This window comes from Solea senegalensis, linkage group LG9 (genome assembly GCF_019176455.1).
Source record: "Solea senegalensis isolate Sse05_10M linkage group LG9, IFAPA_SoseM_1, whole genome shotgun sequence".
Lineage (NCBI taxonomy): Eukaryota > Metazoa > Chordata > Actinopteri > Pleuronectiformes > Soleidae > Solea > Solea senegalensis.
The window spans coordinates 22,968,378-23,112,556 of NC_058029.1; the positions used below are offsets into that span (position 1 = coordinate 22,968,378).

At 41.1% G+C, this 144,179-nt stretch overlaps 6 protein-coding genes across 10 annotated transcripts; all 6 read right to left on the reverse strand.

Moving 5' to 3' along the window:
• Nucleotides 1–39,687: 39,687 nt before the first annotated feature.
• On the reverse strand, nucleotides 39,688–59,273 carry stk40 (serine/threonine kinase 40). 2 transcript variants are annotated; one of them, XM_044034279.1, is made up of 11 exons: nucleotides 59,056–59,273; nucleotides 54,562–54,688; nucleotides 53,992–54,077; nucleotides 53,195–53,338; nucleotides 51,631–51,855; nucleotides 50,760–50,812; nucleotides 45,501–45,616; nucleotides 43,169–43,313; nucleotides 42,228–42,347; nucleotides 41,984–42,068; nucleotides 39,688–41,210 (listed from the first exon to the last, which is right to left on the reverse strand). In XM_044034279.1, the coding sequence occupies exons 2-11, from the start codon at nucleotides 54,677–54,679 to the stop codon at nucleotides 40,992–40,994; spliced, it is 1,311 nt and encodes a 436-aa protein (XP_043890214.1). In that variant the 5' UTR covers nucleotides 54,680–54,688; nucleotides 59,056–59,273; the 3' UTR covers nucleotides 39,688–40,991. The 2 variants fall into 2 exon arrangements, with proteins under 2 accessions (XP_043890214.1, XP_043890215.1); XM_044034280.1 differs by lacking the exon at nucleotides 59,056–59,273 and adding an exon at nucleotides 54,871–55,902.
• Nucleotides 59,274–61,573: 2,300 nt separating this feature from the next.
• Nucleotides 61,574–72,517, reverse strand: oscp1b (organic solute carrier partner 1b). 4 transcript variants are annotated; one of them, XR_006361066.1, is made up of 12 exons: nucleotides 72,301–72,517; nucleotides 71,744–71,785; nucleotides 69,907–70,061; nucleotides 68,581–68,748; nucleotides 67,724–67,804; nucleotides 67,532–67,635; nucleotides 65,718–65,846; nucleotides 64,640–64,709; nucleotides 64,316–64,455; nucleotides 64,151–64,214; nucleotides 63,798–64,008; nucleotides 63,074–63,135 (listed from the first exon to the last, which is right to left on the reverse strand). XR_006361066.1 is itself a non-coding variant. In XM_044034904.1 (11 exons), the coding sequence occupies exons 1-11, from the start codon at nucleotides 72,410–72,412 to the stop codon at nucleotides 63,016–63,018; spliced, it is 1,185 nt and encodes a 394-aa protein (XP_043890839.1). In that variant the 5' UTR covers nucleotides 72,413–72,517; the 3' UTR covers nucleotides 61,574–63,015. The 4 variants fall into 4 exon arrangements, 2 of the variants coding, with proteins under 2 accessions (XP_043890839.1, XP_043890841.1); XM_044034904.1 differs by lacking the exon at nucleotides 63,798–64,008 and having other exon boundaries at nucleotides 61,574–63,135; XR_006361067.1 differs by lacking the exon at nucleotides 71,744–71,785.
• A 641-nt stretch (nucleotides 72,518–73,158) lies between these two features.
• Nucleotides 73,159–75,319, reverse strand: LOC122774283 (cornifelin homolog). Its single transcript, XM_044033412.1, has 4 exons — nucleotides 75,161–75,319; nucleotides 74,064–74,232; nucleotides 73,838–73,974; nucleotides 73,159–73,549 (listed from the first exon to the last, which is right to left on the reverse strand). Exons 2-4 carry the CDS (start codon nucleotides 74,173–74,175, stop codon nucleotides 73,451–73,453), a joined length of 348 nt encoding a protein of 115 aa, XP_043889347.1. The 5' UTR covers nucleotides 74,176–74,232; nucleotides 75,161–75,319; the 3' UTR covers nucleotides 73,159–73,450.
• Nucleotides 75,320–76,514: 1,195 nt separating this feature from the next.
• On the reverse strand, nucleotides 76,515–83,736 carry mrps15 (mitochondrial ribosomal protein S15). The gene is made up of 8 exons (XM_044035164.1): nucleotides 83,502–83,736; nucleotides 79,583–79,651; nucleotides 79,395–79,470; nucleotides 79,256–79,304; nucleotides 79,021–79,105; nucleotides 78,871–78,929; nucleotides 78,222–78,413; nucleotides 76,515–76,814 (listed from the first exon to the last, which is right to left on the reverse strand). Exons 1-8 carry the CDS (start codon nucleotides 83,632–83,634, stop codon nucleotides 76,698–76,700), a joined length of 780 nt encoding a protein of 259 aa, XP_043891099.1. The 5' UTR covers nucleotides 83,635–83,736; the 3' UTR covers nucleotides 76,515–76,697.
• Nucleotides 83,737–84,804: 1,068 nt separating this feature from the next.
• LOC122774706 lies at nucleotides 84,805–88,316 on the reverse strand. Its single transcript, XM_044034184.1, has 3 exons — nucleotides 88,239–88,316; nucleotides 86,877–86,963; nucleotides 84,805–86,003 (listed from the first exon to the last, which is right to left on the reverse strand). Exons 1-3 carry the CDS (start codon nucleotides 88,314–88,316, stop codon nucleotides 85,524–85,526), a joined length of 645 nt encoding a protein of 214 aa, XP_043890119.1. The 3' UTR covers nucleotides 84,805–85,523.
• Nucleotides 88,317–89,501: 1,185 nt separating this feature from the next.
• On the reverse strand, nucleotides 89,502–102,744 carry csf3r (colony stimulating factor 3 receptor (granulocyte)). Its single transcript, XM_044034784.1, has 17 exons — nucleotides 102,616–102,744; nucleotides 99,369–99,472; nucleotides 97,637–97,711; nucleotides 97,177–97,473; nucleotides 96,528–96,660; nucleotides 96,270–96,436; nucleotides 95,491–95,660; nucleotides 95,226–95,376; nucleotides 94,893–94,975; nucleotides 94,551–94,758; nucleotides 93,389–93,580; nucleotides 93,089–93,190; nucleotides 92,141–92,287; nucleotides 91,910–92,050; nucleotides 91,693–91,789; nucleotides 91,528–91,606; nucleotides 89,502–90,701 (listed from the first exon to the last, which is right to left on the reverse strand). Exons 3-17 carry the CDS (start codon nucleotides 97,698–97,700, stop codon nucleotides 90,222–90,224), a joined length of 2,511 nt encoding a protein of 836 aa, XP_043890719.1. The 5' UTR covers nucleotides 97,701–97,711; nucleotides 99,369–99,472; nucleotides 102,616–102,744; the 3' UTR covers nucleotides 89,502–90,221.
• Between the last annotated feature and the right edge of the window lie 41,435 nt (nucleotides 102,745–144,179).

The following is a 144,179-nucleotide window of genomic DNA, read 5'->3' on the forward strand; positions in this document are numbered from 1 at the left end:
CAAATTATTCACACATTTACTGCTGGGAAACACCGCCTTACAGATGCATGATGTAATAACACCAGAACCATCCTCCTGCAGGAAGAGGACACGAAAAGTCAGCAGTGTCCTTAAGTTCCTCACTTTCTCTGGATTTGAAAACACAGTGTGGACAACGTGCACTTCAGAGCACAGTACCGTGGAAGAAGCATAATAATTGGTACAAGCTGTGAGTCACTGGCAGCAAAAAGAAATGTAAAATTTGAAGTGCGTCAGTGATGGACCACACCACGGAGGAAACACAAACACATATTCTACCATAAATTTGCAGCCACTTGACTAACAACATTTCCTCAACCGTAAGAGCGGCTTCCCATTTTGTCGGGCTCCGCTGTAAGTGGTCGTGGACACCACGTTCCGTCTTGAAGGAAACTTGATTCAAGCCAGACACTCTGGAAGGCACGGTGACATTTTTCATTAACGCTGCTGCTGCTGCTGCTGCTGCTGCTGCTGCTGTTCGTCATGAGGGAGAAAAGCTGAGAGTTCATTTTATTCCTGCAGAGGGTCAACATTGCAGCAGAGCGGTTATTGAGCTACACCTTGCTGGGACTTGAAAGAACACCATGATCTTATTCCTTCATATGGTATTTTACACATTAACCTGCACGCTAACCTGATTAAGCTGCAGCAACAAAATCTCATCATGAAGTGGGTTTTCAAAAAAAGCTGAATTATGTATATGATAAAATCCTGGTTGCATAAGTGCGGTGGAAAAATAGAGTCAGTGAAGTAAGCACGACATTCAGAAACATGGGTCCACACAGGGGCCCAGTGGCTAGCATTGTTGCCTCACAGCGAGGACACCGGTTTGAATCCCAGTTCGACTGAGGGCCTTTCTGTGTGACGTTTGCATTTTATCTGCGAGTGTTTTCTCCAGGTTCTCCAGTTTCCTCCCACAGAGGTTAACTGGACACTCTGCATTGACCACTAGGTGTGAGAGTGACCGTGAATGATTGTTCGTCTCTATGTGTCTGTCGCCCAGTGACGGACATGTCCACAGTGTCCACTCCTTTCCCACCCTCATGTGGAGGATAAAGTGGTAAAAAATAAGTGACAGAAACGTCACTCCATCTTCCACATTTTACTGCACTGGAAAATGACGAGAGTAGGAATGTATGGACTGATGAGGAAACCACAGCAGACCTCAATTCAACACAAGAAGCAAATATCACTAGAAATGGTAGCAGCATTGAAACTGGAGCTCTTTATTTTAGCCGTCAAGTTCACCTCCAGCTAACTCCCAATTTTCACCCAGATGCAGTTGACAGGAACGCACATGAATGCGTGTTTTCTTTCCCCAAATTTGACAAAAAGAATTCAGCTCACATTTTAATGGTAACCAGGTTATAGACTCCAGATGACATGTCATTGCATATTGCGCCCACATGGGTTTTGGAGCTCATTGATCCAAGTTAAAAAACCTTCTTGGTGCCTCTTCTTCAAATCTGTGCCTCACCCTATCTCCTGATTTAAAAACAAACAAAAAAAAATCAGGAATGCAAACAAAACAAACATGAAATCAGGCAACATAACACAACACTCTGTCAACCCCTCCCTGTCAACTCCACTGAGGAAGAGGAGGTGTTGGGGCTGGATCGAGGGTTATTGGGAAAAGATGTGTCCCCCGTCTTCAGTGCCAGGTTTTCAATAATTCTCTGAAACGGCATCAGAGATCGCATTCCTATGTGGTTCTCCTCATGCATGGCAGATGTCCACCTGTCATCGGGGCTGATTTACGCCCCAGTACTTGGTTGGTCTGAGGAGGGTGGAGAAGTCAAAGGCAGGGGAATAGAGAGAGAATGACGGAGAGGAGAGAGACGAGGGGTGGGGGGGACATAAAGCCAAGGGAAGAAGCAAGAAAGAGAAAGAGGAGGTGAAAACGGAGCTTAAAGAGCGATGAGAGCTGTCTAATTACAGGGCAGGTGTGGTTGTCAGCGAGGCTGACTTCTCTCTGAAGCACTGCAGACGAAGCAGATACCACAGTGGAGCTTAATGTTAATACACGATAAGTTATGATAAGCTGTTAAGGAGGCGGAAACGGGGAGGGATTTATGGCTGATAATCAGGGAGGGTCTGTCTGCAGGTGGGAAAGGATGAGATGAGCAGAAGGTGCGTTTCTGTGTGTGTGTGTATGTTTGTATAAACACTGACTTTTCAGGCATAACCTCATCTCTGAGACTGAGGGTGAGGCGTGAGACAGCTGTCACATTTGAATATAAACAAATGTCTGTTATATTCAAAAGTTAAACGAGTTCACGCAGTGTTTAGATCTCGTGTCGCCCGGCTACATTCCCACGCTGCACATGGGAGATGCAAAGAGGTCGGAGTGTGACTGAAAACACAAAGAAGCACCAAGGAAAAGTTACCTCGACTTAAATTCTACTGCTCAAAAAAAAACCTTGTTGTTCAGCAGTTTGATGGGGTAAATGTTGCCTGTATACACACAAACACTCCCTCAGTCAGGGGTCATTTATATATGGACACAACATAATTGACTGTCTCTATTCAGAAAGATCAACCTGAGGCAACATAATAACATCAACAACATCAAAAGTTATGCACTGCACCTTTAACACTCCTGGTTTCGTTGGTAAAGTTTTAGGCAGTGGAAAATTAATTGATGTCATAAGAATAACAAGAGCTTCAGTATCCCTGTATGAAGATAACACCTACACCAACAAAGCACACAGCCGGGTGATGTGCTTCAAACAGGTTTCATATGAACAAAGGCTAAATACCATCTTTAACCTAGATTAATATTTGCAGTGTGCTTCATGAGAGCGTTGCCTCACCCACTCATTTTCCAAAGGTTGCCACACAGAGCCTTTGTTGGTGATCTTCACTGTATGAAGGTCTTTGTGAATGAACAAAGCACAAAAACCTCGGGTTCAGTTGAGCACACAAAAAACAGCAAAACACAGCACCCCCCCCCCAAAAAAACCCAAAAAAACAAAAACCTAACTATACTAACAACTCCAACAGTCAACACGACTCCGTCCAATTATAGAAAAGCTGTGATTTTTCTTTTAAAGGAAAGGCAATAATGTGATAATTGAGACGGATGAATAATAATAACAGAGAGCAAAATAAAACACCACCCACAGATGACTCATCTGTGCTTTGGACAATGAAATGAATATCGTAGGAGGAAGCCCGGAGAGAATTCGCATCATTCTTTCTCAGATCAGAAACATATGCAGACATCAAAACAGCAAACACTTGTAGCTAAGGAGGTGCATCAAATGAAAATAAAATAATGACAAAATGTCCCGCGAGGCAAAAGAGACAGAACAAGTGCAGATGAAACAGAAGACTTCTGTCATTTTTTGTGATGTGGGCTGTCGACGAGCCCGTGAAGCACTTTGGCTTCCACAAACTGCTCATTAAAACCTGTGTAGATGAATCTAGTCTGCGCTCTCAGGTAATCTCCACACCTTTTTTTTTTTTTTTCCAGTGCATGACATGAAAACACATGCCTCTGTCTTCAACCCCCATTAACCCCCCCTCAACCATAAAAGAAGGTGCAGTGGAGGCATCTGGCAGCGGGAGCTTCTTTATGGGACAGATGGGATGGTGAGCACAGTGAGCTCCCTCTGCACAGGCCTTGTTTTGTGATCATGAGTCTGATTTCTCTCCTGCTGTGACTTTCCACTCCGTCTGCATGCATAAATAATAAATCAAGCGTGCACATAGAAGCACACCTGCACATGTGCACAGAGGTGTAAAGGGAACTACAGTCATCCAGCCATGTGTCCTCATACATGGAGATATGTACAGTGAAATTTCATCCATTCATCCTTGTAAAAGGTTTTAAAGCTTGGTGACATAAGGGACTACTCATAGGAGTAGTCGCAGGTGGTCTACTGGAGCTGGCGAGCGATACCTGCTAAAATACTGCTGCTTTTGTGCAGTGCTTAAGTGTATGCATCACTGAGGAGGTGAATGCAGATACACAAGCTACAGCAGATTTTTAGACTTTCTGGTTCTCGGTTTCTTTAAAAGTCAGGAGTATCCATGCAGCATTTTGACTGGAATCAAAGCTATAGTCTAGGAATGGTTTTTTAAAGCACAATCTAACATCAAATCCTGATAGCCATCAATAAATAAATAAAGTTTGAAAAAAAAAAAAAACAGGAAAAATCTGGTCTCAGTAGCTGTCATGTGACTGTAATAAACATGACTGGACTGATGGTGATTGATGGTGCACTTGTCATGACATGCCTACCTTTGTGTTTCATTATTTTAATGCTTTGTACTATTACTGAAAATCCCATGCATATCCTTAAATAATGGTTGAACACGTTAATAATCATAATAAATGCACATTAGTAGCACATTAGCTATATGATAGACCTGTAATGCATCACTAAGAAAAACAATATCAGAAAAGAATGAGGCTCTTGCCTTGTGACACAGACACACAGTGGATACACAGGGCTAACCTGAGAATTCATGGCATGTTTGCTTTCAGTCAAAAGAATTGACATTCAGAGGAGAGGAAGTTTTCTAGTTCTGTTTCAGCGCACTTCAACTGTGTTTCCATCATGGTGCAGTTCGGTTTGGTAAAGTATAGTATGGCTTGGAATGGTAAAGCCTTGGGTCAGGCTGATGTTTTGACTAATAACAGTATCGTTACTTTGTAGGTGAGGTGTGCGCCCTTATCTGACCCTGATCTGACGCCGGTACCCCCAGGGAAGAGTGCCCTAAACTGGTAGGGGCTGGTTATTATGTTACCATTCCATTCAGCTGTCACTGAACACAGGTGTTTATCCAAATGTGCTGCACTTTATCATCTATTTATCTGCAAATGAGAACATCACCTTCAAAACTGACATCATGTTTGATTGAAGAAGAGCCAAAACTAGGGAGTGAGATTATCAACTCTTCAGGAAAATGTTGACTGATGTTATAAATCAAAAGTTATAGCACTGCCCCCTGTTGGCTATTCAGTAAAATAAACTCACACTGCAGACTGACGGATGATGTATGGTCTATGTTTCCATCTTGTCTTTGCTTCTCTGCTCTTTGACTTCTACTACTCGATTATTGTAATTATTCATTGTAAATATTAATTACATATAACACGTGACGTGTGGAAAACTGTCGTGTAAATAAAGGAAACAGTAATTCCTCAGTGGAACACCTCATTTCCTGTACACCCATACTGTCCTGAACAGAACGGAGACTGAGGGTGAGGTCTGTTCAGTATTAGGCGGGAATCCTGGGACAGGAAACACTCTGGGGTTGTATGGAGGAGGTCCATCCACAGAGTGGGCACTGGTCCCACCACCACCAGGGCTAAAATAAGGCCCTCAGTGTTCCCCCCCCACCCCTCACCCCTGGCCCTCTATCTGTCACGTGACACAGCACGGTTGACAGAGATTAAGTGAGTGGAGGAGGAACAGAAAAATAGCAAAAGCTGAGGAGAGGTTGAGGGGTAAGATTAGAAAAACATCTCACCTTGGCATAGTCCTCCAGCCCCTGCCTCCTCACTTACATATTTCCCCTCCTTCCAAACCAACTCTCCTGCTCTCTTCTCATGGAAATCCAGAGTTTTGAGTTGCCAACAGTCGTGATGATCCAAAGTTCTCACATTCCTCCTCCTCCTCCTCTTCAGCTTATAGTAGTGATTCAATCACAAAAAGTGAGGCTTCTCTGAGGTGGAAAGGGGAAAGCATTCTTCACTAAAGGTCAGGATTTCAGTGTCATAAACAATAGGCAGTGCATCCTGGGAAGAATCATCTCTTATAGTTCGGTATTTGCTTTCATTTGGTTAGAGAGATTTAAAGTGTGGTCCAGTGTGGAAGAGTTAGTGACATCTGATGGTGAAACTGCAGACAAATGGAGACTCCTTCACTCACTTCTCGTCTTCCCAAGCACATAAGGAAACCAAGGTATAGGCTTCACATAACAGAACAGATGTTCTTCTTTGTTTGCTTGGTAAGTTTCAGCTTGTTAAAAGGCTTATTCTAAGGCTACAAACCAAACATGTTTTTAAAGTAATTATACACATAATTTCTGCCAATAAACCCTCCTGAATGTTACACGATAGACCTTTAAATTTAGGAATGTAATCACTTTTTTTTTTCCATTGCACCCAGCAGTGACTGTTAGTAAGTTATATAAAACCTACTTTTATAGAATAACTGGAGGTATGGAAGCTGTTCAATTCAAGGACTATTTATTGTAAATAGTCTGTGTATATACTGTATAGCATATCTTTTCTGGTCTTGATGGCCACTCAAAGCATTTACACTAAATACACTTTCTAAATGTGGGAAAGCAAAACTGGTTTTTAGACTTCAGTAATAAGGTCTTGTCCCAGTAAGTTGTTGGTGGTAGACTCATCAAGTCTTGCTAAATGTTACCTAAATGCAATTTAAAATATTATATAAGTGCATAATGTTTGCAAGGAGAGCTGTAATTGACTTAAACAGTGTTTAAGCTGTGAAACGTTACAAAGACCGTGCAGTGCATGGATGCCACAGCTGAAACAGCTCTTTTATGAACCCACCATCATACTTTGCATTTTCAAGAATAGCTCTTTGTGCACATGCAAGTATGGAAACTATGTGACCGACCAACTTCCTCCAACAGCCTTGAGGTGTTGAACGTGGCGGATGCAGTGGTGAAGTCCTACAGTACAAGTTCAGATTAGAACTCAAACAACAGATTTAATAAGAGCCAGCCACATGAACTCACTGTCATCCTGCCCGGAGCTCAGACAGAGTCACGTCCAATGAAGAGGAAACACAGTCAACTGCAGACCCACATAATGCACCGTTATTCCCACTTTTGCCAACAGCACCACTTCGAGCAACAGCAAAAATCCCCATCCTGTTACACACGAGGTATAATGACGGGCTTTGTTTTACAGGCAACTGTAAAAGATTCTAAGTATATAGCCCCAAAAATAAGCATGAACAATGCTGCACTCTGTTTATGGCTTTCTTTGTAAAATGGCTGTACCATGATTGGTAATGCTGAGCCACTAAAACACTGGTTTCTACTGTATTTTTGAGATGGAGAGTGAAAGCTGTGCTGAATCATTTAGCTACAGTATATGGCTTAATTAGATGAAACCAAAAACATTATGTACACGCTGTAAAATAAAGAAGCTCTTTATGGGCTCCATGGTGGCCCAGTGGCTAGCGTTTTTGCCTCGCAGCAGGACGGAATTTTGGGGCTGCGAGTTTAGATGATACTTGGTGTGTTGTGTTCACCGAAGCGCCCCAAAAAATATGAATGTGGATTTATCCTTGGTTTGTGGAAAGAGGACAGTATGGTCAGTCTCTTAAAGAGAACCTTCATCACTCATCTTCATTGCTTTGCCATTCTGTTGTTTAACCTCATTACTTTAGGATGTGGAGAAAGCTCTGCGCTCTCACTGGTCAATTTAACGGCAGAAAGATAAATTAAACATGGAAGCCTTTCTGTCAAGAGGTTTTGAGGCGTCCCAAACATGGACTATGACAAACTACACGGGATAAATTTACCAATTTTGGTACTGATGGGTCCTGAAACCCTGGATAGAGACTATAATCCTGCCTATAACATGTGGTCTAACCTCAGCATTAGTCTGGACGGGCAGACCCTGTGATATTTGAAAACATTACCCGCATCCACTTCCTGACTTCTCGTCAGTCACAACATAACTATCAGCTGCGGAAGAAAAACTCCCTTAACGCTTACTTTTATGTTTAAGCGGTGCTTTGTCATGTGTCTCATGACAGCAATCCTTGCCCTGACTTTTCACCATTGCTGTTTCTCAAGGATTCCAGGCACACAACTGCAGAGGTGAGACGTTTTCAGGCCGCACATTCTGAAGAAGAACGCAGATCCAGCCACGCGGGGGCCACGTGCAGGGAATAAATGGGAAGGTTGTGTCAGGAAGGGCATACGGCATAAAAATCTCTGCCATATCAAATGTATGAGTGAGAGAAAAGAAAGCTGAAAGAAACAAAAGTATCTTGTCATGGATGTGCAGACTGTAAATATGTCTGCAATGGACTTCCTTTAGGTCGTAAGACTCTTCAGTAGCTTAATTTTGATGTTACTCAAGTGAAAAGTTGAGCTGCCAAGTCAGGGAACGTGCAGCCAGCACATTATGAAGATTACAGCTGCTGTTACAGAGCAGCGCAGAATATCATGTGGCCTACAACCACCACCGCCAACACTTACACAGTATCAAATATGAGGCGGACACTAAAAACAGCAAGAGTAGTGATTATGGTTTGACAAAGGCATCAGTCCCAGGGCAAGCTGGAGCCAGTTTCCTTTGTCTGTCCTAGACACACACACACACACACAGAAATGGATTGAGACAATGAAGGAAAAGAGAGAGAGAGAGAGAGAGAGCAGCTGTTGACTGTCAACATGACGATGTCACGTTTTGGCCACCACCGCGCTCAGATCATTTTGCTTCTTCTGCCTCAGTCAGCCATGTAACAAGACCACCACTCCGAGCTCTATAATTACAGAACAGACCCTTTCCAAACACAAAGACAAACCGAGCTGTGTAACAACTGCAACAAGTGAGAGAAACGAGGGACACGAGGAGAAATAGCTCTGTGTGGGCTTTGGCGTTTCACTATTCAATGTCTTTCCTGAAGCATCACATCACACTTTGGCTTCTAAGAACACTTTTAACAAGACAGCCACTTTATTAGGTACATCTGTCCAACAGCTTGTTAAGGCAAACGTCTAATCAGCCAATCACAAGACAGCATCTCAATACATTCAGGCATGTAGACACAATCAAAATGACTTGCTGACGTTGCTGAACTACTGGGCTTTCCACACGCAACTGTCTCAGAAAACCATCAAATAACCAGTGAGCAGTAGTTCTCACGGCAAAAAAATGTGTTGTTGATGCCAGAGGTCAGAGGAGAATGACCGGAGGTTTGAAATGATAAAAAAAGCAACTGAAATAATCACTCATGATAATGAAGTTATACAGAAGACATACAGATGGGCTACATTGTAAGTCGTTTGGATAAAAGCGTCTGCTAAGTAACATGTAATGTAATGTAATGCTACAGCAGCAGAAGAGCCCTGATATTAAGGTGTACCTAATAAAGTGGCCAGTGAAGGTATCTGGACATTGGTCACTGAATTCTGGGGTCAGGAGATACCTCATGCCTCCAAATCCACCTGAATATCAGAATACACAGTGGATTGTTAGCTTTAATAAATATTTATTTATTAAAAGGTACAATATGTAACATTCTACCTCAGCAGTTGCATTTGAGTACAGCAGGAAATGCTAATGCACATTTGAACTCTCACTAATTCTAAGTCTTCTGAAAGCTGAATCAAGGATGCCCTGTTTGTGGTGTGCATATCATAAGTTCTGCTTGAACACAGTAATTATAAGTATTTTTTTAGATACTTTATTAATCCGCTTAGGGGAAATTATTCTCTGCATTTGACCCATCCTAGAATTAGGAGCAGTGGGCTGCCACACTGAGTAGCGCCCAGGGAGCAATGGGGGGTTGGGTAGCTCGCTCAGGGGTACCCCAGCCCTTTCGACCTGGTGGGGACTTGAACCGGCAACCTTCCGGTTACAAGCCAGGTTCCCCTTCCACTTGGCCACAGGCTGCAACAAGCCACTCGTTAGAGTGGCAGAACGTTGGTCAGAGTGACTCTCTGGATTAACTACCAAATAATGCACATCCATAGACTTAAGAGGATTCAAACAAGGAGAGATAAGACTGGGGTTATTATTGATCTGGTATTTTCATGATGGAGAGTTTTTCTATTCACAAAATGGGTTTAAATTGATTCGGAACAAGCCCTTCTTCTTTGGTAGGTGAATTAGTGTGGCATCGACAGTAAAGTTAATACTGTTCTGGACCATTGTAGGCTGTTATTAGTGACATAAAGAAGGAGATTACACAGTTACAGGCAGCTGAAAAGGGTTTCCTCCAAAGAATGGCTGGGCTCAATCTTAGACATAGGGTGAGGAACTCAGATATCTGGAAAAAAGCTTAGAGAGCACCTGCTGCTCCTTTACATTGAATGGAGCCCGTTGAGGTGGTTCAGGCATATGGTCAAGATGCCTCCTGAACGACTAGGAGACCCTAGGGGAGAACCCAGTAGAGGGTTGCATAAGCCTGGGAACACCTTGGTATCTCCCAGGTGGAGCTGGAAAGAGTAAATAGAAAGCTTAGCATGCTGCCTTCACGACCCATTAACTGAATAAGCTGCTGCAATCACGTTTATTGTGTTCTGACACGAGTGCTCAACTGTGAATAACAGTTGAGTGAATAACCCAAGTTAATTAGATAAAGAAATACTGAATCTTTAACATGTTAAAAGTCCTCACCGTCCGATGCCCGGGAACAAGAACACTGTTGAGCACCACACACGCTCCAAACTGCAGTGCAGGTGCTTCGAGGCTTTTCAAAAGTACCAATTTGCTTTACACATGAACAATTTGGGCCAATTAACAAGACGGCAATTGCAGCCCGTTTGGAATAAATAACTGTTTCTGTTCTGCAGTGGACAAGCAGAAAGGTTTCTTGTTTTTTTTGTGTCAGAAACGCAGAAGTTTGAAAACAGTCTGAGTGTTATTATAGATAATGTGAAAATGATGTGCTGATGTCAACAAATGACACTTAAATGGTCCATAAATTATTTCTGGATGCCAAACCACTGGATCGGACCGTGCAACACATTCTGACGATGTATTATAAATGAGGTGTGAATGCATTTCTTAAGCATCTGCTCCACATTAGCACAAATGAGGCAGTGAAATTTAATGGTGTAATTGGGTGCCGTTACTTCGTGCTTCATATTTTTGATGGACGATGTTTGCATTTTTTTTTTCCACTTTAATCTCCAGAAAACAACGTTACTCTACAAATGATAAACATCAACAAATCAATTGATGTTGATCATGCATGATTTCTTAGATAAATAAGTACTTCCTAGATACTCTTAGATAATAGAACATAATAACCAAAGCTTCCTGTACACTTCCACTTAATCAGACACACATATTTAGAATATGTTACACTATTATACTGTGCAACTGGATGATACAATAATTGTATTTTAATTCTATAGCTACTTCCATAGTTGCCAAAAGATGTCAACTGGGAAGCAGTCATCCTATTTTACACGATCTAAAACACTATTTGAGTTCTTTGCTTATACTGCACATTGGTAGTGAAGTCCCTCCTCGTTAACAAGTTCTCTTAAAAAGTGAAAAAGTCGATTCTCTGAAAAAAAAAAACACAACAGTTTGGTTCACTTGTTTATGTGCAATAATGTCCTCAAGGCACTGACCTAAAAGCATGTCATGAATTCGTTCTGGCAACAGTCTGTGAAGCTGTGAGGGTCTCATGATGCTGCAGAACTAATGGTGCAACCAGGTTTCTAATGGCGGATTCTGTTTTTCCTGATGATGTGTCTTTTTTTTTTACGCACAAGGGAGTTCAAGCGGTTCATCATAGAGAGAAGATTTTAAATGAAACCGACAATATTTCTACCCTCCTTTGCTCTGCAAGGCTCTCTTTTAGGCCAATAGTTGCCCTCCTGGGACTCATCCTGACAATATGATGCCAGATAAATCCATCCAGCCCCTCTTGCCTGAGAGCCCGAGCCTCTATGATATACATCCAAGTTTCCCAAAGGATGCCCAGCCTCGCAGTCATCCCCCTTTATAAAAACAGCCACTCCTTGTATATGCAATACAAACACACACACACACACACACGCAATGATAGATAGACATTTCAGAACAGAGCATGAACTATCCCACAGACATGAACTAAAAATACAAGCCCCCACTTGTATTCATGGCTGCTGAGAACACATTGAAATGAAGCAAGAAGCAGAAATGTGGAGTATACTTCCAGCTTTATGCTGTAAACCACAAGTGCTTGCGCAGCCTTGGGTGCGTATATGCAGAGCTCTGAAAAGCCTGCACATAATGACATAGAGACTGAGATCAATGACATGTCAACAAACAATCTGTTTCTATTCATGCCTTTCCCACACTTAAGGGACTAACACTGACTGGACGTCTATGAATATGAATATACCGCGCACACACGGACACGCGCTGGGCTGTATATGGATGCTTTGTGGAAGAGAGAGAGACGGGTGGATGTGCACGTAAAGGCAAATGTATGAGCATGCATGTGTATCTGAATGATGCACACTAGAGCCATTAGATTCCGTCTTTCCTTTCATTCCCTCTCATTAAGGTGGAGCCTGGAGGAGTGTGCTGGAGGAGTGTAATTGAGATAATGACACGGTTGCACAGACAACTGCTGATGGGGAACTGCAGAACTGAGCCAGGTTGAAAGTCGACACTGTTGAAAGTCAAAGTGCAGGGGTTTGTTGTTTTTTTTGACAGGAAGATTCTGAGGACAGGACCCGACAGGCCAACAGACAGATGTTAAACGTGGATGAAGCAGTGGAGCCTTTGCAAATTTTGGGGAAAATTCACTTACAAACAAAAAAAAAATTCAGTGCAGCAGAGTTTTATGATGGCTCTAACACATTTGTAGGCAGATATTGGAAACATTCTATTAGTATGTTTGTGTATAACGGCTTGAAAATAAAACAATACTTTGTTTTTCAGGCCTTGCTTTACAGATCTCGCCATCTTGCACCACCATGTTTCTACAGCAGCTCAAACGGCCAGAGCAAATTTTTGGCTCTCTGAAATCAAAGCTTTCTACGCAAATGAAGTATGTGCACGCCACCATAGATCCCTGACAACCATGGGAACCGGGGAAGTGAGTGGACGTGTCCTCTGTTTAATGCAAAACATCATTAGACATCACTTGACGGTGATTGACAAACAGGATAATTTCAGTAATAAGATTATAATGTTTGAGTGTGATAGACATTGTAATGCAACACTACACTATGTAACTTTAGCTGAATTAATGCATGAATGAATGAGGCTTTTTGGTCTCCCATTGGAGAAATGTATCCTGGGCACCCGAGAGAGCATGAATCCTCCATGAATGGCGCCACACCACATAAAAACACAGCTATCCAACACCAACCACATCCAACATTCAACAGTCTACATAGCGGACTGCAGACACTGCACAGATGTCCAACCAAACATTGTGCATCCTCCCAAAAACAGTTCAGATAACGTTCACCCTGATATTTCCCATTTCCCGCTACGTGATGTCAAATATTGCACAGATATCGCGCACAGGAGGCTCCGGTTCAATCTTATTCAACCGTTTCATTAAAAGTGGAACAAAAGAAATGGTCTACCTGTTCAAAGTGTACCCTCTGTCTGACAGCATCAGTTCATACCCATGGGGAAGGATGTGGTTTGGGTTGGAGACTGATTTTAGAGCTCTGCCTTCTCACTGCCTCCTCAAAAATCTCTCTGACATGCCAATTATTTTTCCAGCCCTTTTAATCAAGAGACGTGCAGTCTCTCCCGCACGCCGTGATTACAGCAGATCGTTTAACTCACCCTCACTTCAGCATTAATCGTGAATCTTGGCAGTTTAGCCCTGTTTCCACCAAGTGGTCCAGATCAGTTCATCATGCAATGATTTGTACTTCCACTGTCAAACACTGAGAACATTATAACTGATCCATCGAGTCATACAGTTCTTGACTACTTTCTGTAGGCACTGCAGTGCATTGATTTGGTGACAGATAATCACCACTTCCATGCAACAGTAGATACAACCTGTGGTGTTTCTCCGTACAGCTTTTTCTCATACAAAGCCTTTCTTCTTGATAAAAAGCCACATGACAAGATGCTGGATTCACGACTCGATCTGACCAGGAGCCTTTCTTTATGACGTTTGTTCTCCCTGTGTGTGCGTGGGTTCTATCCAGGTTCTCCAGTTGCCTCCCACAGGCCAAAAACATGCGACCTGTCTAGGGTGTGCCCTGCCTTTTGCCTTTTGTCAGCCCCATGATACAGATGTGAAGGATAAAGCAGTAGACAATGAATGAATTCATGGACTGGACTGTAGTGCTTGGTGGAAACAAGGCTGACGGGTCTACGGTATATCTCGCTGCTTTCAGACCTGCACTGTGTGAACACAAATACTCTGCAGAATCACCTGCCTGTTCCTTTGTATAATCTCCTCACAGTGTTCCTTAAGCTGTATCCTGCAGAGATTCTCCTGCTGTTGTAAACATCACGTCTCACTCGCTTCATGTCCCACCACATTTATCATGGTAATGGTTAATGGTCTGTATTTATACAACACATCTCTAGTCATAATGACCATTTAGAACACTTTACAGTACAGGTTTGTCAGTCACCACATTATCCTACGTAATCAGGTCAATTCTGGAATATCATATCTACATTATTACACTGGACAGTACCATAGAATGTATATAAACTTGGACATGGTCTTTCAGTTTCCTCCTGGACAGCCACTAGTAGGCATCTCTGATAGTTGAAACTTGATTTATAACATCAATAACTATTTTCTTTGGGAATGTATTGTCTTAAATTGGCGACCTGTCCAGGGTGTACCCCGCCTATCGCTCTATGTCAGCTGAGTTTGCCACAGCACCAACGCGACTATTATATGTGGATAAAGCGGTAGAAGATGAATTTATTGTCTTAATAACTAGTAATTTCAGGACTCCTTGGTGCCAGTTTTGTACGGCATGGCACATCAAGGACACCAGTGTGATTGACAGCTGGCATCATCCAATAGGAGTGTGGTTGCAAGTGACGCCTCTGAACTTCCATTTGCACGTCAACATGGCGCCAGTCAAATCTCGAGGCTTCGCAACTGGAGATCAGATTCTTACAGGTGACATCAAAACTGATTTGGACATTTGCCCAAGTTCCACTAGAACCGAGATTCAGGGTGCAGAGTGGCTCCATCCTCCCTTCTACAAGGCAAAGTTATCTTTTCTTTTAACTCGCAATTTGTAGCCTTAGCTTGACCTGGTTTAAAGTGAATGTAGTACAATAAGGACAAAAAAACAAAGGGTGAATATTCCTGTGAGTGTAAAGTGACAGGAGCAGCATCACACCATCCAACATTATAATTACAGCTGTCCACACCCACCTCACTCACTTATTTTCCTTTTTTTGCCTCTGAATCACTCAGGCATCCGCTTCCTGTTTGCCCCCACCCCAGAAGCTAAATCCCCATGTAATCATTCAACACCATTGCACTTCCTTTCCTCTGCCCCTCCATCCTGCTGTTCTCCCCCCCCTCCCCCCCTCTCTCTGCTGGGAACTGTTGACTCATGGTTGAGTACACCATCAGGTTTTAGGTTAGAGGCATCCATCTGGACTGCGGTCACCACTGTGGCCTGCTGGTCATTTACATCTTTTGCCGGAACAAACCCCTGCCGTGACGATCAACACACATGGACACTTGTGATAACAAGCTGAGCTGAGCTTGTCATCTGAAAACACCGCAGCACAGTCAGTGGCCAGAAGGGGGGGGAAAAAGGTGAATGAACAGCTTGTAATTGTGCCGGAACAATTTTGTCACTAGTTCTGATTTCATGACCCGAGGGTTTTTGGGGAACCAAACGTCCTTCCACACTTGGAGGGGCAGATAAGGGCGATCTTCCCGTCTCTGTGTGGAATTAAAAGAACAAGAGTCAATTTGTTTGGACTGCAGTTCAGTCCGTCAGCGTCTTGTCTCATATCTCAGTGCATGCATTCTCGCATCTTTCAAGCTTTGCAGCTGAAGTGCTTAATGATTTACTCGTCCGGATGAGGGGCTGCAACAAGAGCGGACATGTTCAAGACAAATCCTGTCTCTTTGTGTGTAGGCAACCCATATCAAAGCAGCCTCTCACTGTAAGCTGTCTCTTCCTTCATTCCCTGGCCCGATTACTGTCCGTCAAACTGCAGAGCGCCTGAGTTCACCTAATCATTTGTACAATTTCAGCACTGCGTAGCACAGAGTAAGGTGTATTTATGGCGATATCCAATGTGGAGACACAGGTTTAAGCTCAGATGGTTTATCCAACTTTAGGATAAAGCTCGGTGGATTTAGATTTCTGCAGACACAGCGCAACCTTGAAAAACCCACTTTTATCTCGACGGACGCTTCACACGAGCACACAAAAACCAGACGTTTAGCGAGTGAACCTGTTTGAAAGCGTGCGTGTATGACTGCGCCGTGTCTAAATGCATATGTGTGTCATTGCATTTGTCAGCTCCCCCCACTGACAGGGGGAATGCAAAAACAAGACTCCCTCGGCGTTGGAAAGCATCTGCCTCACTTGTAATCAGCTTGTGCAGTGTCAGGGTGTTTACATTGAGGCTGCATGCTTGGGAGAAAGAGGGGGGGAAAAAAGAAATCAGGCAAGTCTTCATAAATCAGTTTCCTGTCTAAGCCCACAGAGTTTATGCAGCCGCAGGATAGTGCGATGCTTATCACGCAGCAACAATCTGGGAAAAGCACCAAAAATGCTCTGCTGCCCAATTAACAGATCTTCTAAGTGTCGCTTTATCCTCCAGATGTTGGTGTTTGAAAGATAGTTCAAATGTGAGCTTTTCAAACTGGACAGACAGCTGAAATGACATGTTTTCAACTTTACGTGCTGAACCTCACACCATCCACACTCACTCCAAGGATATCTCTTTTTTTTTTGCTCCATTGGGTGAAACATAATAAACATCTCCTCCAAGAGAATGAAATTCCAGAGCTGCAGCTGCAGAGTCCCACGACTACACACTACAACACAAGCAAGACTCACAGCGTGATAACCTCCCCCCCCCGAGACATTTCACCTCTCCTGCCATTAGAGCAAACTTCTGCTGGATCCAATCTGAGCTCGCTGCAGCCTTAACTGGTAAGATGAGATGGTGGCCAGTGTCTTAACAGGAAATGAAATGGATGGAGTCATGTGACTCCAACGATTAGACAATCCGTATATAAACATTCCTCCACATGGATTCCAATCCAAATAGTTTCCTCTGATAAGGTTTCTATCATCAATGATAAGGAGATGTAAAGATCTGTGTGTTTTTTAAAACAATACCTGTTGTTTTCTCAATTTTCTTACACTGCTCCTCATGCAAACTTAAAGGGATAGTTCGGGTTTTATGAAGTGTGGTTGCATGAGTTACCGACATAAAAGCTTCGCCTCAGCATGGTACGGTTATTTTTGCTTTTCCATTAGCGATGGTACCTGGGCAACAGTCTGTGCTGTCTTCACCATTAGTGCCATCAGGAACCAAAATCTATGTCTGCCTGCTTCCATGATTTCTTATTTTTGCCAATTTTTCCTTGTCCTTAGACACGCTTTTCCAACTGGAAAGTGAAATTAAGGTTGCTTTGTAAAGCGCCCTTTCTCCTAAACCAAAATCCATAGAAAAATACTTAGTTTTTAGCTTGTGGGGACATGGACGCTGCTGGTTTGTGTCAGTTTGTGTCACGTAGGTAAATCTGAACAAAGGATTTCAAACACCAAAGTCAGAAAATAACACATTTCAACTGACTGACAGACGCAGTAGTCTATTAACAACTCCTGTGTTTTCTCTATGGACTTTGGAGTCTGGGAGAAAGTGGCTTAGAATGTGACACAAACAGTGAGAAAAGGCCGTGATATTGTAAATTTAAGCAGGTGAAGAATATACGAGGTGAGCCGTTTGTTCCCGGTGAAGGTGAGGAGTGTTTCTGGCAGTGCACGCAGCAGGACAGCGCCAACTATGTGTCAGTTACTCATACACGCACACTTCAAAAAACCTGAACTAAGCCCTAAAATAAACCCACTGTGCTCCAAGTCTACTGTAGAGGTGCATTTGCAGCCTTCTTCGCTCACGCTAACTCATCATCTCCATTCTATATCTGGATGCTGACCACAACATGGCATATGTTGTGGTCAGCATCCAGATATAGAATGGAGATTTGTGTTTGGGGCTTAGCCTTGAAGGGTCAGCGAGGCCGGGGCGTGCAATACGCACAGACCAACTGAGTTCACCCCGGGACATTTGAGGGGAAAATAAACTATTACAGGCTAAAAAAAAAAAAGTATTCAGCTGAATCACTGGGGCAATGTGTGGGTGTTCATGTGTGTGAAATGATGCATGCAAGTGTGCAGCGGGAACAATAAACACAGCTTGAAGCCTTGAACTCTGCACCACAGGTTGTTATGCCAGTTTTAATACATATCGAGTCGTAAACACAGCTGACACCTTGTCAAAGATGAAAAAAAGCTCTACTGATTTGCCAGCAGGCCATTAGCTGTGTGAATATAAACATGTCAGATGAGGGTTTTAAGAAGATAAAATATTGTAATCGGCGCAAAAACGACCAGCAAATCCAGACAAAAGCGAGGAGCTCTGAGATGTTGCTGGTTCCTCACATGCTTTCAGTCTGAGTTATATCTTTTCTCCTCACGCTGTAACTAAACCTGCAACACTCTCCTTTGACATTAATCTCTCCTGGTCCTGGACACTGTCTGGATTCCTGCTGCTGCTGCTGCTGCTGCTCCTGATGGAGTATGGAATAAAGCTGCTGCTGAAGTGGTGCACGTGCAGACCGCGCAGACCACGGAGAGGGAACAGGTTGGAGAACACAAAGCTTTTCCACAGATGAAACCGGAGTTATTGTCGTAGTCAAAATGAGAATCTGGGTTCATGACTGCGGAGAGACGAAAGGCAAATAAGGCACATTTGTCTGAATGTGATAAAAAGCCACATGAGTATAGTGCAAAAGAGTGGATTTTTCTTTCTTATTAAAATAAAACTCTAAAATAAGTAGGCATCAGACTTCTTGTTCTTCTTCTGCTTTTGGCTTCTCGCCACGGTGGATCATCTGCTTCCATCTTGTCATCTTGTCATTTGTTAAAACTTAAAACTCCTTCATTTGGTTCACATCTGTTTTTTTCTTCGACATTTTCAAAAAGCTACAGACGAAACTAACATTACTAATGCTACAAAACATTACTTAGTGAATGTTATCAAAAATGTTAAAAAAAAGGTTCCTGATCCATATTTTTTGTGTGAACATTCTGAAGTAAAAAAGAAGATTTTTAAGATGTTCATTATAAAATAAATCACAAAAATACTTTTATATTGAAAGTCAGATGCCACAAGGCGTTCTCTTTAACTTTCTGTTTTCATTATATGTCTTTTGATCTCTTAGAGCGCACATGGGGAGTATTTTTGTGGTGGTTTTTTTTGCATTTTGTGTTTTTTACTTGAAATGTTATTAATTTTATTAATGGGTACGAGTAGTTGCAGTATTTGCATTAGACACACAGGCAGTTCACAGGTATGGACAGGCGCAGGTATTAAGAAATGGACGCGTGCACGACTCTCATTGACAGCAGTTACGAGACATTGTGGCCACTTTTCCCATTCACAGTTAATGATCAGCTTACTGCATCTATTTATTGCGATGTGCCATAATATCACACATGAGATACATTTTACTTCCTCTCAGCTGATCTTATCTGTACAGTAGCATCTCTGTTGACATCTCATCATTGTCTCCACAGTATCATCATATGCATTAATCTTCATCCTCCAAATCATCAACCACATCACCGATTTAAATACATCTCAAAGACTTTTTTTTGATCATATTTCCTGAGTTCAGTCTCCGTTTCCATTCACTGGTCTCTCGTGATTAAAGCACATTCGTTTAGAAACAATTTGCAATGGAAACTGAATTAACTTAATTTCAAAGAACTGAGAGTTGGAACAGACATGAGACGAAGAAGAGGCAATGGAAAGAAAAGAAGATGCCAACGACAAGAGCACTGAACACATAACATGGAAGCCCATTGATACGGTAATGAGGAAGGAATAAGAAGAGTAAAGAAGGAGTAAATGTCACATGATCAGATGCCAACTGCCAACAAAGATTCTGCTTCTTCAGATTTGTACTGTCCCAGATCACGTGAGAGGTTCTGAGGGTTAAACAAACCAAACCTTGCCATCGTTACTATTTAAAATCACAGGAAACCAGTGCAGACATCTGTGAGGAGGAGTGATGTGTTCCTCATTTGATCTTTAGCAGCTGTCTCATTGTTTTTTAAAGACCTCTAAAGACACTCACGGAGCAATCGAGCCTAAGTTCTTCATTCACAAAGATGATGTGTTGAAGTGCTGCAACTCAACTGATGTTAACTGAATCTCAATCTTATTTTATGTTTCCTCTTTGTTCTGCAGATGATGCTTCTGCAGTTGTGCTGTTCCTGTGCGAGGACAGTAAAGGCTTTCTATTCTATTGTGTTGTCTATTTTTGTGTATTTCACGCCATGTTGCGTCCATTTTTTGTGACGAAAACATGATCATTCACTGACGCCAACCAGGTGCTTCTGGTGCCTAAACCTAATCATATTCATAACCAGGAAAAAAGTTATTTTTAAAGTTGTTTGTTTTTTACTCATTTCTGTCAAAAGTAAAACTGTAGTGCATGACTTTTACATATTACATTAATTTAAGCCTGTTTTATGGACGGTTCCATTTATCCGAAGTCAGAACCACGTTCCAGTTGAGAAGTGGGAAAAGAACATAGAGGCAACTAAGTCGTATGTGATATTTGTACACAAACGCAGTACAGCAACAACAAAATAAACACTACTACTGCGACCGTAGTGGCAGAGAGAGTTTGTCTTTCAACTGGAAGGTTGTGGGTCAGACATACAGATGTGCCCTTGGGCAAGAAACTTAACCCCGCGTTGCTCCTGACGACGGTGGAGGGATATGAAAAATGATGGGGAAACCATAGCTGTGCTGAGTGAATGGGTATGAATGGGTGAACGTGTAGTGTAAAGCAGCTTTGAGTGGTCGTCAAGACTAGAAAAGTGCTATATAAATACAGACCATTTACCATTTACTTCCGACCACAACTGCAACGCACCATTATACTCGCTGTAGCGCAACGAGTGTCCATGTTGTGCACTGACCATAAGAGTATGCCGTGTGTTACGGTCCGCCTATAAACAAGGTTTAAAGTAGTAAACGAGATGTGCGAGAGGCGGGGAAGTCTCCAGAACTCTCCAGAACCAAGAGCATCTCTTTGGTTTACAGAGCTGCCCAACAACATTCCCTCACTGCACACAGGAAGTGAGGTGTTTTATGTGACGACAGAGGGAAGGAGCAGCAACAATGTGCGAGTAAAGTAAGACTGAAAACACAAGGACGCGCCCACAAATGTTTCAGTCATTCAGCAGTTTGGGTCCACCCGCTCCTGCACTGCTGCTGTATACACACAAACGCTCCCTAAGGCAGGTCTGATAGTATTGCTTGACAGAACCTGTTTGCATATGAAGGCTGCAGTTTACAAATAACGTTGAGGTTCATGAATAATGTGAATAATAATAAAGAACATTATTCAAGTTTAGTTCATAAATGTGAGCTCACACGTATGTGTTGTTTGCAGTAACACACTTTCTTTTACTTTTGTTGTTTTTCCTATCCATATTATTTCTTTGGTAGAGATTTATTTCACAAGATGTCCTTACACTTACACCAGGACTACACTTACACACAAACAGTCGCGGGATATATTTAGCAATTTGGAGTTGAGTCTCTTGCCCATAGACACGTCTGCAATGTAGGAACTAGGAACCGAACCTCAGACCTCCATCCATCCATCCTTCTGGTTCATAACACTTACATAAAAAGTAGTCGGGTGATATAACCATTTATTGAATAGCCAATAAAATTATTGAACTACAGGTGGTTACAAAAATAACTTGTTGGAACGGAAGTCTATGGGAAAATAAGCTTCATTCACGCCTACTTTTTCATTTATAATGCTCTACTGCTGCTCTTTTGCAATCAAATATGTCAGTTTTGTAAATGATGTTTTCATTTTTAGGCCCTGGTATACTTATTTACTACTATATTTATACTACTTTTTTTATTACTACTATATTTATACCCGCACAGTGGACCCAACGTGCATCGTGCACATGACGTGATTTGCGTCACCAACACGCAGGCTGCACGTGCCGCCTGGATTTTGGAATATGCACGGATTGAATTTGATTAATTTAACCTTTCAGCTGATGAGCTGCTCGAACCAGACGTGTGCGAGGGAGCTGTAGCCTCGTTCTCTTCTCCTTTGGTAGGAATGCAATCCCATTCCCTGCGTCTACACTTGCACCGCCACCTGCTGGTGAAGTCAGATACTAGCTACGACATGGCACCATGTTGAATCTCATATCTCACAAAGAATGACAGTATAAATCAGGGGTGTCAAACTCATTTTTGTTCAGGGGCCACATACAGCACAATTTGATCTCAAGGGGGCCAGACCAGTAAAAATAGCAAAATAATAGAATAACAACCTATGAACAACAAGAACTCCTTTGTTTTTTCTCCTTTGTTTTACATTTACTGAAGGATCATTTTACAAAACATGACATTTCTTGAGAAATATAATTTCAACAATATCATGCCTAAATTTACTATTTGCACAAACATTTAATCACGGGTATCTGGAGCATTTGACATTACGTTTAGATTAGTGTGAAATTTTAACAAATTCATCCTGTGGGCCGGATTGGACCCTCTGGCGGGCCGGCTCTGGCCCCCGGGCCGTATGTTTGACACCCCTGGTATAAATGTTATCACATTAACGGTGGCACTGAAAAGTTGAAAGTGTTTCCAGAGCTGCGCTGGCTCTTTTTAGTATCGGAACTCAATTAACGCAGGAAGAGATTGTATCTGTGGAACATTCAGGCTCCTGAAACGACGCCTCTATCCGCGTTAGTGCAGCGGACTTCACACAGGAGAAAATAAAAGCAGATCGTGTCGCTGCCACATTTTTCAAATACATTCATTTTCTCTGAGGAAATGATAGCCTGTCAGGCGTCTCAGCCTCTCAGCCACCGCTGCCTGTAAAAGCAGTGTGCATAAGGCAGAGGCCACTTCTTTAAAAAACTTCATTTTCTAAGTCTAAACACAGCCAGCGTACACACCCAGTGTGTGCAGTGATTCATGCTGCCATCTATTCATGTCAAAATGTTACAGTATTTTCAAACGTCGGAGACTGTGTGTGTGCATGTAAGGGAAGCATTAACGTAATATGTAGTAATTCAAGCCTGAACATGAATGGATGTTAGGAAAGCCTGATGGAAAACACGGTTTATTCAGAGGAAAAATGGAACTGGATCTGCCATAACGACAGTCCGCTCATTAAGAAGCAGCACAAGAGCCAGAACTTCCCTTTTCAACATGAGGTCTGTATCACTAAACCATTGAACAGTAAATTATGAACATTTTCAGTAAATGATTTCAATATTTAGTCGAAAAAATCAACACAGTCCATTTTGTTGGTCCTCCAGGAGACAAATGTGGCAAAAAGTCAGTGAATATTATATAACTAAACATTAGTGAAAGGTTTTAAACACTTGCAGTAGATGGTGTTCTTCGTATAGTCTATATTTGTCAAATTAAAACTCAAGACACGAGTAAGAAACACTAGACTCTCATGAGAGACAGGACGTGCACCCGGAAATAAATCATGTCAGTCTTGTATAAAGTACATAAAAGGGGATACTTGAGTAAAAATACCATATAATCTTAGCAGAAAATGACTTTGGTAGAAGTTCAAGTCACCGTTTACAACCTTACTTGAGTCAAAGTTTTAAAATATTTGTTTTTTTACTGTACTTTTTTGATTTTTAGACGTAAAAGCAAAAGTATTACCAACTCTTCGTCTTCTGATTTTATTTGGTAGTAATGAGTAACAAAGATACTTAGAGGAAATGTACTAAGTAGTAAATGTACACAATTTATTTAAGAAATGCAGTGAAGTAAAAGTTACTAGAAATATAAATAAAGTAAAGCACAGATACGTGAATTTACAACACTCAAAATGATACTGTAGAAATAAGTGAATATACAGTAAATGAAAGTACCAGTACTCCAAATAGTAAAAGTAAGAAGTGCCATTACAGTCTCATCCCACTCAGCACTGCAGTGATGCCAAACCTCTGGAGACTTCACTCCCGTTGCTGTTACAGCTTCACACACACACACACATATGGGGCTGCAAAGCAAACCAGCAGTCAGAATGGGAAGAATCCCAAACCAAACCCCTGAGGAATTCAAATCTGGGCCAGACTTGTTGCTTTACCCGCACGGGTGCCTGGCACCACTTGGGGAATCCTGGTTTGGTGTGTTTTTTTTAGCAAGCAGCACTCCACCCCACACCTCACTGGGGTTGAAGACAACCACAGGACTTCCATACTCTATGAATGTTTGTCACCCAGTGTCTACTTTGAGAACCGCTGCACACCCACTTGTGTGTGAGTGAGCGAGAAATGTGATGACTGTCGCCGGCTGGTGTGATGCTCAGAGAGAGAAACTGAATCAGCATCTGATCTCTGTCACTGCTGGAGGTGTTTCACTTGCTGGTTTGTCAAACTGTGGTCCGTGTACCACCAGTGGTACGCTTGTATCTTGCAGATACATGTTGCACAACATCCGAAGGATTCGGCCTCTTCTAACCCAGAAGGCGGCACAGGTTCTGGTCCAGGCTCTTGTCATCTCACGCTTGGATTACTGCAACTCCCTCCTGGCTGGTCTTCCTGCATGCGCCATACGACCTCTGCAACTCATCCAGAATGCGGCAGCTCGACTGGTCTTCAACTTACCAAAATTCTCCCACACTACACCGCTCCTCCGCTCCCTTCACTGGCTTCCTGTAGCTGCTCGCATCCGCTTCAAGACTCTAGTGCTTGCGTTCCATGCTACAAACGGATCCGGTCCAGCCTACATCCAGGACATGATCAAAACCTACACCCCAGCCCGCCCACTCCGCTCTGCATCGACAAACCGGCTCGCTGCCCCCTCACTGAGAGGATCGCAGAGGCACTCGCAGAACTCGAGACTGTTCACTGTCCTCGCTCCCAAATGGTGGAACGATCTCCCCATCGACATCCGGACAGCTGAAAGCCTCGGCGTCGGAAGATGTGGAGGCTTTCAGCTGTCCGGATGTCGATGGGGAGACGATGGGGAGACGACAAAAAAAAACAAAAAAAACTTGTACATCGCACTTATGACTAGCACTTCATAGTTTGTTGTTGTTTAAATGTTTAAATGCACTTTTGTAAGTCGCTTTGGATAAAAGCGTCTGCTAAATGACATGTAATGTAATGTAATGTAATGTACGCGTGCTTCCTCTCGTGGTAACCACTGATTTTGTGGAGAGTGGAGCTGAGCACATAGAATATAAAACAAATAACAACAGTATAAATGAAATAATAATAATTTGAGTCAGAGGAGGAGGATGAGAGAGCACATGATCTTATTAGGAATACATCAGCCTTACTTGGAGAGCTCGATATGTTCTCAGGTGCTACTTGGAATAAAACGTTTAAGAACCGCTGTTCTATTAGAAACTCTACTGTCATTGTTTCAAACATAGTACAACGTGAACTGTCACGCAACCCAAGAACAAACACTGCAAATCCATGCAGGCGCACACACACACACACACACACTCATTTCACACACTTATTTTTAGTCTCTGGTGTTTCCTCATCACTGATTGTTGAAAAAAGTTTCTCATGTTTGTGTTTGTAGTGGTGGGAAAAGAGTGGGTTGGAGGTTGTTGGGGTTTTTTTTAATGCTGTGAAAGGTACCATGTAAATAAAGTCTGCTTGATGGCTTGATTGATGGTGGGAACAACAGACATGTGGCTACACTGCCTGGATTGTGTCTCGGAGTCTCTCATGCGAGCGGGTCACGTGACAGACCTCTCGCCTATTCTTCTTCGTAAACAACATTTCTTATTCTTATTTTATTGTTAATATTTCTATTTTCTCTTTTAAAATTGTTATTTATATATTTGTATTTTGCACCAAGGGAGTGGCACCCAAATTTCGTTGTCCACAAAATAACGACAATAAAGGCTATTCTATTCTATTCTATTCTATTCTATTCTATTCTATTCTTCTTCAGTGTTGAGTATTTAAAAGTATAATGGACATGTTCAAAGGCAAACCCTATGGAAAACATACACTATATATGGACAAAAGTATTCAGACGCCTGACTGTAATGATGTATTTAAATACATAAACAGGACGTTAATGTTGCAGCTATAACTGCTTCCACATTTTTGGAAGACTGTTCTGAAGTGCATTTATGACACTGATGTTGGACTGGCACACAGTCTCTGTTCCAGTTCATCCCCAAAGGTGCTCGATGAGGCTGAGGTCAAGTTCTTCCACACCAAACTCATCAAACCATGTCTTTATAATCCTTGCTTTGTGCACTTGGGAATAGAAAAGAACCAGAAGCATATCATTGTCCAGAATGTGGTAAGATAAGAGGCCTAAACGCGCTGCGGAGAGTCTGAACAACAGCCTAAGAATCAGTGACACCTAAAGGTGAGACTGCAGATTGCAAACAAACAGAGGACTTCTCCACTCACCTCTTCTTTTCCTTAGTCCATCATGAAGCGTGTTCAGTTGTCGATCCTCTCCTCCGCCGTGTCCCGCCTCTTCCTCACTGGTTCATGTCTGGGGATTATTATCGTCCGTGTTGCAGTAAGCGTCCGCCCCGAAAAGCGAGACGTGCTTTGGCTGGTTAGTGCAATCTGGAGGCTGTAGAAAGATGGTGGACTTCATTAAAACATGTCTCTCGTCTGAAGTACATCAAATTATACACTTGACACACTGGACCTGTAATCAGGCATAGATTTTACGAGACAAACTTTTTGTTAAGTGGCTAAAAAAATTTTTTGGTCCTTGTGTAGACATTTTCAGTGAGAGTTTCTTTGTCTCAGATCCAGTGAGTGATCGCTCTGCAAATTGAAACGCCTTGTTGATGATGAGAGAGGTCAGAGAAGATTTGTAGTTCTGGTTGAAGCTGCCTTTAACAACTACAGTAGTTCAGATTACTGTTGTTGTTCAGATTACAAATGCTGAGGCAGAGAGGACCAAGCTCTGCTCACTTCCCCCATCAACCAAGACCACGAATCTCATTGTGCAGTGGACACTCAGTCACCAAAACTGGACTGAAAACAAGAAGCCTGGTGAGATGAATCATCAGCATCTAGACCCCGACCTCCACTGTGCTGCTGTAATACCTTTAACAATGAACTGATTAATCAATCAGTAATCAAAAACTAAAGGAATGGCCAACTATTTTGACAATCAATATTAAATATCTTTCCATTTTTAAATGAAAATATTATTGTTATCTGAAGCTGAAAAATGTGACACACACACACATCACACTACTGATGACTAATGACAAACAACAACAAGCCTCACAAAGAGATGACAAACAACTGTCAGAGTTGTGCAGTGTGAGGTGAAAGGTCAATTTAAAAGCCGTACCTGAGCATCAAAGATGTTATTCTGTATCTAATGGCACTGAAATCTGAACGCATACGTCTGTGACTCACAGAAGACGGCGTCATCGTCAACGTCCGCTGCAAAGACGTCCCCTCGTGACGGCCGAACCTTTCGTCTACATCCACTGATGCTTAAATGTCACACACACACAAAAACAGAAAAAACCATGCTTGATGTCGCTCACACTACTTCCTCTTTATATGCCCTGGAGCATTGTGGGAGGTGTAGTACTCAAACCTAGAGCATGAGAATATCTATAGCATCCAATTACTGCAACAAATACAATAAATGAACATGTTGCACCAATAAATACGTCCGAATCGGTTACTGCGATGATACAACTCAAGATAAATAAATAAATAAATGGTTAATCTGCAGAATTAAAAGACGTTCTGAGGCTATTTTTTGTTTTTCATTTAGTGACAAAGTGCACAGTGGGGAATGTGTTGTTTCTCTTCATCTGTTCCATTGTTGTCAGCTAAATGATCTCACTGCTGACGCTCGTTATGTCTTTCATATCTTGTTGTCAAGATGTATATATATATATATAGATATACATATATATACATATATATGTATATATATATACATATATACATATATATGTATATATGTATATATATATATAGATATATTTATATATCTATATATATATAGATATATATATACATATATATATAAATGTATATATATATATATATATATATATATAAACATTTATTTTACAGAATGTCAATCACGAAGGCCGTCTCACTACAGAAGCCTCGCCGAATGGAGGAGACTCTTTCACCTCACCTGCTCCATCCTGTGCCTTGATGTGAGTCTTAGTGATGGACTTGCAGAGATTAGGACCCGACTCTGAAGTCTGACTCTTTGATTGGAGGAAATATTTACAGCGTACACAAAAAGACAGAGCCGTGTCTCGACCACCCACACCAGCACTCGTGTTTGAAGGGGCAGTAAGAGGAAATCCAAGGCCTGTTTGCCACCAACAGATACAGCATGAAGGAGTGGGAGGAACTCGTGAACAGGAGGAGGAGGAGGAGGAGGTATTTTTGGTAAATCTGGTGTCTTTACTGGCATAACGATGAGCACGCGGCCTTGTGGTTTCTTAACGCGGCTCTGGTGGGCTTTATGTTCCTCCACATTCTCGTATATCAAGTGAAATCACTTGATAAATGATTCACTTCTGAAAAGCCCACGCGACTGCTGCCAGAACCCATTGTCTCATGTAACATCACACTATAATGGCCTCGTCTAAGCGTGGATTCCAGAGGCATGACAAGACCCCCAGGTATTCTTCAAAGTGCTTAACCTGTCCAGCAGATTTTGAAAAGGCGCCGCACACTTCAAAAATGTGCTGAGGGAAGGGCATAAAAGTCAAATTACGAAGCCCAGGGGCCAAAAGCAAAGCTATTTTCATAAGAATAAACACTCCTCTGTGCTCCGGTCAACAGCTGCATGTGTCCAAATGTATGCACCACAAATGTTAATACATGTACAACGCAGCACGGCCGTCAGCAGCTTTTATTGTTTGCAGGAAAATAGTTCCCCAGGGAGGCAGCTATTGAGACAAGGTCCTGACATGAAATTAAAGTCAACAATGTGTCCTGTAATGTGGACCAAACACAAACAGAAACAAAAAAAAGACACATAAATCATAAACTGTTTTATTTCTTTTTAAATGTTTTCCAAATAAATATTGCAGATTTATGTGTATTTCAGTCTAACGGAGCAGTTTTTCCTCCAAATTTTCCTGCTTTCAAACCAAATAGAAACTGCTCTGCACCTGCGGGGAAGATTTAGCGTATGATTTAGCGAACGCGTCGCTACTGCTCATCTCTGCGAGAGAGAATGTAGTCGTGAGCTTGAGCGTCATCATTAGACACAGACCGCTGAGTTTTTCCACGACATTAAACTCTGCTGACTCTGCCCAGCGGGAGAAAAAGTAAGTGATGGACAGAGATGATTCTTTTCCGATGAACCCATCTTCCACCAGGGCCGGCCCAAGCCTTTATGAGGGCCTGTGCTGAATTTGATCTGGGAGTCACCCTCCCACCACCTCGCAGTAGCCAGTGCTTGACTATTATTGATAGAAATGTATCAAACACTATAAATTGCATTAATTATAGTTGTGTTATTTACACCAAACCAGTGTCACTCTTGTTTTTTAACCTTCACAAAAGGTCACAAAAGTGGCCTCGTATTAATCTTAGGACTGATGGACAATCATCAACTCCAAAATAAAACCAAAATAGATATCTAAATATACCTTAATCTTTATTTTTCTCCACATTATCCACTTTAATTTGCTTAATTTCCCTTCCACCAATGACTGTTTAATGTTACTTGTTAACTGTGTGTTGTTAGTAAACAGAATGTCACACTTATGCCCCATGACCTCAGTCCTACTCTAACTTTGTTCTCCCACACTCAAAATAACGTTATAATAACAGATTAGGGTTAGAATAACAAAGCTACTATTTATGACACTGCAGTGTGTTGTTGACTCTCCTGCTATAAGGCCCAATCATGCTGGCCACGTCTGCACGTCCACAGAGGTCAGCTAGCGTCCATGTGATGTCCATACATATACATTACATATTACATTACATGTCATTTAGCAGACGCTTTTATCCAAAGCGACTTACAAAAGTGCATTTAAACATTTGGGTACAAATAAGAGCTAGAAGTAAGTAAGAGCTTCAAGTAGAACAAACTATGAAGTGCTAGTCATAAGTGCGATGTACAAGTTTTTTTTTTTTTTTTTTGTCGTCTTAGTCGAGGTAGAGTCGGAATAAGTGTGTTTTTAGTCGGCGTCGAAAGATGTGGAGGCTTTCAGCTGTCCGGATGTCGATGGGGAGATCGTTCCACCATTTGGGAGCGAGGACAGTGAACAGTCTCGAGTGCCTCTGCGATCCTCTCAGTGAGGGGGCAGCGAGCCGGTTTGTCGATGCAGAGCGGAGTGGGCGGGCTGGGGTGTAGGTTTCGATCATGTCCTGGATGTAGACTGGACCGGATCCGTTTGTAGCATGGAACGCAAGCACTAGAGTCTTGAAGCGGATGCGAGCAGCTACAGGAAGCCAGTGAAGGGAGCGGAGGAGGGGTGTAGTGTGGGAGAATTTTGGTAAGTTGAAGACCAGTCGAGCTGCTGCATTCTGGATGAGTTGCAGAGGTCGTATGGCGCATGCAGGAAGACCAGCCAGGAGGGAGTTGCAGTAATCCAAGCGTGAGATGACAAGAGCCTGGACCAGAACCTGTGCCGCCTTCTGGGTTAGAAGAGGCCGAATCCTTCGGATGTTGTGCAACATGTATCTGCAAGATCTAGCTGTTGCAGCAATGTTGGCAGTGAGGGAGAGATGGTCAGTACGTATATACAGTACGTACACGCTGACTGAGCATTCTCTCTGGAGAGCGACGCTTTCCTGTCCAGTTGGTGGCACAGTCTAAAAAGATGGGATCCACACAACTCAGCGCTCAGTCAATACAAGGACACACAGATGAGTGTGAACTCCTGGTGGGAATTGAACAGTAGACTGACGTGGACTGAAGTGCTCAAAAGCTCAAAAGCTTGGACTCACCACTGCTTTATATACTGTACCATGCTCTCTTTTTCTCTAAATAGGGACACAATTTACAAAAGTGACTTCATGTAAGTCAGGAAAGTGTTTGCTGATGTTATAAATAAAGTTAGAAGTTCTTTTTGCAACCAGTGGAGTCGCCCCCTGGTGGTTAAATGCTACTTTTCATTCTACACTTTTCAAATTGGAGGACTTCATTCATTTGTACATACAGTCTGTGGCTGAGATTAGCTCCAGTTTCCGCTGCAACCCTGAAAAAGCAAGTGGACGACGATCGACTGATGGATAAATGACTCGCTGACGTCCATAGAGAGAAGTCTCCAATCACAGATGTTGACGAGAGGAGACATGGAAGACTTTCTTCACAGCCTCCACCTGTGAAGGCCACGGAAAAGTCCACGTTTACTCATGAGGCGTGATTTGAGGAACGGTTGTTTTATAAATTCAAGCACATTTTGAAAACCATTTGGGACGCTTCGTATCCAGGTGTAATAGCTAAGCCATCAAATGAATATATGATTGAATATTAAAGGAAATCAACTTAAAGCTCTGCATAGGATTTTCAGTCCTTCAGGGCGAGTGCTTCATTGCTGTGGCTACTACAGCAGCCAGTAAAAAAGACTTTACAACTCAAACAGGACCAACTGGAAGAGTTGTCTTTACAACACCTGTGGACATCAACACAGGTGGAAGCAGTAAATTTGCAAGATGCATTTGGTGCCGTAAAGAAATCAGGAATAGTTTCTGCCTTAAGTGTGTCAGTCTGTAAATATCAGGCGTTACGTAATCACTGGATATTAACCACCAGCTGTAATGGCTGTTTGTTAGTGAATGAATACATGAAATGTTTAATGTACTGTTCGCTCAGCTGTTTATTGAACTTTTCCGCCAGTTGATGTTTCAAGAACAGTTGGTCGTCCGTCCATCAGCGGCGATCACACACGTGAGTCTGCTGTCTTTATCCGCTCCTGGACTGAGTCTTGTCTCGTCTCTGGAGGACAAGACTGATGGACTCGGGGAGGAGCCTTGACTTTGAGACACACCGAGAGGAATTAGGGATTCTACTCAAGAATGACCGCGTCGCCCCAAACTAAGATGTGTTACGATCTTAACTTAAGACAAACAGTTGACTTTTTAACTACTTTTACAGACTTTGTTCACTTTTATGATCGATTCAGTTGCCACGGTGAAGTCAAACTCAAACACACAGTATTCATAAATCCCAACGATGCCTGTTAACATGTCTTTTTGCAGCGTTGGTCCACACACACACACACACACACACACACACACGCAGACATTTAAATCACACACACGCCTCGTTGTTCACCTTGTGGCAGGCTGTTCTCTTCGTGTTGACAGGACAGACAAGGGCTCCCATTGACGGGGTCGCCCGCCTCCCTGCGAGCTCCAGATGTTCAGAGTTAGCGGGCAGTTTGAAATTGACACACTCACTCTTGCGCCATTTTGGATCCCCCCCCCTGCACTCGGCTCCTGACGGACGGGCTCGGGAGGTGAAGAAAGGCGGAAGGAGAAGAGGAAATTCAGTCTTTGGAAAGGACAGTGAGAAGAAACGTCCTGGCTCTTCTCAGCGTCTTCCTCTGGAGATTCATGCAATCGTTGCTGCAGAATGAAGCCATGTGGAGGCAAAATATGCAAGAAGTGGAAACACAAACAAAGAATAATGGAGTTGGAGAATGAATGCAGTGATGACAAGTGTCTCGCTCTGTCAGAAAGTAAGAACAAGGTCACAGAGAGACTCGGCAGCTGTAAACAATCTCCCGCCACTGACACTGATGGGTTTCAGGTGATTATGAGTAAGTGAGGTTATGCCCCAGGTCTGAGTGAAGGTTTTTTTACTAATAATCCCCTCTGGATAAGACCCTCACCCACGCAGCGTATCAGACTGGTGGGTGTTTATGAGAAAAGTCCAGAAAATGAGTCTGTGCATAATCATGTGTATCACAGACACATGGTTGAAGACTTCCAGAATAGAATGAATGAGAAAACTAAGTGAATCCAGGATGTGTGTTGGTTGTTTGAGTCGTTCAGTAGACAGTACAATGCTGGTTTTATGATAAGTGGCTTTTTTTTTTTTCCTTAAGCCATGCTGTTTCCATTTGTTCTCACTGAAAACATGGCTTCCAGCGGGGACACAAAATGGAAATCCCAATAAAAAATCTTTGAATGTATTTGCTGTTAAACACGCTTATTCGACTAGAAACTGAAGTTTGATAACTGCTCACTCTCCCAAACCAAAGACACATCATTTTAAACTCACAGGGACACAGGAGCTGCTGCTCTGCTGCCTATTTTTTGCCACTTAGGAGTTTTTTAACAAAGGATTTCAAACACGAACGTGACAAAATACCACATTTAAAACCTTCGGGTGGAGGAAACAGTGATATACAAATCAACACAAATGTAAGAACAAGAAGATAAAACATACTGAAGATGATGTTAAGATGTTCATAAACATCAGAATATTATTTTCTTTATGCTGGCATTTTGCTCACTTATTCTTCTCTCCATCAGCTTTTTCTATTATTTTTTCCAGGTTGAAGCTCGGGGTTGGAACTGTGGTGCATGTGCAGGGTACAGGTGAAGAGTCGGGTCCAACTACCAAGTGTCAAGACTGGTACTCAAAACAGTTCAGATTTCAAAAACAAAGTCTCAAACGGCAGCTTCAGTACAAACAAATCCAAAGAAAGGACAAAGGTCAGTAATCAGGCGAAGGTACAGAAAAAAACAGAAAAACAGACCATGATGCATGGAGGTGAAAGGGAACACAGCTTAAATGAGGTGGAGGGAAACAATGGGACACAGGTGAATCTAACGAGGGCGGGGAAACACACAGGAAGTGAAGCGATCTGAAACCAGAGGAGAGGCAAGTTTCACAATAAAACAGGAAACAAGAAACAGGACAGAAAGAAGCAAAAGGGATGTATCAGAAAGTATACATGCAGAAGTAATTCTACTCCAACGCCATTGTCTGCCTGTGACTTTGAGAAATTAGACTTTATATTATATTATGACTTGATATTATATTTCATCATTTCATTTACATGTATATTAAAAATCCGATTTTAGTCTATAAATATACTGACTGTCTTATTGTCTTATACACTTTGTCACAGAGAAGTCCATCTAAGCTTTAGAAAACAAGTGAACATACAAAGTAAGTCAAACTGTTCAAAGCGTGTTTGAATTGGTTTTCCCCTCATATCACGTTATTGCCTATTTGAACCTTTAAAGTAAGTACATTAAAGGACTGCGTGATAGCGTGTGTACTTGCCTCCGTCAGTTTACTGCTGTAGGCAGCACACGTGTGAAGTCACCACAACAAAGTCTTCCTCAGCTGGCACCAGATCTGCAGCCACATCTGAAGTCTCAGTTCCTGAATGAGCTTGTTGTCTCTTTAATGTGAGCAGAATACGAGAACTCGTGGTTTTGTTACCTTGTTTGATTCATGTGCCTCAAATGTACGTAACGTGTCGAGATCAGAGCGCGGGCACCGACGCAAAGGTCACGCAGTGTTAGTTTGGGGTGACACGAGAGGAGACGACAGACAGACAGACAGACAGTGTGAGGTGGATGATGCTTTTACAGCAGCGTTTGTCGCTCAGATCTGCTGCTTCATCATCTGCTGCTTCATCATCCGCTGCTTCATCATCAGACATGAGGAGGGAGAGACGAAAGCAAAGCAATACAAAACCTTGAGCAGATGTTCCTCTGTGCCTGATGCTGCTCATGTGGAGACCGTGTGTTTAGTGGCGACGACAACTCTCCAGCAAAAACAAACTGCTAATCTCATTTTCTCCCCTTATTCAGAGTGAAAATGCTGATTCTGCACTCTGCCTCAAATCTAATACACTGAACATAAGTCTTATCCTTAATCTGAATAGTAATGGCAGCCAAGTTAGTGAGGTTTGTTACTTTCTTAAGGACAAAATGTCAATAAAAGACATTCTTATAATCTAACGAGGAATATTGTCACAGAACTCACTCAGCACTTTAATGCTTTTAAAGGCGAAAATGCCTCTGAATCTCTAAATATAACAATGAAATGAGTTTCTCGTACTCAGAAATGAATAATGAATAAATAAATGTAGAAATTATGACTGAGCGGCTGTCTATTATCATTTTTCTATGGAAATTTAAACCCTCATGTTCTTCACCTTCATGTTTTCATCCCTGTATTTCATGTGTGGTGATTCTCCGTCCACACATGAAATAATCTGCAGTGAACACTGAACTGGATTGATATTGTAAGCGATGTTTTTACAAACAATCTGTAATCTGGTCATAAATACACACAGAAATATGTAAATAAATAAATGGAGAAACTACATTATCATCATCAAAGTGCATAAACATTTATTCGCCCGTGAATTTATTTTATTTCTACACGTATTGAGTGATTTAACCCCGCGTCATGTATTTGCTCTTTCTAAATGAGGCCGTTATAATCCCTGATAATTGCATCTCCAGCACAAGAGCATTTAGAAAATGATACGTTTGACCACTGAGGTTTTTTTTGCTCCGTTTCTCCACCGAGTCAGAGGAGACAAGAGTATAAATACAAGGAGAGAACAGAGTGTGTGATCATTCAGCCGCACAGCTGCAAGCCCCCACAGCTTATCATCCAAATCCATGTGTGCCCTCTGTAGGCAGCGGTGAGACCAGATTATCTTTAAATCTGTAGCTAAATGTAAACACACACACACATGTGTTGTTAAAGAAAAAGAGTATAACTCTGGTTTTGTGCATCAGGAGAGGACATAGAGCCTGGGGAAGGTTGGACACAGACTTTACATATGATGACATCAGGCAAGATATCATCAGTTATAGCAATGCATCTTAATTATCTTCTCCCTGTAAAGTACACACACACACACACACGGTGACTGTGATACTTGCTGTGTTAGGCACATACATGTGGAAGTGAGCGGCACTTTACTGAATATGTAATTAAACATAAACATAAACACACACACACACACACACACACACACACACACACACCAACGGATATAGGATGGACCTCCTCAAGGCCAGCTGGTTGTAGTTTATAGAGGAACTTTGACCCTTGAGATCTCTGGACTCCTCCACCAAGCTTGACGTGAGTGGGGTGTAATGACCCAGAGGAGAGAGACACACACTCGAGACACAGAAGGGTGGGAAAGGTTACGATGCAGCGCATACTTGTTCTCCCTCTTAAGTGACGCGCCAAAACATCTGTGCATTTGGTAACAGCGAGGGACGCGGGTCGGATTCCTCTCTAATGTGATCATCGGCGGGACCTCGTTTCCTTCACTTGGGAGCCACTTCATTACATTCTTTTATGCAAAATGTCAACCCTGGGGTACGCACACACACCAGCCACTTTATTAGGTACACCCGTTCAACTGCTTGATATCCAACCAGTCAATCACATGTGCATTGAAACGTGATCAAGACGAGCTGCTGGAGTTCACACTGAGCTTCAGAATGAAGAAAGTGACTTTGAACTTGTAGTTGTTGTCTAGTGTTGGCCACAAAAGAGTCACTATCGAGTGAACAGCAGCTGGGCAGCCCATAGCCAAGTGGAAAGGGAAAGGTTTGAGTCCCTTACCAAGTCAAGGGCTGGGGTACCCCTGAGCAAGGTACCCAATCCCCACTGATCATTGTTAATTAGACACTCTAAACTGACCCCAGCCACCAGGTGACACATCTTTTGCTTCACAAAGGGCATCAGGCAAAAAAAAATCTCAAATAAGCGGATTATCTGCCGTGTTGACCCCTAGAGAGGAAGAAGCTTAAAGAGTAAATAAATAAAAATCCAGTGAGCAGCAGTTCTCCGGGAGAAATTGCATTTTTGCTGCCAGAGGTCAGAGGAAAATGACCCGGCTGATTCAAAATGACAGAAAGTAACTCAAATAACCAGTCATTAGGGAGCATGGTATGCAGAAAACCATCTCTGAACTGAACACAAAACATGTAAAAACTTGACATACATGGGCTACAACAGCTGAAGTCAGTCCTGACTCTTAATTAGGCGTCCTGTGTACCTAATAAAGTGGCAGGTTTGAGTACGTGCACTCACTGTTTCATAGAGACGGTTCCTGCAGCATCTACAGATACCACCGAAACAGATTCAGTCTCTCCACAAACATGATGAGATTTCCATGTGCGTTTTCAGCTCACAGGAGACAATTTCAAATGGATGCAAAGCCCCGTTCAAAAAGGGGGTGTGTTCAAAACCGCTATGTGAGGTGGGGGACATCGGCACAGAGCCCACAGGGTCTCGCAGCCTGTGTGAGCACGTCTACCTCAGTCTGGTCAAACACAAACACAGAGAGCTCTTTCTTCCATATACTGTTCCAATTCTTCACACAGGTTTCTGAGACCACGTCACGTCAAAAAGCACACGCAGCTGCTGGAACAGACGTTCACCTCAACATTTTCTCTACATCTGGAAGAGAAATACATTTAACACCAACAAAGAAGAACATTCAGACATTCTGTCCCAAAAACAAACTGCTCCTACTCAGGTTTCACTTTGGAGAAAGTGCTCCCCCTGGTGACCCAGAAAGGAAGTAAGACAAAATGTGACAACGGTGAATGTTTCCATATCAAAGTTTATTGCTGACATGCATGTAGAGATCTGATGAAGTAGAAAAATATGCTTTTTATACAAACGTGTTTTCATCTGTACAATTATGCAGTTTTCTGTATCTAGACGCCCATGACTGACCAAGCAGCTTACAACACATCATCCCACTGGGTTTGAACGACACCACATTTCTTATCCTACACTAGGTTTCCAGTTGAAACGGTCAGTAATATATTGGTCATGTACCAATGGCTTAACTGTAAATCAGACAAGAAAAATAGAATCCTTCTGAAACTGATAGAATTTGGACTTTCCATTCAAATTCAGGGTGGGTGGTGGGGGGGGTGTATAATAAATAAACTCTCGCACTGGTTTTCATTTTTAGGACCCAAACAAGTTGAATTATCGTCATCTTCTACCTCCGTTGCTCCGGCACACACACACACGCGCGTGCGAGTTCTAAATCATGCAACAGTCACGTGTTTTACACAGTTGAACCTCACACTACTTTCCATGCTTTTCAGCTCACATTGCAGTCTGACAATGTGACAACGTGTCAAAACGAACATTGAATGTGGTACAATTCACTAGCTAGAATGTGACGAAACACTTTTTGTTTATGGTGTGTGTGTGGGGGGGGGGATAAAAACATCGACATCAGGGGTCAAACTGAACCTCCGGTTACTAATCTGTCATGGACGATGGCGTTGAGACATTTCCACGGACGATCACTTTGTTAGCATTCAGCGATGGCTTCAGTGTTCATGAAAATAAAATGGAAAAACAAACAAACAAAACCCTCCCGATGGACGACCTAGACTACTACAATACTGCCGTATACCTATGGAATTCACATTGAGGTGGGAGAAAGCAGACAAGCTCTCTGTTTACATATTATTTTAGCCTCCAGATGTGGTGGTCGACGGCCAACGTGGCCCATAAACGCGCGTCAATCAGCATGTGTTGAAACAGCGTTGGTATCTCACTGGGTGGAACTACTGTACATACAATATGACTGGCACAGTCGTGATGGAGCATTATTTACATACTGACCAGAGTGCAGTCTTAAGAGGGGTGGGGGGGAGAAAGAAGGTCATGGAAGAAAAAAAAACAAAACAAAACATCACAAAAACAAAAACCTCCTGTGAATCAAGATAACGTGTGAGTTTCATTCGGTTAAAAATAGATCTATGCAAATGTCAGTCTTATTATTAGTGTAGCTTAATTTGACCACAGACTCCGCGGCAAACGGCAAGAAAAATGACTCAAGAACCCAAACGAGAGAGAGAGGAAAAAAAAAAACAAAAGATGCTACTTGTTCATGAATGTGACTGGGAGGACTGCAGATTAGATTAAATTAGGTGAAAGAGTAGAGCTAATGTTAGAGCCAACGACACTTCTTAAAGCTGTGAGAACAGATGTGGAGCCTGTTTCACCGGCATCGCTAACACAAGATAGACACATATCCTCGTTTTCAAAACGATGAACTGTGAAACAAGCACCAGTGGTTCAGAGGTCAGGTGGGTGAGTGGGCGTTCGTCTACACTAGTGAATAAATAAATCAACGAGAAAATTACAAAAAAAGGGGAAACAAAAAAAACAAAACAAAGCAGATTTGACAACATTTGAAATATTCCAGAGCCTATGTTCATGCAATCGGTTTGAATATAAATAGAAAGAAATCTAGAGAATCTGAAGCAGGTACCAATACACAAAGGCAAGTTGCAGTGTACAGATGCCTAACAGTCACTGGTTTGTAGCTTTGCCATGGTTTGAAGAAACACTTTCAATAAGAGAGAGAGAGAGATGGAATATTACAGTATGGACTGCCAGCACAGCAGCTGCTCTCTCCCAAACACACATGTACAAGTTGAACTGGAGAGGCAGCGTGGGAATGGCAACCCATCCGCAACATTTCCTGATCTTAAGAGAGCATCCATGATCATTGATAAAATGTTTTTTGTTTTTGTTTTTTTGTTGTTTTTTTTAAGTCGACTCTGGTTTTTCACAGTGTCTGCCGCTGAGGCAGGCCAGAGACGTGAACACAAAGAGTGGAGAAGCTTACAGCGTTTTACAGCCCCACAGACACACTCTCTCTCTCTCTCACACACACACACACACACACACACACACACGGATACTGCAGACATTTTAAAGTGTAGAATGATGGTTCACATTCATACTGAACAACACTTGTCTCTCCCAAAAAATGTGTCTTGATGATGTTGAGAAACAGGGAAGATGGAATCCCTGGAAGTCATGTGATTCTGAATGAGGATTACTGTGGGTACCAGTTTCCTTGGCTGAGAGTCATTTTAAGACATGTTTCTTTTTGGCAACAGAGACATGACCGTGCCTAATCTTCACTATAATGGCACTGAGGAAGCGTTACCATTAACTTGCCTTGGCAGCGAGGAGCCGACAGTTTCTTCCCCCCCCCCATTCAGTTCTTGGCATTGTGACTTCCAGGTACCTCACACTAGCTGCCTAGATGCTAAAAAAAGAGTTATTTTCCACAGGGGCAAAAGCAAAAGCAGGAGACAATGCATTCTGTAAATATCAAAGAATGTTTGTACTTTGATATCCGATATCTTTAAAGCAAGGTTAGGGATAAAATGCTACGTATTATGGTAATTTGATAAAAAAGCTTATTCAGATTTTTTTCGAAACCACTGTTTTAAAAAAAGAAAGAAGAAAAAAAGAAAAAAAAGGTTTCAGAGCACCGTCACTCTGACGGAAAACATTAATGCTTTATATCACTGGTAGCATCAAGACTCCATTGTTACAATCCCTTGTCTCAGAACAGTGAGCATGGTTTACCAACAGAGAAGAGAGACAGAGAGGTAGATTGATTCTGAAGTCGGACTCTAGATCAAAACAGAAGAGAGGAAGGAGTGGAAAGAAGAGGGTGGGATGGAGGTATAGAGAGGTGATTGTTGTGATCTGGTGATCTTACTTGAGGCAATAACATTAACCACTGGGAAGAGAAATGGGTTGCTACATGATTCTGGTCCTGTATTGCTCAGGAGATCCAGAGTTGATGGGTAAAGTGTTACAGTATGGGGACCCTGGAGGTGGAGCAAGAGGAGGAGGAGGAGGGATATGGGATTAAATTGTCTCTTCAACACTTGAGGCAGAGCCTTGTGTTAGCCCACTTGTGAGACTGTGCCATCAGGTTTAATTGCACAGTGTGATCTGACTTGTGGGTGACCTGAGGGCAAAGAACCTTTGGTTCATATCCTCCTCCAGGCCTTTCCATGTTTCACTAGAGGATCCAGGAATGAGGAGTCAAGTTCTGGTTTGGCAGTTTGTTCTTGTGCCCTCCTCATGACCTGCTCCAACTAGCTTGCCCCAAAAGCCCACCTTTGGGATTCAGGGCACCTGTGTCCCTGGTTCGGGGGAGGGGGGTGGGATATTCAAGTTCAGCTTCTCCTCTGTCCTCTCTGGACTCCACAGGTGTCCTTAACTCCCTGAGGAGACCAGAGCGGCTAGGATGGGGGGTGGCTGGAGACTACTTCCGGAGGAAACGTTGTGCCAGGATGGCAGCGTCCAGCGGGCTGACGGGCTGGGCGTCGTGGCCCAGACGCCTCACGGGTGGAATGCTGCCAAACTGTCGCTTGGTGAGAAAGCTCTTGGCCTCATGGATAGTGTTCTTCTCTTCAGCCAACAGCAGCTGCTGCCGCATGTAGTTCTCAAACTCGTACTGCGACGACTCTTCTATCACCTTGGCCTGAGGGAAGAAATCATATTCTGTTCAGTGAGCTGCTGCAGCATCTGGGCCCAGTGACATTAACATGACCTTCAAGCACAGATGTATTTCAATTCCAATGTTTTTAATGTAATGTTGACATTTTCTGTGCCTCTGTAAAGTAATTGAATTGCCTTGTGTAAGAATGCTGCTGTATATGAATGACTTTTAATCACATCCACTGTTTCACATTAATACATCGAGTCAAGACTAAAATGATCAGTTATGTGTGAGATTTCTGAACCTGGATGAATCTGATTAAAAACAGATGATTAACACCATCCTCTGCCTTGTTTTTCTCCACCTTTTACCTTTACCTCACCTCTTTTTTTTTTTACTCCCCCCTTCTATTAAATGTGACATCACAAACTCACAGGAAACAAAATGAGGTCAGTGTTATAGTCATAGCTATTGTGTATCTTCTACGTCAGTCTGTATGAACTTGACAGCCAGTGAACAGTTTCTAGGCATTAATGGTAAATAAAGTTGAAAAAAGAAAGGTTTGCTAAAGACCTTCGTGGCTAACGGCTATGCTGTTGTCCAGAGGATGACTGTGCCCAAAAATGGAAGCACACGAAGAAGAATTTAGCAATTCTACATCCTTCACTGAGCCATTTTACCCAGTAGTGAACGGCAGCTAAACACATTCTCATCGGTGTTTTGCCCAGTAGGGATGGAGTATTATCATCAAGTGTCAATTCTTTATCTCAAGTATCTCTATTCTAGTCGTTATAGGTGTTTATCTGATCATTTACCTCTTGCAGATGTTCTGGGTGATTGATCTGGTCATCAATATCTGGCACCACCTGCAGAGGGCCACTCAATGATGAAACAGATTGCCTGTCGGCGGAAAAACACAGTGATAATGATTAAAAAGTCACATGTGCCTACAACAAGAAACAGTGAATGCAAAAGCAGACAGCTAAATAAAATTCACAGCCATTTATTGTGAGCACTTTTGTAGTAGTTTTTCTGACAGCCAGCAGGGGGAGCAATTACCATGAGGCAATGATGGCACTGAGCGACTCCAGCACCTCTCCTGCAGTCAGCCTCTGCTGAGGATCCAGCACCAGCAGCTTTCGGATCAGGCACACTGTGTTCTCTGACACACGGCCGTCCCTGTGAGGGGGGGGAGGGGGCAGGGGGGGATGGAAAGAGGGGCAAGTTTTCTTATTAGTGAAACCCAACTAAAGTAATGTGAATAAATAATATGAATAATCAAGTGTACCAATCTCTGTCTCACTCACTGTTAATACTTTGCATTATCAGCTGCATGTAAGGATTTAAAATCTATAAGCTTTGATTTGATTGATTCTTTTTGCTTTTTGGGGAAATCTGCAAATATCACAGAGAATGAATGAATAAAATATTATTCAGTGCAAACTGTGCTTTTTGGGGTCAGTGTCAGATGATATTGACCAAGAGGTGACAGACACAGTCAGGTCATCCGTTGGTCATAGGCAGGGTCCAAATATCTGGAAGTGGTCCAAGACTTTTGGATCCCAGTGTAAACAAATAATCCTTTTATTTTTATCATAAACATTAGCTTGTGAGCTGCGTTGTTCCCTCCCTCCCTACAGACAGATATTGCGAATTGTTTAAAAACATGTGCAGCATTGCCGAAATGAAGTTAAACATTGTATGAGTGAAAGTTCATTTCAAATTCAAGTTTACATGTTATGACACAATTTTCATGTGACCTGTTAAATTAAGGGAAGTGATTAAGTTTTGTTTAACCATTTCCTTTTTCAGTGCACACCAGATACCATCATATTGTCAACTACTCTACTGCATAGCACGTATCTTAAAAGGTCACACGCCCTGAGATGGGTTCATATTGTGTGCCTTGTATACTATTTTAAACAAAATATGACAGAAAAATTGAGAAGTTAGTCCCTGAGAGAACAAGAGAAGGGTACTAATCAACATTGTGTACTCACTCTGGGATGGAGTACTCTGCAGCCTTGATTTTGCGGAAGAGCTCTTGAGGTATGCTGTCATAAAAGGGAAACTGGCCATATAGCATTGTGAAGAGGACCACACCAAGAGCCCACATGTCGCTGGGTTTCCCACGGTACGGCCGACCTAGAAAAAGGAACACGGGAGGATGACGATACTTGTGTGACACTTAGAAAGAGAGATTCAAATCAACATTTTCTACGGTGCAAAGCTTTTTGGCCCCGTGTGACTCAGTGAGGGTTGATAAACCCTTTCATAAGTTCAACTCCTGGCAAACCACCAGGGTCTAATGATTAACACGATGTGCAAAACAAACACAAGCAATGACAGCGTATCCATTATATTTTTTCGCGAAATTTACAGCACACTGCTGGCTTTTAAAATGAGAGAAGTGTTTTTATAATTAACCCTGAGCCACTAAATCAGCCGTGGAGCTGGTGAGGGTGGAGCATCACGGCTGTGCATGACCATAGGCAGTGTTATTACAGCCAGGCAGGCGGCAGCAACAACAGCAGCAGGCAATTATGTTACAGCTTGTGAGACATGCACGCATGTACACACACACACACACGCAGGCGGGGGGAGGGGAGGGGAAGGGGGTAGATGGGAGTAGCTTCCCTTCAGTGAGTCATCAGAGTGTGAGTCACTGAAGCTCTATTTAATTGTGTGCCTGTCACGTTATGCTGATATACACGCCCAGGGTTTTTTTCCTCTACAGTTTTGAGTGTCTGGAGGTGAATGATAATTGGTTGAAATAAATCTTCTCAGTCTTGTTCACTGTCCAGGATGTTCCTTTCGGAGACCAGTCATTAAACGGACAGCACTGGGGTCAGCCATGGAAGTGCATGCACTAGCGTCAGCTTGATGGGGTGCATTGTTGCTTTGGGGAAAACAAGCATTGTGCAGCTGAGCAAACAACCACTATTTCACACAAAGGGGGAAGCAACAGCCTCTGCAGACACCAAACGTGAGAAAATGCGACATCACCATGTAAACACAAAACGAAAGAAAAAAACACAACCTATTCCCAGCTTTTGACAGTGTGTGATTGCAACATAACCTCTATGTTGTTGCCTAATAACTGGAAAAATCGAAGACTGACAGCAAGATGTGATGCAATGGTCAATGAAACAGTCACAGGACCCAGTCTGGACCCCAACTCTGATTGGAATGGCATTAACTTCTGAGGTGATCTGATCACAAGGGTTCAAAGTAAACATATGAATGAACTAGATCACGATGACTCAAACTCAAATGTTGTGTCACAATCAACACTGTATGAAAAACACTTACAGATAACACATGAAGGTTATTGTATCTGTTGTTATGCTGTCAACTTAACGATTGAATTCCTTTCTGGCCAAGAGAACAGCACAGTGAACGGAAACATGATAGGGATTAATATAAACATGAACTGATGTCGCTTTTCTATCACATCACACTGTACCGTCAGTTTTATCACAATGAAAAAGTCGTACATTCCAACTTTAAATGGTCTTCTGCATTCAGAAGTGTACTCTAGATGCAGCAGCAACGATGCACACGCACACGCATCCAGTGGGAACCAGGCATAACAGAACTATGCACAAAAATAAACTACAGCTGGTCGGCCTGAATATGCTCAGGAATAACTCCACTGCTTGAAAACGCAAGAAGAACTGAAACAAATCAAACTAAGCGGGAAAGTGCATCGCATCGCAACCCCCCCCCCGTTTAGTCACTGCAAACTTGTCTAATTTGCATATACAGCAGAGCTGGAGCGTGAGGTCAATTCAAAAGTGGTCACCCCCGATATTTAGATAAGCCTTTGCTCCAATAATACGCAAACCGACTGCTAAATTGGTCATCAAATTAAGAAATTAATTAGTCAACATAACATTTTACTACTTCATTATGAAAAACAAAACAAGTAAAGAGTCAATTGATAGAATCAACTGGCCTTCAAAAACCAAGATGATGGTCTAAATCAAATCTATAAAATCAAACCAAAGTTCAGGTAATCCTCTAGGGACATTTAAAATAAAAAGCAATATACTGTTCACTTGTGTTACAGTCCACCAAGATGCACATTACTGTTGTGTGAGCAGATAATGAGTAAGGATTTCCCAAGCGTGGCCAGGTGGGAATTCCCTTTTAAAATAAGGTGTGAATGTTGGACTGTCAGCTTTACAATGTGACAACTCTGAGTGATGCACACGCCTCAAAGGCCGAACGCTGGAAAAACAAACGTCATCATACACACCATCAGGAAAGCACCTTGTTTTGATGCATATTCTGTCATTTAAAATACAGGGTTGTTTTTTTTTCTCTTACCACTTAATACATCAGGGCTAATGTAGGCTGGGCTTCCTCTCTGGTCTTTCAGCAGGTCGTCTTCACTCACCAGGTGTTTTCCCAGGCAGAAGTTGGTAATAGTGATTCGGTGAGTCCTACAAGCAAACACAAACAAGCAAACGCACCTGATTAACACCCGACTTTGGATTAGAGAATCCCTTTTGACACAAATAATGAGCCAAGTATTTCCTCCTTCTAAACGAGTTGCTTGGGACTTTCTATTTAACATGATGAAACCACAATGTTCAGAGTGTGAGTCATTGCACTAATTGCCCAGAGTATGAAGTCGTTTTTAAAACAATTTAATGCTTCACTTCATCTCATAACTGCCAGATGCAAAATGGCATATGCACACCCAGTCTCCCATGACCTTAGACTTCAATTACTTTAGTTTGATTCGATACAATATTCCTCATCTTGTGTTTCGCATCAACAAAATTTAATAAAAATCCGTCCAAAATATTTGTTTCAAGCACGTTAACTGTTGCTGGTTAAACTTTGGTCTTGATAAACAACATCTTAATTGTATATAATGTGCATGTAAGGTGACAAAAAGTTATACAATAACTTTGTAAGACACTTCAATAAATGCATTTAGTGATTTCTTTGGCCTCAGGCTTCTGTCAGTGCTTGGTTGCATTTTAATTTCATCTGCTACTTCTCTTACAGCAGTAACTGTAGAACTTGTTGGCATAGCAAACGTGAAATTCCTCCGAACTGCTGATCCTTTCTTTTTAAGCCTCCCCTGTGCTATGTTAACTGGCAGAACAAATACACAGGCACACTGCTGACATATGATACAAAACACACAAGCAACAGGCTAATGGAATGATTATTAAATAAATAGATCAGCCATACTGTGGTCTATACCAGACACAGCTGTAATGCAGTATTCAGTATTATGCCATTGGTTCCCAACCTTCTAGAAACCAATCTGGCTCGGGCATGCAAACCCCCCTGAGCACCTGTGCGTTAAACCGTCACAGACCATCTTTTTTTCCCCCCACATGCATAAATAATGAGTGGTCTCTGAAACGTTTAATCAAATTAAAGTAATAATTATCACTCATGTCTTATTCTGTACATGCTTGTCCTGATGCTCTTAAACGTGAAGGGATCTAACTGTGGAATTTACAGTAACACGACCCGTGACTGCTGCTGTGGTTCCGTCGTCTTCACCTGCAACAGTAAACTGTTGATACTACTGCTGATTCAGCTCAGTCACAATAAACCGTAAAGCCACTCAGTACTCACACATGACTGTGTGTCATCTTTGTCACAGTTCTTAAGTTTAAGAGCATTCTGGGACTTTCCTTTCCTCCCCTTCTCTCCATACTGCTAATGCACAATTCGAACAGCTGTTTAAGCAGAACAAATGGCTTTCGGAATGAATCTTAGTTTTATATCCGGTTCTGACACGTTGGCTGGAATGTTTTATTTTGACATCTCTCTGGGCATTTACACCACATACACTTCACATGCCTGTAAATCAGGGGAAAGGTGCAGTGACCATGTCACAGGGAAAGCTGCTTACACTGTAGCAGGAAGTGAGACTTCTGCTACATGTTGTCATCTCAGCACTCTGCACATTTCGATTGAGCGGATAGATCTGTTGTCAGATTGTCCAGCGCAGATCCACCCGCAAAACATCTGCTCTTCTGATTCTTGTTAGTTTTTAACTTTGAAAAGGCTATTTCTGTCTTGTCATAACAAACTGGTTGGATCCTCATGAGTCAGAGGTGGGGCCGACTTTAGTGCATGAACCCAATTTCCCAAAATAAGTCTTCTGATGTTTTGTTTTGTCCGAACACCAACTCATGGGAACACAGACTTTGACTCTATCAAACTCACGATAAACAATAGTACTGTATTTCATCCTCAATCATCTGGTGACCTGCAGAAATGATCCCAAACCCTAATCTCTCTCTCTTGAACAACTATGATTCAGTGCCGATAAATCGATAATTGAAAATAAAAAAAAAACATCTCTTCTGAAAAGTCAGTTCCAGTTGATGTATGAATGATGTGAAAATCAGTGATTCACAGACACACAGCTGATTTCTGCAGAATCGCTCTCTCTGCGGTTTCTTTAGGACAACACGGCTCTATAGTCACATCTCACCAAATCCTTTTCTTGTTATTTGCTGAACGTGCATAAAGTTTAAATAGAAGAAAATACAATACACAATACAAGAGGGAAACCGCATACATATGTGCAGACATTGTTGTTTAAGCGAGGACTTCTGCAGCTCAATCAACCACAGATGAGATGACTCACTTTTGTCACGAGAGTCCAAAGCTCTGTGCACGAACAGTTTACTGCAAATGCATTTATTTTCAATGCACTTCAACCTTCACATGTTCTTTTTGAACAATCCTCGTGAAATCCTGATGTAAGTGCAAGACTCATCATAAAGTAAGTTTATTGATGACCAAAATCAGCACTTCAGCTGACGAGGACAAGACCAACCAAGACACACTGGCACATGTCTGACAAGAACCAAAGCTCTTAGCAGCAGCGTTTGATTGATTTAGTTTCTGTGGAAACAAAGACTTCTCTCTGAGTCATCAAGGTAAACTTATTTTGCTTGTGGCAGAAACCGAACTGTATTAAAACCGAAGGATGGGACTTTCAGTTTGTTCTATATCACAGTGAGAAAGAAAATTAAAAAAAAAAGAAGCCACAAATTGACAAACATATGAGTCAATCTGTGGCTTGGGATAATTGCCTTGATGACTAAGCTTGAATGGTGATGGACTGACAGTCATAAAGATTTAAAATACATGGACAAACTTGCAACTTCAAGAGCAACCAGAATTTTTTCACATGCTGAGCCTGCACGAAAGAAAACGCCACCAAAAGCACAAATGCACACAAAAATCAGCCACGGTCTGGTGCGTGAGTCCTCTCTAGATCACGCTTCTCACCCACATCCTCTTTTTAAAATGTCTGAGGTCAACAGCTTCCCTTATTCTCTCTCACTTTCACACCCTGCTCCATCAAACACACACACACACAGCTCCCATTACAGTGTCTGGAGCCAATTCCTGTCAAACACTCAGCAACAGCCTTTCAACCTAATGCTCCAAGCTCACTCTTCCCTTTAGAACATTCAGTCCAAATAATTTGCAGCTACTTATGTGATTCAGCTGCTTCCACGGCTTTTGTGGGGCAAGTCTCTATAACCATATAGTGGCCTTGAGTTGTGTCAAAGGGTGAGCCAGAGGAACTGAGTGTGATGCTTCAAGGACCCTTGACATAAAAGCTTCCTTTATGAAGAAGTCTGTCCTTTTGTCAGTGTGCATCACAACCCGGGTCTCTATTCTTGCACCGGAGATTGTGTAAATGAAAATTGCATGTTTCCCTTATGAGGCAAGTGTCCCAGAGGGTTTGGAGAGAGACCGCATCATCTCCGCTTCCTGGTCATGTGACCCCGGGTAAGTCAGGAAAACAGAAACCCAATGCACCCCCATGTCATTCTGCTGAAAATACACCAGCTAATGAGAAAGGGGGTCAACTGCAGGGCAAGTTCTGAGACAGGAACTCTTCATATGTGAGAAATGTTACAAACTGATGATTTATAGGTTTGTACTTTACCTAAGCTTCAGTGCAGCTCAACTTTCATACTAGAATACTAATAAAAATGACTGTTTCAGGAGTTTTTATTGCCATTATGCTGTACTATGAATGACCCTTAAGAAATATAATAACAATGTAAAATTTATGACATTGTGCTGGCTTTGTATGAGGAAATCGCATTATTCTTACATCAACTGCCAAGCTTGTTGATGGCATTTCCCAGAGTTATGACAAGCAGAAGGAGAGGGAATTTTTTGGGTTTGGTTTGCCTCTACATTGACCGTGTCTTTCCCATACTGACTGGACAGATAGAGGGTGGAGTTGGCAGAGGAAAACGTGCGTGCAAGCAAAGCATGATGCATAAAGGAGGAGGGCAGAACAACGAGGATTGGAGTGTAAAGGAAAACAAGAGAAAAAGCAGGGAAGAGGGTAAAAAAATGATGACTTGTGTTTGTGCACTGTGTGCATGACATGCATTGCGGTGTGAGTCAGCTCTGAGCTATGGGGCCTTTGGCAGGCCTCTCCTTTGTCTCCAGTTGGGACGGAGTGTTCTGCCTGTCTGCTCCCACCACCCTCCTCCCCTGGCCAAAACACTCTCCTGTTTCATCACCACCACCATCATCATCAATACTACTACTACTGTTGCTGCTGCTGCTGCTGCTGCTGCTGCTGCTACTGTTACTGTTACTGTTGCTACTGCTGCTGCAGGTGGTGTTGGGGGTACTGGTGCCCGAGATGAAAAGCGTGTATGAGATAAAAGGATAAGCCAGGGAGGTTTCATCTCAAAGCACCCACTCAGACATGCAGATTATATGCAAGTCACCAAAAAGTCTGTGGGACAACTCCGTGATTATACTCAAGTGTGACGCAACCTCAGAGGGTGTTTGGATGGAGGTGAGACCGTAGGTGTAGTGTGTGTATCGGTGTTAGTCATATTCTTCCAAATCAAAAGACTGTGGGATGATGAGTCTCCAAGAACGTGTGTGTGTGTGTGTTGTTGTTCACAGGCAACATTCAACAGGAACAGTGCAAAATCTAGCCATATTTCTTTGAAACATAGATTAATTCACAATGGAGAGCAAATAGCAGTTCTCTTACCACTCGAATGATTGACTATTACCCCCCTGGATACACACACACAATCCATCTCATACACCGAATGTGTGTGGTGCTTGAATAGAGCTCTACGGATAGGTAGCTCTCCTTTAGTGCAAAGCCCATCTGGATCTGCGACCTGAGGTGCACTCAACAGGGTTTGGGGTGCTTTATAACAGCTCCTGTTCCCCCATCCCAAACACTCTCCAACTGAGAAGATAACACGGGCATATTCCGTGCCCTCTTCTGCACAACTGTCCAGTTTACCTTCTAGCAATCCAAACATGAGGGATGAATCATCAGCTTTTACTCAACACACAAGCAGTGACCCATCGTCAGGCACAAGAGAACCAGATTTACGTTGCTGTGACTGATCTCACTCTTGGTCAGAGAATGTGAACTCCAAATGCACACTAGATCCTGGTTGCTAGGGGCCAGCTGATGCTTCTCAGACATGTGAGCAGAGACAGAATTACTTATTGGCAGGCTAAAATGACATGAGCCCATATAATGAGGGGACTGTAGGCAGCAAAAGGACTGACGTGAGAAGAGTTTTATCTTACCGTTTGTTCAGCACCATATTTCCCAGCTTTAGGTCTCTGTGCACAATGTTTTTCTGTCAGCAGGAAAAAGAGAAGAAAAAAATGTCATGTCAGTCCAAGTGAATCACTGGTATAAAAAAAAAAATGTTTCTAGGAGTGGCACGGGGGAAATGAGTAATCAGAAAGTATGTGCCACTTCTAAACAAAACAATTTCTTCAACAGTTGACAAAAACACTGTAGTATCCAAGCTTTATGCAGTTCTGAGAAATACACCAGTGGGATCAGCAGGAATGTGTTTAACTGGGCATTCAATCCCACCTTTTTCCAAATCAGCTTCAACTCCAATTGGCATTGGGTTAGGGGAGTTGGGATAAGCAAGGGAACGCAAGACCCGAGTGAACGTACAGATTACTTCTTGATGTCATTTGCAGTGAGTTTTTTTCCACCTCCAACTAATTTTGTTTGCAGTGCATTCATGAAGCCAATTCACTCTCGGTGTCACTTCTTCCCATTCATGCTACTACTTATATTACGCGACACGCCGTGCCAATGAAGATATTTAGATATCTTCGTGTTAGCTCCACTGGAGCTAAAAGCTAAGCTAATAAAGAAGTCTGCAGATTTGTTCATTACTTTGAAATCTATGGTGCAGTACTAGAAATACTTATTCACACCACTTGTATATGCTTTATTGTCATGATGTCTGCTTGTGTCTTCTTTTGATAAGCAAAGACAGCATGGATGCAGACCAACTGCTGGTAATTCAAGCTAACTGCTTCTCATAGCACATTCACAAAAGCCAGGGTATACCCACTGACTTTAGCATCAAAGGCTATAGAAGGCTATGCGTTTAGTTTTCTTTGTACACACATAACGCCAACCTAAACTCACCTTATGAAGGGCCTCCACCACACGCACCACATCGTAGAAGATGACAATGGCCTCGCGCTCGCTTAGCCGCTTCTCTTTTATAACGTAATGCTGGAGGTTTATTAGATCTGCCGTCTTGTCACTAAAGTCATGAGCACATAGACAGTCCAGCACCAGGCAGATCCGCTTCTTCATCTTGCGCACTTTGTTAGCCTCCATGTCCTCTACAATTTCATAGGCTCGGTCCTGAGGAAGCAGAAAACAACAAACAACGGCACATGTGATAAACGACCAGCAGCTCAGGAAGGCACTCGCTTTTCTTCATTTCACATTACGTCATTGACACAGTCAGTCGATACAAGCTGAGAAATAAATATGTGAATGCAGCAAACTGAATGGATTCTTATTACCGAGCAAGCTGATTCATTCAGCTTAGAAATACATAGATTGAAGCAGGGCAGAGGCTATCAATCAACAGCCTGTAGGTATCCGATATGAATAAGACATTACTCCTACACACTGGGTGGTGGAGGGGGAATAACAAAGGTCAATGCTCTTTATCCATCTCCAGTCTTATCAGAGTCACCACGTATTATTGATTACTGTATCAGGTTGTCAGTGTTTTTCTTAGATGCAGTCGGCACCTCTGAAAGCATACATTATTAACCGGGTTGTCTCACAATGGAGACGCACTATAATAATCCAATCAATATTAAAGGCCTAAATGAATCTGAGTGCATGGCTCAATGTTGCTATTTTGAGAGCAGCTGCAGAATGAAACAGACAGGAAGTGAAAGAGAGACAAAAGAGGAAAACACAAAGAGGGGGGAGAGAGAGAGAGATCGAGGGAGGGCAAATGGAACGATAACAAAGTTAGAGGATGAGCTAGATGGGAAGACAGGTGAGGGAGGGGAGGCTCACCGAGAAAGGATACAACTACTGTGTGAAGAGAAAGTGTCTGTTGATGTATATGGCTATTAATGGTCGTCTCACTTCTCTATTGAAAAACCCTGATAAGAATAATATAAGCCGCTGGCTGGAGTAATGACAGGCATACATCCAGAACTATTACAGAGCTCATAACAGCAAACTTTTTATGTGTGAACAACACAATGCAATCAGGAGTCACTGCCTAAATGAAGACATTTTATCCGACTGACTCTTGATTGTTTCAGCGGACGCACTGACCACCTCGATATCTTCTGCTCCCACTGTGCAGTAAAGGTAAATTCAAAACCTCTTCATCCTCAAATCCATAATGATTAAATTATGAAAATTAAATTAAATGCAGGACAAACATGGATACAAATTAACAGGCTGGCTGCACGTAAAAGGATGATATAATGTAAACTGGCAACTAAAAGAGCTGGATTGAGGTGTGCTACATGGAAATGATTGAAACCATTAGTCAGAGCATAAATTAAAATTGTTGTCCTGTCAAGCAAGAGCGAGGATAAATCAGGTATAATACATCATATAGTGCAAGGAGCTAATCTTTTGCACCGTTTTAATTATTCGACTGGCGATGTATGATACACCCGTCAATACAAATGTAACTGCCAAATGTATGCAGGCCTGAGTCTACCTGAAAGAGGCCATGGTGGTGGACGACCCCATCCTGGTTGTGCAGTAGAGACAGGAGGGAATACTCTGTGTGCAACAGCATCTTCCCCTGCCTCTCCTCCTGAGTCTCACCCGCAGAATCCACTCGCTCCTCCAGCGTCAGGATCTGCCGAAACCCCACATAAGAACAGAGCAAACATTTAGGAGGTCACAAGACAACTCATACAGGATCAGAGAGCGGAAGGAGTGCTTTAACCATTTAGTGCGCGGCTAATCTTCAGTCCCACAAGTGAACTTTTTAATGAGTGGAGACGTCACATTGACTTACATCTGCTTAGCATTTGACAAGAGGCAACAACCTGTGGAAGGGAGACTGCAAAGCAGAAAAGCAGCTTTGAAAAATGGTGGCTCATATACCGATGTGAAGGAAACAAGCTGTGCAGCAGACACTGAGGCGCTGTAGTCACGGGTGGTGGGGGGTCATGCACTGACTCACTACATGGTCGTGAGGGTTAAAAGTTGACATTCCAGGTGGGGCACTACCTTCCTCCCCTCCATAGCCCTTCTCTTTCTACGAGCCTGTCCTTGTGTAACAGACATTGGATAGCCCCTATAAACATGTTGCCAAGCTGAGGTTTTGTTGTTTGCGTGCGACTAGAAGAGGGGAGCCATAAAGCGAACACCAAAAAGAGGGTCAAAGGTTCACATGTCTGCTGGAACATCATAGCTTTGTTTTGCAGATATGCTCATGGTTTTATTCAAGCATGTGCTTAACTCACAGGGTTTGAGAGGGATAAAAAAAAATAAAAAAATACTTACTTTGAGCTGATAGAAGTCATCTGTACCGTCTTTTCGGGCCAGACACTGCACTATGCTGGGCACTGGTGAGTTGCCCAGGCGAGGCCCTGCAAGGATAAGAGAAGGAACAGCTGCATGACCAAAAGGCAGGCAACATGCCGGAGTGCTGTCTGTCTCACTGCAACTCATTAAAGGCTTCATGTGCACGTTCCCATTAACACCCCAAGTGTAATGTTTTCTTTGGCACTTTGCAGTGCAAATAGTGGAGGAGGTTGTGTAGTAGAAAACATAAAAGACTGCAAGTATGAAAGAAAGAAATATATTTTTCCAGTGGGAGGAAATAACCCTGCTCCGGCATAGACTCGGACCTTTCTGGTCGATGTCATGGAGATCAGCAAAATTCTTAGCATTCTTTCCTCAGGCGAGCGTACACAGAGACACCCCACGACTCTCACTTTCAGAGATGTAAATACCTGCCTACTGATTTCGTGCACACATGTTTAAGCTACACTTTCACACAAAAAAATGCAACCTCAGCCACACATGCTACTACTTTGGGGGGTTTGAGCGAACACTGGTAGTGTTCCTTACCAAGGATGAAGGGCCCGGCTCTCTTGGCGTTACTACCGGATATCCCAGGACATTGCAGTTTGCTGGCCCTGCCTGATGACTCTCCAGCCCCTCTCTCCGACAAACGCCGCTTGGACATACTGGAGCTCTATGGGGGAATAAATCAGATTAGCACACAGGATAAAGACAGACAGGTTAAAAGATGAATGCATACATGCAAGTACAATGACGCAAAGTTTCAGTTTCAGATGATATAAACAACACGGCGAGCTACAGCCACCACTTTTTATTATTTTCTTAAATTAGACCGTCTAAAAATAAAGACTTCACCTAGAGATTTAACAGCAGTCCTCCGGGCTGGCAGGGGGTAAACTGATTAGCGAACAGAAGCAAGAGAAGTTAAACTTAAAGGCAGCTCCTCCCAGACTATTTTAAATACCCCTCCCACACATTTACCAACACCTCGGTGTGAATGTAAGGCCATTACAGCTCCATTCAGAATGATGGCTTTTGGTGTCGAGGGTGACACCAAAAGAGTCAATCCCCATCCCCCACAGCAAAAATGCAAACGTGCCACAATCTGTAATTTAAATGCAAAATGTTTTCATATGAATGGATTCCACTAGCAAACAATTCTTACAACAGAGGCATTTTAATTCAAATAGACCGCACATTGCACTTTATCTTTATACCTACTGCAGTAGACGTGGATTTACAAAAATCCTTCTGTTAATCTGCACATTTTATCTGAAAATCTGTACAGTCGGCTTATCTACGCAGACCGTCCTCTGAAAGGACAAGCAACAGGGAACAAAAAACACCAAGGAACGAGATTCACATGCTGGAACAACCAGTGACACATCATCATTACACAAAATACTTTAACCACCACAGCAGATCTACCTCCCAGAACTCGGAGAGCAAGAGGTATGCTTTGTTTACTGATACCAAGTTCCTTTGTGATGAAATCTCATTGGTTTCTTGTAACAGGGAAGTGGAGCCTTGAACTGAGAGGAATGATTCACCCTTCTGTCATCCCAAGTTTCCATTGGACAGAGAAGTCTTAAATGTCCAGGTGATGACGCCAATAAGAGTTTGAAATGCTCTCAAGCTTCTGACAAGCACACCATGTCAAATGAGGAAGAGTACATGAAAAAAAATACAAAAATATCTCAACAAGAATGTAGGCCCAAAACAGGAAACAAAAAGTGACATGTGCAGGGTAATGTCTAGGACTGCTAGCTGTGGTGTGTGCATATTTAAGCCAGCTATACAAGAGAGATGATTCACACCAATAACATCCAAAGCATCTCACTGCATACACTGCAAACTTAAAGTGGTCGCTAAATACACCAGACCCCTCTGTTAAATGATGATATTTTAGACATGTCCTTGCTAAATGTTGGAGGTTAACCCACATTTTCAGGATTGTTAAATCTTTTGAACTGATCTACAGTTCGGCATTGTTGGCTTTGATTCTTGTGTCGGACTTCTTGCTCATGGCTCTTCCTGTGACGGCACTATGACCAATCAGTGGATGGCAGTCTGACAACATCATGCATAGTATCAGCTCAGCTCACTTGGAACCTCGCCTGAGCAGGTACTAAAAAAAAAAACCCAGGTACTATCACTAATGGAAAAGCAAAATAATATACGCTAGTGGAAAAGTGCCATATCACATACTTTTGTATCAATTCAATACACATTTTTACCTGTGTTATTGAGTGAAGTGTATAAAAACTTGTCTAGCAAGCTTAAAAGAAATCCTCAAATCATCATCGATATCCAAATCATCTCCAATATCTAATAATCTCTACTTTTTAGTTATGCTGCTCACAAAAAGACAAACAAACCAAAACAACCAAAAACACAACCTTTGTAATAACATTATATCACCTTCTCGTTACAAAACGAATCGTGTGCCACTCGCCAGTTGGCGTTTTTGGGCAGAGCGGAGGCTGGACAGTTGGCAGTCAGTATGAGCTGGTATGAATTCTCACTTCCATGAGGCTTTTTGTGATCCCAGACAGCAGACAGTGTCATCATCGTGTCTCTCGCCCATCTGTCTCCATCTCCGCTAGTCATCACCCACCGAGTCTGATGAGCTGAGGTTTGCTGAGTGCATTTATGACACAAGCCAGAGTGACACCAAGTCATGCTGCCAATAGTAAGAGAGCATCTTACTCCAGAGCACGGAAGACAACAGACACTCAGCAAGTGTTGCTATTCAAAAGGCTCTGGGGAAGGAAATTGTTTCAACCCTTTTCATTCAGCCGCCAAAATGGCTGGCAAAATCAACTATGCACATACTGTGGAACTGCCACATAAATGTTTAAATATTACATTTTGATTGCTGTTGTATGCATGAGTAAAACAAAGGACATATACCCATACATTTCTACAGAAGAGATGTGCGATTACAGCTGCATAAGACACATTCTGATGCATGCACACTGGACTTAAAAATACAAGACTGACTCAATGACAAAAAGTGCACCCAAGGCTACTCCTCTACCTACTAAACACCGGCTGTAGTGCTGCGAAGCCAAACCCAGACACATCTAAAAACCAAAAGGTTAATGCCACCGAAGAATGCACATTGACCTGAATGACATCAGCGCAATGACAGCGCACAGCTATCCTTTTCTGTCACTGCCGTGCCTCTCTGCACAGCCAGTGATCTGGCAGGCAAGGCTGCCTGTGACTGTACCAGAGGGACGACAAGAACAGATACCGCCTCTGAATCATATCACACAAAAAGAGGAGAGACACGCTGCTGGTGCCCATGGGAAATGTGGGCTCCCTAAATAGTATCAGAACAAAACAACCAAGTAGGTGTCTCAAGATCCACCCACCAAAACTCCAAGCTACTTGTCTGGCTCTGCAAGAACTTAACTGACAACGTTTTTTGTCACGACCAAATAATCCATCATCCATGAAATGTAAAGCATGGTGTAAAGTGACATCAAAATAACGTCCTCAATTCAACTAAATATAGTTAACCGTCATTAATAAGGAGCAAAGAAACAAGAACATAATCGTACTAAAAGGTCAAAATGGGAGGGGTTGTTTTCCTGGTATGAGCCAGAAACTTTCTCACTCTTAACATTTAAAAAATTAATTTAGTAGTACTTGGTTAATAATCAATTACTTGATTAATAATTGCATCCCTATTTAATTACAAATAAGACTGCAACAATTTAATCCACTGGAGTGTAAAAATAAACATAAGATTGCATGTGGACACAAGATTTGAGAAAGTCCTCATTTTGAGTTTTGGGGAATCTAGATCATCATTTTATGCCAAAGTCTTATACGGAATGGACAAATCAATGTACTGCTTTACTGTGGAATTATTGACAGACTAAGACATAGTGAAAATAACTGTTAGTTGTAGCTTTAATGGCAAACATCAAGGTAGTATCGAGATGGACAAAAGAACAAAAGGCACATTTAAGTAGGTGGTTGGGGTTAAGGTCAAGTTATTATGACCCTGATCAATGGATCCACAAATAGAAAAAAACATCAAAGTAAGGACAAAAAGCTAGTGCAACCAGAAGGTCATACTCGTTTCAGTCATGCTGCTTGACTGACATGTCAATCAGTCATGTGAGGCAGCATGCGACACACACACACACACACACACACACACACGTTACCTAAAACTGCAGCTGTTTACTACACTATTGAAATAACACTATCCCTGACTGCGGCCACAAGGTCACCTTGTAAGATCACTTGACGATAAAAAACAAAAACAAAAAAGTAATTACAAAAGGCACACAGTCATGTCACACATTGTTTGGTGCCATTTTGCGACCACAAGGTCTGGACACAGTGTTCACTTCTGGCAGCGAAGCGAGACGTGCAGTGCAGTAAAACGCTGACGTTATGCCTTTTCAACTCGTGCAACAGCGATCACTCCAAGAACAGCGAATAACTAAAATAGCTAGGTGCTAATGTGCTTTAACACACAGCAATTACTATTTAATCGCCCCGAGACGTTTAATAATACACACATGAGATCTCATTGCACAGCATATGCGTGTTGTAGAAAGTGTGTGACCAAGGTGGCTATTTTAAATGAACTAGCCAAACGCAGACGCTTTCATAAACGCGGATTACGGTGTATATTAAGATAATAAAATGGGCTAAAGTGCAGATACAAACTTGGTTGAAAGCTGAGTGAATTCCTGAGCTAAAGCCGCCGCCGCCGCCGCTGCTGCTGCTGCAGCTTCAGGCACACCGGGGCCACACAAAGAGGGACACACAACAAGGAGTTGCTCATCCGAGGCAAACTACACGAAGCAGCGTTTACTTAGCTTAATGCTCCGTTTGTGTCTATGTTTAGATGCCAGAGAGGTTACGGTGTCACTGCTGGTCAGTGACACTGAATAACGCCGAGCTGCATGCTACACGGGGCAGCCGGGAGGCCATTTAAACAAAGTAGGCAACACTACAGCTGGCTAGCTGTGCCAGAAAGCTAGATATCGACGTAGTCGCCGCTGCGCTTACCTCGAACCGAAACCGCCGGGTAAAGTCTGTCTCTTCTCCTTATAACGTGGACATTTCTTTGTGTAAACGCTGCGGTGAGTGTGCGGGGTACTCTCTCTCTAACGCAGCACACACTACAGAGGATTCGGCTTCGAGGAGAGCTCAGCTTCTGTTGCCGAAATGAGCAATTAAAGCTAAGCCTCCGCTCCTCGCTGATCGCATCTTTCCACAGCGACAGCGCCACCTGACAACGGAAATGACGCACACACACTTATTTGATTGACATCCGCGGCCGACCAATGACAGCACACGCCTGCTTTTTTTCCTCCTCGTAAATGGTTTTTCACTGATGATGAAATCCTTCTGGTTAATAAAAGTTGCTAAATGAAACGGCATTACATCATAGTTGACTGTGCGGGGGAAACTCAGCACATGCAATTTCAATTTGTTATGCTCACAAAAGTCAGTTTGGGAAAATGATGTGATTTTATCGCAGCTTATTTGTGTTACTAATTGTGTTGTGTGCATATAAACATCACACCCTCATGCATCAGGTTGGATTTAAAAATGAGCACCACAACTTCTTACATTTGTGAAAATATTGTCAAATGTTCTACTGACACTTGTTTTCTTTTTTGGACAAGTAAGCAACAATTTGTGGTCAGATTTGAAATACACTTATATTAGAGGGTATAGTTCATTATTATTGGAGGTTGCTTTTTAAATCATTTTCCAATTGGGGGAAACTACATACCCTCACATATTTCTGTGCAGGCTTGGCAGGAGACGACCATTAAAATTAATTGATTTAAAGGTCCAGTTTGAAACATTTCAGAAGGGGTTAGTTTGATATGTTTATAATAGCTATACAATAAAAAAAAAAGTTAAATAAGCCCTTTTTATGTAATTCAGTCCTTGCTGTATGGCGGCCACGTGTGTGGCACGTTTATAAAGCAGCAGTCTGAATGGAAAAACAGTTGCATTTCACATTTCGGAGTTGAAGCTTATGATACAATTGAAGAGTAACATCCTCCCTGGTATGTGAAGGTCACCGCAGGTCCATGATGCACCTGCAAGGAATCGTGTTGGTTACAACCTGCAGTGTCACCATTACATGTCAAAACCTCCTCCTGTCTGAATGATTTGCCTTCTACTCCATCATCATCATCATCATCACTCTGCTGATTCATGTCAATGTACAATTTCATCACTCTCACAAACTATCATAGTTGTGGATATGTGTTAAGAATATGCCTTCTTTATGCTGAAGCTCACCTTTTATATTATTTGATTTAGTTTCTGTACATAATCCACTTATGTCATGTCTGACTGTATTATTTTCTATTTGTCTTGTTTGAGATGTTGTGTCTAAACTGCATTAATGTTCAAAAAGGGGTCATTCTTCAGGAAGAATTTCAGCAGAGTGACATTAACGCTGAGTAAATGTTCCTTCTCTCAGTTTAGACTCGCTGATTAACCTGACATTCCTCCCACTGGTGCCAGTTTCAAACCAGTGGGCAGGTGTCACAGACAGAGAGGCCCATTTAAATGGCAGAGGGTTATTTGAGTTGCACTTGACTTCCTGCCTTGACTCAGCAGAGCATATGCTCCCGGCCACATGAAACACTTGTCAGCCTGTGGCTTTATAGTGTCCTGCCCACATGTCCCATGCACAGGAAAATGAATCATTACTCAGAATGCGGGGTCTGTGAGAGGAACATTTTTAAAGTCCTGAGGCATGTTTAGGGAAACTAAGGTTCATGAAGCTTTTCTGGAGTTTTTTTGGTGATATTATTAGAGCAAATAATAGAGCAAAGCTTTGTTTCGTGTTTGACGCAATGAAAGGAAAATATCTCATTTAAAAAAAAATTTTCTGATTAAATATAATTATCCTGGTAATTGAATACACGGGCAATTTTGCAATTATCATGTTGGTTTCCCTTGTGAGCTCACTTGATTGCAGTTTGACTGGCATGAGCTTTGGTTTCTGCAGTGTCCTACGGGCATGTTGTGATTCTTGTCTCCACTTTGCCAAGATCAGGGAAGACCTTACCAGAAACCTCCTTCCACAGATCGAGTAATGTCTCAGCATGTTTTACCTGCATGGTATGTATTGTGTGTGTGTGTGTGTGTGAATGTGGTTGACTGGGGGAGTGCAGACTATCAGTCTTGCTTTGACTCGCACGCAGACTGCATACAAACATACAGAAAGCCGTTGCTATAGCAATACCCAGTGTAGATCCGTAGGCGTATCAGACATTTAAGCAGGTTGTTTCATAATAATCTGGTCTCACGGTGAGACGTAGTGAATTAGAGTGAAAAAAAAAAACCATCTCCTCGAGAGCTCACTGGTGACCTTTTAATGTATTTGTCAGATACTGCTATAGAAATGCATGGCAGTCATTTTTAAAAGGTTTAACAGCTCCCCCCACTGTTGCATCTTATCTAGTGCAAGAAACAATCATTAACACTGTGTTGCATCACGACCCAAACCTTTGACACCATCCTACGTGAGGAAAAAAGGACTCCTGTGCAGGTATTGTTTTGAAACTTAATATTTAACAATTTATTTAAAAAATCCTACATTGCACATTAAACAATTTGACGATCGCAGCAATGTGCACTTCCTTATAAACAGGAAATGAAACACAGAAATAAATTAAGTGTTAAATAAACATATTTACACTTTAGACAATTCCCTGTATTGCATTGTTCTCTATTATGATCATGTACATTTTCACAGGTTGCCTCTCTAGCCATTTTTAAAGTAGGACATCATGATATCAGATGAGTGTGCACACACACGTTTTTGGAGTTTTAGGTGCTATAAAGTAAGAATGTGTTCACAAATATAAATTCTAATTGTTTATTTGTTATCAATATACTATATCAAATCAATATTTTGGTCAAAATACCCTTTCCCTTTGGACCAGCATGACGTCTAGCACATTGTCAGGGATTTTGTAGGATTCTATTCAATTAACCAATTATACCAAACAGGTGCTAATGATCGTCATTTTCATATGAAGGTGGAAACACAGTCAATACGTGAAACAGAAACAGCTCTGAGGAAGGGTGACAACTGGGTGAGAAACAGTCAGACTCTGCTGCCAAGGAGAGGCGGGGGAAGGCAGTTTCATATCACGGCTCATACACATGGCAAGACTGAGTACAGCAGCAGGACACAGGGTAGTTCTACTACACCAGCAACGTCTCTCCCAGGCAAAGATTGCAAAGAAGCATTTTGTAAATGGACAAAATAATACATTAATAAACAATAAGACTTATATTTGTGAAAGCATTCTTACTTTACAGCACTTCCCACACCTGTCTAAAATGTGTAGCACAGTGCTGTATACAATATCTTAAAAAATAACTCATGAGGGAATTCTGGTCATGATAGAAAGAGCACTTAGGTTTCCTCTTCCTACACAGCATCATTTCATCACTTGTTTCTTACAATACACAACACTTATTGGGAAAAATCTTACTTTCAAAAATTTTGGTCAGTGGAAAAAATTGCGTATGACGCCCAAACACTGATTTGGAGCAGAGGACATCTAAAGCACAAATCTTGTATGAAAATATGTGGAACGTGTATTCACTGTAGCATCTGAGTCAGATTAAAGAAAACAAACAAAACCTGACGTCATACAAGCAGATGCATCGCAGTTACCACACACACACACACACACACACACACAGAGATATGGTCCTAGTGTTTATCATGATGCACTGAAACTCCTCTGTTTACAGCAAACAACCTACTGTAGCTAGGCTAATGATGCCATATTGTTATGTCTTGCTGTGGATCATTTGACAACCAGCTGAAACACCTACTCACATGTGAGCTTTAAAAGCACCAAAAAAAAACGAGGGTTTTTCTGGCTGCGTGTGAGGTTTCTGCGGTATCTCTGCAGGTACAGGCAGAGGGAGCAGTCAGTGTTTCCATCCCCTGGACATTTCCATCTGGGTGACGCATCACAGGCCGTCCATCATGGCCAGAAGGTCATCTCCTTTGCTGCTGGCGCTGGGAGACTGATCCCCAGACTCTGTGAACTCTCCCATGATCTTTGCCAGCTCAGCATTGGCCTGTTGGTCCTGAAAGACAACGTCATTCAACAATCACAGTGTTGGCAAAGTTTATATACGTCATTATCACTTAAGACTAACAAAGCTTCACATTTCTGACCCATCAGCATGTGTTCATGTGCAATGTGAGTTTGCAGATAAAGCAACAAAATGAAAACGACAGAAGATTTCAACATTGCATTAAAAGGTTTTATGATTGAGGGCACAGGAAAAGTTGGCATATCAAGACATGCCAGTAAGTGCAATAGAAGCAGGTTAAGTCAATTAAAGATGACGATTACTAATTACATGACCGAACAGTCACTCCTGCTTCCACGGTTCACTGCACTGGAAAAATGTCAGATATGGTGGATGAGAGGAGCAAACCACAACATTCCTCCGCTGACTTCATGCAAAAAGCAAATATTTCCATAATAATAAATGAGAAGCAGCAATAAATTGCCACCATGTATCAACAGCTACTGGCACTTTTCATTTGTCTCATCAAGCTGCACATTCTTATCCTTCATCAGTGGTGAACTAGACATTACATTTTGCGCCACCTGCTGCTTATCTCAGTGAACTAACTCCCAATAATAAATGAACTAGTTAATAAAGCCCCAGAGAAATTCCTCAGGTCTGAAATTAGAAAAGAATGCACACAATCTGCATGTAACTTGGGTGGTTCTAACCTCGTCGAAGTCAGGATTTGTCAAGTTGATATTAACATCCATCCCCAGTGATCCAAACACATATTACAGGTTTGAGCGGTCCTTATGTGTCTAGTCCTTCCTCAGATCTGACGGAAACCACAACCAAAGGTGGTTTGAGGATGTATTTGTCCACATTCCTGAGCTGCATGTGAACAGTCGTACTTGGTGTGATCTGACTGGGATTGGACCACTGAAGAAAGATAGGTCTTAAGTAATGAATACCCTCACCTTAAATTGACAGATCTATGCTGAGACTTTTTGTCTCTACGGTCAAAAACTGGACACTGGACAATGCTTTTCTGACAAAATATAAGCGAGATAAATATCTTTACCTTTGTTGCTTGAATATTTATGATTCCACATGACAGCTCATCTGGTCTTGATATTAATGCCTCTCTGTTAAGTTAATAAAACAAGTCATCAATTGTTTTCACACACATAAAATGACGATTTTAATTTGAACAGGTGCAACACACCACACAAAAAAAGGGACTCACTCTTCTTCCTCGTCTGTAGCAAAAAGGTTGACTCGGAAACCACTGTCTGTGTTTCCAGATTTCTGAACTTCTAAGCCTCCCATTAACTTGGCCAAAAGATTCAGCTCCTCTTTGGCCAAAGGGTTTGGAGCAGCATTCACCTGTTGACACACAGTGGATTGTTTACTTGAGTATATTTGAACTGAGATCCTTTTCCTGTAAATGAGTCTGGACCAGGGCCATGAAATCCCTGCGTATGTGACTGTGGACATGACACAGTGGCAAAATCCATCTTTAAATAAATGTAACTCTTGCATTCATGATGCAAAAGTGTCTTTGTTTCACCTTTGTGTGCTGGGCAGAATTTTTAGATGTTCCCGACATGTGGGTTTCCACCGGACGGCTTACACTGTACCTGAAGGAGGAGACGAGAAAGACGGGGTCAAAGGTTATGAGGATACAACAGCGTCAAAGATGTCCGAACAACAACCTCCCTGAATTGAAGTTTATTTAACAAAACATTACATAATCAGTATCAGCACATATCTAAATGTAAATGTTTGTATAGGGATACTTCAGTTGATAGATTTGTTCGCTATTGAATTAATCCATGATTTTCTTTTTTATTATTTATCTTTGTGTTTTTTTCCTTTTCCTTTCCCCACATTTATGTGGTTATTCTGCAAGGATTTATCACATAATGCATAGAAAACTGTATTTAGGCTTGCTAAGTCAAGGCTTAATACATTTGAAAGTGTAATTTTACACATCACTGCCACTCACTTCACCAGTTCTTCAGAATGGCTGTGAGTCACAGGCATGTTAGCGTCTCTATGCTTTTATAGCTTGAGGTCATTTGAAAGTAATGCGCTGGTAAATTGAGCATTTTAATGAAGACGTGACATGGATTGTGACATCTATACTTTGCACCTGATCAGGGTCACATGTGGCTTCCATAAAATGGATCCTTGGACGTCGCAGATTCACCAGGGGTGAATCCTCCGGTTGCAAAAATAAGTCATTGAAAATGAATGAAAATGAGCTTCTACTTCTCACTTTTCATTATAATTATCACTCATTATAATGTCAGTAAACATTTTTCTGAGGAGTTAATGGTCTCAATCACCAGTTCCAGGTCTTCTTCAACAGAACATGATGTCAATTTTGTAAATTATGTTCCCATTGAGATGAAAACAGATGATAAATCAGATTTGAGTGGACACCAGCGTGATTGACAGCTGGTTGCAAGGGACAGCTGTGAATTTCGGATTGCAAAAACACGTAACACGGTGCCAGTCAAATTGCAAAACTTAAGCAATAACAACAGGAATCATTTCCTGTTACCTCCCCCCTTTTGACCTACTAATACAAGCCTGACTAACACAGAGTCATATTAACCAGCATGAGGATGCAAATGTCTTACATGTTTGTGCCAAGTTTGGTTACCCTGTCTCCAAAGATCTCAAAAGACCCTTCCCGGACAGCTGCAGTGTAGTTTCCTCCATTAGTGAACTGCAGCCTGTTCACTTCTTCCCCTGTACAGCTAAACATCCTGTAAATACCACAATCAAAAACACAACATCTCTGAGATGAAAGCGACTGGACCCCTTCACAGTTGTCTGTTGTTTTGTTGAAGTCAGGAAGTTCTGCTGTTAATGTGATTGCACGTTTGGTATTAAGTAAGGAGTATTAAATGTTTCAGGCGCTTTTTTGTTTTTTTTAATTGTGGTTGTATGATGTCCTGTTGCATTACAAATCATCATATTTATTATAATGAATTAATTTGTGAAAGACACTAATTATTATAAATTGAATATTATATATATATTAATTAAAACAAACAGAAAATTTGATTTAAAAAAGATCACTTATACATATACTTCTTTCATTTTAAGCCATATTCTCGTGTTGTACTGAGAACATTAAGAACAGTGTATGAAATACTGTAAATATGTAAATATTTGGTGAAGGGATAAGCAGTGTATACACTGAGTTGTGTGTAATAGGAATGGGGTAGGTACATATAAGTTTATACATCAGCCTACTCCTTTTCAAACACTTGACGAGATGTAAATGTATGTGTTGTCATTGTAAACATTGCACAAATAAAAAAAGAAGCTTCTAAACACACGCAAATATCCTGCCTTTAACATTAAAAAGAAAGAAAGAAACTGTATTTTAAACATGTAATAGTATATATTTCATTTGTGTTTTACAGTGTATTGTCACAAATATCTCCGAGCCTGGAGATAAAACTTGTGTGCAGCTTTATATCCACATATATCTCGTATATATCGGGATTTAGCCTAAAAACCATATCACCCAGCCGTACAGTAATCAATACCAAATTATATTTTTCCTAGACTCACTATGACCCTGTTCTGGGAATCAAGTTGAAACACAATCACACTTTCTGAAAACAAGGCTGCCGGGGGGGGGGGAAACAAGGGAAACAAATTTCAAACACTTAACAGAACGCTCACACAACTTAATCTGCATCCACTTACGTCTACAACACGTTAAGAATATGCTCACTGCTTAATCTCACAGTTAGACAACACTGAACTTTGTAAACTGTTCAAACTCCTTCACCAAAGTCCATTGAGAAAATCAGCATTTCTAGTTAGCAGGGACAACGGAGCTACTGTGTGTTCTGCTTTATTTGGCCAGTCTGTGTCACTTATCTGAAGGAATGACTTGAAACACCATAGTCACAATATAACACATTTGAACTCACTGGTGGAGGCAGCAGTGGATCAAAAAACTCCTGTGTACTATGATTTAACATTGCTAACTTTCTCTATGGACTGAAGTCTTAGGTGTGGAGATTTACAGGGCAAAAGGATCTTACGTCGTTTCCAGTCAGACTGTCTATCAGTTAGAGGAGGCGACATATTCTTAACATGTCTTAGTGAGTGAGGTGTGTGTATATTTACATATCAGTACCTCATAATACTACACTTCAAAAAAAACCCTGAACTCTCCCTGTACGTAATGCGACACAAGCTAAACACATCTAAAAGTAGAAGGTAGACGCTTCTTCAACAAAACCTTTGTAATGCAATTAGCCGCAGACAGGCTTAGCATCCGAGCACAAGGTCTGGGTACAATCAGAAAAGCGAGAATATGTGAGACGAAAAAGGCAAACATTAAATGTTTATTCCCACTATCTCTACCATCCTTTTAAAGTTAATATTATTTAGTCATAAGGGATTTAAGGGCTGTTTACGGTTGTACCTTATCAAGCCTGGGACTTGTGTCCCGTAAGGCACTGGGCCACTGGTGGGAAGAACAAAGCGGCCATTGGAGTTCTGTACTTTGTCCTTAAGGAAAATGGAAACCTAGCATCGGAGAAAACACAATAAAAGCCTTGTGAGGAAAATACGACAAAAAAAGAAATAGAATAGATCGAAATAGAAATGGACTTACCCTTATGTGCATGTCTTGGAAGAAGATTAGAAGAGTTTGTCTAATCAGCTGGAATTCACCACTGGATAGGGGCGTGTACATCTAAAAGGTCAAAATAAAAAGTAACCATTTAAAACCCCTGAGGTGATTAAGAATGAAAAGTGTGGACTTAAAATACAGAAATGAACATGCAATCAGAATAGGTAAAACTACCATACTGAGTTGAGTGTTGAGTTTCTACTATAATTGATTTTTAATAGGTTTTTTTAATAAAAAAAAAATATAATATGAATACTTAAACTGTTCAATAGTGAAATTATAAAATGGTTTAATTCTTTTTATTGCCTGTTATTGAACTCCAGGCTCTTATGTGGAGGCAAAGACAACATGTTTAAGTATGACTTTAATCCACTACATTGCTATTAAAAAAAGGGGACTCATTTACAAATTAAAATTATTTTATAGAAGCCGGTTTTTTTATGATGACTTAGTTATAGGCGACACACAAGCTGCTGCTGCTGCTGAAACAAATATATACACACACACTCCCTTGTACTAAGGTTTACTGGTGGAGCCATTACTATGACTGTGACCGTTTTTGGCTGAGTAGCATGTACTCCATGGCAGTTTCTTCAGTCCAATGGCACTTTATCAGCTACAGCCGAGTATGTATAACTAAACACTAACAAAATAAAAATTTTTTTTCCTTTTTCTCTCTTCTTTGTTCCTCTTTATATAGTTCGACACATTTCAGAGCCTCTTTCGACATCTTACAGAGGTTTGTTACAAAATCAACGTCTTGCAGAACACAGCAGGAAGCACCAAATAGTGTCTCATGTAATTACCCATTTTTAAAGGAAAACTCACGTGTGTCTCACCTCTATGAGCTGTTGAAAAGTCTCATCAACCTGGCTGAGGATGCTGGGAGTGTCTTTCACAAAGTCCTTGATGGCGTCCATGTGGTTGAAGGACACCAGGAGGATGTCCTTCGGTCGGGGACATAGAAGCACCTGGTACTTGAAAGCCATGGTCATCAAATCATAGAGCTGTGAAGAGGAACATATGCACGACGTGACCGTCTCACAAAACAGCAGACTCAGTTTGTAGATGTTGATGCATAACAACAGAGGGAGCCACACACAGATGATTAGACACAGAGTAAACACCACTGCTGCTATAGAGATTTAGCTTTTTGTAACTCAAAGGCATGATTGATTTTAAACTATAACCCAAGAAGATACTGTAGAACAAACTGGGATCAAAATGCTGTTGATGACTGAACAAGGGCTACAACAATAATAAAATATATTGTGGCGGGCACTCAGGGGTGTGTGTGTGGTTTCTGGGTAGCGGTGTGTTCTGAGCTGATATATATTTGCTGTATGGGTCACATGTGCTCTTGTTGTTGCAACGCGGAATAAACCTGTGAAAGTCGCCTACGTCTCCGCCTTTCCTCATCCTGCCACAATATATGTATATGTGTATATGTGTGTACATATATATACACACACACACACACACACTGTATGTATATGTATATATTTTTATTTATTTATTTATTCTCATCTAAAATCTAAAAACAAGTTCTGTGATTTGAGCTTCATAAATGTGACTATGTTCTTTCTGCATTTTATAAATGATACAATCAAGTATCAAGTAAGTAAATTATAGATTAATTGATAATGAAAATAAATAATAATTCATTGTAGGGCAAGATAGAACAAGACTGATACACTTTATGGAGAATTCAGGGTCACTGTGACTGTTCTCCAGTGCACAACGCAAGGACTATGAAGACATAGTTTGACATTAGTTTGCGTTTGGTGTGGAAGGACTTGACTGATCCGCGCAGAGCCCTGACCTCAACCCCATCGAGCACCTTTGGGATGAACTGGAAGAGAGATTGTGAGCCAGACCTTCTCATCCAACATCAGTGCCTCACCTCATAAAAGTTCTACAGAACGAATGGACACTTCAAAATCTTGAGGAAAGTCTTCCAAGAAGAGTGGAAGCTGTTAAAGCTGCAAAAGGGACCAACTCCATATTAAAGTACTGTATATGTGTTTGAATACGTCATTATAGTCCCTGTTGGTGTAATGGCCCGGTGTCCGAATACTTAAGTCCATATAGTGTATGTGAAGAAAGACAGACAGACAGACAGAGAGGAAGAAAGAAAGAAAGAAAGAGAAAGTCTCAGTCTCTACCTTGTCCATGCTGGCTTGATTGAGCCTCATGATGGATGCGTGGGCCAGCCGGTCAAACACAGTCCTCAGGGCCTTCTTGGAGTAAAGCTCCTGGGGCTTGAAAAGCTCCTCCAGGAACTTTTTGTTGAACATGGTGGTGATGATGTCATTCATAACTAATGAGGCAAACAGCACAACAGCAAATGTTAAGTGAGGTTGGACAAGTTGACTTTCTGCACTGTAGGCTCTGAAGAAGGCGGAGGAGCATTCTATACTGTACTGCAGTGGTTTTCAAAGTGGGGTGCGGGGATCCCTCCGGGGTCGGCCAACCATTGCTGGTTTCTATGTATACAAAATAGTGCAGTGTCAATGAGGGGGTGAAGGCGAGAAACAACGGACTGTTTGTGGCATCAGCAGGTCCCTCACATTCAAAGAAATGGAACCAGATCTTCACTCACTTTTCAACACGGCTGTGACTACAGTTCATTTTGTGACGCAAGACTGCAATAGTCGTTTCTTGGATAACACTGCACACAAGTGGATGCTGCAACATGACACACTGCTGTATCACTCTGAAGTGTGATGGTTCTGTTGCAGTAAAGGTGTTTGAGAAACAGCTCTGATTGGATGTTGTATTTGTGATTCATGGCCTGGCAATGAGAGAGGAGAAACACTACATCTAGTTTTTACGGCAGCCAGGAGTACAAATGACAGGAAGCGTGTTAGCATTATGATGAGTGGGGCCCTGGAAAATGTTCTCCTCTGTTAAAGATCCCAGGCTCCCAGTACTTTTGAGAAGCCCTGCTATACTATGCAGTATGCTGACCAAAATCTTTTCATCTAAAGCCAAATCCCAAAGACCCTAATAAGAGCAGCTGCATGGAAAGCATCAGCATATATCCTACATGGCAGCAGACCCACAGCGAGGTGTTTGCACTCCCCTCAAACATGTCAAATTCAGACAGAAATGGCCAAAATCACTGTTGTGACCATCAACAGTTTACATACTTATTTTGTATCTGCTCAAGGGTGAGGCAAGCAAACAAATGCAAATAAAGGTGGCTAGTATTTTCTGTGGAAGAAGCCAAAGTTCAACTTGAATCTTAATTCAACAAGAAAATAAAGATTCAAAATGGTCCAATGTGCAACTTTTACATCAGTTTATTGGGGGAAAAGTGAATGCACTACCCATATGTGTATATATGTTTATAAACACTTTATAATAAATCATATTTGGTTTTCATAGCCTAGAATAAGCCTTAATGTTGTTGAGACCTTGCTTTATTAAAGCAACCATCTTGCTCCATCATGTTTAAACAGGAACCTGAATGGACAAACCAGTAAGACCTTGAAATGGAAGTGTCCTATGAAAATTAAGAAAAACAGCTCTGATTAAACCAAAGAGTTGTGAAAGTGTTGACATCCTTTCTGGTACACGCAGGTCACCATAATTCCCTGACGTACATGGGAAAGGGAAGACAGAGTCCTCTTTAATTGTTGTACACTCTCCTCTGAGCATTAGATGCCAGTAATTGTTACACACTGGACCTTTTAAATTGGATTTATGTGATGTGCAGGTATTGATCGCAGTTAATCACAAGCTCCTTTACTATTAATATGGTGATACAATCAAAGCATCCCAGGGCCCAAACCCCACCAAACCAATCCAAATACTGTGCCTGTGTACTGTACATACACACAACCAGAAGGCATTATTTAAAAGCTGATCTATGCATATGATGTCAAATCTGTTTATCAAGTTCTACTTCATGTGGCGCACACTGGTTTGGTCTAGTCTAAAGCAGAAAGAGCTACTAAAGAGCTACTAAAAGCTACTGCTTATGCTTGGTTATAATACCTCTCCTTCTGTCCTCCTCTATCCAGCCAACTACTGTGGAAACTTTGTGAATTAAAAAGAGACAAATGAATTCAAAATTGTGTGTGGTTGTATGGTGAAATTATACAGTGAATGTGCACATTTAGCACAAGATGTGTTGCCCCTCCTTATTTGTTGATATTGTAAATGTCTTTTTATATAAGTTTTGTTTTGTCCATGTTTTTCCTACCTTTTAGTGTACATACATGAGTATTTTGTGCCTGGAGACTTCAGATATAAACCAGCCAAGGGCTATAATCTGGCATGTTTACAAAATAAAATATCACCCATCGGCTACGGTGTCATGCAACACAAAAATTTATGAAAAAAAAGGTGTATTTTAAAGATAAACAACCACATGAGACCCACTATTATTAACTTGACTTAACACTGACTTAGTTTATGAAACTTGTTCACACACACACGCAGTAAATGGCTGCACAGAGTGAGCAGTTATCGCATTATACACCGCTGACGTTCACACTGCAGGGGGACATTAGTGTTGTTAGCATGATAGCTGCTAAGCTAAAGCTAGCTACCTTTCTTAGCTTTATCAGCGGGGATATTCTGCGCTCGCAGCCGCTGGTCCAGGATGTAGAGCATCTCCCCGCCGAGGTTGATGAAGAGCAGCGGCAGAGTCCTTGAAGACATGATGGCGTTCGGACGGTTCAGTATCTCCGGGAAAATAGAAGCATGTAGCGGCTACTGCTAGCAAACTGATGCGGGGATCTGTCTGTTTGGTAAAACCTCTTCTGGTTGCCAGGCCACGAAGAAATGAGCCAATCAGAGCACAGTGCATAGTGAAGTGTAAAAAAAGAGGGCGGAGTTAGATGGATGCAAAACCACCTGTGGAATTTCAAATTAAAATTCAATATAATCATTTTTTATTTAGAAAGCACTTTAAGAAACACCAGTACTGGAGAAAATGCTGCACATTTTCATTAAAAAAACATCTATAATATGACAAAACATGTGAAAAAAAAGTTTTTAATACAACGATACTTGATTAACTAAAAAGCCAGAAAAAAAACATCTGCTCAGTGTAGTTTGGAGTAGTGTAGTTCCCAGCTGCACACGTGTTACACATGCAACAACGTTTCGTGCAAGGAACCTATTGTTATCCTTCAGATTGTTATTATTTTTTCTTGTTACTGTATTCACTATGCACCATAACACAAGTAATTTCCTTGTATGTTAATATCTACTTAACAATTTAACAGATTTGGTCAAATCAAATGTATTTAAAGTGATTATTATTATCATAAAGGCAAATTAATTGTTTATTCGAAGGCTTTTAAATGCTTGAAAACTCATCAAAGTGATTGTGTGACTGATTGTGATTATATTCATCGTCATAATCTCAGCTCTCACAAAAGTAAATGTCACGAAAAACCTAATTGAACAATCACATTTTTATTGACATCATGCTCAAATCTCATCACTTAGGCTGTGCACAATTGAGGTGATTTATTTACACAGAATGCTTGCATTGTAGGAACAGTCTGTCACATGGTTGCATGGCCACACACAGTAAAGAAAAATATTACATTTAATACATTGATTGGCATATTTTAACTGTTGTCTGCATTAAAATAAACAAATGATGTCCACATAAGCACGACATCATCACCAAACAGGAAAAATACTGAAAGGAGCAGGTACGGAATCTGTTTTTGTGTCTGGGTTTGGTTAAACTTCTCCATTCCTGATACGGATTTCTCGAGCCATCCTGCACAAGTCACAAAGTCCACAGAAGCAGGACATCAAGGCGTCGTTGCACACAGTTCCCTATGGTGATTGCACAAAAAAGGAAGAGAGAGAGAGAGAGAGAGAGAAGAAAAGAAATCACAACATAGAACAACTGTCTGTTATACAACATGCTGCAATTCAGGTTTCTCAATGGCAGGAAAAACCCAACATTTCCTAATTTTTGAATTTTTCTAAATGTCTTTCTAATCTGTCTTTCAAAAGAGCCAGGTTATCAAAATGTGTTTGCCTGTGTCAAATTCAGAAGTTTGACCATATATACATATGTATATATAGTGTATGTTACTGTATTTTATACGAGTGTCATACCTGAATACCATAGGTCAGTCTCATATGCGTCTTCATGGCTGTTAATCCTCCTGGCAGACAGCCCAAACAGCAGTTTTCTCCATATTTATCCGCTGTGTAGCAGCCCAGTGCCAATGGGCAGAAAAAGCCGAGGGCACCTGCACGACAGAAATGTATGACGTGAAGATATTCAAAATAAAATGATTTGTGATTCTTTGGTGTATGGACAGAAATGAATTGTACTCACAGACAAGCAAATCGCTGCAGCAGTCACACAGGCCTGTGCTCCACTCTCCTGTTTGGACATTTGTCCCATAGCCGCCTGCACCTGGTTGCTGGGAGACAACTGGGTTTGACATTTTTTTTTGGGGGGGGGGAGGATTACTGGATCTGCTGCTTGTCTTTGAGTCAGTCGCCTGGTGGAGAACACATTCAGTCAGCTGTCGTCAAGTGTTGAAGAAATGCCCTGAAACTGATGTTTAATGCGTCACACTTGTTTTTACATGTGGTCGTATGACCGTGTGCATGATTGCTATTCATTTCTACAGAAGGAAATGATGCAAAGGTACAAGTAAAGACACTCAGACTGCATTTCACAGGTTTACTTATCCTGTTATCCTGCTAACTTCATTGTAACGTATTGTTTGTGGTTTTGCTTTATCCGTCTTGATTTGTCTGTTTGGATTATTTTTCAGCTCTATCTTTGCTCATATGTGCTGCAGAGCAGGAACTCGGTAAAAATCTGTTTTTGAACCGAGCCAGGCCAGTTTAACGGATACATTTTTACTGTTACTTTCATTATTTTCCTGTATACTAATCAAATTGAATGAAACAAAAAATTTTGAGGGCCTTTTGATCAAGAATTGGGCTAAATTCAGAACACAGTCAGTGTCTGTCAGTTCAGCTTCTAATACACTGATGCTGCTCAAAATTTGTGACCCAATATCCAAAATCTGATCCAAAAAATGAAATAAATGACTTTGTTTTTTGGAATTCATCCTTTCAATTTTGTTTTCCTAATTTAATTAGCAAATTATCACACAACAAATGAATTGATATATAGTGGCCTAAAAGTATTGGGACTGTGGTGTTACCATCATGAATCATAAATACCTATACTATGAGCCGTGTATGCTCTCAGACAGAAAGAAAGAAAAATATGAAGCAGTTCATTTGAGGGCCTTTGTGATGAAACATTGAAATGAATCTTAATTTGAATCCAAAACCTTTAAAACATTTAAACAATGTAGGCATACCGTTCAGAATAAGTATCATACAATGCATTTTAAGAGCAGAAAAACTGAGATGAATTTGCAGCGAGAACGAAAAAGAGGTGTCACTTACCAGAAGAGTCTTGACAGTGTGTACTCCTCCTGATCAAACTCACAAAGTCCACACCACACAGGAAACTGTGACGATCGCGAGCTGTGAAATGCTGGGGTTTGCTGGCAGACTGCTGTGTTCGAAGATGACAAAGATCTGTGGAGGTTCAGTGGCAATCATAAGCTGCAGTTCACTTGAAGGGAGTCTCCTGGGCTTTCATTGGTCTGTCCATGTCATGCATCAGCAAAGTTCAGACAAGCTTCGAGAAACTTTCACAGCAGAATCACTTCACGTTTCTTTTCATTTGCATTTTGAATCAATCTGAGTTCCCTAAGTGTGTGCGGCGTTTGCATGGCACAGCGCGAAACTGTGGTTGTTTTTCTGCACGCTGAAGGAACCAGATGTTGAGGTTTTAAAGGGACGCTTTTAAAGGTGCCGTGCGTGAAAGTTTGGGGAAATGAAAGATAAAGTAATTGTACTTTTTCACTTCTTTAAGCGTACAATCGTCTGATTGTATGACTTGTTGTTTTTAATGAACCCAGAATGAGTCTTTTATATTTATATCATGAGCTGGGTCACCTCTACCGAAGGCCCAGGTCAGCTGTGAGTCACTTCAACCAGACGTGTGCGAGGAAGCTGTAGCATCGTTCTCTTCATCTTTGGTAGGAATACGTCCGCGACATGTGCTCGGAAGTATACCACAGGCTTGAGGCCACCATTTTGGACCACCCGCAATGGACAAACTAAATATCTTTTTTTACTTTCAGTTTTGACGCTAACTGAAGGCTACAGTGGTTCAACACACTAAATAAATAAACCAATAAATGCTGCTCAGTTTTACATGCTGCACCTTTAAGTCCTTAAACCATATCTGTGGGTAATGCTCTGTAATTCTTTGTTTTGTCTTCCACTACATGATAAAGCAGTATAAAAAAAAGTATGATCATTTTCTGATTTGAGGCACAAGGAAAACAAATCAACATGTAAAGGTCAACGTAACCATTGACATCTCAGTTAAAAAAACACTAAAGTATAAAATGACTGGCTTGTCAGATGCTGCGGTCGGCATTTTGCAGTTGATCCATCGTGTTATTCAAATGTAATTCAAAGATTAAAAAAAAGAAAAAGTGTGCTGTAATAAACAGAGTTGCATTGGTGTGATAACAAATGACGTCTTTACAGATTGTCGAATTGCGCAAGTTATCAAATTACAATATTGAAACTGATAAGTTATGACGCAACAGGATGTTTAACCAGCTTTGGCAGCACTTACCATTATTATCAGCGGAAATATCTCGTACAAGTGACATACATTTTCAATTTATGGTATTACAAGTGTCTGACAACACAAATGAATTACAAAAACTCATTTAAATGTATTTTTCAGGTCAGTTTATTTGATTCTGGTTTCCAGACTTGCACATACAAATGATATTTTATGATGGTAACACATGAAAACAGTCGGCAGGTTATCCATATTACCTTAACTTAAGGTGTAAAAGTAAAATATTGGTCAAGACGAGCATTTAAGTAGAATCAAGCATTGTTTTATTAACGATTACGCCGTCTGCTGCGTGTCTGTCGCTTCTGTCGCTTTGGAGGCTAAGCTTTTCTTCTTCTTCATCATCATCATCAGTCTCTGCTCTGCTTTCTTCTTCTGCACTTCTTTGAAAACCTGTGAAAAGACAGGTGTCAGGAGAGGAACTGCAACTTTGAGATGCCATAAACATACACGGAACGTGGCTAAAATTGTAAGACACTACTTTGTGGATAAGTGCCAAGACCAGCACTGGAAACCAGCTTAAAGCTCAGAGGTGAGCAGCAACGACGCAAGACACAACAGATTTTAGCCACTTAGCAAAAGGCTAACCTAATAGAATCCTATACTCGCTGAAGTTCATCAGAATATGTTCCCTGCTTTTGCCTCCTTTAGGCAGCCTTTTCTGACTGGGAAGTAGAATGTGTAAACCACTCACTCTCCTGCACCAAAGTCCATAGAGAAAATCAGCATTTAAAGTTTGCAGGTACATGGAAACTGTTGTGTACTGCTGCCTATAGTGGCAAGTTTGTGTCCTTTAGATAAATCCAAATGAAGGCTTTCAAACACCAAAGTCAGAAAATAAAACATTTTAATTGACTGGTGGAGGAAGAAGTGGATCAACAACATGTGCTGGGACATAAAACAACTGATTTTCTCTATGGTGCAGGAGAGTGAGCTCTTCAGTTTCCTGTTAGAAAAGGGTGTCTAACAGATAACAAGATAGATAAAGATATTGCAGACTTGGCAGTGTTGTTGTTTGTGTCTTAAGCTGGCTTGCGGTGCTATGGGCGACTAACGAACACAAAATGTCTTTGAGATACATTGAGCACATTGAGATATGTGCAGGACAACCAGATACTCTGCTTCATACTGATGAGTCCATGTATTTAGTTAAGTACAGACTCCAGAGGAGTATTAAAAAATATCCCTTTAAGACAGGGGTGTCAAACTCATTTTTGTTCAGGGGCCACATACAGCACAGTTTGATCTTAAGTGGGCCGGACCAGTAAAAATAGTAAAATAATAGCATAATAACCTATGACCAACAAGAACTCCTTTGTTTTTTCTCCTTTGTTTTACATTTAATGGGGGATATTTTTACAAAACATGACATTTCTTGAGAAATATAAGAGCAATTTCAACAATATCATGCCTAAATTTACTATTTACGCATCATCTATAAAGGCATAAACATTTAGTCACAGGTATCTGGAATTGAAAAATTGCATTTGACCTTACGTTTAGATTGTAATCATAGTGTGAAATTTTGACAAATTCATCCTGTGGGCCGGATTAGACCCTCTGGGGGGCCGGTTCTGGCCCCCGGGCTGTATGTTTGACACCCCTGCTTTAAGATTTATAAAACAGCAGCAGCTCCATAGCAGTAGGAGACACGTTGCACATGCATCTAGTGTGGACCCGGTCCTATGAACTCTCTCTTAATTGTGGAAGCAAAGTCTTAAAGTCAGAGATTGATGGCCAAAAGAAAAAAAAAACATATTACAATATACAGGAAATAGAAAATACAAGGTTTGTTTATACCTTAATACACAAAGCCTTCTTGACCAGCCAGCGATGGGTCACTCGTCTATAATACTCTGGGGGGAAAGTGTAAGTGATGCCCAGCTGCTCACACACTCTCTCAAAGGCATCATAGTGAACCAGCCTGAGATTTTTCAAAAGCTTTTTCCTTCTGTCGATGGCCATTAGCATCCGCCTCTTATTAGCTTTGTCCTGGAATGAAAATAGAACACATTAAAGAACGGGGGATGACCTTCAAATGTGACTGAAATGGTCTAAAACTGAAAGACCTGAGGACATTGAGTGAGGAAGCGTCATTTTTCAAAAGGCCATTTTAATGACAACTCGACAGAGAAACAGTCGAAGCTACGCCACCTCTGCTTCACACCCATGTCAGGATTAACGAAGAGGTTTGTTGTAACGTGGAAGTTTCCAACCATAACTGCGTTAAACATCGTTTCAGTTTATGAGGGGGAGTAAACACAGGATATCCTGTAGTTCACACATCTTTCACACTAGAGGAAGACAGGAAGGAAATGTGGGGACATTCATATGTGAAAAGTTCTCGTGGTGTGAACACACTGTCCTGAAACATATTACATCATCTAAGATTTGTACTTGTCTACACAGGAGGGAAAAAAAAACACTCAAATCATGTTCCTTCATTTACCTTGTGGTGTTTTTGCAGGTGCTCCTGGTAGTTCCGGATTCTTGCTGTCAAAACAGCCACTGAGGGAAAAGACAGTGGGGTTGAATCAAACACACCATCTCTGTAATCAGAAAAGAACACTAAGTGCAACGTCAAATCAAAGCAACTCACCCTTAACTTCCACTGAGCTGCGGTCGTGCTCATCCCTCTGCACTTTTGCAATCAGCTGTTCCTTCTTCAGCTGCAGCTTGTCACTCTGAGGACAAGAACAGGAGAAAAAAAAAAGGTATTCCACTTCCTGTTTACAACAACTTTGCACTGAACATTTTTCAAGAAAATCAACCTTCGGCAACAAAATAACTGGAAGTAAAACACGGGCGAGTCAAGATGTGGAGATAAAACTTACATGGGACGCCAGCTCCAGTGAAAGGAGTCTTTTCACAATATCATCAGTCCTATTAACAGAAAACACAGCAGTGGGCCAATAAATACATGATTTTTAATGATAAAATATGTTTATTTCTACTCATTTAATATGTATGTACGTTTGGGCGAGCGGTACGGCTGAATATTCCATCTTCAGCATTGTTGGAGGAAGATCACTGAGCTGACTCTGCTGTTCTGCAACACACACACACACACCATATTGAATGGTGAGTGAATTTCTTTCTTTCTTTTTATTTTTTTAAATGCCAAAAACATGGTGAGGTGACAATGTCACCTCAGAACATACCAGTCTTCTTTTTCTTTACAGCCCGGGCATAATGTCTCACGGGGGGTGGAATGGCAAAGCTTCCTGCAACTGAAGACACAGACGGAAGAAACAATATATTTGAAACTAAAAGAGCCAGATTTATACTTGCAGTGTCTGGGAGTCCACAGATGTCTGTGTGACCTGAATGTCATCACCCATCTACAGTGTATGTCTGCAACTGTGTGCAGCAGACACTTCATTTTGTGACTGCATGGAAAGTATGTGACCACTGCGTGCACTCTATATGTTACCATTAACTGCATCAACTTTATTGTCCCCAAGGGGGAAATTTGTGGTGCAGCAAGAGGTCACATGAACACATAAAAACAGCGACAACGAAAACCACAGTTCATATCCAGTGCGATAGCATGAAATCATAATACAATAAGAAGAAAGAAAATAGCGCTGTTGCACAGTGCACTGAGAAGAGCCGAGCAGTCAGACCTATTGCTTTTAAGCCGGTGAGAAACGGCCGCTACAGGAATGCAATGTGAGATTAAGAACAATAGCAGGGGATGGAAAACTGACACAGATCCTCATTTTAGTGTGAATGGTACAAAAGGAAATATATTATGACTGAGTAGTGATGTTATGTAAAGAAATAAATATACTTGGGGAGAATTTGTACTTCTTTTGTGTTTTACAGCAGTGATGTTAACATCATCTGTGATTTGGCAACTAACGATCATTTTCATAATCAATTTATCTTTCAATCATTTTTGTAGTAATTATGACGAAATGTGACAAAATGTTGCAGTGTTTGCTCTAATATGTCTTATCATCAAAAACAAATAACAAAATCATTGTTATTCCATTGTAATGATGTCTTTGCCTCATGGTGCAAAGAAACCAGAAGATATTCACATTTAAGAAGCTGAGAAATCAGAAAGCTTGTTTAAAAAACAACAACAAAAAAACCCACTCAAATGTAGTAATCATCGAATAACGATTGACTAATTTTTGCATTACCGTCTCCTCCTTCTCTTCCCTTTCTTTGCTTATCTCTTTGCGACGTTTTTTATATTAGGGACAGGATTTACTCAATACCCAACAATTAACAAACTATGGGGATAGGTAACGTCACTTTAAAACATTTCAAAATCAGAAAATGCTCGGAAAGGACGTTGGTGGTGCTGCTGCTGCTGACAACTGCAGCATTCCATGTGCAGCCTCCTGGCTCAAACACTGATCTGAATGTCAACATTCAGCTGCTTACTCAAGACGTTGTGTCATCACTTTAAAATAATCCCAAGATAATTCTTAGCAGGGTTAACCTTTCTGCTTTTGCTAACAACTGCAGCTTTCACTGATGACACTGTTGGACAGCTTAATATTAATGTGTAGCTTTTTACTGAAATTGAAACTGGCTTCATTTAAAGAAATGAATGTATGTGTTAATGTGGTGACCCCTAAAGGGAGAATCTGAAAGCAGACAAATGATTACGTTAAATAATCCCTCAAATTAGTCATTCTAAGTGAGGGATTATGACGATATCATACGGCTGTCGCCAGGTTTATTACGAGCTTTACAGCCCTTCACAAGCAACACACAAAGAGCCTGTCCTCCTGTGGAGAGTAAAGAGGAACAATCTTCCCACCATTACGCTGTGTTGTGGCATACCCAGTATGAAATTACTGGAAAGTATCAAAAACAGTATCGATAAGTATCGGTATCGATCAAATCCCAACGACAACCATCCCCACTGACCTTCTGTTGACACTGAGAGCAAATCAAGTGCAAACAGGCAACACCAGGGATAGATTTCCACACAGACCCGGGCATGTCAGATGTTACTACACAAACTGTCTCTGTGAACCCGAACACACCTTTACCTGCATCAGTGTCTTACGAAAGATTTCCAAGCATTGCATTGCAACTCATTTTGACTGATGAATTGCCATTTTAGAGGGGGATGAAATTTTGGAAGATGTTGGTATCGATATCTGTCTAAAATGTTTTTAATGTCTAAAGACATTTACTCAGTAGTACACCAATTCTTGTCACTTTTTTTTTAAAAGAGGCACTTGTTCTTTTACTCAAGTGTTGTTTTCCTGTACTCAAACGTCACAGGATTCAAAGCCATCACACGAAGATCATTTGTTGCACAGTAATGTGGTCTGCCAACAAACCATATTCTTTTGAAACATCACAGTTTCAAATTCTTGAAAGACAACCATAAACCACTGCTCACTCATCTCTGTATGTTTTATCAAATTATTGCTTAAAAAAAGCCAAGAAAGATTTACTCTACCAGGAACATCATGTTTATAATGATAAGGTCCCGAGTAGACCGTCTACCTCTCCACATTCTGACACTATTCTACGAATCAGAAAGAAAAGAAACATAATGGCCTTGTTCTTTCTTACACGGTAATATCTTTACTTTACTGTATCACTGGTGACATTGTGTGCACCACACATTTACCAGCCCTTAAAGCACAGCAGATAGATAATAACAGGATAAGGATCGACAAATGCTTGATAAAGCCCACTCGTTTCTTTATTCTGCTTAAAGTAAGTACAGGTCATCTGATCTAGGATGGTGAAATCAAAATAAAGCAAGACGATGAATCAGAGTGAGCAAACAAAACACAGAGGGAACGGCAACTAAAATCAAGCCAACAAAGGGTTAGGAATATTTTGACAGCTCAATAATTATTGCACACACGATGACTGTGATCCGTGATCCTGAATGTGGGAAAAGTTAGTGGTTAATCTTTCACTGGTTAATCTTTTCACTGATTGGCATTTTAGCATTATAGTAATTGCAAGTTATCAAGTTAAATTGACCAGTTTAATTGGTTTGATTCTTATTCTGCACACACTGACAGACAGACGATTTTATTGATCCCTTTGGGATAATTTCAATTAACAATTAACAATTAACAATATTGGCAAGAATTTTAAAAACTTCCTTGTTTGAGTTGTGTTCTTTATTTCCGATTTTTTGCTGTCTGAGGTTAAGATATTGGTAATAAACACACAGTTTTTATTGTACTAGATTCATTTGCAAAGCACTTTCTACAGATAATTATTACCCATCTTACTTCAACAACATTTAGTTTGCACCAGGCAAGAATCACAAAACCTTTTTGAAAAGCTCTTTCTCTTTTAATTTTCACTGTAAATACAGTAATTAATTTCTGCAATGCCTAGATTTTATGCAATTCTAGTTTATCGCATGTCACACATCTCTGATTTGTAATAATTATCTTATTTTCTGTTGTCATATGGGAAACCTGAGTAACTATCATATCACACTGACTAGACACAGCAACGCCACCCCTGCTAACCAGCTATAATAAGTGTTTATTCCAACAACCTCTATAATATCTAGGTTTATTTTTTTTCTACAGAATCCATTTCTGAAAATGTTTACTAACATGCCTTTGTTTTCATTGCATGCTGCCGTGGTTTTAAGATTGTCCAACTACCTTTTAATGAAATTCTTTATTGATTTTAATCATTTTGATATATATCATTGGTTATGAGCAAGCACACTGACCACGCCTTTAAGTTCCTATTTCAAATACACTTGAATTGGAATCAACTTTAAACTACTTAGAAACAATAAGCTTGCACTTAGATATTGTACATATGAATAAAGACTGCCCCCATCAACAATACTAACAATTCTTGTACCGGAATGTAATATCTACATTGGCCATACATTCACTTTTATATGCAATAGTGTTTCCATGGATAGTGTCTGTGATACACGGTTGACTTTGACCAAGCTCTCAGCGCCCTCTACTGTTAATATTAAGAATTGCTGCCAGACAGTCCGTAAACAGCGAGGTGCTTTGAAAGACACGTTAATTCACTATTTGCTTCATGAATCTGGTGAATTTCCTAACATTAGTCTAACACTTGTTTCCGCTTCTGTCTCGAACTCACCGCCGCTGACTCTCGCTCCTGTCAAATAAGCCGAGCTGCATGTCCACGGTTTCACCAACGCAGCAGAGCAAAACTCCCGCAAAACACCGGCGGGGGATTTCAGGACCGCCCGCAGAGCTATGTTAGTGAACATGGTTCACAGAAGAAGTGAAATTATGTCAAATAATTGATGGAAATACAGCACATAAGCGTCTTCGACCCCTACATGAGGTCCGCCATTTTGACTAGACTAACCTAGCCGAGTGAGCACGGGGGGGGTTCTCGTCCTAGGCTTTGGTGTCGATCCCAGAACACATCGATGTGACAGTAAGAGTAATGAGTTAGTAACAGAACCCTTACCCTAATCCTAATCCTATTAACCATCAACAAGCCATTCTACGGGGTGACAGCACGCCAGGACCAGCCAAAAATATCACTTAACATGTTTTTTTGGTCATCACAAAGATGCCCACACACACATCTCGATTTTTCTCATACTGAATGGATAACATGGGGGAGAAATCGGGTGAATTTGTGGAAGCATTTAATTGATAAATTAATTAATCAAAGGATCCAGAAAGTGGCAATTGAAGTTTCACTTTGAGACCAGCTGATCAGATGTCAATATAGGCTTTTTTATGGGTGGAATTGGTGAGTACAAAATAATACTCAGTTAACTCATTCAGCAGCATCACTAACTTCAGTGAGAGGACCCAAATCCAAACCAAGTCAGGACCAGTCCACTAATAGGACAGTCAGAAAGGCTGCAGAAACAATGTCAAAAAGGTAATGATGGAAAGATCAAAGTATACTTTTGCAGACAACATTGGAGGAAGTGAGACCGAGAGTGAGCTGGTGATGATTGAGATCCATCCCAGATGGAAGGATGATCAGAGGACTGTGGATGTAATCAACCACATAATCTCTCTCTATTACCAGCTCTTTGACTGAGTTGACCCCAACAGTTGTTTTGTTCTGGCATTTCTGTCTAACCTTGAAGCCACCTGATAAATATGCTGAAAAGTTTAGTTATTATTGGTCTGCATGGATTGTTTTTGTGACTTTTCTCATATATCTTGCCAAAACATACACCAGAACAAACATATACTGGGAAAAGCCCATGGAAACGATTGGAAATACAGTATAAAAAGCACTGAACCCCAAAATGAATTGGTTTGGAATCAGTGGATTACATGACATGAAAGCTACTCACAAAACACAAGAGTTTTCTTGAAAATGTAAATTATTGTATAAGATATAAGAATCATAAATATTACTATAAAACATAAGAAGCACTAAAATGTAATAAAAAAATAGATGTGTGTATCTGGGCCTCATACAATATGCCATTGTCTGAGTTTTAATATTCATATTCGTACAAAATACAAAGACACATCAAACATAAAATGTACTGAAATCAAACCACAGAGCTGCTTCCCGTTCCTTCACAGTCATGATATCATTTGGCATTAGTTTGGAATCATTTGGAAGTGACAAAAATCATCCTTTTTCTTATATATGTAAATTCATTTAGTTATAGGAAAAAGAGGAAGTCAAGCAAAAATATTCATATGAAATATAAGAAGGATTACAAATTGATATAGAGGAGTGTCCTGTTCCTCTAGCACAACTACAAGCCCTTTTTAACTGATTTAAAGTCAGTGTATATCATGTCATTATGGAAAGTATACAACACCAAATTGCCATAATATCTCATATTTTGCATGAACAATTAAAAGGAGTGAGGGTCCAAAAACAATGATAGCATATTTAAAAACAGGAGGCACCGAAACAGCAATACAGTTTACTTTCACAGTTTCATACTGTATAACCCACAGTACTATAACTACAGCAATATATCCATTTATTTTTAGACAAACATTTTCAAAAGAGGTGACATCAATCATCAAATGAAGCCTTAAATCTAGTATATACTGTATTTACAGCTGTGCTTGATCAATGAATCCCAATCGTCTCAGTACACAAACTCTGATTGACATGAATCTTGTAAAAGCAGATCTTCTTCGAATCAGGAAAGCACTTTCAGTCATTTTGCATATCATTCATGGCTAATGCTCGTAGGAAAGGAAAGTCATCCCAGATAATGGCTGCAGGGTCTGCTCCTTCTTCAACTACGCAATCATGGTCTGATCCGAAGAAACACGGCTCAGTTGCAGTTGCAGCCATATTCTGGTAGCACTTTGGACTGCAAGACTCGTCAGTCTCCAGGAGCGGCTGCGTGGACTCGGAGCGCAGGTAGACGTGAGGCTCTGTGGGTGAAGGACTGCTGCATGGACCAGAGAAGATCACAGTGGCGTATGGAACTGAGTCACTGTTTGAACCAGAGTATCCAGGAATTAATGACGATCCACAAATGGACTCTCCCAGGTCGCTGGTGTCCCCTGCATGGTTTATCCAAAGATCGTCCTCTTCTCTGCTTAGTTTCTTTGGGATGTCAAGGAAACTGAGGTGAGACAGGTATACTGGATTTGGCTCGTCACTGTCGAAGGAAGGATGTGTGTACTGCGAATGGAAATAGAAGGGGTAAATATCACATGACACTACATTGCATTGCTTTGTTTTGACAATTTGAAGACAGTGGATCAACCCAAAACAGCCAACGTTTGACAGGTGCATTCATTTTTTTCATTTGTTCAAAGGTTTGAACATAATATCGTGCCCCAATGTGCAGCTGGTGGTGGAAAGCAGCCTGAAACATGGAGGCTCACTCTTACTGAAAACAAGGGAAAATCACGTTTCAGCAACTTCACAAAAGGCTCACCTAATAAAAATCTGTGCCAGCTTATGTCAACATTATCTTAACAATAGTGTATTATTTTGCTGTTTGAGAGCCTTTTCCAAAAGGAGACTGAAGTTTGAGTCACTTTGTAAACTGCTCACTCCTCACACCAAAGTCCATGGAGAAAATCAGCGATTTTGCATCAGAGTTGTTGATCCACTGCAGTGGATCATCAGTTGATCCACTGCTGCCTCCATCAGTAAGTTCAAATCTGTTATTTTGTGACTTTGGTGTTTGAAATCCTTCGTTTGAATTTACCCAAGTTACAGAAACTTTCCAAATGAGGCAGAAATACACCAGTATGACCCCAAAGGGTAAAAAATGTAATTGTTTTCTATGGACTTTGGTGCTGAAGAACGAGTGGTTCACAAACATCACTTTCCAGTAGGAAAAGGTTGTCTAATAACAAGATAAAGCAGTAAAAACCTTAATATAAGCCAGTGTAGATGCTCTGAGGTGAGCCTTTTGTCCAGTGGCTAAAATCTGTGTCTTTATCATGTTTTCAGTGACAGTGGTTGAGAACCAGTCAGTGCTGACTGCTGTATGCTGTACGTGTCAGTGCCTCAAATGAACTTTCCCATGTCATTTCCCCTGACCTGTGTTGAATCTGACGTCCACCTCTTGATGCTGCTGTTAGCAAAATAAAGCAAGAGTGAGCAAACAAAACACAGAGGGAACGGCAACTAAAAACAAGCCTACAAAGGGTTAGGAATATTTTGACAGCTCAATAATTATTGCACACACGATGACTGTGATCCGTGATCCTGAATGTGGGAAAAGTTAGTGGTTAATCTTTCAGTGATTGGCATTTTAGCATTATAGTAATTGCAAGTTATCAAGTTAAATTGACCAGTTTAATTGGTTTGAATCTTATTCTGCACACACTGACAGACAGACGATTTTATTGATCCCTTTGGGATAATTTCAATTAACAATTAACAATTAACAACATTGGCAAGAATTTTAAAAACTTCCTTGTTTGAGTTGTGTTCTTGATTTCCGATTTTTTGCTGTCTGAGGTTAAGATATTGGTAATAAACACACAGTTTTTATTTATTGTACTAGATTCATTTGCAAAGCACTTTCTACAGATAATTATTACCCATCTTACTTCAACAACATTTAGTTTGCACCAGGCAAGAATCACAAAACCTTTTTGAAAAGCTCTTTCTCTTTTAATTTTCACTGTAAATACAGTAATTAATTTCTGCAATGCCTAGATTTTATGCAATTCTAGTTTATCGCATGTCACACATCTCTGATTTGTAATAATTATCTTATTTTCTGTTGTCATATGGGAAACCTGAGTAACTATCATATCACACTGACTAGACACAGCAACGCCACCCCTGCTAACCAGCTATAATAAGTGTTTATTCCAACAACCTCTATAATATCTAGGTTTATTTTTTTCCTATAGAATCCATTTCTGAAAATGTTTACTAACATGCCTTTGTTTTCATTGCATGCTGCCGTGGTTTTAAGATTGTCCAACTACTTTTTAATGAAATTCTTTATTGATTTTAATCATTTAGATTTATATCATTGGTTATGAGAGAGCACACTGACCACGCCTTTAAGTTCCTATTTCAAATACACTTGAATTTGAATCAACTTTAAACTGCTTAGAAACAATAAGCTTGCACACCGGAATGTAATATCTACATTGGCCATACATTCACTTTTATATGCAATAGTGTTTCCATGGATAGTGTCTGTGATACACGGTTGACTTTGACCAAGCTCTCAGCGCCCTCTACTGTTAATATTAAGAATTGCTGCCAGACAGTCTGTAAACAGCGAGGTGCTTTGAAAGACACGTTAATTAACTATTTGCTTCATGAATCTGGTGAATTTCCTAACATTAGTCTAACACTTGTTTCCGCTTCTGTCTCGAACTCACCGCCGCTGACTCTCGCTCCTGTCAAATAAGCCGAGCTGCATGTCCACGGTTTCACCAACGCAGCAGAGCAAAACTCCCGCAAAACACCGGCGGGGGATTTCAGGACCGCCCGCAGAGCTATGTTAGTGAACATGGTTCACAGAAGAAGTGAAATTATGTCAAATAATTGATGGAAATACAGCACATAAGCGTCTTCGACCCCTACATGAGGTCCGCCATTTTGACTAGACTAACCTAGCCGAGTGAGCACGGGGGGGTTCTCGTCCTAGGCTTTGGTGTCGATCCCAGAACACATCGATGTGACAGTAAGAGTAATGAGTTAGTAACAGAACCCTTACCCTAATCCTTATCCTATTAACCATCAACAAGCCATTCTACGGGGTGACAGCACGCCAGGACCAGCCAAAAATATCACTTAATATGTTTTTTTGGTCATTACAAAGATACCCATACGATAACACACACACCTTGATTTCTCTCATGCTGAATGGATAACATGGGGGACAAATCGGGTTAATTTGTAGAAGCATTTAATTGATAAATTAATTAATCAAAGGATCCAGAAAGTGGCAATTGAAGTTTCACTTTGAGACCAGCTGATCAGATGTCAATATAGGCTTTTTTATGGGTGGAATTGGTGAGTACAAAATAGTACTCAGTTAACTCATTCAGCAGCATCACTAACTTCAGTAAGAGGAACCAAATCCAAACCAAGTCAGGACCAGTCCACTAATAGGACAGTCAGAAAGGCTGCAGAAACAATGTCAAAAAGGTAATGATGGAAAGATCAAAGTATACTTTTGCAGACAACATTGGAGGAAGTGAGACCGAGAGTGAGCTGGTGATGATTGAGATCCATCCCAGATGGAAGGATGATCAGAGGACTGTGGATGTAATCAGTCAACCACATAATCTCTCTCTATTATCAGCTCTATGTTTGACTGAGTTGACCCCAACAGTTGTTTTGTTCTGGCATTTCTGTCTAACCTTGAAGCCACCTGATAAATATGCTGAAAAGTTTAGTTATTATTGGTCTGCATGGATTGTTTTTGTGACTTTTCTCATATATCTTGCCAAAACATACACCAGAACAAACATATACTGGGAAAAGCCCATGGAAACGATTGGAAATACAGTATAAAAAGCACTGAACCCCAAAATGAATTGGTTTGGAATCAGTGGATTACATGACATGAAAGCTACTCACAAAACACAAGAGTTTTCTTGAAAATGTAAATTATTGTATAAGATATAAGAATCATAAATATTACTATAAAACATAAGAAGCACTAAAATGTAATAAAAAAATAGATGTGTGTATCTGGGCCTCATACAATATGCCATTGTCTGAGTTTTAATATTCATATTCGTACAAAATACAAAGACACATCAAACATAAAATGTACTGAAATCAAACCACAGAGCTGCTTCCCGTTCCTTCACAGTCATGATATCATTTGGCATTAGTTTGGAATCATTTGGAAGTGACAAAAATCATCCTTTTTCTTATATATGTAAATTCATTTAGTTATAGGAAAAAAGAGGAAGTCAAGCAAAAATATTCATATGAAATATAAGAAGGATTACAAATTGATATAGAGGAGTGTCCTGTTCCTCTAGCACAACTACAAGCCCTTTTTAACTGATTTAAAGTCAGTGTATATCATGTCATTATGGAAAGTATACAACACCAAATTGCCATAATATCTCATATTTTGCATGAACAATTAAAGGGAGTGAGGGTCCAAAAACAATGATAGCATATTTAAAAACAGGAGGCACCGAAACAGCAATACAGTTTACTTTCACAGTTTCATACTGTATAACCCACAGTACTATAACTACAACAATATATCCATTTATTTTTAGACAAACATTTTCAAAAGAGGTGACATCAATCATCAAATGAAGCCTTAAATCTAGTATATACTGTATTTACAGCTGTGCTTGATCAATGAATCCCAATCGTCTCAGTACACAAACTCTGATTGACATGAATCTTGTAAAAGCAGATCTTCTTCGAATCAGGAAAGCACTTTCAGTCATTTTGCATATCATTCATGGCTAATGCTCGTAGGAAAGGAAAGTCATCCCAGATAATGGCTGCAGGGTCTGCTCCTTCTTCAACTACGCAATCATGGTCTGATCCGAAGAAACACGGCTCAGTTGCAGTTGCAGCCATATTCTGGTAGCACTTTGGACTGCAAGACTCGTCAGTCTCCAGGAGCGGCTGCGTGGACTCGGAGCGCAGGTAGACGTGAGGCTCTGTGGGTGAAGGACTGCTGCATGGACCAGAGAAGATCACAGTGGCGTATGGAACTGAGTCACTGTTTGAACCAGAGTATCCAGGAATTAATGACGATCCACAAATGGACTCTCCCAGGTCGCTGGTGTCCCCTGCATGGTTTATCCAAAGATCGTCCTCTTCTCTGCTTAGTTTCTTTGGGATGTCAAGGAAACTGAGGTGAGACAGGTATACTGGATTTGGCTCGTCACTGTCGAAGGAAGGATGTGTGTACTGCGAATGGAAATAGAAGGGGTAAATATTACATGACACTACATTGCATTGCTTTGTTTTGACAATTTGAAGACAGTGGATCAACCCAAAACAGCCAACATTTGACAGGTGCATTAATTTTTTTCATTTGTTCAAAAGTTTGAACATAATATCGTGCCCCAATGTGCAGCTGGTGGTGGAAAGCAGCCTGAAACATGGAGGCTCACTCTTACTGAAAACAAGGGAAAATCACGTTTCAGCAACTTCACAAAAGGCTCACCTAATAAAAATCTGTGCCAGCTTATGTCAACATTATCTTAACAATAGTGTATTATTTTGCTGTTTGAGAGCCTTTTCCAAAAGGAGACTGAAGTTTGAGTCACTTTGTAAACTGCTCACTCCTCACACCAAAGTCCATGGAGAAAATCAGCGATTTTGCATCAGAGTTGTTGATCCACTGCTGCCTCCATCAGTAAGTTCAAATCTGTTATTTTGTGACTTTGGTGTTTGAAATCCTTCGTTTGAATTTACCCAAGTTACAGAAACTTTCCAAATGAGGCAGAAATACACCAGTATGACCCCAAAGGGAAAAAATGTAATTTTTTTCTATGGACTTTGGTGCTGAAGAACGAGTGGTTCACAAACATCACTTTCCAGTAGGAAAAGGTTGTCTAATAACAAGATAAAGCAGTAAAAACCTTAATATAAGCCAGTGTAGATGCTCTGAGGTGAGCCTTTTGTCCAGTGGCTAAAATCTGTGTCTTTATCATGTTTTCAGTGACAGTGGTTGAGAACCAGTCAGTGCTGACTGCTGTATGCTGTATGTGTCCATGTCATTTCCCCTGACCTGTGTTGAATCTGACGTCCACCTCTTGATGCTGCTGTTAGCAGGATCAGGAACAACAGGCAAAAACCGGCCCTTCAGCCTGGAAATCAAAGGACAGCAAACACCTTGTGACAAAAGCACATCACAGCTCCATAGCTTTTACATAAAGCGTGGCAAAGATCTCACCTTTTGTGATTAGAGAAACAAGTCATGACCATGATAATGACCAACAATGACAGGCCAACACCAGAAGCAGTTACAATCATCACAATAGTAACGGTATCTGGGGAAGAGGAGACACATATTCCAAATGTAATATCTGAAAGAATACAGTATGCACTCTACTGTTCTTTCAATGACATTTCTAGAAAGAAACACTGGCAAATAAAAGAATGATACCAACCAAAAGGCTCAATTTGAAAATGAATGCTTGACCCATTCAGGCTTCCTCCAAACGTGCTAACCATCATGAAGGCTTCATACAGAGCCAAAGAGCTGAGGTCTTTCAGGACCACTCTTCTCTCTTTCAAGTCAGCATTCACAACTGAAATAAAAGTCAGATGGCATCAAGAATGTAAAAACTTCTTTATCAAATTAAAATCAAATGTATTATCAAATTAAATAATCCACTTACCATTAATATGTCCCTTTGTATCCCAGTAGATGATTTTATAGCTCTGGATAATTCCATTTCTTTGCTCCAATGGTATCTCCTCCCAGGTAAGTTCAATATGTGACTTCCAGGTCTTTTCAATTTTGATTTTTGGAACCATGGCTGGAGCTTTAATTGAAAAGAAATATGTAATTAATTCACCATGAGTGATAAATGACTGTGGATTTTGGAGCTTTAATCCAGTTCGATAGTGGATATTACAGCTTTGACCAGAATCCCCAAGACCAGAAAAAGTCATTATTATTATTTCCCCACAAGAGGGCATTATTTCATCACATATCAGATGTTTCTGACAGATTGTGCTACACTCACCAGCCACTTTATTAGGTACAGCCTTACAAATGCTTGTTAGAGCAAATATCCCATCAGCCAGTCACATGGAAGCAACTCAATGCACTTGATCATGTAGACATGGTCAAGATGGCCTGCTGATGTTCTCATTTCTGATGCGTTGTTTGTCTGAGTAGTTCAGAGACTGCCAATCCACTAGGATTTATGATTGTCCACTAGGACAATCATCTCTAGTGTTTTCCAGAGAATAGTACCAAAGAAAAAGCAAGAATATCCAGTGAGTAGCAGATCTTTTGGCAAAAATGCCTTGTTGATGATGCCAGATGTCTAAGGAGAATGACCAGACTGGGTTAAGATAATAACTAACTTGCAACAGTAACTCAGATGACTGCTCATTACAACCAAGGTATGCAGAAGTTTGGGGCTCCAGGTGCCACAAACCAGGTGCCACCGCTGCGACATTATTTGGAGTCTTCTGTACCTAATATAGTGGCTGTTAGATGTATATTATATTTAGTTTCACACAAAATGGCAAATGCTCTACTGACTTCTTCAAAGTTGAAGCTCTCACACCTTCTTGCTGTGTGTACAATTCCCCTGATGTCTTTGGTGACTTACCCTTTTGTCTTGTGTAGGCATGAACAGTGTGAGGAAAGCCTATCCCATCCTTAAACCGAGGATACACAGAGATCTCATAGGGCTTGTAGGGCTCGAAGCTTCCTATTGATGAAATCGAAGAGGTTAGTGTGGAGTGGATCAGCGCCAATAAGCTCCTAACAGACTGTAAAGCGGCTGCAGGTCGTGTACACGACAAAAAGAGGCTCTTGCAGAATATTGATTGTTTTGATTGGTCGTACATGTAATTGATTTTTGTAATTGAATGATTTTAATCTGCAATACAAATGTGGTGAGACATACCTGGAATAACGAGGCTGGAGTGATTTCTGTCTACAGTTTCGAACTTGTAGAAGGATTCATCGCTTAATAACAAAGGCCTCCATTCAACCACGTAACCAGTTGGTCTTGACACATCCAGATGTTCCCACTGGACCTGGAGGCCTCCGTCGCCATGAGGAACGACTGTGACCTCTGATATCGCAGTATGAGCCACTGAGAAAAAGAAAAAAGAAAGATTATGCATTATACTCAACCATACCTGAGACATTTTCTAAACTAGGGGAAGCATCTATATGTAAGACATGTTCCAGCTCGTCATCTTGTGATAATTCCACTCCTGCCCAGAGCAGACACACTTTCATTTTTACACACAAAACGACGTCTGCACGTCAAAACTAGCTCTTGTTCTCATGCCATATATCACTGACTATACTGCATATATCTTTCTATGTTTTATTAAAACATTCAGTATTTTTTCTAAATTGCATATTCCTAGACGTTCAGATTATTTATCACCTTTACTTTTTTTTTTTTAAACGTCTTTGCTCTTGTAACCCTGTAAATCTTCCATTTGTGTGACTATCATGATCTTCTGTTAACCTGCACTACAGCATCCGTTTCACTTTGTAGGTACAATTGCAGCTCCTTGTGGATCCGTCTTAGACTTGGACCATATATAAAACGTGGATGTGCAGTCTTCCACTTGCAAAACAAACGTCACCGTTTGCCCCCTGTTTTTTTTTGAAAATATGACGGATTTCCAAACTGCATTTACGACACTCTTTATTCTGTGGAATTACTGTACTGGGAAGCACGGAATATATCTGATGGCTAAAACAGTAAAAAACAAGAAATAATATTTACAAAATCAACATAAGTTTCTATCGACAAACAGCTGAAACTATCGACTGAGACCTTTAACTCCTCAGGAAAATGTTTATTGACGTTATCAATCAAATGTGAAGTAGAAGCTAATTTTCCCATAGACTTCAATTCAAACGCATTTCTTTTTGCAACCCTCCCAGTCATTCAATTACTTCTTGGTTTGATTGATGTTGCACACTGGATGACAGTGTCCATGTTTTATATATGGTCTTACAGTTCATGTGGAATCCTCAAATTACCTGGAGAGGGTGAGAACACTCTAAGAAGACATCTAAATATGTCACCTTTTATAGGTTACCTTTTTTATGGTAAATCCGAACCTCGGTGGGGGAGGATTTCCCTGCTGCATTGACAGCACTCAGGTACACTGGCTTCCCTTTCTTGGGAAGTGGGAAAGTACAGTAATTCCCCATCGTAGTGCACAGCCTTCCCTTTTCACCCGACAGTTTTTGCGCCGAGACGATGTATGACACATTTTGGCTGTTGGCACGGAATTGTTTTGATGGCTAAAACAGAGGAGGGAAAAAAAAAGAAGTGAGAAGACATTTCAAAAGGCAGCCCTCACACACTCAGTCAGAGCTATAACAGCAAATAACATCAGTTTGTGACAGGTGTCAAGCAATGCGTGTGATGTGTGCACCTTCCAAAACAAGTGTACGTTGAGTTGTTTGTGCATGTGATCCCTTGATAGCTTCATCCACGAGTCAAGGCGTCCGGCGGGAGCTGAAAAGAGAGAGACGGCTGTCAGCTTCACAGCTCGTCAAAAAATAAAAAAAATAAAAAAATCCCTGTTTCTCGCCTCAGCCTTTAGGAAGTAAAACTTTTCTATAAGAGACAGGTCTGAGAGTGTGTGGCAGAGCTCAATACATCAGTGCAGCCTTAACTGCAGAACATGACATTAGCATATACTGAAAAGAGCAGAAAATGGTAGAAAAAGGCGACAGAGTGACTGATTGTGTCACTGAGGCCGTACCACTTTCCAGGGTGACACCAGACTGGCTGCTGCTCCACTCACTCCACGGGCTCTGCTGGTATCGGACTCTAATCTGGGCAAAATACTGAGTCCCATGAAGGAGGCGACACAGGTTCACAGGTCTGGTTGATTTAACCCGACTCACCAGGATCTGAGTCCAAGAGCAAATACAAGTATGATATTACAGTATGATGACAATGCAACTGCAAAATCAAGTAAGCTTTCATTTGCTAATATTGACACCAGCGGTTTGATTTGCACTCACAGCTTGTTCACGCCATCGACCACTGTCAGCCGTCTTAAGACGAATCTCCAGGTTAAGGCGATAGTCATGCATCCAGGCCTGGTGCCGCGATAAGCTCCAGCTCAGCTTCAGGCAGCCGTATCGTTTAGGCACGGCTTCAACCATCACAATCTTTGGTGGGTCAAACTTAGCTGGAATGAAAATGTCACAAAGCATGTCACAATTTTTTTTCTCATGCACTTCCAGAAGGAATAAGAGGAGGGGAAAGGAAACAGGACATTCAGAGGGAAGTTATGGCGAGAAAGTGGATGTTTAAGATCTAGAGGGGGGAAACAGAAGAGGAAAGATGGATGATGGAAAGGATGAATAAAGAGAAAAGTCAGCCAGGAATGAGATGGATGAAAGGATGGTGGTGGCAAAGAGGAAATGAGGAAGACGGGGGAGGAGAGTTTGAAGGGAACATTTTTCATATATTTTCCCTTCTATTTTCAGTTATCTTTACCCTGATAAATAAAAATAAACAAATGACAAATAAACTAGCAACCGTTTAACTAATTGAGGTCATTTAAACTTAAGACTGAGCTAGTTTTAAGGTTGGCACCAAGAGAAAGCTATATGTTTATTCTGTCAGAGCACAGTGTCAGTCATGTACATGCCTGTCCTGATGTAGCTTCGGTTCTCCACTTATTTCTCCATAACATCTATATCAAATATTCCCCAACAATATTAAATAATCTATGTTGGCCAGAAAAAAACAACATTCTTTCTGGCGGAGGTAAGTAAGTAGACACAATTCTCACCTACACTGACGGGCTCTAAAGTGAGATGTGCTGAAGTCGCCTCTCCGAGTTCATTCACAGCCTTCACATAAATTTCTATTTCAGAGAAGAGGACAAAGCCAGAGCGAGCGATGATGTAGCGGTGGGTTCCTGTCGGGAGCTTGTAGGTATAGTTTTCATTCGAATCTCTGAAAGGAGGAAACACAACAATTGTGATACTTTAAACATTCATGACAGCATAATTCCTGTAAACTGTTCGGGTGCATCAGTGGATGTTACCCTATCTTTGTGTGGAGGGAGAACTGTGTGAAGAGGTGAGTGTCCTGCTGTCCAGGATCCCAGCTACAGGTCAGCGTGTTGGGAGTGGTGAGGTTTGTCTGACAGCTGAGGTTCTGTGGAGGTTCTGGTGGATCTACAGATTTGGACAGACACAGTGAACGCAGTTTCTCCGTGATCAGTGTTGCTATTATGGTGGTGACTGCAAATAAATGCATGCACTATACGACTGCTGGTCAGACAATGTCAGCTGAGGTGCCAGCCTCTAATCTGTCCTGAGAACAGATTTTATTTAGTCATTATTATCATTTAGCTCAGAAATGTAGACAAACGTGTCCTTAAACCACTAGAATGTGATTTCATGGGTACTTCTTCAATAACAACCACAAAGCCCTGTGATATACAGCTCACCATATTGCATCCCTATAAGCGTGCGGTGGCAAAAAAACCCAAAACATAAATAACAAGTGAGTAAGCTTCCTTTCCTGGGGCCCCTCAGAGTCTAGGGTCGTGAGGGCAGATGTTAATACTAGGTCTGACTGTGGTCCATGTGTCAGTGCCTTAACAAAACTATACGTCACAAACCCCGAACTATCCCTTTAATGTGACCAGCAATGGAAAAACATGTCCAAGGATTTAGAATCTTCCTCACATCCAGCTCTGATCTCCACTCCTCCCACGACTTGAGTGGGAGAGGCCTGGATGCAGCAGGTGAGGAACGCCCTGGTGTGATTGAAGCTCCGTACGACAACCTGGGAAGCCTTGCTGCTCTCACTGACCAGGGGGCTGCTGGGAATAATCTCACTCCCGAGGTGCCACTCTATCTGAACACCTTGTCCAACGACCTGAAGGCAGTCGTCTCTGATGACACAGGTGGCAGTGACAGGTGACCCCAAAGGCACCACGGAGTTGGACGCCTGTATTTTGGCACATGGTTGTATGGCTCCCTCTAACAATGAGAAGACAAATTGAAAAAGGTTATTTCCATCCTAAATGTTATTGCTCTTATTGTAAAGTAATAGGACGAGCAGGTTTAACAGCAGTTGTCTCTGCTCCTGCTGGGTGAACATTTCCATTTAGATTTGTCGTTATACTCTGAGACCAACACTCACCAGTCCCCGTTCCATTCACACATGACACCAGCATGACAATCACTGACACCCATGAGGATATCATGACGATAAAACCTGTTAAGGAGCCAAAAATGAAAAGCATTACACTTTAAATTCGACATTTTCATGCCACATTGAGACACTATTTGAATTACATTCTTGCCAAGCAGGATGCCCGCGTTGTGTTGGAAGAGGAATTGACAGTAATAAAACCTGTCGCTTCAAGACACCATCAATGTGGCGTCTCTCGTGTTTGGCTGATGTGAGCAAATATGTGATCTCCATCATGCATAATATTTCAATATAAACAGACAGCGAGAGAATACAGTCGCCGCTTCCCGAAACAGTGACAACACTGCTGTCCTGTTTGCAGAGCATATTCTCAACAATCCAACACACTCATACAAGACACACTCATGAATTTATAATTATAAGAATAAAAATAAATCACCATTCACAGCAGCATTTTAAAACCGTTGATGCTTATGTACGCAAGCACCTCCACATTTCGAGAGTGTGTGGACTGTATGGCCCACTTAAAATGCGTTTTCTAAATACCCCTCGAGAGTAAGGCTATGTTTTTCAGACACATATCTGAGGAATGGCCAAAAGGGGATACACATTTACTAAATATCTTGCTGGTGGCCTTTTAAAAAGAGTATAACCAGGAAATGGTTATCACAGGAGAGCCCAACTTTAAATCTATGGATGGACATTACAATGGACATTTATAAAATGGAGAGGATAACTGCATTTGTTAACCATAAATTGGAGAAATTTGCTTAATACTGGGAGAACTGGGTCAAATATGTCAAACCCCATAGGCCTGATTTTATTTTCACAAACGAAAAGGATCACTCCCTACCTGTACATAGTTGTATTGTTGAATGTCTTTTTCTTTATTTAGTCATAAACCAAAAGTATTATTTGGACATTTGGAGCAGACAACAGATGTAAGATGTATGCATGTGTTTTCTGTGATCAGATTGCAGCTGTAAGTACAGATGTGAACACACCCGAGACGCATTGGAGGACTGGTTGTGATCCGATCTGCCAAACCACCTCGGCAGGTGGCAGGAAAGAAGAGAGGGAGGTGACGTAAGGGGGGTGACTGTGATCGGATAGCAATAGGATCTTGATGTGGACATTCTGTCAGTTTATAGATACATAACTGAAAGGTGGGAGTTTATAAGCCAATCCATTGTGAAAGAAATGGCAACATCTAATGTTGAGACTGCAGATAGTGACAGAATGAGGACTCTTATCCTAAATGCATTAGGGAACTAGTGTGGCCTTAACTGTGACCAGATTGAATGTTGTTTTTCTTCCTTTGTATCAAAAGTGTCTGCTTCAAGAATGCAAAATGTATTGTTTGGCAGTTTAGTCTTTTTGGGTCGCTCTAATAAAGTGGCAATGCAAGATGGTGGCCTTTGAAAGCAAGACCCTTCACTAATGTTTCTCTAAAACCAAATGAGTTTTAATTTAATACATACTAACATACTTAAAGGCAGTGCATTCAATTACAACTAAACAAATAAAAATGTAGTTGACACTGCACATCTGGTCCCCTTACTTACTATTGAGGTTTTTTAATCTGATTATAAGTCTCATCCATTTGACATGTTACGTACTGGAGCTTTAAGTCAACAACCTGTTTCTTCAATTTGAGAATCAGTTCCACTGTCACATCACAGCAGCAGGTGTAAAGGGATCTTAAATGAATTTTACTCACCATCACACAAGCACTGATGTTCACAATGTGTTGAAATCCCGTTGCAGGTTCACGAAGCACCGCTCACAGTCACGGACATGCCTTCACAGCCCGACTGTGTCCCTCTGCGCCGTACACAAAGAAAGACAAAACCAGGACAATTAACTGTAGTGCATATAGAATCAAATGTCCATTACATTTAAACCAAGTGATTTGTTTCACGTCACGACCGATGAGGCAACAGTAAAGTGCGGCGACTGCAAACAGGTTGGAGTTTGCCTGAAAAGTGATCACAAAAATGACAGAAGTGAATGCTACTGCTAAGAAAATGCTGCTTGAGATAAAAGCTGTGTGGAGTTGTTCTCCCTGTGTGTGTGTATGTGTGCGTGGGGTTTCCACCGGGTACTCCCAACTTCCTCCCACAGTCCAAAAAACATGCTGATTCAGTTAACTGGACACTCTAAATCAGAGGTCTCAAACATGTGGCCTGCGGACCATATACGGCCCCCAATCAAATTACAATTAAGTATTTATGCATGTTTTGATTTATAGATTAATTTTTCTTTCTTTTTGTTCTTGTTGTGAATTATACACCACTCCATTAGAAAATAAACACTTTTATTTTGAAATTCTGTGAAATATTATTATTGCGATATCATGATGGAATATCCTGATATAATTTTAAGCTCATATCAGCTGAATCATCAAAGTTTTTCAACAATTCCGTTGACTCGACTGGGCCCTTGTGACCAGACTAGACGTTCAGTGGCCCCCAGGTCATTTGAGTTTGAGACCCCTACGTGTGAATATGAGACTGAATGGCAGTTCATCTCTGTATGTTGGCCCTGCCATGGACTGGCGACCTGTCCAAGGTCCATGATTGAATGAGTCTTTATGTTTCATTATCCCAGAATGAGCATAGTAATGGACAAACTAAACACTGTTTGAGTTATGAAGCCAAGTGAAGGCTACATATGTTCTCCAACACACTTAGAAGTAAGTGATGAGGGATATTTATCTGCCATCAGCACCAATAATGTTGCTACATCTTACACACTGTACCTTTAGGTTAGTTTCTGAGAGGGAAGGGAAACATATCGTGCCAGTTGACCACAAAGAAATCCTCTGTCTCTCTCTCTCTCTCTCTCTCTCTCTCTCACACACACACACACACACACGTAGACACAAAAACACATGAAGTACACAAAGGAAAACAGAGCCAGTAAGTGAGACCACAGTGTTGAGAAACTTCCTGCAGTCTTTGTCTCCCTGTCTCGCTCCGATGAGAGACTGAGGAGGATTTTCAAATCCGTTATATCGCTCAGGCTAAAACCTACCGGCGACATTTCCACGTTTATTGTCAACAGACACTTGGCAATTCAACTCAAGAGATTTAAAAAAAAAAAAAAAAAAAATTTAAAATATATATATATATGTATATATATAAATCTGGACAGTCAAATTGCAGGAAACCTCGCAAGATGAGTAGGTAAGACTTAAATAAAAATGTAACTATCACTCAAACTCACAGTCATATCGCTGGCCTCAGTCCACAGCAACCTAACTATTCAGTGAAGTCTGCATTTAGTGATGTGAGGGAAATGGAATTTCTCCTTCTCTTTCTTATCAGCAGTGTGCATAAAGGCCTCAATTTTCCCCCTGCTTTCCCTTTTTATGGTTTCTGCTCACCACTAATAGGTAATTGCCTGTAGCGCAGACAAAAAAGACAATTGGGAGACGGAGCGGGGAGCGCGGAGAGCTGGGGACAGAAAATAAATAAGAAAATATTTGCTATTAAATTTGCAGTGCATGTTTATCGTCAACAAGCACAATTTGACATGCTTAAAATTAAGACTGTATAAATGAAGGGAGGCCATTTGCAGCGTGTTTGCCAATCATTTTCTGCATTTGTTATCTGGATCCACTTTTTTTGTGCCTCCCTGTGTCATGTGACAACATAAAAAAAAAACAAAAAAAAAAGCTGTTTGCTAAAGCCACCCTTTCCTTTCCCGGTGGAGGTTGCAAAACAGCCACTATGAGGATTTGGCAACATCCTTGACACAGTACAATGAGAAACTAACCACCGTTTCCCCATTTTCTTTGTCTTATTTCTTCCACTAAATAAGCACGTAAAGCTCTAAATTACAAATTCAAAAAACATGAAATGACAGCTTCTTTTTTGGTTACTTGATAATCATAAAGCAGTTCTTTAAGACACAGTGACCTTCTGTGTCAGCAGTTGTAAAGCTCCCAAATTTAAAAGAAGGAGGAAAGGAATCAGTTTCACGTCCGCTTTTAGAGTATGACCAGTGCGAAAACATCTTCTCCTCCTTCACATGTTAATGTTATACTTCCATAGTGACACGGTTACTATTTGGAAGATCAAAACAGCTGAATAAATCTTTATTAATCTTTTCTGCTGTTATAATTTACATTGGACAATTTCAGTTCAAATATTCTTACTGTAAAAGGACAATCTTAGAAATGAAGTGCATGTTTATTGTCGACAAGAGTATTGTTGCTGTTGTTGTTTTTGACACATTGACCTTTAAACTTAGTGTCCTTTGTGTAAATGGCTGATTTTATGATTAAATTAAAGGTTATTTATTGTCAAGAAGAATTTGACCATTACATTTAAAGTATCCTTCGTGTAAATGTCTTATTTTAGAATTAAATTGAAGCTTGTGTTTATCGTCAACAAGAACATTGTTGATTTACTTAGTATTTGACACACATTAACCATTAAACTTAAAGTATCCTTAGTGTAAATGCCTTATTTCAGAATTAAATTGAAGAATATATTTATTGTCAACAAGCCAACATTGTTGTTTTTGTTTTTATTTGACACATCTGACCATTAAATGTGAAGTATCCTTGGTGTAAATGGATACTTTTAGAATGAATTTGAAGTGCTGTTTTTATTGTAAACAACCACAGTTGATGATTTTGCTTTCATTTTACTCCACTGACCATTATATGTTGAGTGTCCTGACCGTAATCCTCTGTATCTTAATTAACTCATGTCTGTTAAATGTGCAGATGCAGAGAACAGCTAAACAACGTCAGTCTGTTTTAAATAATAAAAATAATCTGTAATATGAAGGTGATCAAACTGGATAAGACTCGGCAGTCTGAACCTGTGTTGTCCACAAACACGTTGCACACAGTTTCCCCTTTCAATCTGGCACAAGAGTCAAAATGAAAGGAGCACAAAATCACTTGATGTGAAAATAAAGGAGAGAGCCATCAGAGAGCGTTTGCCACTCACCACACAGCAGCTGCAGCAGACCCAGAAACACAAGTAGCTCTCATCAGCCCTGATAGCACCCGCTGAAACAGTCTAGCTCAAAACAACACAGATTGGAGAACGTGTGTTGAGAGTGAGTGACTGTGAGTGTGTGAGTGAGAGTTCTGGCCAAGCAGCAGCAGCAGCAACAACATCCTTGTAGTGGATTTGTGAAACTTCACTATTTTCCAGGAAGGAACATGTGACTGATGGGGCCCATAGTTATGAGAAGATCACAGATGTGCAAGTTTTTGAAATCCAGAGCTTTCTCTCAAGAAGAGAGACGAGCAGAAATAATCGAATCTGGTACAAAATCAACCTTGTCACACTGGCTATTTTACAGGTATTTATCTATTTCTATCTATTTTAAATCACACTTTACAGGTGAATTAAACTGCTGCTGGATTATTACTCATACCCCAGATGTTAAACAAAATGATATAATCGTATCGTTCTTCAGTGGAAAGGAAAGGAAATCATCTTTATTGTCGTTATACAAACGCAATTGCACTACAAACTTTTCGAGGTAATCATCACAGATAGATGAGAGTAATGATTCTCAAACACTGGGTCAGGACCCACAGATGTGCCATTGGAGATTTTTTTGGGGTCCCCTAAACAAATCAGCAAAATGTTCCTGAGCTTATAGTTAAGATTCATGTGCGTATGTTTCAAAATACACGCAGAAAATTATATTATAATTAACTTACCAAACAACAGAATGATCTAAAGAATTAAAGATATTGCTGTGAATTGTTTTCTACAAATTTGCATGATTTATACAGTGATTTTGGTCATGAGAATTTGCCATCTTTAAAAAGTGGGTCCCCATACAGATAGTTTGGGAAACATTGGATAAAAGACATATTGTATTATATAATGTCGGTTTTGTTTTTGGTTGTACACTGACCAACAGTATTACTTGATCTCCACATCGAGCCCTGTTCTCTGCAACTTCTACAGATGCACAATTGAGAGCATCCTCACACAGTTGTTGATGGAATTGGTGCAAAATCCATCAGAACTGCTCTCACTACACTGGAGGACACTACTGCACAGCAGTTCCCAGGAGGGCCCATAACATTACAGAGGTCGTTACCCACCCACTTCACAAACTGTTCACGCCGCTTCCAGCAGAGAGGCACCACAAGAAGAGTGAAGCCAAAGACACTTTTCTCCCACAAGTCAACAGAAACCAATCCACAGCTCCTCCCCCTCCAGACTCTGCAGGATGCGCCTTCCCATTTGTAGTCGGACTTTGGAATTTCCAAAGTCGCCACATGACCTCTGATTTCCAACTTGGAGCAATCTAACCAACACTGACATCCAAGACGCCTGTTACTGTTAATAGCACTTCTGTCTTATTTGTTTCATAGTAAAGCAGTCACACACATAGTGCTTTATTGACTTTTAACCACGGACATGTTGCCACGCTGTTTGTGTATGCAAAATACCACGGAGATCGCTGTTATAGAAACATGTTTTTGTTTAGTTTTTTGACAAAAAAATAAAAAAGCACTAGAGATGTACATATTAGGCACATCGGACATTCTAAATTGACCGTAGGTGTGAGTGTGAGAGTGGATAGTTGTTTTTCTCTATGTGGCACTGTGATCGACTGGTGATCTGTCCACAGTGTACCACACCTTTAGGGGTGGGATTGTCACCAGCACCCCCACAACCCTCAAGTGGAGGATAAATCAATAGAAGATGAATGAATGAATGAATGAATAAAAAGTATGAATTACAATAAATTAACCTTTTTCTCTTTTTGTCCACTGAACTGTTCACTCTAGATTAAATCAGCTGTCTTAGTTCACATTGCTGAAATAAATGAATGGTTTTGGAGAACTGAAATGGTAGCGTGCTTTTACTTTGAAACAGGAAGAGCAAGTGTTGTGTTGTCTATTTTTACTGTGTAGCTCTCATCTGAAGAATAAAAGCAGTGTGGTTTACTCAGTTGATGTGCTCCAGAAATGCGTGTCTCACGAGGAACAGAGTGGTTGTCTTGAAATAAACACCAAGACATTCCGTAATGCAGATGCTTCCAGTTTAGCCCCAGTTCACAGATATGAGTGTTGTCATGTGGTTACTTCACAGACCTCTAATGCCATAAAGGTTAGAAAAGCTGTGCCAATTCAAATACAAATGCTCCATCACATCATGGAAATAATCATTGATTGATGTTAATAGGGTCTGGGTCTGGACAGGACAATGTAGGCGTATGGATCCAGACCGCGGTTCACCTATTAGTGACACGGGGTCTGATGAAATGCACCGTGTGGTTCAGCCTGACCTCTGTGTGTCGAGTGTGACCTTTGAAGGAGAAAATCTGCTGCATCACTGCAGCAGCAGCAGCGGCGGCGGCGGCGGCGGCGGCATCAAAACACAGTCATCTTCTCTTTGTCAGCCTGGTGATAGAACAAGCTCTTAAATGTGACTGTAAATCACGCTTCGACCCTCCTCCAAGGGCACTTGAAAATACTTGCCATATCTGGTTTATTAGCTTATTAAATTGTGAAATGATTCTCTGGGTGAGGCTTGATTTCCGGTGGCACATGAGGCGAGCCAGTGAGCTCACCCTCTCGACTTTTAATCTAACAGCTGTACCCCTGCTCGCCCTCAAACAAACATAATGGAAGGCAACTATTAATCAAGAGGTCGCTGGAGGAGGAAATACACGCACGCGGTGGTGGGTTTTTAAATATGTATCCGAGAGAGAAAGAGGGAAAAAAGCAAGGACTAATTAAAAATACATTAACTGGTTATCACACATTGACATATTTTGCTTGATCTTTTTTTTCTAATCAGCAGTAATGAACAAAGTGTTCTCCTTCTACTGGGTATTACATGCTACGTTTCAGTGAGCAGTAAAATTAGCTGAGGGCCCCGAAGCTAAGTTGAACTGATGAAGCTTCGCTAGGTTTGATTACGGTTCTTGTACTGTACTTAATGGAATGCTGTCTCCTCTTTAGATTCTTATTCACATCAGAGATGTGACTAACCCCAAATTAGTCACTGCTGGAAATATCCGCCTCGTAGCCATCTTGTGCTGCACAGAGAATTACTGTAGTTAACTGCAATCACAACTCCTGTAATCACGGCGTCTGCTCATCATGAATGCCCGCGTTCAAATCTAAAAATATTAATGGTATACTCGTTAACACTTTTGTTCCTGCAATTGCCATTCCTACTATTCCAAGTTGTAAGATCGTCCCTGTAATCAAAGGATGAGTCACAGATAAAGGTGCTATTAAACACCACACTGGAAACAACTGTACTTTAATGAACATTTTAAATCTTTATAGAAATGCTGGGTTTCATTTAGGTTGTGTTCACATTTCTTCAATTCCAATTCAGTACAGATCAGATTTAACGGATCACATTAGTGGTTTGCAGAGGTTGGAAGTAACAAATAAAGTGACATTACTGTAACTGAGTACTTGCACTGTTCTAAAAAACTAAATTGTCTAATGTCATATTAAAAATCTGTACCTGAGTCTTGCTGCAAAGGCAGGAGTGCTGACCACTACACCAACCGTGTGGCCCCTGCCCCAATGTCTGATTTTGAAAAATGCCAAGCAGTGGGCTGAGACCTGAGTGAGGGAGGGAGTAGCACAGTGAGGAGGCGTGGTCTGGTACTGAAACCTGACACATCTGTCTGTTGCATCTGTCTAATGAGGGGATTCATGTAATGGAGTGAAGCTGGGGACACATTACACAGATTGTTTTACCCACAATTCACAGTACCCTTCAAACTGTCGCTCTCGTACACAGTTCAGGTGGTTTAAAATTAATCAGGTGATCCTTCATCAGATGCAGCTATTTAATGTGTGATCCCCAGTCTTTCAGTCATCATAAAAAAAAACCAAAAACAGTCGATTAGCATGTGTGCCAAGTCTTCTCAAAATCGGTAACAACAGTGAAAGTTGTTTAATGGGTCCCCAGGAGACAGAGCAACAGATATAGCATTTTTTTAAAAAAGGGGGAAGGAGTCTGGGACAAAGAGCCTTGCGTGATTGGACAAGAAAGTGATGAAAGAGTGTACTAAAAAAGCAATGGGCACAATGTTAACCTGAAAAAAGTGAAAGGTGAAAAGGTTTTGAAATCATATCCGTTATGGAGTAAATGAGTATGTGGTTCTAAATATGTTGTTTTTACCTGAAACAGTCAAACAAAAGAAATCCTAACTCAAGTTTTCACTTAGTTGCTTTAACCAACAATTCAGAACAGGAATCCATCCATCTCCATGACAACTGAGGACACTATCTGTTGAGAGGCTGACATAAACAGGCTTGTTACAGAGAGGTCACAATAGCTGGCCGCTCATGAGCTAAATGCTAATGGAAATGTGGAAATAATATATGCTAACATTTCCATAATCACAAAGCAAAGTATAATGTTTACATGCAAGCAGACACTGTCAGCCCTGGAGCTGTACTAGCATGGCTAAAAAAAAAAAAAATCTGTTTCTGGGAGTGACATGTAGCATGCAGTGTGTGTGTGTGTGTGTGTGTGTGTGTGTGAGCTGCACTGGCTGCCCGTATTATCACACCTCTCCAGATGGAGGAACCATATGTTCCTGAAGAATGGCAATGTGGAAGGTGCAAGCTCTTTTTTTTTTTTTTGTGTCCTACTCTTATCATCGCTGTCATAATCCTAACATGTGTATGGATTCAGTTTCAACACATGTACTGAACAAAGCGTCTGATGATATGCATTTCATTTACACAAATTAATAAAAATGTGTTTGAGGAAAACTGCTATGATACACCTCTATTGAAATGTGTCTGATTCTTTCAGACACAAGATATATATGTATATATATATATATATACATATATATATACATATATATGTATATACATGCAACATTAGTGAGAATCTATGAAGTTTTTCTGCCTAAACACACATGCTGAGTGTTGAGGTTCCGCTTTACAGTGAACTCACAAATAGGAGTTTTTTTGCATGCTGTTTGAGAGGACAGGCACGTTCAATCTGATCTGCAATGAATCAAATTTGAACAAAGTGGAGGGTAATCTGGACGAAGCCAGTGTGAGATTCCCTGGCTGTGCACTCAGTGTACTTGGCATGGCGGGGTGTATTCAGCTTTCACACTGCATAATGCCTAATATGTCTGTGACCTCATGAGCAACCAAGGAGCGAGCGGCCTCTTGCACTTCGGAGATGGTTGGCCGAGCGAGACAGTGAGACACAGTGAGAGTGAAGGAGAGGGTGTGTGTGTGTGTGTGTGTGTGCACACACATGCCGTGAGGGCAAGTTTTGATTCAAACATATTTTTGAAAGGACAGTTTGGCTAGACAACTTAGGCAACTTTAAAGTGCATTGGGGTTAAGACCTGGTTTTAGGGTAAGGATTAAAATTGGGTTTAGGTCAGTATTAGGGATAGGTAAGGGTTAAGGTTAGTGTAAATGACTAGGGAATGCATTATGTCTATGATTGTCCTCACAAAGAATGCTGTCCGAATATGTGTGTGTGTGTGTGTGTGTGTGTGTGTGTGTGTGTGTGTGTGTGGGTTGGGGTGTCAGACAATCTCCCTCTCTCACGCTCCTGCTCCTTACATGCACCCAATCCACTTCTATCTGGTACCTGTCACACGCTGGCTGCAAAATGGAATTGACTATTGATTTCCCTCTTACCACAGGTCAGTTGCGGTAGCAGGCTGTGGGTTCACTGAGACTGAATTTTGTGGGAGACAGTAGAGGAGGTAAGTTACAGAACATCCACACAAGCACACACGTACCCTGAGCTTGTGTACAGGAAGAAACTTGTACGCTGTACATAGATGGATGTTTTGTTTGGCAATCTAGATGCATGATTGAAAACAAAGGGACACATAAGGCCCGGGTATACTTGTGTTGTGTGCATCACGAGCACGCCTCGACCTCGCGACCCTCGAACCGGATGACACCCCGACTCCCCTGCCCGGTGGGTCTCTGAGACGTGTCCGAGGGAGATCAGGCATCGTTCTTTTCTTCTTTGGTAGGAATGCGTCCTATTCCCCTGCGTCCAGACTTGTACCGCCATCTGATGGTGAAGTCAGATACTAAAGGACCCAGGGTCCACGAAAGGCTTGTGTATACCAGGGCCTATAGACCCCAAAAAATATACTGTACATTGTAATAATGGCAGTATAATCACAATTAGTTTGTCAAAGAAGAAGAAAAGGGTACTAGTAAAATGCTATACATATGAATATATATATATCTGTATATATATACATATTTATACGTATATATGTATATATACATGTTATGAAAAGAGCTACTAGTAGAAATGTAACAAAAGGGTTAATTATATTATATAAATCGACACAAGCCAACTGCAAGATGTGAAGCAGGACGTTTTGCTGACAACAACAGAACACATTTCCAACAGTGCGTGTTCTGTATATGTGAAGAAAACGACCCTGTTTTTTGTGCTTAGATCATTTTTTTTCATTTTGTCAAGTAATCAAAAAGAGCCCACCATAATGTAGAAGTTAAACATTCATTTTTAGTTTTACTTTTGTACTTACGTTCATTTACTTGAGTAAATAAGATCAGTCAGTACTTCTTATTCCAGGGTATTTTATCCTGCACCTTTGTCCCCCTCTCTGCATAATATACAGGTCTTTATATTCAAATTTGCATTTCCATGCTCGTCTTTCACTCACTATAACTACTAAGTTTATTTTGTCACAAACTTGAGTTCTTTCATTTTTGATTAGAATTATCTTGGCGTTTTCTTTTTTTGTACTCCAGCTTTTCTACCTCTGTCCACTGTTGACGTGAGATTCCACGAACGAGTAACTTTAAGCAAAAGAGAGAAAGTTACGCGATGCCTGGGAAATGCAAATTCCAAGATCTCTGTCTCTCCAAAGAAAATTACAAAGACTGACTTTGACCAAGATCCAAAGGACAAGCACTTGTCCAGATGCAGAGCGCGCTGCAAATCAATAAAAGTGGTCGCCATGGGCGAAGTGGCTCTTGCAAGCTGCCCTCCCATCTTCTGCACATTCGGTCCTTTAATATTAGGGAATTGGTCCTGGAAAGTCCTTGAAAAGTCATCAAATTTGATGTTAACCACGGGGGAAACCCTGGTATTCTTAATTATTGTTACAGAATATCATACAATTAGATTTAGTTATATTGAGAGACATTTCATGTCCTTGATTCAGGTTTAACGCAATGTGAACGCCTAAAGCATATTTTAATCACTGATGCACATGTTTGTTACGCCCTAATTTATTCTACACTGAAACAGAGCTCTGGTTCCCAGATTATTTCTGACTAATGACCCGCAACAACAGCTTGGCAGAAGTGAGCTTTCTTGGATCGTTTTATAATGAAGAAGTGAAAGTTTGCATTACTTCACTGGTAGACAACCAACACTATGAAAAGACAGAATCACAGCCTTGTGGTTTGATTTATAGTTTCACAATCTTAAACTAATCCACACGACATAAAACTAACAGGCCCTGAACCCTAACCCTGCGTTATGGTCCGAAAAAAGAAGCAGAATACCGGTGCTTTATCTTAATCTTCATTTTTGTTCGATTTTGTAATAATAAGCACTGTTTTTATTAAGTCACAGTAAAAAAAAAAAAAAAGTTTGTTTTGTAATGTCATTGTGACCTTTGTCCATAAAATTGTTCACATATAATCTTTGAGTCCTGGTGGATGTTTCGGCAAGACTGAATGAAATTCCCTCCTGAATTATTCCATCACAACAATGACTTGAGGTCACAATGATCTTGACCATAAAAATCTAACGAGGTAAACGACTTCCTGAGATATTGCATTAATAGAATGGGACATGAAGAAGGCCAAAAACACAAGGAATATGACCGCATCACAAAGGCATAGAAATGTGTGTTACTTCTTTATAATTTCTTTAATCTTCTGTTGACTCCTCAGGTTTATTTCTGGGAATGAAAGCAACAGAAGGCGACTGAATAAACATCTTTAAAAAAATAAAAAAAATATATAGGACTCCTATGTTTTTATTGTTGGCTGTGGAGGTCATTTCATGTCGGAGAAACAGCCGGATGTGAGCATCACCACAACATCATGTCTTTTATGTTAATCTGCAGACACCTGAACACCACCTGAAGCCTATTTTTATGCTTAAAGTCTATTTCCTGTCTTATTTGAATGTAATTACAGTGATTATGTGTGTTCGGCTCTGTGCTCTGCCAAACCTACACAAACAGAAGCTGCTGCTGATGTGCGGCTGCAGACTCTGTGGCAGTCTTCTCAAATACTGACATGTTCTGACACCAACAGATGGTAAAAAGGAAGTGTTGTCATTTCCCAAAGCATATTGGCTACATAGTATATATTGAAGTGTCAACATAAGTGTGGCTGTATGAGGTACAGACAAAGAGTCAGCACTGACTTGGCTGTGCACACGATGTGATGTCCACTTCATCTCGCCATGAAACAGCCTTTCCCAGATAAATACTGACGTTTGTGTCTCTCACATCAAACTCCACTGAGAAAATCAACGATTGCACATAACAATCAGTCATTTCAAATGTGCGTGACTGTGACTTTTGTGTTTGAAAGCCTTTGTTTGGATGTATCTCTGTAACAGACTTGCCAACAGAAGAAAGCAGTAGACCAAAGAGCTCCTGTATCTCCATGGGCTTACGATGCTGATCTTCTGTGTGGACTCTGGTGAGGCAGAGTGATTTATTAACTGAAACTTAGTTTTCAGTGAGAGTTGCAGCAGGTGATTCACTTTTTGTCAGTGCCACACATGATCGCTGTTAGGGCTAATACCAGAATCGGCACCCAAAAGCATGACTCCGATGGACATAATAACAAAAAGTTTATCCCAAAAGAATGACTCAAAAGAGACAAGGCGAGGTTCCAAGTGGCAGTGTCCGTGAACCCAGTGTGGTGTCCTAAAATGCACAGGTGAGGTGAAGAAAAGCACAAACATCGATCGGGTGCAAAGCAGAGGAAACAACAGGGGGTTAGCTACACAAGCTAAGGCAACAAGGACCAGAAATCACAGGGGAGCCAATAGTACACAACACCGAGGTGAGGCAGAGGGAAGTCTTTGTAGAAGAGATCCTGATGACCAACGAGCTGCACCTGGCGCCACCTGGGAACATGAACCCCGCCCACCACACTCACACAGACAGAACGGGGAGGGACGTCTGAGGAATAAACAGACAGGCACTAACAAGCTGCACTATTGGGCTTGAAACGACCAAAATGTTGGAAAATGGTAGCGATGAATGATTTAGCACATGCAGATGTTTGCAGTGCAGAGCTGCTGAGCCTCGAGGAGAGAAATCACAGCGTTCGAAAGCTTGTGTTCACTCATGCCAAAGTGATGAGAGAGTTTTAGGTTTTGCACATTATGCCCACATCACAGTCACGTCCTTAGTCAACATCACATCATTTTTATAAAAGGGGATTCAATGATGGCCTGTGGGAGAGAAGTGCAACCTAACTTGTTGTGTTTTCACACCTGCCGGTCCAAGTTTGCTTTCACACTTTAGTGAAAGGAACCAAACCTTTTGAATAACGCCTCGCCTGAGGCGCCGCTGCATCAAGAATTACTGAAGGAGAAGACGAGACAACAACGAACAAGGAAACTGGCTCATCTGTTGGTTAATGCAGGACAACTTCTGTTTCCTCCACATCAGAGCAAAACATTTTTATGTGAACATCCGACACATACGAACATACGCTGCAGCAGTGGGCTCAGCCATCTCTCCTATTGTTCTACACACACATATGTTCTGCATTGTAGTCCGCTTCCTGCATTTGGTTCCCTTGAAGCAAACTGAGACCTACGTTTTTAGGGTGGACCATAGTTCGGTCACACCTACCCAAACAAACGAAGATTCGATTTAGAAGGGCTGGTGTGAATGCACCCTTATTCTCATTGCCTTTTTGGATGTTATACTCCAAACTTCTCATTATGTCAACGTAAATTTCAACATCTCAATGAACAAAAGTACCATAAGAAGGGTATATGCAGATCACTTCCTGCTGGAGGACCATGCACTGCATGGGCTGCCTGTGTCTGCATGGATTGCCTCAAAGCTGCTTACCTCCATTGTTTAGACTTTGTGGCGATGCTAAGCAGATTCTAGAGAAAACACTTACACAACTTTGCAGCCTAAAGCTGAAAAGCAACACGAGCTCCACTGGCTGCCAAGTTGACTGGCACGACTTTCTCCATGGGTCCTGTAAACTTTTACTGTGTGCTGGTCTGTGAACAAATAACGATGCAACTGCTTTGTGGACTGTTTTGTTTGGGTTCTGTTGGGGATGCTGTGCTGACATATAAAACCAGAGGATTCAAGACAATATTCAGTGATAAACTGGAAACAATAAACAGGAATCAGAGGGCTGTGACTGTGTTTGTGTCTGCAGCGTTATTTATTCTTTGTTGTTGCTTGGTGCTAATATGTTCTCTGTATAGCTGCAACTATGGAAGCTACTGAGCAATTTTAGGGCTGTTCATTGTTTTATCTCCCCCCCTTTCATAAGCACAGAAGCAGCAATTGCTCAGGCCCTGTGAAGGAAAAATGCAGCACCTCAATGTCTGCACATTTTTCAGGCGAGGAGAGACTTGTTTTGTGGGCAGACAAGACAAAAAGCATAGACTTACTGTGAGGTAAACACAGACACTTTTCAAGCAGGGCTTCACAAAAGCTCATGCACAATGGATAGTGGTGCAGGCAGTGGGGAATAGACTCTGAGCTTGTCAGTGTTTCAATACTGCAATATAATTACATGTGCTGTACAATCACAGATGTGTGAAATAAAGTTCGATCCAACAACCTGCGAACAGGTGAGACCTATTCATTTATTTGTTGTGACTGTCAAAGATATGGTGACTTAACTCTGTCTGCAGGCTCTAATAGTCCAACAGGTTGGCAAAAAGTCATGGGGAGTAACAAAACAATAAATAATAGCACACCACGCCACAAATTCTGTTCTTCAAAATAATAAATAGACAGTGAATTCCTCAGTAAGCTTACACCATATAAGCTTCACAGCAATACTGTATTAAACCAAGGACAAACGAGTGTGACTCTTTGACTGTCTCAGTTGGCATGTTATGGAGCAAAAAGTCAGCATGTCCATGTGGGTCCCATAAGGGTTTTAATCAGTCTAACAATATGGGTCTCACACTTTTGTTTGTGATTTCCATGGTGGCCCATGTTACAGAAACCAACTTCAAGCCCATGTCCACTTTGTGCCCACAGTACTCAGGTAGCCTGGTACGGGAACTAAGTGGTCATGGCCCAGCTCAAATGTAACCCTTGTGGGGCCTACATGGACATGATTTTCCTCTAAATGGAAAAATAATAAAACAAAATTGACATCATGTGACATCATCAGACCTGAATATTGAAACTAGCACTTGAGACCGTTAACTTCTTGGATGTTGACTGACGTTATAAATCAACTGAGTCGATTAATTACCCCGTAAACTTCCATTCAAAAGGAATTATTTTTGCACCCAGTAGTATCGCCCCAGTGTGTATTCAGTGAAGTGTTACTTCCTGGTTAGATTCACCCTACAAACCAGAAGCCACTGTTCACTTTTTTAAATACAGTCTATGTGAGCAACCAGCTACTCTGTTTGTTCCCAGTGTGAGAGGACTTTACTTTCCTTGCCAGCAGGTGGCAGAGTGTAATCTCTACACTCCGTCCAGAAAAGGAGGGTGTTTGTGCACAGGTAGTGGATCCCAAAAAACCCCACAAATTAAATAGTGGAATGCTTTCTGCACGTTGATACATTAAGACAAACCTAAAAGGTGAGCACTGGATAAATACTGAGCTGAGTTAAGTTGACACAGCTAAAACTAATTTGGTAACCTCAGTGGCGGCAAAACACAAGCAGGTGGGTTGTCTGAAATGAGTGAGAGGGGGCTAGCAGGGCTTAGCGTGACAGCATTTGTCCAGACTGACCAGCAGTCGCTCATGTTGCTAAAGTGATGTGATGTGTCTGCCGTGTCCACAGGAGTTGAGTGCACTTGTCTGACAAAAATTAGGGGCGACGTGGAGGACATTATTTGCATAATGGGTATTGATTGGCCGACCTTCATGCTGCCGCTATGGAATTCTGAAACTGTGATACAAAAAAAGGTGAGCAAAACGAAGCAAAGGAAGCTTAATGCTGCATACATCAGCACCGGCTGCCGGTCGCGGTGAGCACCAGCTGCCGGTCGTGCACCGACCAGGAGTCGTGGCGAGCACTGGCTGCCGGTCGCAGCACCGGTCGTATAGGTCGCGAGTATTTTGTTTTGTGTTTTTATATTTATTATATATGTAATTCCTCACGGGGATTTGTGTGTTTACATAACTAGCGCTGTCTGCTTCGAAGCTAGCGGGGCAGCGAGCACAATACATGCAGGGAGTTGTTATTGTTCATCTACATTTTTCTGCCTTTCTCAGCCAAGACACTTGATTCAAATATTATTTCACATTTCTACTACATAGATGACCCACTTTTAATAGACATTCATCTTTCCAATGGGGAAATAAGCCTTTAATGTCATGTAAACACGTTAGTGCGACTAAAACTGAGGTAGGACTAACATACCTGGATATGATAGTCTGATTACTCCTGCATGTATACGCTTAGTCGGACTGGAGTTGGGCTTGGTGTTCTGCGCATGCACCAACATTTCCTTGAACCGGAAGTAGAAGGAGATGATGAATAAACTGCTGTACTGTTGTTGAAAATCATACTTTAGACAACACAGCGATCACAAGAGCAATGCTTGATCCAATTTTAACACGTACAGCAGGTACGAAACATACAGAACCACAGCACGAGCCATCTCACCGTCCATCTCGCCGGTCACTGTTTGTTTTTCTGTGACATAAAAGGTCAACAGGAAACTGATTCAATACGCACTAGCTCATAGACAGATACAGCAGGACCTATGGAGGCGGAGTCAGACGTACACGGTCAATAAATCGATTTTCTCCTCCGCATGTACTCGGCAAGTTGACAAGGATCAACTATATCTGCCCTTCCATGTTGTGATCACTGAACCCAGTAAGCAACATGCCCTGACGTATTAAAAAGCAGGTTGATCTTGTGTCGCAACAATCTGATGATTCTGCTCCACCTGCTCTCTCTTCTCTCCAACTGTACATGGGTAATTAATCCATCGATCGAGGGTAAAGAGGTGAACAAGTCCAACATCTCCAAGCAAATGTGTGCGCAGGCACCGTGGGAGTACAAAATAGATCAAGTGAAAACCTGAAACTGTTTTTTTTTTTTCACTTTGTGGTTCAAAAAGAAATCTGAATGATTTATGCACAAACATATTCTGATTTGAAGGTGTTGAATTTAGCCTGCATCACCAAAATGTGTGATCTCCGGGTGGGCGTCAGAACCTTACCACCTGCTGCTCCTTCTTTTCTTCTTTCCCCAACCTGGCATCCTTGATGATGTATGGCCACTCCTGACCACCTCCCTTCACAAACAGTTGATTGCTTTACTTTGTTCTGTCACTCATTTCCTTCTTCATGTTCTGGGCGAGTGTGCATAACAGACCCACTTTCCCGGCTCCTGACTGATTGATTTATGGGTCGATCAGTGAGTAACCCTTACAGGCCCACGCACATGCGCACACTCAAACTCTCTCTTTTAATGAGGAATCAAAGTCAGGTGTTGACATGTGAAGTGTTTTCCTCAATTAATCTTGACAAAAAAAAAAAATCCAGCTGTGCCTTTACATCTTGCTCTCTGTGAGAAAACTAATTTGTGCGAAGATAACTGTTGGACATCTGCTGGATGGACATCTGTTTCCCAAATTCAAAATATGAAGGCGACTCTTAACTCCTTAAGACTCTCTATTTAGAGAAAATACCACACTGAAAAGACCGGGGATAGATGCATACATTAAGATAACATAGCAGTTTTGCAGATTCTAAACAGACTGTGATTTGTTAAAGGTTGACCTTCTGTTAAGCACCGCCTGTGTACAACAATGTGTTCAAACATAGATAACTACCCATCATAACCAACAGATGGCACTCTGGTAACACTCTGAACTCAGTGAGCTGGTGAAGGAAACAGGGAGTAGCGCTGACAAACATAACCATTTATAATTTTAATATTCAAATAACAATGTATATTGAAGTGAAGATGCAATAATTTGAACATTATTTAATTTAGAAGAGATTAGAGAAAACCAGACACATACAGTAGATTCAGAAATCTTACTGTTGACTCTAATAACTCCTCACTGATGTGATTTTGTTTTTATGAGAACCTTGAGCAAACACTGAGGTTCCTGTGCAGGGACTGAAGAAGACGGCCAGGGAGCTCAACACCAAGCACAGACTCTGGGAAACTCATTGCTCTGACACGGCCTTTGTGGGGGAAAACAAATTGAAGCAAGGACAGGAAGTTCCCCTGGTGAGTGCCACGACCCCTGCTTCGAGGCAGTGGGAGTCCATTCAGAGACATGCCATGTCTATTTGGGACAGACTCGTCAACAACAAGGTCGCGCCTGCTTTGGACAAATGAGAGCGAATCACTGTGACCTTGAGGATCCCCATTCACAAGGTCACACTGGCCCAGGGCTTTGACCAGTGTTGGCGAGACATCATGCTTGACCTGCTCAAAATTGGACCAGTGGTTACTATCTGTCTGTCCTCTGGGGGAACTGTGCACTTGGTTGATTGTGTATTCAGGTTGAACTGGGTGGTGAAGTGGGGCACACAGTTCAGGAGATGTGTGGATTCTAAACTTGTTAAATGTGCTCTGCCATCTAAGGATGTCACTTGGTTGATTTTGTCTCGAGGAGGACATTTTAGTTTCAGGCCACAACTCCGCTATTTGAAAACCTTTTATTTAGTCTGGATGGAACAGAAAAGGAGACTTAAAAAAAAAAAATAAAAAAAAAATAAATAAATGATGACCTAGTAGTTCCCAGCCTTCACCACCTGACTGATTCTTAATGGCCACAACACTTTGAACCAAACGCTCTCTAAATAGTTACTTTCAGTTTCGTAGACATCCTTGCTATTACTTCCCACCATTGTTGTTTGTTATTCGCAGTATTTTCTGAAAATAAGTAAACAACCGCAGAGGAGAAAATCTGCTTTCAGTTTACACCGGCACACACGCGTCCACTGGGGGCCTGCAAACACCAGAATGAGTTTAGGAGAATCCACAAAAGTTTTGTATCATTTCAGCTTTTTATCCATACATACTGGTGTTTTGGAGAACACTAAAATGCTATTTTTGGAGAACAGGTACCAGAATGAACAAAAATCCAAAAAAAACCCGCCACCCTGGTGTTTCTGTGTATACAACCAATAAGAGAAAGAGCTGTATCGTTGTTTGATGTCACTATCTTCCTCATCGTTGTCTTCTTATTCTTGATTTTGGATTTTATTTGGCTTATTTGCTTTATTTTAACTTTTAGTTTTCCTTCTCGAGTCCCCCTGGCTTGGTTAACTCTGTATACATTGGAACATGTACTTTAAAAACAAAAAAAAAACAAAAAAACTACTGTGGGCAACTCCACGTCTTCTTGGTGTATTTTTGTGGTAGTGTTACAGCGCCACATACAGGTCTGGCATATGCGCTACAGCCTTTAGAGTTGTTTTGGGTGTTTTCATGTGTAAGAAGTCATTTCTTGAAACCAAAACTTTTTAAAAAGGAAAACGAAGAAGATTGTATAGGGGAAGTAAGGTTTAAGTTTACGAAATGCATGTTGTCTTGAAGTTTGAAAAGTCAAGCCTTGGAAGTAGAATTGAAGTAGCAGTTAGTCTCCAGGTGGTGACTCTGCTGGGTGCAAGAATAACTGCTTTCAAAAAAGTCTTATGAGAAAATGACATCTCTACATCTCAATTTATATCAACTGTAAAAATGTTCCTGAGGAGTTAATGATGCCAACTGTCTTATTGTCTTATTCAATGCATGATGTCCTCAGAACTTCTGACATGGCACGAATCAAATCACAAATCGTAAGGCTTTGAAGAGTACACGCCCTTTTTTATATGCAGGGCATTTTGTTTGAAATTTTAAAATGAACACGTAGTGTGGATGGAGCCTCAGTCTGATCCAGTTAAGGAGCACAGTTTTCATGCAGCATTGAGGAAGCTTGTGTTCCGTGGTGAGCGTGGTGAAAAAGATCAGCAGCAACAGCAGCAACACAACACATATTTATCCTCCGTCTGCCATTCGACTGCTAATTGTTATACAGCCGACATATATACTGTATATAAATATATATATACATATATATATATATATATACATATAAAAAACAGTAAAAGTTACATGCCACTTGTGTTTTACAAAGAAAATACAAAGAAAATACAACACATACTGTAACCCACACAACACAGATACATATATGATTTAACCACCAGAGGTACACGCAACCCTGCATTATTGATATCACTGAAACATATGCAGTTCTCTTCTTTGACTTCTCCTGCAGCACAACACCTCACCCTGGCCTGATTTACTAACAACAGACAGCTGGTTGTCACACACACCAAAACCAAACCACTGAAACCAGTCGGCCACTGGCTGGAGAACTGCTTCATTACAAGCAATTGTTGTAAAATGCCCCCGAGCAATGGCATTGCACAAAACAAGGCATTTTCTTTCATTTTGTTGAAGTGAATATTGCACATGGCAGTGTGAGTGGCAGGGTTAAAAACAATTAAAATATCTATTTATATGCAGACTTGGCTGACAATGATAATAATACTCATTTGAGTAACAGTAAATGTGTAAATAGGCCCCAAAAAAAAATCCCATTAGAGTGATTTGAATATTTTGCCATCAGAATAATTAATAACATCATATTAGAAGTTTAAATTGCCTGAACAGGTAGCTCATTAAAATTTCTAATACAGTAGACCTGAAACCTTGATAATGACATCCAGTTTCCGCATGATTACCACAACGGGCACAGATTTATAATGATCCCATTAAGCTTGACCTCTTTTTTGAAGTGGTTCAAATAACAGAGAGGACATTTGTAAACTTTAAACAGAAACAGTGTTTTTCTTGTGTTTATTCTAATCGTGGACAGTGCAGGACTCTTTTTTTTTTTAAAAAGCGCAGACAATAACACTCTTATCTGTGAGAAAGAAAAGGAGCAGAGCATGGATTTGTGCAGCTGGGGTACGTCTGCACCGACAATGGAGCAGCTGAGCACAGTGGAAGCATTTAATAATTCACCCAAATCATTTCTGTCAGAACTGACAAGCTAAACAGGAGCTTGATTTAATTCTGTAATTGCACATTCACCTTTTACCCCGAGCCCATACTTTGGTAATTAATAGCCCCATGCGTTATTTGAAATGTGGCACAGCTACTAATGGAAGTCAAATTGCAGGCGATGTGAAACCAAAGAAGCGAAGGCCTGTTTGGCCAAGGAGCTTGTGTCATTGGATGACAGCGATGTCAAAAAGTGGCACCAACTCTCGCTTATCCCATTTCTTAACACTGGAGACATTCGTCCCTCGTCCCCGGACTCGCAGGGTTGCCTGAGACAAAGAGTGAAACGTGCTACTTATACCAGGCTTTACACTGTATTCATGCACACATAACTATTCCAAATCCATCGTCATGTATATCGAAACTGTTTGGTTAATTTCTGCGTGTCAGCAACAAGTAGAGACTGAAAGTGAAAGTGTGTCTTTGCCTCGAGCAGCAGCAGAGTCCCAGCTGTGGAGAAATAGACGACAATAAGACAACAGTGGACTGTAAAAATGTTGTTCAGGTTCAATATCTGCCAACAAGTTGCCTACCTATCTAGAACTCTGACATCTACCCTGGTATCTGTCTTCAAATCCCTCCTCTCCATCAGTTGTTGCAGTTGTCTGCTCCCCTGGTTGAGACGTTTTTGAGAGAAGTTTCCAAATAAGCTGATGAGCTGTTATTTTCACTGCCCTCGCCCACGTCATATGTATGAATATTATTGTGTCAAGTTTTAGTTTTGTGTTCAAAACAACAACTATTTGTCTGACACAGTTTACCTGTCCTGTAACCTCACTGTTGACGTCTGAAGGAGACACAAAATAAGCAGCATCATTTGGAAACAGCAATGACACGTCGCACTGTGCCGGGTGTGTGAGACACTTTGAGCTTACTCCATACTACGGTCTCTTATCTCATGGTCATGAGTTTTTTTTTTCATATGTCACCATCTGTACAAAACACAAAGAGAATTTGTGGGCCAGAAAATGTAAAAATTGAACTGGCTGCACACGTAGTGAAGTCAGTATTGCCGTTTAGATGAAGGAGAACTCGCTTTGAACCACATTCACATTCACACCAACCAAAGAACGTCACAAATCATCACATATACAAAACAAACAAACACGTACCAATGACGCCGAGTGTTTCCTCAATCTGACGATACATCATGGCAATTTTACGCTTTTAAGATATAACATCTGAAAATGATGCGACTCACCCCAGAGCAAATTTGCATTTCTATTCAAGGTAATGGACCATTTCATCTCAGTCGCCTTTTCATGACGACATCCACTTTATTTGTCTCTTCATCACTGAAATGTCAAAGTGAGGGAGGACATATGTGGAACCACTAATTTGCCAGTGTGCTGTCTTTTGTATTTTCATTTTATTGCGTGATATTGTCAGTACTGACAGTCCTCAGTTTGGTATCAGGCACGCCGTCTTCCGTCAATTCATAGTACCTCCTCAACGTGGGCGGGCTCGTCACAGCAGCGGCATGAACCTGCAAAAAAAACACACAAACTAGTTAGAGCCAAAGCAGTTCTTTTCTGTGTAACTGAATCATTAGAATCAGTTCACTAAGAAAATACTTCCTGCCTGACCGGAGCACAGACTCCATCTGACACAGTCGCTGAACGGGTTGTGATTCAGCTCACGATCGCCAGCTTTCAGCAGTGTTGTCTCCTCTGTTAAATATTAAGATTTTATACATTTGCTAACTAAATGTTGGAGATGAATGCATGTTTTCAGAATTTTTAATTAATAATCAGTTCATTCTTTTTAACTGATCTATAGTTCAGCATTGTTCGGTTTGATTCTTGTGTTGGACATCGCGCTCATGACTCATCCAGTGACGACACTCTCTCATCACATTTTAGTATCGGCTCAGCCCGCTGGGACCTCGCCAGAGCAGGTACCAAAACAAGCACCATGTACCAGGTACTGTCACTAATGGAAAAGCAAAAACAAATGAGTAGAGTTGAGCCGAGTTGTGCGAGAACAGTATAGTGGAAAAGTGCCATAAGGGCCCTCGGCATCCATTTAGAAACACACTTTCAGATTCTAGAAATGTAAATCTATTCTTTATTGTCATGTAACAATCTAACATTATTACGAGTAATTCAATTATTTGTGCTCAGTGTGCACTCAACTTTACAGAAGCAGCATATATGAAAATGATTAATATACTTAGGATAAACGTATATATTCCCAAAAAGTTAAATAACTAAGTTGCATAACTGGTCATTGAGGCAAAATCTCAACCATTCTTGTTTTGACTCATTAATAAAGCTGTTCAGAAAGAATGAGATCAACTAGTTGGTGAAATATTTGTTAGTTAAAATTGTGTTGTGAATTTAGGAAATGGTTACATCCTTCATTTTTCACAACATTCAGGATTCAGCTGAGAGGGATCGATGGTCAACACATCACTCATCAGACCTATTATAGGACGATACCTCTAACATACACGGATGATTTGGACATTAATTATTAACAGTCAATCAATAGCTTCCTTATACTGCTTTTAATTAACTAACTGTTTGAGCTCGTACTTCTGCTCCAAAGGCGCCTCAGCTGTTTTGCTGATGTACGTGCCGCGTCTCGTGAACGGCTCCATAATCTGCAGACATTTTATTTTAGCTAGAATATCAACACAACATTATCAGTTTCAAACGCAGGGTCAAGACAACGATTACCATGATCCCTCGTTGCTTCCACGTGTCATGAAACTAAGTAAAAAAAAACCCGACATACTGTGCATTTAATACAATTAGAGCTGTAATTAACCATTATTTTCATAATTGATTCATCTTTTGATTATTTTCTCGATTAAGTGGATACTTCCAACCTGGAAATGATGTTGTTCTTGAATGTCTTAACTGAAATGATTAAGTTTTAATGATTTGGTTGTTATATGGAGCAAAACAAACCAGAAAATATTCACATTTAAGAAGCTGAAAAATGAGAAAGCTTATTTTAATGACTGAAAAAAACACTCAGACCGTTTAATCGACGATCAAAACAGTTTGACGATTCATTTAGTAATGGAATAATAATCGTTGTTACATAAAGAACCTTGAGGAATGCACTGCACTTGACTCAAACTTGTCTTTGTTATTTGACTTTTGGATTTCTCCCTCTCACACAAACTGTCTGATACACACACTGCGGTGGTGGATAAGGCTTGTCCATCAGTAAAGTAACTGTATCACCAGCTGACATTTCCAGGAACTCTAAAGCAGTCCTGTGTGGATGAGGTCAAACCGCTTGACACTCACCCTCCAGAGGCAAGTGACAGTATACGAGGTCACCAACGCAGGCTCAGCGCTCCACCTCTCAACCTCAGGGCGACTGTGAGGCCCCTCACTTGGCTCTCATCGCCCCCTCTGGGCCTCATTTGTGATGAGCGGGAGGTCTGCGGTGTCATTTCCACAAGATGTTGACACAGACAGAGCAGCCTCACTGGATTTCCAAATGACTAGAGAACTCCTGACACCGCAGCAGCACAATGTAACCAACGGTAATGGCTGCTGCTCCAACCAAAGGGTGGCGTGTGATGCAATGCGGCGCTATATTAGAATCGGGATAAAACTGTTCCCATTTGTTTTGGCCTAATTTTCGTAAGTAGTGTAAGTATGTATCAGAATCAATTAGACACTAATAATATACAGTCCTTAGAGGATTCACATCAAAGCACATAAGCACACAATCCAATTAAGAGTGTTTACTGTTTAGATTGAAATGCTCAGCGTTCCGCTCTTAAACCCAATCCGCGTATCAGTAAACAGTATTTGCCAGTGTGTGTGTGTGTGTGCGCACATGTTTTTATGTATGAGTGAGAAAGATAAACATTGAGAGTATGAGCAGCCTTGCATCCTTTAATGTGTTTTTGTGCATTTGGTTTGCATGTTAGTTTATCTGCTGGACATGCAACCCCGAAACTGAGGTTGCAGACTGCAAGATAATTGGTAAATGGATATCGCAGCCTTTTTTTTTTTTTTTTTTCATGTTATGTTATTTTAAAGAGCATAATAGTGCTACAGCACAAAAGCCACATATGCTCTTATACTCATAATGCAATATAACTATAAACTAACTGTACATTTGTCTCCTCTAAACTGTAAAGGGGAGAGACTCACTCAGTTTGTTTACATGACTCTGGAAAAATTATTGTGTTAGTTCACCTAAAACTGGACATCAGTCCAGATGAAATTGTGCCAAGTAATGTGAATGGGAGTTGAACAATTACTGCACGTGTATTCAACTGGACCCAAACAGTCTGGGAATGTTCCACAGTTACTGTCCTCATTAAATGAAGAAGCTGCTACACAAAAGAAGAAGAAGACAACAGCAAAAAAAACAACACATAACATGGTGTTATCCAGACTGGCACAGTTTTGGACAGATGAGGAGTCTAAATGTATTTGCATAAAAAAAGGTACACACACTGTAACACTGTCTAAAGCCTCTGTCACACTAACATTCACAGGTATACTTAGTATTTGTTTTACCCTAAATATCAATATTTCAATATCAATATACACTGAATAGCAAAATATATTAAGTGCTGTCCCAAGTTGCAAAAAGTAAGCTTTGGTAAAAACATTCATGTCTAACAACTATGCTAATGTGTTTTGGTGTTTCACTGGAAATGATCGTGGAATTTGAATCACATAGAGAAGAATTAATTAATGAATTAATTAATGCATTCATTGTCGGTCTTAAGATCCCTGTAACTACTAGAACAGTAAAAACCTACAGTATTTGCATTACTGAGTCAGTTGACCCTGGAATGAATACCGACATAACACCTATAAAATGTGTTTTTTTTTTAAATGAGTGAAAATGGGTTATTATTCATTGGCTGACATTGTACAGAGTAGCCACCGGCTGTTTTGGTCAGTGATATAATAGGAGAACTGGAAAAACCCAAAACTAACAAGCTCTATTGTAGAGAGGTGGTCACATGACAGTCAATAAATGGATTTCCTGCCAGTGATTATGCCAGGGGTGTCAAACATACGGCCCGGGGGCCAGAACCGGCCCGCCAGAGGGTCCAATCTGGCCCACAGGATGAATTTGTTAAAATTTCACACTGATCTAAACGTAATGTCAAATGCTCCAGATACCTGTGACTAAATGTTTGTGCCTTTATAGATCCAGTGTGCTGTGTAAATAGTAAATTTAGGCATGATATTGTTGAAATAGCACTTATATTTCTCAAGAAATGTCAAGTTTTGTAAAATTATCCTTCATTAAATGTAAAACAAAGGAGAAAAAACAAAGGAGTTCTTGTTGTTTGCTAGGTTATTATTCTATTATTTTACTATTTTTACTGGTCCGGCCCCCTTGAGATTAAATTGTGCTGTATGTGGCCCCTGAAATGAGTTTGACACCCCTGGATTATGCACTGGGATGACGACAGTAGTCCAAATAAATGGCCAACCACAGCTTGGCTGTACTGATTGAGACAATGCACATTACTAAGGCTTGAGGCTGTAAAATGACATGCAAATGAGAACAGAAATAAGCCGTTTAGGGAAAAGTGTGCATTAATGTGTAATAAAGATGTGCTGTGACAGTGACGGCTTAAGTATAAATGTAAGCAATGCATCTTTTTAGTCCTCGTGGAATTTACCACGTTCGAGATGCATAAAAGTGCATGAACCTGGCAACCTTGAACATAATGAAAATACCCCCAATGAATGAATGAATGAATGCATTTCCATTTCTACTCTCTTATTTCTGTTCCTTTATCCGTCCTCTGACCACTATATACAACAGATACTGAACTCCTTCGAGCTCTAGGGCTCGGTCTGCCTCCAAACTTTGAATACCAATCAGCAGAGGGAGTAAAGAGAAGGACTCTGGGAACGGAGAGACACACACGGAGAGATGGAGAAACACACTCACACAGGGAGCAAAATAAACGGTCCAAACAAACACTGAGTGAGATATCTGCAGAAAATGACAGAGAATGATTGTGTACACGAGGAGGCAAAGCATTTATTTTCCCGTTACAACATCAGCTCGTCCTCCAATTCATCTCCCATTCATACAACATTCATTATAAAGCATTGCCTGCACCAGGCATGCTGAGCTTGCAATTTGAGACAACAATTAATTTGTTTTTTTTTTGGGAGCCTGCCTTTGTCATCTTTTAACTAAATGAACGCTTCTCGCAATCTGCTCCTCTCTCCGGGCTTTCCAAAACAAGGACAGAAAAAAGAACCTCGAAAATGCTGTATAAGGCCTAAAGTATAATTAACAATGACAGCCCCATGATGGCTCCTTTTAAATTCCATATTAATTAGGAGAAGCAGCAGTCAGCAAAATAAAAAAACTAGTGCTAGTGATATCCTAAACAAATGGCTATTGTAGCCGGGTCCAACCTGCATAGAGCGGCATGCATGTGGGGGGATACAGTCATCTGTAAGGCCTCATCTCAACGATGTGGATTCCAGTTTGCACGGCGCCGTCCCACACCACATCCCCAAACCCCGGCTCAATGCTGGAGATTAATTAGCGATGTCAGGTCCTACAGAGCCTGGGAAACCAAAGCTGGATAAAATACAGAATAGAAATACAGAGCAATGGCAAATAAGTACTGGTGTCTACCTCACAGTGTGTTGGCTATCAAGCAAACGGGATCATCCTTATTCCCATGACGCCCAGCAGTGAATTCTGACAAGCTGAACTCTTGCAGCAGATCAATGTATGCACGTGTATGTGAGTCTGATGGATTAATTAAAAATGCACCACTGAGTAAAACGTCCTTCAAGGTAATTGCAGCTTTCTGGACATTTTCCTACAAAACAATGTAAATATTCTATATATACAAGGTGTCCTGTCTGAAACCAGACTGCCTAATTACTACACAGTCTGAGCCTCATACTGCGATGCACATATAGAGAGGGTCATTATTTTCACACCAGTAGAAGTTTGACATTTTCTGCTATTACTATTGCTATTTATATCATTATTTTGCTCTTTGCTTTGTTTACTGTCTCTTTAAAGGGAACGTTTAATTGAAGTGAGGCTTGAAATGTCTGAGTTTATTTTATTTATTTATTTATTTATTTATGGCTTTATCTCGCCAAAACTGAAGCTTTTAAACCACTCACTCCCCACACCAAAGTTCACAGAGAACATTTTTACATCACGGCACAGATGAGTTGTTCCACAGAGGCATCAGTGGACCAGCAGCTCAAAAACAATGAAGCTGATTTTCTCCATGAACTTTGGTGAAGAGAGTGAGTCATTTACAGACGTCAGTATCCAGGTAAAAAAAAAGTCTAACTATGCGATAAAGTGATAACATCTTTTTAAGATAACTGTGGACTTAGCAGGTGTAGGTTTTATCAGGTGAGCCTTATGTAAGGTGAATAAAATCTGTTTTTCCTCCTTGTCGTCAGTGAGAGTGATTCTATTCCTTTACTTCTTCAGAAGTTTTTGATATTTCTTTAGTTAGAAAGCGTCCAGGGTAAATTCTACAATCTACTGTCGTCCTGAGCCAATTAAACTAGCGTAACGTGTCCCTCTGGCGTGATCAGTCAATCATGATTGGAGCAAAAATAATCCCATGACATGTGCATTTGGAACGTAAACCGCCTAAACATCTGTTAAGTGTAGTCTGGTGGGAACGTCAGTCTGATCAGCTGCACATCTGGACCAGCCCTGCAGGTGCTGCTAGGTGGCAACATTCTTAAGGCTTTCACAATGCAGCACAGGGAGGGGCGGCAACGAGGGTGGGGAAGAAAATGAAGCTGTAGAAAGGGAAAAATAAGCCAAGAGGGGAAAAGAGAAATAGACAGAGAGCTCTTACGCTGTAATGGCTGATCCAGGAGATTGCAGCCATGCCTCCATCATCTCTATCTCCCTGAAAACCCGGAAAAAATATTTCTTTTTCTGGCAAAGAAAGGCTGGATAGTTCTTTTTCTTGTTGAAGCCTGCCTTTAAAAAAAAGTGGACTGAATGGAAAGTCAAGGTCAAGTGCTCCTTCCATTGTTTCCTTTCTGGCCTGGTGACATGGGCTGTGCCTTCAGTGAATGAGGGGAAGGTGGTAACGAGCCTCTGCCATTAACGTGAGCTGGACAGCAGCGTCAGACTACGACACATCACTGACACTGCATTGATTGTATCTTTAAAAAACAACAACAACAGACATCAGAAATAAAGCCGGCATTATTCACATTCTGTTGTTCCGAATTCTCACGCACGGCGGACGCTGTTACTCACTGATTCACACATTTTCCAAAATGAAATGTTTAAATCAGGATACCATTTAGCACGTTTTGCGAGAACCTGCCATCGTAACGAAAATAGATCTTCGCATTCCGCCATCGCTATCACAGCTTCCATGCCTGTTTTTCACAAAACTGCTGTGTGACAGGAAAACAGGATGAGATGATAGCTGGTGGTGGAGGAGGGAGGAGGTGGTGGTGAGAGGTTTTTTCAGCTGTACTCCATATGTTGTGTCATTTGGAACACTTGCTGGTGTCTGTGTATGCTTGGCAGGTCTTGGCTCCTTCCCTCTGTTCATGGTGCATGTGTGCTTGTCTCTTGTCAGCACCTAGTTGCCCTTTTGCTACAAGACCTGGCACCACTCGCTATTTTAGTGGAGGTAAAATGTATTCAAAGGAGAAGTTGCCAAAGAAACTCAACCCGTGATAAAGTTTTAGTTTGCTTTGAATTAATTAATATTTATATCCATTTATAGTATCAGGGGTGACGTATACAGGACACAACACAGCACGGTTAACGAAAGCAGAGTTCAGTGCACAGACAGTCAACAGGTGGCATATTTACAAAAACACTAGGCAAATCACAGTCAAAATTACAAAACAACAGTCATACACATAGGAAATAAACAGAGAAATGGCTGGAACTCATGCTGTGAGAGTGCTAAGCCCGTCTGTAGAAACAGGAATCTGTATTGGACTGAAATACAAAGCTGAGTAAACGAGGAACAGGTGTGGGTAATTAGGGCGTGTCTAGCGATCGCTGGGGGCGGGGCAAAAGCAAGAACTGGAGGTGAGGTTCTGCAATAAGAGAGAGTGCTGAGCCTTTCAAAATAAAACACTTAATGACAAGTATGGATAAAAAGGAAGTAGGACCTGAGATTAAATACAGTTTAGGTGGAGATTCAACTGTGTTATGCTAAATCAGTTTGGAGAGACTTGGAGTAGTGAGGAGAGTAAATGTTCAAATATTACATAAACGTACTAATGTGTCCTCCATATTCACACCATTGCGCTACTAATTATCACTCACTACTCCCACACAGTGGGTTTTCATCAGCCTGTTTTTTAGAAGCACAACACCCCCCCCCACACACACACACACACTTTGTGCAGGGCCAAATATTGTATCAATAATAGAGGAAAGCAGCAAAGAAACACCACCGTGTAACGTCAGTAGCTACTGCGCCCTTTATTTACATCATCAAGTTTCTTATGCTTCTGTGGTGACACAGACTTTTGTGCGACTTCCTCAGTGAACTCGCAATATTCACTTTAAAACAGTGGCTAATAGACAAATCTATCTATCTATCTATCTATCTATCTATCTATCTATCTATCTATCTATCTATCTATCCCTTATCTATCTATCTATCTATCTATCTATCTATCTATCTATCTATCTATCTATCTATCTATCTATCTATCTGTCTATCTATCTATCTATCTATCTATCTATCTATCTATCTATCTATCTATCTATCTATCTATCTATCTATCTATCTATCTATCTATCTATCTATCTATCTATCTATCTGTCTATCTGTCTGTCTATCTATCTATCTATCTATCTATCTATCTATCTATCTATCTATCTATCTATCTGTCTATCTATCTATCTATCTATCTATCTATCTATCTATCTGTCTATCTATCTGTCTATCTGTCTATCTATCTATCTATGTATCTATCTATCTCAAAAGGACACTCTAAGGTCATCAAACATTGATAATATTGTGTTGTAGTTGTGTAATATTGTGTGTTGAGGCAAGCTTTCCTGTAATAATAATAATGCCCATTCACTGTCGGCAATTGCGATACTTACTGTACTGTAATATTATCCAAGCAGCAGTCATTTCCTTCCCTACGGTGAATTAAACAGATCTGTTGACCATATGGAAGCCAAGTCCTAAACTTTTCAGAGGATGTTCAGTCCTCCACACTGTCGGCATCTGCACAGCAGTCGGCAGACATTTGCTTTTGCTGAATAACACAGATTTTGAGTTTTAATTGGCCGGCGTCCTCGCCGTGAAAGGAGACAGCACTGCAAATCCAGCGGAAAGCTGCTCCAGGAACAAGCACAGCTTCACGGGGACAATGCCTGATCTGTGCCGACAGGGAATGTCAATGCTGCTGAAAGATCTGCACTAAAAGTGACACCAGCAGCACTACAAACATCAGCATAAACGGGAGTTACTATGTCTCCGTCTCACTCAGCTCCCATTGGTTGAGCATCACACCCAACATGTACTGTATGTAACAGAATGTGGATGAATAGTTCCACTTCAATGGAAATGTGTGGAACATGAAAACTATCCAAGGTCATCCAAATATTAGATACTTTATTAATCCCCTTAGGGAAATTATAGAGGAGGATCCATGTGTTTTCCATCTACACGTAAATGGAAAACATCATTACTACCTCTGTGGCTATGTTTTTTCTTGTGTTGGGAGTAACACAATCAAGTATCATGATGCTACCATTGCATCCTTGCTAAATTCACTTATCAAACTTTAGTCAAGACCACAGTATTCGACTACATTTAACCTGGGGCAACATTAGAGTGTCACAGACTCACAGGATGTCATTCCACGTTTGAAAGAGACACACCTGACTTTCAATTGACTCCAATGGAAAAGAGCAGACAGTTATTTTCATTTATTTGATTTATTTTTCATTTATTGTTCTATTTTAATCAGTTTGGTTTTTTTTGAACTTGTGTGTTGACATCATAAAAGAGACCTTGATCATTACCTGGTAATAAAAAAAAAAGAAAAAAGAAAAAAAGAAATAGAATGAAATAAAACAAAAGGTTAGGGGTCAAGAAGACTGGGGTTAGAGTTAGGATAAATGTCCGGATTATGTTTAGTGGATTTCTACTGTTGGCTCTCACTCTGATCTGAGCGTCTTGATGCACCGTGTGGTGCTTCACTTTTGCATTTGTAAGCCTAACTGCATTAGTATTGCTTTCACTCTGGAATGAATTATGAGCCATTGGGGCACTGGGAACGGACAGGAAAGCCCCCCAAAAGCACACATTTGCAGCGGTGCAAAGGTTGCGCCAACAGCAAATTTTGGAAAACATTTGAGGAACTTGATTTGAAATATCAGCCTCTCTCATTTTTCTCTCTTCTTTAACTTTTGCACATCTGCTTCACTTAATACCCTCAGCTCCTTCTTGCATTGACTCAATCGTGAGTGACCTTGTCTGTTCTCGTGAGTGACCTGCAGCACCGGCCTGTGAAGAGTTTTCTTACTAGTGCCTTCGATTTAAAAAATATACTGGATAATCCAACTGTCCCTTCAATGCAGTTACTAATCTAGCCTAGCTCCAATTAACTGCAACACCTTCAAAATGGGGCCACACGGTGGTGTAGTGGTTAGCACTCTCGCTGGTTGGAACAAGGGCCTTTCTGCATGGAGTTTGCATGTTCTCCCCGTGTGTGCGTGGGTTCTCTCCGGGTTCTCCTACTTCCTCCCACAGTCCAAAAACATGCAATATGGGGATTAGGTGAATTGGACACTCTAAAATTGACCATAGGAGTGAGTGTGAGTGTGAATGGTTGTTTGTCTCTAGTTGTGTGTGGCCCTGCGATGGACTGGCGAACTGTCCAGGATGTACCCCGCCTATCGCCCGACGTAGCTGAGATTGGCACAGCACCCCCCGCGACCCTCTGGTGGAGGATAAAGCGGTTAGATGATGACTGACATACCTTCAAAATGTTCAATAACAAGAGCATCTGATTTTTGCAAAAGGCCTTATGATTAAACAATCACACACATTAACTTTGGTTATTTGACTGAGGGCCCTGTCAGATATAAAGGGTGAATAACAGAAACCATGGCATGTGATTGAGGGGCCCGATTGAGGTATATCACATAACATAACCAGTGTTATGCGGCTTCAGGGGCCCATGAACATGTCGGGATGAATAACATAGTAGCCAAAATATTAGTATAGTAGTGCAGACACTTGGGCCCCTGGGCCTCGTTCATTAAAACGATGTATGTTCGAGCTGTTGTGAGTGATGTCATCGTCCCGTTGCTTTCTGTTTTTAGCCTTCTCCTCACCTCACTCACTGTCTTTGTGCTACCGTTGGTATCCTTAAAGCTTGAGGCCAACATCTGAGACGTTTACTGGTTAATCCTTTGCAAAGATAAAAGAGGAAGTAATGTGTGATCGAAAGTGAGAACCTACACATAAAGAAACACCTGCGGATGTGAAATGTATGCACGTAACACATGCACACAGCCCGCAATCAAACTGTAATTACAAGATTTAAAAATCCAACAACTTGACTACAATGCTCCCACATGTCTGTCTCATTTGTAATCAGGTGTTTGTTGTTGTAAATTGCTTTAGAGAGAGAGAGAGAGAGAGAAAATCTAATCAGCACTTCAATATGGCGACTTGTTCATGACGAGCTTGTGTTTGAAGCCGACAAAAGAGACCAGCAAAGGTAACAAAAGGTAAACTGAGAGAGAGGGCAGATCTTGATTGTGCTGCATGATGCCCTAAAGTGGAAGTTAATTACACCTGCCACTTTGGCATTCACTGCACGATAAAACATTTTAAATTACCTCCATACTAGAAAAGAAGAAGAAGAAAAAAAAGAAAGATGTAAATTACTTTTCACCATTTAACAGGACTGCAACTCTTCATTCAGCAAAAAAAAAAAAAGAAGCAAAACATTGCACTGGACAGACTGAAGTGACGTGAATGAAAGGTTATTCCTCTGTGTATTCAGTGTTTTTGAGATTAAGGACTAAAGATTGGATTTTAATAATGTCCTCTTAAAGGGACGGATTCAGTTTTTTTTTAAATCATGGACATAAAAGGAATTCACACATAATGCTTGAATAAGTAATGCAAGCTTTGTATTGCTGTCATTGACGAGTGATATTTGTTAATGAAGGGGACACAATTAACACAAACACAGCAGTGGCTATAAGCACTCATTCTTATCACTGCCCTCTGTTTCTCTGTCTGCAGAATATTAGTCGTTATTCATCTTTCAGGTGGATAATCAGTCTTTTTTTTATTTTATGGTTTTAATGATCTTACTCTTTAATTTACAGCCTGACTTCAAAAGCATGCCACACTTCAAAATCTGGGTCAGAGTGTGCTTTCCTGTTTAATTAACAAGTGAAACTCTACAGGGTCACATGGTGGGGTAGTGGCGAGCACTGCTGCCTCACAGCAAGACAGGCGCAGATTTGAATCCAGGGCCTTTCTGGGTTCGAGTTTGCATGTCGGCACGGTGGCGCAGTGTTTTGGTAGTGGTTTGCCTCATAGCAAGAAGCTGGGTTTGATTCCCGGTCCAGGACCTTTCTGTGTGGGGTTTGCATGCTCTTCCCGCGTCTGCGTGGTTTTCCTCCAGGCTCGTCAGTTTCCTCCCACCATCAAAACACCTTGTGGCGATGCGTTCAGTTGCAGCAGCTCTGATCAACTCGCCTTGTATAACGAACAGAGATTATTTCATTTCATGTTCCCCCCTTGAACCCCATGGTTTTCTATGGGTACTCCACTTTCCTCCCACAGTCCAAAAACATGTTAATTTGAAACTCTGAACCAGGCATGTTCAAAGACCGGGCCGCAGGCCAATCACGGCCCTCGGTGAGACTTTGTACGTCCCGCAGCTTTGGGTTTATAATGTATTATTTATGGACAGGGAGGGACGTGGACCCTGCGGCTTAGATTTGGTTACATTTGCATTTACAAATGATGATTGTGACAATGAAAATTACATTTTTATAAAACAGTGAATTTGTATGTAAATGTTACTGTTAAAAATAAAAAGGTCCGAAGTGACTATTGGCCCCCGGAAATCTTCACATTATCAAATCTGGCCCTCTTTAAAAAAAGATTTGTACACCCCCGCTCTAAATTGACCATATTTGTATTTGTATTTGTATTTGTATTTATTTATTTGCACCATAAAAAAAAACGACAATACAAAAAACAGAAATTAAAGAAGAATAGTAAGTGCAGGAGAGGTTAAAAAACCCTACATGGGCTTATAAGAAGCACCTCCCCAAGAAATATACACATTCAAAGGATAAATCAACAACAACAACAATAGGAGAAAGCAACAACAAATAACAACAAAAGGAAGCAATACAAGTGCCATTTTATAGCAGACACTCAAAGAAGTCAGAAATAAAAACATGGGTATGTATAAATATAAAATGATTGTATTTAACTGAGTGTATAAGCATGTAAAGAGATAATGATCCAATGACAAATATACTGGAAATATACTGGAAAAAAAAATAAAAAACTATTAGGAACTTTGATTTAACAGGTAAGCTTTCAGTCTTAACTTAAAAGTATTGAGGGATGAAGATAATTTAACAACATGAAGATGGGAATTCCAAAGTATGGAGCCTCTGTGAGCAAAAGAAAACTGAGTATGAGTAGTGCGGCAAAAAGGGGGATGAAGTTTATCAGTCTGTCTGGTGTTATAAGAATGGACCTGAGAGTTAACTGTAAAGAATTCATGAAAGGATTTGGGCAGCAAGTGGGAAAGTTGAATATATTTATAAGTAAATACACATGATTGAAGTATATTAATATCGTAGACCAACATTATCTGAAGATTCTTAAACAGAGGGGCAGATGGAGACAAATAATTAGAGAAGGTGGCTAATCTAACAAATTTCTTTTGCGCGATTAATAATTTCTGTAAATTAGAAGGATAAGTGCTAGCCCAAACGATATTACCGTAACTGAGATGTGGATGAATTAAGCTATAATACAGTATATTTAAAACTTCCTGAGATATGAAATCACGAATTTTTCTGATGATACCAATGGATTTCAACACTTTATTATTAACAAGTTTAATATGTTCGGACCATGACAACCTCTCATCAATTAATACCCCTAAAAATTTGGTGGAGGAAACCTGGATTATATCATTATCCCCAATAGTGATTTTAGCGCTGGATTTACAATATTTTTTTTTTTTTCCCGTAAATATAATAAAATTTGTTTTTTTTACATTTAATGTCAACTTATTTATCTGGAACCATTCAGAAAATTTAATAATGCCAGAATTGGCTTCACTAATTAAAGAATCAAAGTGACTGTGAGTCAAAATCAGATTAGTATCATCAGCAAAAAGTATTGGTAGCATCGTGGAAGAAACAGTTGCAAGGTTATTAATGTAAACAAGGAACAATAACGGACCAAGAATGGAACCCTGGGGGACACCATATGTCAACTGGGCTCTGGAAGAAGTACAACCATTGACATAAACAAACTGTTCTCGGTTTGAAACATATGTGGTTGTCCATCTCTATAGGCTTGCTCTGAGTTTTACCAATGATCTGTCCTGGGTGTGCACGCCACCAACATTCTGACCAATCAGTGCAGTCTATTGACGTCACATTTTCAGCTCGCTTGGAACCTCACCAGAGCAAGGTACTAAAAAAGCACCAGGTACCAGCTACTGTCCGTAATGGAAAAGCAAAAAAAACAAGAACAAGTATAGTCGGGTCAAGTCGAGTATAGTGCTAGAACTGTATAATGGAAAAACACCATATGTCAGCTGGGATTGGCTCCATGTGGAGAATAAAGTGATAAGTGACAATGAGTGAGTGAGTGAAACAATTATAACAATGAAAGTATAGATCTGTCTGTGTGCCAAGAGGTTTCATCAGAGGAGTGATGAAGAGGTGTTCAGCACAAACGTTAGTATGCAAACACAGTTGCATGTGTGTGTGTGTGTGTTGAGATGAGAGAACTCCAGTGCTACTGGCTGCAGGTGGAGTTCATGCTGAATATTTTAACTCGTCTTTTTACACTACGTAGCTCCCTGGAGAATGCTGCTGATGTGCTCTGATTCTGAATGGCTGTAGGCCAAGTGCGTACCTGCACTTTCACATCAAGGAAAGTATGAGAAGTATTGATCTGAGGAGGAATCAATCAGATGTATAAAGTCTGCTGGTGTATTATTCATAAAATCGTCCGTCAGTCTGTTTATCCAGCCATATATCCTATTATCAAAGGTTAGTTTTTTCCTTCACTAATTGAATGCTTGAATTTTTCATTCCTCGTTGCCTCGCTCCTTGCTTGGTGACCCCCACTGACCAAGCATGTGTAAAGCAGGGATATGATAACCTTTGCTGTGCATGCTCATTGTTAGTCAAAGCCGCGCACGTCGAGAGCTCACCCACCATGTCAGAAAAAGTCAATCATAGTGGCACTAAGACAATGATAAAAGATTAAGATTAAGATCATAAATATTATTACTTCTATAAATAAACTGCACTAACTCTTTCCTTTTCTTTCCTCTCCTATTCTTTCATTGAATGATTGTACCTAACTTGTCTCCTGCACTTTGGCAAACAAGCAAAACAATTTATATTGTGTTAATATTTCTTTAAAAAAGAAAAAAGATTAGTACTCTACATTATGGCAAGCACAAAAGTTGTCGTGATTCAGAATCTTGTTATCTTGCACTCTGTGCAGGTTCACATCTGTAAAACACTAATTCAACGTCTAATTCAATTTTCTTGCCGTGCTACATACATATTCATATGCTCCTCCATGCTAGGATATTTATCGCCTGATAGAATTAAATGACCACAACATATACATACTGCTGTTTCTTTGCCAGATGGTGGAGTCAGGCCCCTTAAACCTTATTTATTTTAGAAAGAACAAACAAAAACGCACATTCAGTGAATACAGATTATATATTATTTCGTTGTGCTTGTGCAAGGTTAGCTATATTTCACCCGTTTCTCATGAAAATTAAACAATGAAAAGCCAAATATGATGTGAAATGGATGGATCCCTTAATCGATATCATAAAAGACGGAGGAGTATTTAATAATAAAGTTCTTTGTAACAGAACTTCTTGAGTTTGGTGGTGGTGGTGGTGGGGGCGGGGGGCGGGGTGTAGAGATTCAAACACAGCTTTTATGTGGACTCAAAGAGAAATAAACAAGCTGTGGTTCAGTTGAGGGTTGTGATTTATTGATGTGGCATATTGTCACCTGCTGCAGTCACACTCGACGCTCACAACAGCAGCAAATCTGTCATCTGAGTCCATGCGAAGGCGATCAATTACTAATGTGGCGTCTTAATTATTCACATTATACATAATGAGAGAGTTTAGTTGTAAAATGTTATTTCCAACAATACGCACAATGAATCCATACGAAAACAACACAACAAAGACCCATTTTAAACAATGGCACGCCCTCTAAAATGAAACGCTAAAGCGATGTGGATCAGTATCCGAACCAACAACTGGACAATTCCCGGCTCTGCTTGTCTACATGCTGATGTGTCCTTGGGCCAGACCTTTAACCACACATTGCTGCTGATGGCTGTGCGTGAGCTGTGCAGTATGAACGTGTGAGTGAATGGGTGAATGGCAAAATCGTATAGTGTAAAGCAGGTTTGAGTGTCATCAAGACCAGAAAACGCTATATAAACACAATGAATCAGTCCAGCTGTACATAACGGTGAATTCATCACAGAACCATGACCTTTTCATGATATATATTTAACAATTGCTTAAGGGTGAAACAGGTAAACAGGTAAAACAGGTGTTAACAGGTAAAACAAGATCTTCAAAATTCACCTAAAAACAGCTTCCCATAAAGTAATGTGAAAATGGAAACATGTTTGCGACGATACGATCTGATTATGAATCACTGCAAAATGGAACATTTCAACCCACCTGCTGCACATTGTAGTCTCCACTAACCTCTCATTTTGTGCATGTACGAGCTACGGTGGCCTTCACATACCACTTCTCCATTAGCGTTCGTTGCAAAACACAAAACAAGGCCTTCATCTAAAGTACATACAAAAGGCTTATTTCGAGGCCACAATTCTTATTTTAATTCAATTATCCAAACACTTATGGCGCATTTCCACCGGCTCTACTCGCCTCGCCACACCACGGTTTAAGTAGTGTTTCCACTAGCATAGTACCTGGTACTTTTTTCAGTACCTGGTACCAGGTACTATTCTAAGTACCTGCTCCGGCGAGGTTCCAAGTGTGCTAGTAGATGGTACTATGTGATGATTGGTCAGACTGCCCCGTCACAGAGGAGACGTCCCACTCACAAATCAAGCCGAACAGCGCCAAACTTAATAATCCTAAAAACGTGGGTTAATCTCCAACAACTAACAGGGAAACCTCTATATTTAACAGCAGTCTTTTAAAGTGGAGTGGTGTATTTAGGGACAGCGTTGGCGAGCGGCATCACAGACCTGCCGCTGTAGTCTGTGGAGTAGGAGGCTGTACTCTGGAGACGTGTGGACAGAAATCAAGCCTAAAACTACTTCACAATCCTAAAAACGTGGGTTAACCTCCAACAACTACAGAAGTCTGGCGCAAAGTCACTAGTCACTCGTGTGTGTCGCGTGTAAAACAAGTCACCGCAGTTTCACTCGGCCGTGCAGTGATGACTCCGCCCACGTTAAGTAGGTGCTTTTTTTGTAGTGGAGATGCAACCTAATCGTGCCGCGTTGTGCCGTGCCGAGGCGAGTAGAGCCGGTGGAAAGCTTCATCCTCCACATGAGGGGATGCTGTGCCAGCTGACGTAGGGCGAAAGGCAGGGTACACCCCTAATTTGTGCTAATGTAGCCTCTTCAATGTTACACACTAGACCTTTACATAGTAGTTGTAAGGCAGCTCCAAATAAAACATTTGTGTTTTGATTCATGCTGCTTTGTGTCTCTGTTCGACAATCCTGTGTTCCATCCACAACAATGGTTTGTGTCTGTTAGGTGAGAGCTCTGCCATATGGCGCGCACGCACCGTGAGACTGAGAGATGCTTCTCTGTCTTCATATTGTCCGTCTGTTGTTTTTGTTTGATCCTACACAACCGTGAACTCACACCTAAGGAATGTGAACACAGAGGAGACAGTTCTTTATGTTTTCCCGTCCCAGTTCTGCCTCTGTGACACCATGGCAGTTATACCTACGGTGGCTTCAGGGCTCGTGTTGCCGCGCTGATGCCCCCGCTGCCCACCTGCTTGCAGTGTGCTCTCCAGAGAAGGGCCTCCCATCGACCCTGTGCACGCACCTCCATGATTTATGAGCCATCTGTCGCATCTGATGTTCCTGTCGCCCGTGACAGGATGTTCCCGGCTGGCATTCTGCACAGCTCTGCGTGGGCATTGCCTGGGCATGCCAAAGTCCACTGTAATTAAATTACACCATGTGGGAACAGAGTCAACCCTGTAATGCAAACAACCTTCAACGCAAGACACAGACAATCAGTATCAAAGCGTTTTACGGGACATGTTCGGGAGTCAGGGTTGAACGAAGATATCAACACTTACAAAGAAGTCTTTGAGTGGTTCTCAGACCTTTTATACCAAGTATCACCTGAGATACTATTGAGGGTAACTTGAAGTAACACCATTACCTCCAAAGGTCACTTGCTCTCTCATCATCCTCTTCTTACTCACATGTAGCAATATTAGATCAAAATGTGATAAGGTGATTCTAATTATTATTATATATATTTTTTTTCCTAGTCAAAATTCCTCAGCTCCACTCTGATCACATACCCCTGCTATATAAGTACCACCAGAGGAAGCTTGATCACCACTGGAGGTACTTGTACCACAGTTTGAGAACCAAGTAAATATATGATTTCTTCAGTGTTCAGTACAAGTTTCCAAAAAGTCAGAGCGACACATGTAAGGGATGGAGGGAGGTCAAAGGTTTTGTGTTCATTTGAGAGCAATTCACGCGCGAGTCAAATGAGACCATGAACACTGAAAGAAGATTCATGGAGCGCTGTAGAAAGGTTGAACTCATCTTCTTTTTCTTTTTCTTTTTCTGGGGTTTTACATGAGAGGGGGAATCATCAGCATGCAGAACATGGCAGCACAAGAAACACAGATCGGAGAAAAACAAACACAGAGGCGGCAGCTTTTCTCACTCGCTTCCTCAAACTGTTGTTTTACCTGCCGTGGCTCGCTCGCTCGCTCACTCTCCAGACAAAAAAACCCACCACCAACACAACAATTAGTGAGATTATTGTTTATTTTGAATCATTTTGTGACTGGTGAAAACTGGGACAGCACACGTTTGTAAAGCTGAGGCTTAAGAAACTCAACTGTATTCAAATGTGCAGTGGTGCGCGATGTCCCGGTCCTGTCATGGTCCTTGTCCTGTCCTGTTGTGCTCGGTGATGTGTTGTTATTTACCTGTCTTGTTCTGTCGACTCATGTCTTGTCCGGTGTCTTCCCTCCCCGCGTGGGACTGACCTGCTCTGATCCCTAACATGAATGTCAACGTGTTCTTTGTCATAAGAGTGAAGAAAAACAAGAAACTTGTTTTTTTTATGTGCTCTTTCAGGGAGAGTGACCTGTGTCTGTTCTGTGTCTGAAGCTGTCTTAGACATTTTTAGCAAATAATAATTCCTACTCAGTCCGTCAAATAAATAAAATACCAACAAAAAATGATTGTCTTATTTATAATTGACCATCTTTTGTGTGTTGGTTGAGTTGGGAGAATGAATTCATGTAAAGCACATAAAGATGGACTTATACAATCTATTTTAGTAATGTTGTCGTTGTGTATAAATGTATACAAAGACAGTATGAGTATAAAAGAGTATTATCTCTTTCTTACACTGGCATTGTTTTCTTTGTCCCTATGCAACATTTAACCTGAAAATATCAGAATCAGAATCAAAAATACTACAAATATGAATTAATCCCAGGTAGGAAATTACTCTTGTTATACTGTCAGATTCACACGCTATAAAAACGAAGTATACTAAGAGTATATTAAAAAATAAATATGAAATATTTCCATCATTATTTGCAGGAACTGACTAAATTAAGCACCGATATACAATATATAAACAGTTACGACCCTTTTCCACTCCGGTCCCGGCAGTTGTTTTCAGTGTAACTTAATCATTAGAATCAGTTCATTACAAATACTGGTTCAGTACTTCCTCCATGACCGGAGCACAGACGCCCTCTGACACATTCACTGGACTGAAACACAGCGCCAGCATTTGTGATGCCGCTCGCCGCTCAACCAGACTCCTCTGTTAAATATTGAGATTTTAGACATTTCCCTGGTAATTGTTGGAGATTAAACTCACGTTTTCAGGATTGTTAAGTAGTTTTAAGTGATTTACAGTTCGGCATTGTTCGGCTTGATTTCTGTGTCGGACGTCTCTTCCTGTGACGGCACTCTGACCAATCAGTGGCCGGCAGTCTGGCGACGTCACGCATAGTACCTACTAGAACCTCGCCAGAGCAGGTACTAAAGAAAGTGCCTGGTACCAGGTACTATCGCTAGTGGAAATGCTACTTAACTTGAGTTGAGGTGAGTAGAGCCGGTGGAGACCTTGTTACCCTGTTATATACATATAAGTGTTGCAGCGTGTGACCGTGTGCGGTAAATGCAAAGTGAATGCAGCACGATGAGTAGATAGTCATCACACTCTCTTGTCCGTGTTTTGGTAGACGGTCCGCCTGTTGCATTTGAGCACTGTTGTGAATGCTTGACCGTGACATAAGTGTGCTGCGTTCAAATGAGGTTGTTTACCGCGTTCACGAGTCGAGCATGTCGGGCCACATATTCATGACTTTGTAATTCAAAATTCTTCTCAACGCTCTGATTGAAGACTTCCCATGTCATATTTATGAGTTCCCCTTGAATGCAGCGACAGATAAGCCGCTCGGCAGCAGCAGCAGAAAGTATTTCAAAGCGTCCAGCTGAAGGCGACGCCCCGGTTTTATTTCCAAAGAAACCTGTCTCTCCTCCTGGAATCATAAACAACCATATGCATATGTAATGTTATACGTCTGTTTTCAAGGTTTGTCATGCTGGAGCTTATTTTTGCATTTTGCACATTTAAAACACGTTATCTCCTTTTCTATTTAAGCAAGAGTAAAAAAAATTAAATAAATGAGCAAACCATACGATAAGAAAAGCTGTGTAATGACACCAGAGTGTTGCATAGTATGTGGGACTTGAGTCAAAGACTCCATCTGTTCTTTAATAAAAGTTTTTATTAAAAAGTTGTGCTTGCGGTGCTCGTGGCTAACATCTGGCAGCCATGTAAAGCGAAAGATAACTGGATTGACAGACCCACCTGTGCACACTCATAGATAAGTCTCTTAGGAAAACTTCAGAATAGACTCCAACAGATTTTCCTCTCAAACTACCTGGCAGACTGTTGTTTTTTTTTCTGTCTTTCCTTCTCACCAAAATAACATGTGGTTGAATTTGCTGTTATCCATCCAAAACATTTGAAAGTTAGTGTGAGTGTGGCCTTTGACGTTTAGATCGCATGCTGTGATGTACAGAGCCTTGGAAGCAACATGGAAGTAAAGAAGTTTGAAGATGAAACTAAAGCTGTATAGTGCATCATTTAAAAAAAAAATATAAACAAATGTCTGCTACATTCAAACTACTGTCAAGTGATGAAGCCTATCACATGACTCTTTCTGTCAGTACGGCTGTAGTCCAACTAAGACAGGCAATAGGACAACTTGCTGAGTCCGAGTATGCGGAGGGGAAAATCTCTTTATTTGTGATGTACGTCTGACTCCGCCTCCGTAGGTGACGCCGCATCGCTCTATAAATGAGTGCATATTAGCCAGTTTCCTATTGACATTTCCGTCACAGAAAAGAAAAACAGTGAACGGCGAGATGGACGGTTACATGGATCGTGCTGTGGTTCTGTATGTTTCGCGCCTGCAGTGCATGATAAACGTGAAACAAATAAGATGGCGCATGGCTCTTGTGGTTGCTGTGTTGTCCAAAGAAAGATGCCACCGCCATATGATTTCCAGCAACAGTCCTGCAGTTTATACGTCGTCTCCTTCTACTTCAGGGTCAACGAAAGTTTGGTGCATGTGCAGAACGCCAAGTCTGACTCAAGTCCGACTAAGCGTATTCATGCAGAAGCAAACGGACTATGAATCGCATTATCCAGGTATGTTAGTGCAAATAAGACTAGCTTGATTTTAGTTTGAATTACATGCTTAAAAGTGACATAGAATGCTTGTATCACACATATATGTTAGTTATGGAGGTCTACTTACATATATTAACTTGTTTTCATGATTAAAAATCCCCTAATCGCTGCAAACGAGCCGATCAAAATATCTCCTCACTGACGCTCTCGTCAGCCGCGCTCTTTCAGACCAAAACCACACCCCCAGAATGTGGACTGTATTGTGATTGGCCAGCCAACGAGAGCTTTCCCACTGTCCTGTGATTGGCCAGGTACCTGGAAGTGAGGTAATAGATAGGCCAGCTCTCAGATACACAGCTCCCCCTCTGGCAAGGTGGATGCTCTGCATCTCAGCAGCTATAACAAGAGTAGTTCTTCTTCTTCTGCGGTTGAATGTACGCAACCGGATGTGCCCGGACTAGTGCCCGCACCAGGAGGCGCTACAGTGGTGAGAGGAGTGGTGAGGATTTCTGATGACGACATCAAATTACGAAAGTGCCGATCCGCTTCGCAGAGCCCAGGAAAACAGTACAACACTATTTTCTCAGCAGTGGCTGAACTGTTTGTTCTGAAACTTTAGGGTTTCATAAACGAGGTCATGACGCAGATACACACAGAAACGCAGCGTTATTTGGAGCTTCCGGTCTATGTGGCCTTTAAGAAATAACAAATTTTGTCTTAGTCCGACTAAAATCAGACTTTTAACATGCATGTAAACGCACTGTATGTTAGTCTCTCTCTGTGTGGCTTTTTTTTGTTTTTGTATCTATGGCGACACATATTTATGTCCCGACTAAGCAGGCGAGAACAAAGAAACACACAGCTGAGTGTGACAAAGTGAGACAATTTCATACTGTTTCCTTATGGTTGTAAACACCAGGAGCCAATGAAACCTGGACATGAAGCAGGACTTTACAATCCTATTTTAATCCCAACCCAGAATTTGGCTTCTCACAAACATGAAGTCCGATATTGAAAATCTATGCCGCACCAAATGAATACACAGCAAACCAAGCGCTCCCTAAACCACTGCCTGCCAAACACAACACAGTTGCTGCTGTTCACTGCACCACGCTGGATGAACCCTCCGTGCCCATGTTAACAGATC

Bases quoted from the DNA above. Each gene is read 5' to 3' on its own strand.
- mrps15 (XM_044035164.1), bottom strand. From the start codon at position 83,634: ATGTTCACTAACATAGCTCTGCGGGCGGTCCTGAAATCCCCCGCCGGT. The intron at 79,471-79,582 runs GTATGTTCTGAG...TGTGTGTTGCAG, and splicing joins TGTAAAGAAAAAGAAGACTG to AACAGCAGAGTCAGCTCAGT. The intron at 78,930-79,020 runs GTGAGTTGCTTT...CTTTTCCCTCAG, and splicing joins CAGCTCAGTGGAAGTTAAGG to TGGCTGTTTTGACAGCAAGA.
- LOC122774283 (XM_044033412.1), bottom strand. From the start codon at position 74,175: ATGTCAAACCCAGTTGTCTCCCAGCAACCAGGTGCAGGCGGCTATGGG. The intron at 73,975-74,063 runs GTGAGTACAATT...TCTGTCGTGCAG, and splicing joins CTGCAGCGATTTGCTTGTCT to GTGCCCTCGGCTTTTTCTGC. The intron at 73,550-73,837 runs GTATGACACTCG...CAATCACCATAG, and splicing joins GACTGACCTATGGTATTCAG to GGAACTGTGTGCAACGACGC.
- LOC122774706 (XM_044034184.1), bottom strand. From the start codon at position 88,316: ATGTTCACTAACATAGCTCTGCGGGCGGTCCTGAAATCCCCCGCCGGT. The intron at 86,964-88,238 runs GTGAAACCGTGG...GCTTGTTTTTAG, and splicing joins AGTTTTGCTCTGCTGCGTTG to TTGCCGTTCCCTCTGTGTTT. The intron at 86,004-86,876 runs GTCAGGGGAAAT...TTCCATTCGCAG, and splicing joins GGACGTCAGATTCAACACAG to TACACACATCCTTCCTTCGA.
- oscp1b (XM_044034904.1), bottom strand. From the start codon at position 72,412: ATGTCTTCAAGGACTCTGCCGCTGCTCTTCATCAACCTCGGCGGGGAG. The intron at 68,749-69,906 runs GTAGAGACTGAG...TCCTCTTCACAG, and splicing joins ATCAAGCCAGCATGGACAAG to CTCTATGATTTGATGACCAT. The intron at 67,636-67,723 runs GTAAGTCCATTT...CTCCGATGCTAG, and splicing joins TCCAAGACATGCACATAAGG to GTTTCCATTTTCCTTAAGGA.
- csf3r (XM_044034784.1), bottom strand. From the start codon at position 97,700: ATGATATCCTCATGGGTGTCAGTGATTGTCATGCTGGTGTCATGTGTG. The intron at 94,976-95,225 runs GTACGGCCTCAG...CTCTCTTTTCAG, and splicing joins TGGTGTCACCCTGGAAAGTG to CTCCCGCCGGACGCCTTGAC. The intron at 90,702-91,527 runs GTCAGGGGAAAT...TTCCATTCGCAG, and splicing joins GGACGTCAGATTCAACACAG to TACACACATCCTTCCTTCGA.
- stk40 (XM_044034279.1), bottom strand. From the start codon at position 54,679: ATGTCCAAGCGGCGTTTGTCGGAGAGAGGGGCTGGAGAGTCATCAGGC. The intron at 53,339-53,991 runs GTAAGTATTTTT...GGGTTTCGGCAG, and splicing joins ATGACTTCTATCAGCTCAAA to ATCCTGACGCTGGAGGAGCG. The intron at 50,813-51,630 runs GTGAGTTTAGGT...TCCTGCTGACAG, and splicing joins TGGTGGAGGCCCTTCATAAG to AAAAACATTGTGCACAGAGA.